The sequence below is a fragment of the Cnephaeus nilssonii genome, assembly GCF_951640355.1.
Source record: "Cnephaeus nilssonii genome assembly, chromosome: 21".
In the NCBI taxonomy this organism is placed as follows: Eukaryota; Metazoa; Chordata; class Mammalia; order Chiroptera; family Vespertilionidae; genus Cnephaeus; species Cnephaeus nilssonii.
In genome coordinates, this window is record NC_137092.1 from 3,208,223 (window position 1) to 3,352,401 (window position 144,179).

The 144,179-nt window shown below is 45.5% G+C and overlaps 1 protein-coding gene across 3 annotated transcripts; it reads right to left on the reverse strand.

The window, feature by feature from the left end:
• Nucleotides 1–15,460: 15,460 nt before the first annotated feature.
• On the reverse strand, nt 15,461–103,599 carry OLFM3 (olfactomedin 3; the record flags this gene model as incomplete). 3 transcript variants are annotated; one of them, XM_079762115.1, is made up of 6 exons in its annotated part: nt 15,461–16,138; nt 17,280–17,386; nt 23,388–23,607; nt 27,139–27,294; nt 30,320–30,466; nt 103,531–103,599. In XM_079762115.1, the coding sequence occupies 6 exons, from the start codon at nt 103,597–103,599 to the stop codon at nt 15,461–15,463; spliced, it is 1,377 nt and encodes a 458-aa protein (XP_079618241.1). The 3 variants fall into 3 exon arrangements, with proteins under 3 accessions (XP_079618241.1, XP_079618240.1, XP_079618239.1); XM_079762114.1 differs by lacking the exon at nt 103,531–103,599 and adding an exon at nt 39,070–39,201; XM_079762113.1 differs by lacking the exon at nt 103,531–103,599 and adding an exon at nt 39,070–39,201 and having other exon boundaries at nt 30,251–30,466.
• Between the last annotated feature and the right edge of the window lie 40,580 nt (nt 103,600–144,179).

Here is a 144,179-nt window from a genome sequence, read left to right on the forward strand (position 1 = left end):
TAGAAATATGTGATTGATAGAAACTGGAATTTTAGAAATAGAAGGAATTTTAGACGTTTTCTGAGATTCCCCCAATTCGTTTTTTAACATTATTTTTATTGTTGACACCATTCTGGATGTTCCCATTTCCCCCCTTTATTCCACCTCCACCCAGCCCCTGATCCCCTCCCTCTTGCCATCACCACACTGTTATCTGTGTCTCTGGGTTATTGCATGTATGTTTTTTGGCTAATCGCTTTGCTGATTATTTTTAAATGAGGAAACTGAGGCCCACAAAGGAGGAATGAATTGCCTGGGGCAGCACGGGTACTCCCTCCGTCACAGAAAACAGGTCACAGGCCCTGCATCATTCACGCCTGGTTGCCCGGCCAGCCACAGGCAAATGCGACCTACCTGAGAGAGTGGAAGGACACCTTTTGGGAGTCTGACTGCATTTTCCTGTGTGTCAACATATGCAAATATATGCTAATTTAAATGGGATATTTGGCAGGCCTCGGGGAACCCCATTTAGCTGCTACTAAGGAAGCTATCCACAAAGAATACAAACTAGAAGAAAATGGTTCCAAAGCCTGATTAATATTTTGCGGTCTGCGTAGAGCTGCCTGCTCACTTATCCCATTCCCTGAGCCGGGTCTCCTCTGTGATCCGCTCCTCGCTTCTGCAAAGATCACATGACATACATGCTCAGACTCATCCCTTCCTTCCCACGTGTAGCCCCCACGGCCACTCAGGCCTGTGGTCCCTGGTGTGGACGCAGATGCTGGAGCCCTTTCAAGCTGAAATGTTTCATGTCTGGCGATAGATAGGAGCTAAGCGGGTTTTTTTGTGTGTTTTTTTTTCACTCGGAATGAGTTCTGGGGATGAAAGCAGGGGGTCAACTTTGGAAATAGACTTATTTTAGAGCAGGAGACTAAAAAGCAGGAGCAATTTTCTTGCAATCTGTTTTTGCAAAGAAAATGCCTTGAAAATACTAAAGGCAAACTCCATGTTTTGGTCATTTGAATATGAACATAAATCAGAGCAACATGAGGGAGAAATTCTTATAAAAGGAACAGTACACATGGCTCTGATAAAGAGGCGGGTGGTGATGATAACTAATGAGTGCAGAGGAATTAGGATGTGACAGATACAGTTCTAAGTGCTTTACAATGTATTAAATAATTTGCATTGTTGTTAACCCCAAAAATAAAAAGGTGAGATGAGGGGCAGTATTTATCCCACAGCATTTATTTGGGATTAAAAAGAATTGCAATTGTGGAAGCACAGATTCAGGCAGACACCCAAGGGTGTCCCAATTATAAGGCGAGGGCAAGGGTTTTTGTGAGAAAAGGAAGGGAATGTTTGTATACATAGAAGAAAGAAACGTCTGTTGGTGCTAACAAGCGGAGTTACTCTGGCGCTATACATGGCTGGGGGGCCCTAGGGGTGAATACAAGGAAGTAGGAACAGGGAGCAAAGGAGCCCCACAAGCTGAGAGTCAAGCACAAGAGTGGGGAGCAACCAGAGAGAGGATTCCTTTGTTTAAGGGAATTTCCATGAACTTGCAGTGACCACTCCCAGTCTAACCAACCATCTCTGTCACGGGTTTGATTGACAGGCAAGTACCTTCCCTAGTCCTCGGGGTTTCCTGGGCATGCGTCTGTCTTCCTTTTGTTGGGTTCCTTCCCCCACTGTTTTATAGGGGAGAGGCCGGTGGTTCCCTGGGGAGTGCCACGTTGCAGCTTCCTGGTGAAGCTGCCCAAATGACATGCCTATAATGGCTGCCCGCCCCCACCCGCTCCCTTCCTGTTATTAATAACTAGCTAATGACAACAGGATCAGTTTGGTCCCATCCAGAGATTGCTTTGCCCTGTCCAAAGGTTCATGGAACAGGTGTCCACATTTTGTTCTGTATGAGCACCCTCAAAACTCTCCCTTACATACAGAATACATCTGCCATTCTGAGCATGTAGCGCAATATTCCCTCACATACATTTTTAGTCCTTTTATTTTTCTCCTCCATATACCATATGCCCTAGACATTTGGACTACTTGCTATTTTTATAAAGCTTTTTATTATCTTCTCTGGGCCAGACGCTGCCTCGGTGCTGTGAATACCAACACCAGGAGCAGCTTTTCACTTTGGAGCCGCTTACTGTCTAGATGGGGAAGTAGCTGGCCATGGTTTCTAGACCCCATGAGCACAACTGGAAGGAATGGGGTCGATAAGCCTTGTTGTACCCTCAAGTGGTTAACTGGTTCATCAGAGCAGCGATATGTATTACACATTTTGATCCTCTCATTTAAATCTTAGATTCCACTTATTACTTGAATGCTCTCCAAGGTGCTATTAAATAAAAGACTACGTGTCAGGAAGATATTAGCTCTTATTAGCTTATCCACATTTGGAGAAAAGGGGGAAGCACATCAGGAGAAGTTATTCTAAATGCAGATGGAAACCGGGATTGAGTCTTAGCATAAACTAAAATCAGAATAAAAACATTTTTTTTTTAAAAAAATCGGGTATTGAAAAGGGTCAAGGAGAATGAGGACAGAGAAAAGACCCCTTAGTTTGTCAAGAAAGACCCTCAAGAGAGCGTTTTTAATAGATTGGGAATGACAGAAGACTAACGTCTCATAGTCATAGAAGAAACGCGTGCGCATGCATGGAAGGCGCCCAGCAGCAGCGGGGGCGGGAGAGTGTCCAGACTTCCAGCGTGTCCATCGCTTCCTGTGGCCTCTGTGGGAGGGTCAGCAGGCTCTGTTCATGTTAGTGTTTCTATGGGAAGCATTGGCGTCTTGAAAATGTATTGTTTTTATATCGTGAAGACACGATGCTCAACAGATAGAGCGTATGTTTAAGGAAATGCTCCCCACTGGGCCTTTTAAATCATTTCGAAATTTCGGTTGATGATCCAAAGCCAGCGATCTTAGGGGATATGCGAGAGGTTGAAGCGCTCTGCAGAAGACACAGGAGAGCCGTGGGGCTATTCTGAAGCTCCGCTCCGGCTCCTTCTTCAAGGGTTACTCTCCATAAACTCTTTGCACCAATTTTCAGTTACAAATATAGTTTTTAATAAAGGGATGTCCTTCATTTTATTAAAATATTTTTTTTTATTTTTTATTTTTTTAGAGAAAGAGGAGAGAGAAACCTCAATGCTAGAGTGGAACAGCAATGGGCTGCCTCCTGCATGCCCCCGGGCACGTGCCCTGACGGGGAATCTAACCACAACCTTTGGGTGCGTTGAATCACACCCAACCAACTGAAGCCACAGCGGCCAGGGCTCTGACTCAATTCTTAAAGAGCATCAGAACTCTAATACCTTACATACCAAACCCAGAGAGCATGCAGGCTTCAAACAATGCCGGGCCTCTACCTGGGATATCTTTGCTCAACTCAAGTGCAGTCTGATTTCAGAGGCAGGTAGCCCGATGGCTGACTCTCTCTCTCTCCTCCATTCTCGCAGTTTTGATATGAGTAAATTAAAATTTAGCCCATAGACAGCAATGCTTTTAATAGCTCGGTTGCCTTTGTACTTCCGAATTTTGAGATGCGCTTGGTGTTAGTGATGAGAAATTGGATTTGGAGCTGTCTAGGTAACTGACTAAAAATCGGGCCATAGCACACCATTTGCTGCTTGGAATCCCACAGACTCCTGTGTGACTGCTTCGGAGGCATGATGGAAGAGGACTCATTAGAGGACATTCATGCAGCACTTTCTAGCTTGGGGGATGTGAGGGTGTTCTCACCTTCTTGAAAGACTCAGGGAACTGGTATAGCATTGTTGAGGCGTGAAAGGCAAGACGGGTGGGGAGCTGATGTTTTTGCTTAACTCGAAATTATCTACTTTCTCTGTGTGACCAGCACCCTGTTTTTTTTAGGGGGAGCTCACCTCTTCCTCATGATGACTTCATTTTGTTCCTGAGGGTCTGGCCCTCCCGTGGGATTATGGATGGGCAATTAGACCATTGTATCCTCTGGCTACGATGACTGGCTCGGGGTTAGTCATGTGACTGAACCGCAGGCAGGAAGACTTCTCTAGAGCTAGTGAAAAGAGAACCATTTTCTGCCCACTGGTAGGGTTAGCAGGGAGGATGATGTACCAGTAAACTTGAATCTTGAGACCGTCGTGAAATCTGAGAAGAAAGCCTTTAAAATATAAAGCAAAGCCAAGGCTTGAAAGCATGAGTTGAATTCTGGTTTCAGCCACATCTGAATCTCTGACCACGGAATTCCTTTTTTAATTCCCTGAGCCAATAAATTCCCTTAAGGCTTGAGTCAGGCTGAGACCTGTGCACAGAGGGAGTTCAACCCGTATACCAAGAACGGCCATTTAGAAATACCAAGAGCTGCCATTTTTATCAGCATTTAATTTCCAAAAAACCTTTTCGCCAAAAGACAGGACAAAGAAAAGGCAGTCCTTTAAAATAGAAACAATTTATGTTCTCTTTTCTTAGCTGGCCGGTGAAAAGCCTCGTCGCCGGGCGCCTAGCAAGGCTGGCCCAGGGGGAGAGTGCCAGGGCTGACACCCAGCAGACAAAGACTGGCATTTGCTTTATGAGTAAGCTCTGCCGAGGAGCAGGGAGTCACTGAATTGTCTGTGGCCCCTCAATTAAAAAAAAAAAGATAATTTATATTGATTTCAGTGAGGAAGGGAGAGATAGAAACATCAATGATGAGAGAGAATCATTGATCGGCTGTCTCCTGCACGCCCCACACTGGGGATGGAGCCCACAACCCGGGCCTATGCCCTGACCGGGAATAGAACGGTGACCTCCAGTTCATAGGTTGATGCTCAGCCACTGAGCCACGCTGGATGGGCCCCCTCAGTTTTCAACTGGAACAAATTCCTGCACAGCCTCCCCCATCTGCCAGTTCATAGAATCACGTGCACAATTCAAGCCGTCCTAACGCACATCTATTTCCTGCCTGCGATTAGGACTTGAGCAGTCTCGCTTCAGCATCAGAGACTTGGACACACGGGGTAGTGTCTGCGTTCCTGTAGAATCCTTCAAGATGAAAACATCTGCAGCCGTCACCACAATAGACGGTGCCGACGTCTCACTAACACACGGGGTGCGGTTTTATGTCCATGTTATAAAATGCACACCCATCGTGTGTGTTCGAGTCAAATGAAACACAGTGATTGTTTTCCCCAAGAACGCTCGCTCACATTGTGTGAAGGAATGAACATCTGCTTATGGGCTAATGATGGGATGTGTGGAGCGCTCTCTATTGTCGTTCGTGGCTGGGCCGTGAGGACTTGGCCAGCAAGCCGTGGCGTAAACACTGTGACAGTGGGGTTTGGGTGCGTGAATACATAAGTTCTTTTCTGCACTCTCAGCAGATGTTCTTTAAAAACAAAACAAAACACAGACTGGTTTTTAGATGAGTTTTATAACCAGAATCAAACAATCAACTTCCGATTATCTTAGCAGGCGAGACGTCGGCTGCAGTGAGGTTCGGGGCTGGTTTTGTCTGTTTGTTTTTCAGCCAGGAGGCTATGCTCTTTGGTTTTATTAGAAAAGCTCTGGGCAGGAGACTGGGTTTCTGTGAACTCGGGACCACAGGGTAGAGATGCCAGCGTGTGTTTGTGACAGAGAACCTGCTTCAGAATGAAGGGTTCGCGTCCCATCCTGTCCCACGTGGCAGGAGAAGCGGGGGGAACAGGGAGGCAGAGAAAGCAATGGCTCAGACCCCTCCGGAAGCTGGGGAGCCCCCCACCCCCACCCCCCCAGTCCTGCCTGCCTCTCCCTTGTCACTGTCTGCTCCTTGGCAGCTTGCCGGTCAGGCGAGCGTTTCTCCTCCGCCTTTGGAGTTTCCTGTCGCAGGGACCCGGGGTAATGGGCCATTTGGTACAATTTATAGGAACAAAGTGACAGCAGCAATTTCTCCAGAAAGCTCCTGAAATGCCACCTGCAGTGAGCGTGGGTTTCTGCAAAAACAAGGTCACCTACTTGGCCCTTTAAGCAGATGGATCAGCACCGGGGGGCCCGGGTTTCTGTGGGGGGCAGGTTTCCCGAAGGGCTGCAGTGTCGGTGGGGTGTTATGACTTGGCCCAGATAGGTCAGCCCCTTTCCCAGCTGGGGTGCTGTTCATGGAAGCGTTTTCCTGACTTGAGCCGAATGTCTTCCGTAGCTGTGGCTATGCCGGGTGACAGGGCTATAGCTGCTTCTAGAAGGACCCAGCTCATTAATGACCAAATAAGGTTCCCACACTTTGTAGGCTATTCAAATCCATCAAGGCTGTTAACCTTGGGGGGGGGGGGGGTGGTTAGCAGTAAAAAAAGCAACCGCCCGGCATTCCCGAGGGACCCTTGTTTGGTGCACACCACTCAGGCCTGCGTCAGGAGGCCCAGCCTTCATTGCCACGTCGGCTTACCCATCCTCCCATCCTGCTAAGTGATTCCAAAATGGCTCGCCATATTTGAAATAATGACCATTTCGCTGGTGAGGAAAAGATCTATCCTGATGCCAACTATAACTCATCATGATCATGTACCACTATCTCTTAATACATATGCTGAAGTGCTCGGAACCTTTCATCAGAGGTATTTCTGAATCTGGTTTAATATTAAAAATTGAAGCCGGAGGGGAAAGAGGTTAGTGCACTTCTTGAGATTACTGTGTCTTCGAATGTCAGAGCCAGGACTAAACTTCAGATCACTTGATTTATAGCACGAGCGGGTGTCTGCTCTGTGGTATCGTTTCCATCGGGAAGTTGACATGGAGCTGAGCTTTGGACCTGCTCGGAGGCCGAGGCTGCAGAGAGGGGTCTCCGAGCCCTGAGTGGCAGGTGTGTTGCTCAGTGGGTCTGGGTGGGGGGATACATGTTTTGAAAAGTGGACATGAATTTAAAGTTTAGCAGTAAACCATGGAATTAGCTTCCTTTTAAGGAAGTAAAGACTTTTTTTGGGGGAAAATGCACATATATACATATATACACTGAGTGGCCAGATTATTATGATCTCTGAATGCACAGTAATCTGGCCACTCAGTGTATATTCTATATAATAAAAGGCTAATATGCAAATTGTCCCCTCGACCAGGAGTTTGACCAGCAGGCAGGCCGGCCAACCGCCCATGTCCCCTCCCTCCTGGCCAGGCTGGCCGGACCCCACCCATGCACGAATTCATGCACCGGGCCTCTAATATATATATATATATATATATATACACACACACACACACACACACACACACACACACACACACATATATATATATATACACACACACATACATACATATGTACACACACACACACACACACACACACACACTGAGTGGCCAGATTATTATGCATTCAGAGATCATAATAATCTGGCCACTCAGTGTATATACAGGGTGTCCCCAAAATGTATGCACACTTTGAATAATTATGAATTCAAATGGAAAGATGAAAAGAAAGAAACATCAACTGAGTTATCAGCTATGAAGTGTGTATACAATTTTGGGGGATACTATATATATGTGCGTATATATGTATGTATGTATATATATATATATATATATATATGCATACATATATATATATATATATATGCATATATATATATATATATATTTAAATTCTTCCTGTTTTAGGATTATCCCTGTGCCTGTGTGAGGGTGAGCTGGAGGGGTGGGCAGGTTCCTGGACATAGCAATGGGTCTTTTCTTCTGTGTCATTGACTAAAATGAAAATTGCTTGTTGTGGACTGAATTTTGTCTCCCCTCCAAATTTGTGGATTGAAGCCCAAACCTCTAATCTTCTAAGGAAACTATTTGGATATAGAGTCTTTGCAGTTAAATGAGGGCATGAGGTTGGGTGCTAATCTCATAAAGAGGAAGAGATTGCTCTCTTTTCCTGTGTGTGCACAGAGAAAAGACCACGGGAAAACACAGCGAGAAGGTGGCCATCTGCAAGCCCAGGAGCGAGGCCTCACCGGCAACCAACCCTGCGGGCACCTTGGTCTTGCACTTCTCGTTTCCATAATTAGAGAAAATAAGCTCCTGTTCTTTAACTCACTCAGGCCTTGGTATTCTGTTATGGCAGCCAGAGCTGACCAGTATATTCCTTAACAGTAAGAAATAGCATATCCTGAGTTTACCCATTTGACCTTATTGGTCTCAGCATCTATACATGATGTGCCTAGATAAGACTGGAAGTTACTTTTCTCCAAATAGATGTTTCTAAAGATGCTATTTTTTGAAAGGGCTTATAGGCCCCTTGGTTGAAAGGTTAGCAAACAGTGGTAAAAAACCACCTTTGACAAAGATGGGCCGATTCCGTGGAGTAACTTAATATGACGAAGGCCTTTTCGCCCTTGAAAATGTCTAAATATTTATCCCCTGGATGATGACTACTTCCTGGGGTCTTTTTAACGTTGTTTGCTCGGTACACTTCTTAAGCCATGGGCGGCGTGTGCGGTGGCTAACGCAAACAGAGCAGCCATCAGATTCCTTTCATTACGGAGAGATTAGAGGAAGATCCTGCAGAATTTCCCATGAAACTTTGATGCACAAATTCAGTCCTTAATTAAAAGCAAACAGCCTTGCTTTCTGAGATTAAGCCACCTAATTATGAGAGAGAGAGAGAGAGAGAGAGAGAAGAGAAGAGAAGAGGAGAATGAATATGTTGGCAAAGGGAAGAAAACACCACCAGCATTTGCTCCAAGTGAGAGCCACCCATAAAGCGGGCTACAAGAATAAGCATCAGGAGCATGTTTGAATAATCTGTGCTTCCCTTTCCCCAGCTTTTGAAGGAATAAGCGCGTCAGTGGCCCAGCTCCAGGCAGGAGCTGAGGTGACGAGACTTGGGAAAAAGTGCAGGTAGCGAGAGAGACCATTGATCCGGGCTGCAGAGAACCATCTGCCCCAGGTCTCAGATTTATTCTGACCCCCTCCACCAGCTCACTGTGTCACCCCTGGCAAGTGAGTTAATCTTTCTGTGACTCCATTTAGGCCTTTGTCAAAAGGATATAATCACACCTACTTCCCGGGAGTTTAATTAAATTAGTGCTTTGAGCTTCTTAGATGGAAGTTACTGTAGAAATGCAAAGTGCAACGATTGAAGTCATTTTTCCTTCTCCTGTGTGCAATGTGATGACTGAAACACATTTATTTTAATTGGAAAATTGACTAATTGCCTTCCTGGTGGCATGCGATTCCTGGGACAGTCGGCCAAACCTCTTTATAATAAATTGGCTCGTAGTCTAATGCTTTATTTAGCAACAAGAGAAATCTGATCTGTGGCAAAATTTTAATTATTTCAGGAATCATTCAATATGTGAACATTCTAATACCTGGAGATAAAAGCAATGGAATCTGATTCAGAAATGCGGTGTCTCCGTAGCCTCATCTGTACGGTTGATTCAGTTCTCACGCTCTTCTTCTGGAGAATTGATTACTTTTTTTGGGGGGGCGGGGTTGCAGGAAGAGGAGGTTGGGGAAAGCAGTGCTGTTTAATCAGGAGGATACCAACTCCCTGAAGAGAGAAAGTTTCCACTAGAGCAGCATTTTGCGTGCATGCACCGTATGACCACATGAGCCGGTTGCTCAGGATGAAGTCACGGGGGAGAGGAGGTCAAGGACAAAGCTCACACGCAATGGGGACATGGGCACAGGGCCCAGGACACGAGATTGAATGAGAATCGATGCTGATGTCACATAGAGCCCTGTGAGCCGGTGCCTTCTTCACTCAGAGGTGTTCTGCCCCCTTAACCCCTTAACCGAGGTATGGCCCTCGCAGTCCCTCCCTTTTCCGGCCGAAGCGGGATGTGGGCACCATCCCGGGATGTTCCGCGCAGCCTCCAAAGGCAGGTTCTTTAGGACGGCAGCAGATGGTGCTGGCTTTTAGGGAAATGCTAATTGGATGCCGTGAGTCTCGGTCTCAGGGAAAAACGGGGACTTCCAATAGCCTGCTAGCGAGGAGAACAGAAGGACTAAACAGCCTTCAAGAACACGTGAGCACGAAAGCTCTGACAAGGAAGAAAGTAATGAAGCTATTTCAGTTCCTATTGGAAAGCAGATCCTCTCTCAGTACTTCATCGTGTGGGGATGGCTCCACAGATGTGCTTAAAGGAAGAGAGACAAATTTTAACCCCAAAGTCCCCAAATACGTTGTCTCTGTTATCTTAGTAAAAGAAAGGCTGAGTACAGAAGGGCAACGAGACACTATAAATTCATCTTCCCTACTGCTGCTGGTCTAGCATGGCTAGTAGTAGTATGGGCAGTAGTAAGAGTAGTTATAGGAAGTCATAATGAGAACGCTTCAACTGGCACCTCTCGGCAGGCAAGAAAGTCAAGTTTTTAGCTTGGGTTACTACAGACTTAAGACTTGAAGTTTCTCTTAAATTAATCACTGTGTTTAAACAAACAACTAGTTAGTCCTATTACGAAGACAAATGGAAAGATAACTAAAGCAATTTAAAAGCCAGTGAGGAATGAATGACTTAATAACATCAGAGGTTGAGCTATTCGCTCGGGAGTTCTGACTGAGATCATTGCTGAGTTTTTAACAATTGGTTGCTTCATTCGTTCGGTCAGCAGTTATTAGGGAAACTGCTCTCTGCTAGGCAGGCGCTCACGTGGGCAGCGGAGGCACAAACAAGAGAAAGGCAGCGTGGTCCCCGCTGGGATGGGGCATATTTGCTGTTTGGCATGAGTAAGCAGGTTCAAGGGCATGACATGGAATCTTGCCTGAGCTCCATCAAGAAGCGTTTAAGGAAGGGGTCAGTGCCTACTCCCTGCTCTTACCAAACTCCCAGCACAGCTTGTTAAGTGCTGGGACGGCAGAGTTCCCCGCAGTCCTCCAGTCGAGTTACTTTCTGTCCGCAGCAGCCAGCCCCGTTGATAAACAGGCCCGCCTGGTATTTCGTAGGCACACTGTAAATATTTGCCAAAGGAAGGAACGGGTCGTCTCTGCTCAGGATGAACTCCCTGCATGCTATATTCTGACCTCAACTGGCCTCCCTCGTTTTGGTGGAACTGCAATGCGAGGTTTTCAGGGGACCTAGACGCTTTGAAATCGGCTGGAGAAAGCCCTGGGGAGGTTGTGGTGCGCGAGGAGGAATGTCAGCATCGTCCAGGCCTGTTTCTACCGTGATACACACTCCACTTTCCTTTGGGGATTCGTTAGTCCCGCTGTTTCTCAGAACCACTAGAAATGGTGTGGTTCCCCAGAGAAGCACTCAGTGGGAGCTGATGCAGTGGAACGCTGGTCCAAATGTGGGGTTCATTTGAGAGGGTTTTAAGCATCATTCGTTAGCTGCTGACACAGGAGTGTAAAGAGGAAGAAACCATGGATTTTGAACTGAGTTATGCGAATGGAATATTCCTAGTGAGGCAGCAGGGTTCAGTTGAGTGATAGGACAGTATGAACTGTTCGTCTTAGCTCAAGCCAATTAGTAAGCTCACTTTCCCCTCTCTTTTCCCTATGGTGTCTTCCCTTCATTCGGAGCGACACAAGCATCTGAGTTCCCATGCATGTGCGTCCTTTATTGACCTTCCCGAATCACAGCTCAGGAGAAGTTAGAGCCGAACCCTGGGGACAACCTAGATAAATAGTTTTTATACTTACAACAACAGAAACGCTTTCTGACAATGAAAACGTGTAATAGAAACGTTCTAGAAAGTAGGTAAAAGGGAGGAGGTTGCTCTCGTAGGAGGTGGTGAGGGCAGTTGGAGGCTTTTGCCTCACCTCCGTTAAGTTCTGCTGTCCCTCTGGTGACTCTGAGGGGACCCTAGAATGACCTCAAGCTCTAGAGAGAAATGTTGGGTAACTACCCATCCAGCCAACACTCTCATCTACAGAAACCGAGAAACGTGCTCCAAGACGGATAGTTAGACCTAATTTTAGAAACAATACACTGCCTTGTGGAAGAGTTGCTTGCGCTCCTATATATGAAGATAGGGTCCTCACTAGTGCTAGTTAGAAGGCGTTACAAGATGCATTTACTTAGGAAAAAAGGTTGATGAGCATCACATTGCTTATGGGCGCACCCCTTGCAAACCCAGGATCAGGGAGGAGGATGGCAGGTGAGAGGCCACTTTAGCACATGCTCCTTGGGTAAAACCCAGTCTGATCTACCAAAGACAGAGTATATATCTACGGAAGTCTTTACTTACAGGGGTAAAAAGGCAAAATAAGGAACCAAGAGTTGGGTGGGCAAAATGTAGATTTTTTTCTTTTCTTTTTTTAAATATATTTTTATTAATTTTTTACAGAGAGGAAGGGAGAGGGATAGATAGCTAGAAACATCGATGAGAGAAACATCGATCAGCTGCCTCCTGCACACCTCCCACTGGGGATGTGCCCGCAACCAAGGTACATGCCCTTGACCGGAATCGAACCGGGGACCCTTCAGTCTACAGGCTAATGCTCTATCCACTGAGCCAAACTGGTTTCGGCAAGATTTTTTTCTTTAAAAAATGGGTGTCAAGGAGAGAAATAATGCAAATAAGGACGGTAGCCCCTTTCAGCTACTCTGTTCTGCAATGAAATTGACCACATCTCCAAGGAACAACTGACCCAAGAGAGCAAAGGAAGCCCATTTCTATCTGCTTGACAGTCCCGGTCTGTGCATTAGGAGTGTTACCTTAGGACCTGATGGACATCTATTCCCAAAAAAATACATTGGGAAAGTTAATTTCTCATGACCTCCGAGTGGAACAAAGTTTGTTTAGACATGGGAAGGTGGTGACTCTATGACTCACTCTTATGCTTCTTTGGTTATTGGCCTTGGCTGTGGGATGATTCTGTGTCAGACCCTGTGCCAGGATATCTGAGGACAGTAACTCAGAGCGCAGGCAGACAGCTCTGGTGGGGGCTGGGTTGGGGTGGTGGTGGAGGAACTGAGCAAAAAAGAGAGAGAGAGAACTCATGGGCGTGGACAACGGTGTGGTGATTGAGGAGTGAGAAGGGGAGTGGGAGGTGGAAGAAGGCAGAGAAGGGATAAATAGTGATGGGAAAAACAAAAGAATTTAAAAAAAAAGGCTTTCTGAGCTTGGATTTCTTTACTGATTGGATTATGTGAGCAATTTATAAATGCTCATCATTTCCCTCATAACATTTATTTTATTTTGAGATTTAAAAATAAAACAGTGATTAGAGTAAGTTCTTATTTATTTCAGGCACAAAACTGATAATTTATGAAGAAAATGCTTCTGAACTGTGAGTGTTTAATGCAGATCACATTTGCACGCTCACGGTCCCGGTCCCAGCGACAGTCCCGGCGCCTGTTCGTCCGCTGGCTGTGCGCGCACTGGGGGTCGGAGAAGGTGACGGAGCCGCACGCGGCAGGCGAAGGGCTTTACAAGCCGCGTGTCTCACAAAAGGCTGCGGCAGTCCAGGGTGGGCATGTACGTGACACCATATCCATCTTTTTAAAAAATAAAAGCGAGGAATGACAACCCGGCTGTTCGGTAGAGGCCCTCGACTTAAAAGTTCGTTCATCTCTGCAGTTGACTTTCTTTTCTTCATACGAACTCTTGATGTTCAAAGTATTGGCTGATTATTCTTGTTGCGAGTGTATAACAACAAGCAGATCCCCTAAACTTTCTCACGCCCCAAAGCAGAGGAGAAATTAGATAAATGTTTTCAAAGAGAAGGACAATATCACCAAAGGACCACAGGAGGCAGGCAGACAGAGAGAGGGAGGGAGGGAGGGAGGGAGGGAGGGAGGGAAAGAGAGAAGGAGGAAGAGAGGGAGGGAGGCAGGGAGGGAGGGAGGGAGGGAGGGAAAGAGAGAAGGAGGAAGAGAGGGAGGGAGGGAGGGAGGGGGGGAGAGAGAGAGAGAGAGAGAGAGAGAGAGAGAGAGAGAGAGAGAGAGAGAGAGAGAGAAAGCTTTGCTAAACTTGGACACTTTCAAGATTGGGTTATTTTATCCTGCGTGTTTGACAGTGAGCTATTTGAAGATGATGGCTTACCTGCGACAATGGAAATGAATTTCTTAAGCATTAGCATTTCTTTACACAATGCTTCATCTGAATGGTTATATCCTTACTTTACGAAGGAAATTACAGTAGGATTTATGTGCGAAACTAAACATTTACAACCATTTAAGTTATATCTTATTTATTATACTCTATACTTTTTAAATTTTAAAACCAACCCATCCTAGTTTCTGTAAAATGGCGTTAGGTAAGGATGTTTGATATACGGAAAGTCCATCCAAACTCAACGACGTGTTCGATATAGTATATTGAGTATATGTTTGGGGAGTTAGTGACACCAAATCTGATTCAAGCTGTCTTTTTTGGCTGCATTGTTTCTGCACACAAAGAATCTGGGTAACCAGGGGTTGCCTTGCAAATTGGTCGTTTGCACATTTAAACGGCACAGACAACTCCCAAGCCTTCCCATCATTCTCTTTTGCACAAATCTTGCCAATAACTGCTCCCGAGTTTATCATGGGAATCTAGATGATATTACAGAACTCTTTTAAAGACTTTTTATATGTGCTTCATGTACTTTTCTAGTGCTGGCACAAGGAATTACATTATTGCAAGTTGTGTATGAAATATAAGTTAAAACACTGAGATATTTAATCACGAAGAACAAAATTTGTTTGGTCTTATCATAACTGAGTATAGTCAACTCAAGTTCAATTTGTGTGACTAAGGGTTGCGTTCAGCAGGGCGAGCAGACTGACTCGCCCATGCCGAGTCTGTGTGGCATTGCGTGTCCGTGGTCCAGTGTGTGTCAGGGGTCAAATAAAGACCGGATGGAAGGGGCCTGGTTTGCTTTCCTGTTGAGCTTACACTACCATGGGAAGGGGAAGCCGGGAAGATACTTCCTCTGGACCACACTTGGACATGGGCCCAGGAGGATCACTGAGATTGAACTACAGTGTAGTTTATAAAAAACATCACTTACTGTCACAGAAGTGAAGAGATACAATTGCACAATGGTGGTCACAATGGTAGAAATACAGGTTGCCAATCAAATGTTAGCAAGAGATTTAAAAATGGCTGTACAGCACCGCGTCGGAGGGCCGGGGAACAGCGAGACGGCGTGTTCTCTCCCGTGTAAAGCAAATCCTGACGTCTGTTTTAGAAATGAGTGGGGAGAAAGTGCTTTTTTTTCCCTTTTTCTTTTGATTCCTACCAGAATGTTTTCTGATGTGGAGCTAGGGACAGTAAGAAGTGGCAGAGTTGAAGAAGAGAGAGAGAGAGAGACATTCATGCATTGAAGCTACCACTAGTCTCTGACACTAGGATAAGGCAGACCATTAATCTTTTGCAGAAGTATGACTTTAGCCACGTAAGCTCTCTTTAGTGCTTCCCATGACAAGGACATGATAGGCCTTGTGAATGGAGGAGTTCCGATGTGTTTCCATCGGGTTCATTGAGGCGGGCTCCGCGGAACTCCCACGTTGTGATAGAAATGCTTTGGAGAAATGGTGGGGAGGCTCTAATAAAGAAAAGCAAAACAAAGGAGGCCTGGGGAATGGGTCACAAATGACACTGTAGCTCGGCGGAAACGGGTTACACTTGCTTATGTGTCGTCCTCGGTCTTGATGATGTGGAAGAGGGTGACGTTGAACAGGACCTGGTGGCCATTGTTCCAGGCGTAGAGCGCCCTGTCCCTGGCGTTGTAGTCCAGCATGGAGATGTGGAAGTACTGGTTGTGAAAGGGGATGTCCGTGTACTCGTAGCTGGAGGTCTTGGTGGAGTAGGAATAGTACACCTTGGCTCCGGTCAGGTGGGAGTTGGTGACATACAGGGTCCCGCAGATCATGAAGGACTCCCCGGCGCTCCTCTTGGGGTAGCCCGTGTTCCAGCTCTTCACCACCTCCAGGGTGTCCGGGTTCAGCTGGCTGATGACGATGTTGCCCGCGTTCTGGTTGGTGGCGTACACGGCCCACAGCCCGATTTCATCGGCCATCAGGTCGATGTCGGAGAACCCGCCCCAGGTGTAGGGGTAGACGTTCTGGAAGCCGGCGTACTCCAGGCTGCGCTGGGCCAGCACCCGGCCCAGGTCGAAGCTGTACTTGATGACGATGTTGCTCTGGTACTTGTTGAAGTAGAGCGAGCCGTTGTAGACCACGTGGTTGGTGCCCGCCCACTTGAACGGGAGGTTGTATGTCCTTGATTCAGCCCCGCTGACAAAGTCGGCCATGGATTTGTACTCACGGACTATTTTGTTGTTAGTGTAACTGTCCATGTACCAGACCTGGGAAGATGAGGGGAGAAAATAAGTAAATGGAGCACCTAAGTTCTGGACTTTCCTGAGAATTCCAAAATAAAGACAGTAAGAGGCAACACACATCGGTATCAGGATGCTCAGGCTCCGGAGACCACTTTATCTTAGGGCGGACGGTACGGCGGGCTTTTGCAAAAAGAGTGGCGTGGACTAGGTGGAAAGGAAACAGCTAAATTTGCTGCCTTGAAGTTGATTGGCTTTTTGTCCTTTCTTTTTTAGACCATTCAGTGCCCATAACTGAGTGAGCCAAACATGTGTCAGTACTAATCACATCACTTTGTTTAGTCACCTGATCGATCCATGCGATCAATAACTGCAAAAACACCGCCTTCAGCAAATTTATTTATTCTGCAACTCACTCTGAAAAAAATGTGTGGTTTAACTTTACACCGTTGAACGTATTTCTCCTTTATGGATGTCACAGAACCTTCTAGTTAACTAACCCTTGTTCATTGAACCTGCTTCTAGGTACACCTACCTCTTAACACAACCATTTCACTAATTCAGCTACAAATATTATTTGGATGTAACCCTGTGAATCTTAATGTATAGTAAGTTCTGTAATAGCACATGCCAGAGCTATGGTAAGTTTGCGGTATATTGATTTACATAATATAGGTATTGCTGATTTATGAAAATACTTCCCCAACCCCAAAGTTTCAGTGCTATTTCCCTTAAAGTTAACTCTAAACTCCAGGAATATTTCAGCTTGTTTTGTGACTTGGTAAGCTCAAGTTTTTCCCTTATTTATTTTTTGTGTGTGTGTGTGTGTGTGTGTGTGTGTGTGTGTGTGTGTGTGTTTCACATTAAGGAGCACGTTTTAGTAGAAATATAGAGTTTTGTACTCTTATAATTTTTGCCTTGTGAAGTGCAAAACAAGGCTGAAACAAATAAAAATTAGATTCACTCTATTGGATAATTACAGGACAGAACATTATACTAAAATAAATTTGCCTTATATCTCTGTAGCTGTGTTAATATTATCAAACTGAAAATATTTACAGTGATGTAATCGTTTCCAAGTTGAAACTCAGAAAATGAATAGTCCAGTAGACAAAAAGGTATAAATAAAACATAATTCTATGCAAAGGCATTGGTGGAGGCCACATACTCTGTTGTTTTTCTCGGATGCTAGAGGATCAGTCATCCAGGCACCGAATCGGGTTCCAGACGTCTTGACTGTAATTGGGCCTGTGATTTTCATCAACTTGCCACATGCTGAAATTAGAGAAACATAAACACACGAGGTGACCACGGGCAATGATTCCAACACAGAGACTCACAAGAACAAAACAAGGGCTACTGAATCATGGGGTTGACATCACGTATTCTGAATGAATGATCATTCGTGTCGGGTGTCGTACCTGTAACTGCAGTTTGAACCATGAAGAGCTGTTTTCTCCATACTCTAAATCAGAATGGGGAGCCTTTTTTCTGCCAAGGGCTGTTTGGATATTTATAACATCATCCTCAGGCCATACAACATGATCAACTCAAAAACTAGCAAGGAGACATAAAGCTCCTATTTCCCTTCGACCTGTGCATATTTCAGGTGTTGATTGGTTTCCTGGGTTTAAATGGTCTTCTGGATCCCGTTTATGTAGACGTAACGTCAACAGGAGTTGAGTTGGATGGGTTAGTTAAAAATCTGCCTCAGAATTCTCTTGGGCAGTTATCTGTGCCACGAAATCTCATATAATCAACAATTTCAAAAAGTGACAGCACGTGGGTGGCGTGGGTGTCTCGGCTTCTGTGGTGTTTGGGTAGAATCCAATGTTGTGTCCATATGGCAGAGGGGTGCTGCTGAGCCTCAGGCTGTTCAGACCAGGAATGGAGACAGGAATTATACCAGCGGTATAATCCTGCTGGTACCTAAACTGACAATGGCAAGGGGCATTTCCTCTGAAATAGGTCAGCGGTGAAACCAGCAGTTACTATTTAAATGTAAAACAATATATTCACTGAGCAATCATTTACTGAGAACCTGTGCTGTATCAGGACTATGCTAAGTGTTGAGGTTGACAAAACAGGTTTATATAGATAGAGGCATGGCTACTCATGGTTACTAAATAGATTAAATTACCATCTCCTTGTGGGTTCATTTATGGTTTATATACAAATAGGTTTATATAGTGTAACTATTTTTTATTGTTTAAAGTATTACATATGTCTCCTTTTTCCCAGATTGACTGTTCCCCCCCTTCTGGCCACTTCTCCCCTGAGGGCAGGCCCCCACCGCCCCAGTGTCTATGTCCATTGGTTATGCTAATATGCACACATATAAGTCCTTTGATTGATCTCTAACCCTCGCCTCCTGCCCCTTATCTCTGGATCTATTTTTGTTCATCAGTTATGTTGATCATTAAATCCCACATATGAGTGAGATCATGTTTATCTTTCTCCGACTGGCTTATTTCGCTTAGCATAATGCTCTCCAGTTCCATCCATGCTGTTGCAAATGGTAAGAATTCCTTCTTTTTTATAGCGGCGTAGTATTCCATTGTGTAGATGTACCACAGTTGTTTAATCCATTCATCTACTGATGGGCACTTAGGCTGTTTCCAAATCTTAAATATGGTAAATTGTGCTGCTATGAACAGAGGGGTGTATATATCCTTTCTGATTGGTGTTTCTGGTTTCTTGGGGTATAGTCCTAGAAGTGGGATCACTGGGTCAAATGGGAGTTCCATTTTTAACTTTTTGAGAAAAATCCATACTGTTCTCCACAGTGGCTGCACCCGTCTGCATTCCCACCAGCAGTGCACAAGGGTTTCTTTTTCTCCCCATCTTTGCCAGCACTTGTTGTTTGTTGACTTGTTGATGATAGCCATTCTGACAGGTGTGAGATGGTACCTCATTGTTGTTTTGATTTGCATCTCTCAGATGATTATTGACTTTGAGCATGTTTTCGTGTGTCTCTCAGCCTTCTGTATGTCCTTATAGTGGAACTTCTTAAACTACCACTGCTATGTCCATCCTTTCCATTTCTTTTCTTTTCTTTTTTGACTCAACTGGCACAAAACATTAAGTGAGGAAATTATTTCAGACCAAGCCTGAATCCTTAGGTCACTTGAGATTTATTGTGTTTTAAGCCACGTTTACCCCTACTCATCTACAGACATACCCATAAATTGTCAACCTAGAAAGAACCAAGCACATTCAACTAATCTTCTATGTTTAGTTTTCTATAATCTCTATAATCTAGCTCTCTATAATCTAGTAAATCATTATAACTTTGCAAAAATTCAACCGTTATGCTGATCTCATTGTTTAAGAAAATAATGTTTGCCTTTAGGAAAAATGTAATAGAGAGGGAGAAACTGATGATGTAAAAGAGAGAATAATTAAATAAATGAACTCACGAGTAGATGGCAATTTAATCTATTTTAGTAACCATGAGTAACATTGCCTCTGTCCTTTGATATGGTCTTTTTTTTTTGTCTCTCTGTTCTTCCACAATTTCCCTGGGAATATTCTGTGTGTAATACATCCCGTCCAGGTTAGAATGCTCAGGTGGGTGTTAGGAGAGCTGGTTTCTAATCTAAGGCACCACAGTCAATCATCCTATAATATTGGATTGGGCAGTTCTTCTCTGGGATGGTTTCCTCATCTGTACGATGGACAGCCTGGGCCTTGACATTTTGTTAATCTCACTGAGAGAACGTTGAATGGATGGGGGATCAACACACTTTTAATATGCTGATGGGGAGAAGGTGCTATTTGTGGTTGTACTAACACACACACACACACACACACACACACACACCCCTCAGGATGATAAGATCATGGTCATCACCATCATCTACTCTTACTCTCAGGAAGCAAAAACCAGAATCATCTCTCATTGTTGTTGAGAGAAGTTTCTCCTTACTAATAGTTACTGGATTCCTAAGGTGAAATTCATCTTGTCAACTGAAATTAGTAAAATTGAAGTTTCAGGAATTTATAAACACTGGCTGTTTTTGTAGTTAGAATCTTGTGGATCTCTGTGTGAAGTAAACACTGGTCTTCTCAGCTGCTGATGAAATGTAGAGATTGTAAACATGAAGTCAAATAAACAGTAAAAGTCATTTCTGCTTCCTGGATCCCCCTCACTGGCTTTTGTTCCAAGCCATAATTACCTTTCTCACTTCCCTCTCGCTTTCCACGCGGACACGGGGAGCCAGGCGGAAAGGGTGATTTTCCCAAGCGCTGGGAAGACAAATGTTCGGCAGAAATGCATGGCAAAGAGCGAAGTGAAGGGTTTTGCTTCACTGGGTTTTCTCCCGCTCTGCTCTCATTGGCAGTGAGACACGTGAACATATTAGCATTTTATAATATATTGCGTGTGCATGGTTCGGTTCTGTCTATTCAGAAAATATACTGACTAGGCAGTTGAAGAACGTGGCCATTTTATTTCTCCGATGCCTTCTAGACATTGGACTTGGTAATATCAGTTACAGCCCGTGCTGACCCAACGGTAGCTCAGGAAAAGGTGGCATTTGGAATTCAGCAGCAAGATCAGTTGTTTGGATCAACGAAGCATGGAGATATCTGTCTTCTCTTTTGTTTCTTTCTTTAATATATCCTTGTACCTTGTGATGGCCCAGACTAATGGCTTCCGACTTTGAATCCCCAGGCCATGTCCATATGAGTAAATTAAATGGAATCGTGAATATTTCTCCAGAATCTCATTTCTTTTTACTTACGGCCATTGGAGAACTCGTAGCAAGAAGTAGCTTTGATTTGATCTTTAACGTCTGTCTTTTGAAGCTACTTATAATAAGTTTACCTCTACCACACATTTGGTAAAATCTGTTTCTATTATTTAACCTTTTATTTTCATGTCTAACTCACCAACTGTAGTGCTGGGGGAAGGTGGTGATAGGGAGAACATAACAGTTGCCATAATGGTACGGGCACTAGAATGAGTTTTCAGTGGGTGTGTGGCAAGCGGGACCAAGAATAACATGTGTCCAAACCCGTCTGTTTTCCAATAAATTGCAAATGAGTTTAAGCTGAACAATCTGTGTGCAATCAATTGCATAATAAGGCCTCACCCAGAGTTCTCGCGGCGATTGGAACGACCACATGGAAGAGGCTGGCACGGTGCCCGTCGTGCAGCAGGCTGTCAACACGGCTGCACTTATCTGCTGCGTGCTTGTGTCCCCACAGAACGCCACCTCCCTGGCGGGGGAGGGGGGGCTGTCTGCTGCTCAGCCTTGTCTCCCCAGTACCTGGCCGAGGGCCCGCACACACCAGGGCTCATTCAATATTGGTTGACTGTGCAAACATGACTGTTACCTCCTGGACATTTTGTTTTCCCTTTTGAAACGATTTTGGCATGAACATGGCAAAGATAACAACCCAAGTGTCATTACTTGGGATCTGGAGTTTTGAACGCTGCTGATACCCCAAAGGCCGTGTTAATGGGGGGATGCACAGAGGACTTCACTCGATGGCACCGAACCATTGCCCTGAGGTGGAAGTGGCCGGAGGCGGGGAGGGGCTGGGAGCCCGGTTATCAGCGACATTAAATGTCTGTCGGTGATCTCGGGGGTTGTGAAGGCTTTAACCGTGCTTTTCAGTTAAATCCTCACATGCATGTAATTACAGTTTGCATGTCTGGGAATACAGTCCGACTTAATTAAGCACAGGGGACTTCTCTATTCGGGCTCTTGGGGTAGAAAACCGAGCATTTAGGAGACCATGTCTGTCCCCCGTTCAGGCCACGAGGGTGCACTGCCGTGGGAGAATTTTTCTAATTTCTATTTTTCGCCCAAACTTTAATTCTCTAGTAAAAGTAAGCGAACACTTTATTTACTGAGACCCTGCAGGTGAGGAGGCTCATTTGTTTTTTAATTATCTTAAAATTCGCATACTCACCACTGTCCACCTACTTTTGCTCCACCCTGCATATGTTAGAGGTGAAGTTCATTTCTAAAAAGGAGCCAAATCCCAAGAGTTTTCCCATGTTATTCCCACAAGAGTTCCACGGGCCCACTTCAGGTCGGGCTTACGGTATTCACCAGGTACGACCCTCCCGCGGCCTGGCCTTGCTTTGGTTGAGTCGTTACGTCGTGAACAGTCCAGGAGAGAAAAGCAAGGAGGCCAGCACACGCCTGGGCTCAGCACACGCCTGGGCTCAGCACATGCCTGGGCTCAGCACACGCCTGGCTCAGCACACGCCTGGGCTCAGCACACGCCTGGGCTCAGCACACGCCTGGCTCAGCACACGCCTGGCTCAGCACATGCCTGGCTCAGCACACGCCTGGGCTCAGCACACGCCTGGCTCAGCACACGCAGCCCAGGCTCGGGTGGATGGCAAGATGCAGGAGTGGCAGAGCGAACTGATGAGTGTAAAATGTTCTTGTCACTCATGCAGATTTTATTTTAATACTTGAATGCTACTGATCAAGTGTTACATGTATCCTTGGAGATTTTCTTGACCAGAAATTATTTTTCTCAACTTCTTTACTCCTCCAGAAAGTGTTCTTGACCGTGAGAGAGCACTGTGCTGTGGTTGAGTTGCCTCTTACCCCCCGTCATGTCAACTACTAACATGCTGTTCCTGGATGGGCTCCCAGCCTCTTCAGTCGGTTCCCTGCCACGGACTCACGCCGCGCTGGGTTGGACTAGTCCCCCGATGCTTTAGCTGGATCACTAGCTCATGGGTCCAGGCTGAGTCAGGGACTGCAGTCCAGGACCCACACGCATGCGTGGCCCTTCCTCACGGTGCGTAGGTGCCGGTTTGGGAAGGTGCCTCCTTTGATCCCTTCAGTGGGTCAGAGCGGCCGTGGGCAGCCCTGCACGAGGGGCAGGTGTTTGGGTTTGCTCTCAGCACTGTGGCTTCACGTTTTGGCCCAGGGCCACCTCCTTTCCTGCAGTCCCTACCTTTCTCCCCTCCCTGCAGTGCCTCCCTCCGCCCTGGCCCAGCAGTGACCACGCATCACGCACCGCCTGTCTGTAATAAAACGCATCTCCACTGGTGTAGCCAGTGGAATCGGCTCTATGGCCAGACTGCTTATTTCCAATGTAACAGGCTATCGGGGAATTAGGCAACTGTTAGTCCAATGCCACTCCGTTCCCAGGGGTGTGTATGCCATTGAGGAACACTTACCTTGCACTTGGAAAGCTGGCCCTGGTTTCCCTGACACGAGGCACGGTCTGACCATTCCCACAACATAGGATCGCACGGAACCGACTTAAACACACAACACGGATGCCGCGCTCTACTCACTGAGCTTCTTCATGCAGTCGCGGAGCCGGGTCTCCAGGCTGAGCACCCGGAGGTGCAGCTCCTCGTAGTCGTAGGCGCCCAGCTCCTCCTGGATCCCCGTGAGCACGGCCGACAGGTTCCGGATCTCCTCCTTGAACTGGGTGATGAGCCGCGCGTCCGTCTTGTACTGCTCCAGCACGGGGATCAGCGGCAGCAGCTCGTCCATCTTCTCCTTCAGGTCCTGCGGGGAGAGCGCGGGCCCCTGAGCGCCGGCACCACCCACCAGCGCCGCTCTGTCCTCGGAGACTCATGGGAGGTTATTAAAACGGATTCAAAATTCCCTATTGATTTTCGGTTGAAATTAGGTATTTTGTGAAAATGTAAGTGGCTCCGGGGTCATTAGTAGTGACTCCACTAATATTTTCAGTACAAGAACCTCTCCTTAAATGGCTATGAGCTTTTCCAGGAAACTGATCGACCACCATAATCACAGGGCTTCCTACAAGAGCAGTATGGGTTAATGTATTATCCCACTTCCTGGTGGTGTTTCATAAAGTCAACAACGGCTTCTTGAGTTAGGAAACAGGAGCAGGGCCCATGTTCTAATGAGGAATGATGAGAAATAGGTCAAGCCCGGCCGGTGAGCCTCAGTGGTTGAGTGTCAACCTATGAACCAGGAGGTCACGTTCAATTCCCGGTCAGGGCACATTGTCGGGTTGTTGGCTCGATCCCCAGTGGGGTGTGCAGAAGGTAGCCAATCAATGATTCTCTCATCATCATTGATGTTTGTCTTTCCCTTCCTCTCTGAAATCAGTATGTATATGTCCAATACCCCATGCCTGTTTACTTAGGTCTCATCACTCATTTACTGACTATTCGTGTTATTCGGGCCCTTCTAGGAAACAGGAAATTTGGGGTCCTGGCACAGCTTTTCCATAATGGAGTTTTCCAGTTAAGGCCTCCTGCCACTCTGCCAGCCCATTACGCCAGGTGTCCTCACTCTTCCTAATGTCCATCTTATCAGAGCATCCTCAGGAAGGTGGTTCAGCAAGCATGAGCATTCTACCCTCTCTACACGCAAAGAAAGGGGTGTCGCTGTTTCCCATTGTGAATTAGGACCCCCACTGGGACTTCCCTTTCCTTATGAAAGACGGGGCAGCTCGCCCATGTGTGAACGAGCTCCTTCAGGGACCGAGGAACTCAGCTTATGTAACAGAGAGCTGCCCAGTCGCAGTTATGTGAGACTGCTATGTTGACTCTTATCTAGACAACAAGAAGGACCTGTTGCCAAGACAGAGTCCCTCCCACCTGGCATCATGGGGCGGAGCCACACCTGGGACACAGCCACACCTGCAGTTTCACTTTTATTTCCTAGACCTGTCGCCTCCCCTTGTCCTTGAACTTGGATGGTGGCCAGTGGAGTTTGCCTCCGTTGTGAGTTTATTGCAGATGACCTCGTTGGTGGAAGGAACGGTCACTGTTAGGGTCATTTGAGAATAATCCACAGGGGGCTGTTGGAAGCCATGCTGCCCACCAGCTCACTTAAGGAGCTGCAATTCGCATCTTAAAATTACTCGGAGAAGATGCCATTAGCATAAATGCATTAAAACAGCAGGTGCTCCCATTGCTGCCCTGCTTTATGGGCTCCTGTTTCTTGGGGGGCAACTTCTACCTGCCCTGGCAGCTCGGGATTCTTTGAACTGGCCTGTGTGTCCATGCGGAGTGGGAGGGGACAGAGCCGTCCCGATGAGAAAGATTCATAAATATTACCGTCAAAAGGCAGAGCTGCAGAGCTCTGCTCCTTTCCCAGGCTCATTGGAAAGGAACGTATTGGGCCGGGCATCCTGCGGCCTCCCTCCAGGAGAGCACCACTGCCTCCTTAGGACTTCAATGAGAAGAGTGCGTTCTGCTGGTCCCACGTGCTGCCGATTATATACAGCAACTGCCCTAATGAAGGGTTTTCCATTCTACCGTGGGAACACGTAAAAGAGAACAATGCAGTGTCCCAATTTCGGTGGCAGTTTTTTTCCCCTGAACTTAAAAAAATAAGTATTTATATTTTTGGATCTTTTCAAAAAAATTTCTAATTTGATTCCTAGCAGCCAGTTTGGAAACTCTGCATTTGTCAGAGAGCAGCCAGCATGCCTATCAGATATTTAAAAGGTTGGAGCAGAATAGTACAGATCTGTGCTCACGACTTCCTCCTAGAATTGCCCTTCCTACGGTGTTGCTCTGACAGCAGAGGCTGTGTTTGCCTCTCTTGCCCCATCCTGTGCTCCTCACGTGACACCGACAGTCTCAAGTATGATACCCAGAACAACTGTCACCTTCCAGGGCAGGGAGGAGAAAACCTCCTTAGTGGTTTAAACATTTATTTCCCTTTGTAATTGAATTTATTGGGGTGACATAGGGAGGCACTAGTCCAAAGTGGCTTTCTTGAATATTCCCTCTAACTCTTCTCTGATCTTCTCCAAACAAAATTAAACAAAGTTCTTCTCTCTGTGCAGCTAAGCAATGTTTATGCCTCTAATTACTGTCTGTCTCGCCTGCCTGTTGGCTAGCTGTCTTTCACAGAACTGAGATTACGTACTGCACCCCCAGAGGGCCAACCCTGTCTTGCTCACAGGACCTGCTCAATAAATGTTGGTTGAAATTAATTCATTTGCTCTCCAGCCTCTATCTTTCTCTGTATGCCATCCCCCACACCTCCTCTATTCTTCAGTTCATTCTTTCTCTTATTCCCAACAATCTTTTAAGTTCCTGGTAACTTCCAGGCTTTGCTCTAATTTGTTCTAATTCCTTAACCCCCTTGGCCTTGCGTACATCTTTCTTCCACTGAAACCTCATGCGTCATCCCTTTAGCCCATTCTCCTGCCAATACCCTCAGCCTTCTTGCCCTCCTGTCCTTTTAGGTGAAATTTTAAATGCGGTTCAGTGCCAGATGGTTCCCTCTGCCCTCTGCCCAGGCTTCTGGTAACCCATGTGAAGCAGAGAAGAGGGCCAGCTGCGTGTCCCTGGGCCGCACCCGGCCCGCACACTGACCCGTGGAGAGCTTCTGAGGCTCGGCCGAGAGCTTGTGCTCAGACCTGCTCCCTCACCACCAGCACGACTCTCGCTTCCTGACTGGCAGGGAAACCGGGCTATGACCTTTATAAAACCACAGCGTGTTTCATAAACGACGTGCCGTGTCTTTGCAACGTGGACTGTTCCTTTTCAATAGAGGTGCAGACGGCATCATCCCAGTCAGAGTTTATTTTAACCGATGACCCTGTCATTCATAGTTAATAAAAGCTCACATGCACCTCTTCTCCATTTCCAGTGTTTCTAAAAATTGCCCATAAACCACTGAAAGTAAAAAAAGGTCTTTGGGTCAAATCATAAAGCAACCCTCTTTCTATGGCTATTAATAATGGTAGTACTGCCTCATTGAATATTTCTCATATTAGGGCATAAAAAAACTTCACCAGGGGGAAAACTTTGCTACATTGAATTATTACTTTTCCTTATGGTTTCCCCTTGTCATCGACATTGAAGTGCCTGTACGTCTATCTGGACACTCCCCGCACTCTTGCAGGATTAGCTTTGTTATAACCAGTCTCCTGTGCATCCCCACAGCTAATGGCAGGGCCAGTGGGGAGATGCCGGGCGTCCCCAGCGAGCCCTGAACCTGGCACGGAGGGGCCAGCGCAGTTATTTCTAGCCGAGCCATGCCGGCTGCCCCACCCACTCAGTGTCGCCCGTGGCTGGACAAGCTCGCAGGAGCGGAACCTACCTGGAAGTGCTTGGTCATGAGTGTTTTCCGGTCATCCTCAATCTGCCGGAACTTGGCCTTGAGCCCTTTCATCTGGGTTTCCATCTTTAGAACGTACTGGAAATCTCTCTGAGTCCTCAGGTTTAAGACTTCAATGGACTGGGACATATTCTGGACCTGTTTAACGAGAACACGGGCCGTCAATTAGCGTCTGTGCACAGGTCTACGCAGTCACCCCCGAGACAGCCAGAATGGCATCGGCATGGAGAACTTGCGTCCCAGGTCCTTAATCGTGTTCCCACACAACACATTTCTAGAAGGACAGTTCTCCCTGATAAACAGTCAAAGAATTCAGCAAAGAGGCAAGTAGATCGAGGCAGCAAGTAATGAAACGGGTGCCCAAACATTAGTAATGACTGGGTATAAGCGAGGCCTTAACATGTCAGAAAAATACGTTTTATGAAATAGATTTTTTATTCCAGTGCCCCATTTTGTCGAAGGTTAAAATGAGTTGTTTCTGTAAGTACTAACGCTGACCTCTGACCTCGAGATCTGGGATGCTCTCAAAACACTTCTCAGCTTCACCACGGTTAAGCATGAATAAAGAAACGCCATTATATTAAGGGAAGTGCACGCGTGAATACGGCGTTTGCATGAAGGCCCGCCCATCACTGCGTGGCGAGCCTCTCGGGGAGGCCGTGCCCGGGGAGAAAGCCATGGGCAGGCGCGGGGTCTGGAATGGACACAGCCTCCTGTTACTGTGCCTCTGACTCGCCCCTCGAGCTCCCGGGCAGCTTTCCTTGTGCTGCGGGAAAGTGCACGGAGAGAGTGTGTGCCGAGGCCTGGCCTGGCCTCTGCACCGCAGAATCGTGTACGATCACAGGAGCCGCCGGGACATGGCTAGCGATAGAGCTGTCCGAGGGGACAGGTCCTGGCTCGGGCTGCCTTCCGCCTCTCCCGCTGGCGGTCCCCGGGACTGGTTAGCTTCCCACTGGTTACGGGGACCCACAGAGAGACTGGGTCCCCGGGATTCCGTGCGCAGGGAGGAGAGCCATCTGCCGTCCTGCTGTCCATCTCTCCACACGCGTCCCCGTGCCCACAGCCTCTCCGCAGGGCTTGGCAAGCTCGGGGTCCCCCTTCGTTGATAACATGTTGGAACTCTCCATCCTGGTTCTTTGTGTGAATCAGATGTCTGAGGGCTTTCAGACGGCAGTGCAAATTAACTTAGGTTTCACTCTCCTTCATCAGTGTGGCAGCTACGTGGGGAGAAGAGTCCAACCGTTTCGTATGTTTAGATGGCGCTGGGTGAACACAGATAAACAGGTTCTTCACTGTGGGGCTTCACAGAGCCTTCGTGTGACCTGCGAGGTGGAAATCTTCAGAGCAAAGAATCGTGTACAGTGTCTCTCAGAACCATTTCATCCTGAGGACGTCGCTGGCATCCTGTTCCAAACCCACACTTGGGGAATGAGCGAGCTGGACAGCACAGGCGTGTTGACCTGTGCAGGGAACTGCACGCTGGCAAGCTTTGCTAAGTGAACAGCGTTCGGTTGGGCACGCTAACACCCGGAACATGTGAAGCCCATGCTAACACCCGGAACATGTGAAGCCACTTGCAGTTCTCCTAGGCCAGTGGTCGGCAAACTCATTCGTCAGCAGAGCCAAATACCAACAGTACAACGATTGAAATTTCTTTGGAGAGCCAAATTTTTTAAACTTTAACTTATTCTAACGCCACTTCTTCAAAATAGACTCACCCAGGCCGAAAACCGACTTCTGCGCATGGGCCATGAAGTTTCAATTGCACTGTACGTGCGCGCCCGCACGTGGTATTTTGTGGAAGAGCCACACTCAAGGGGCCAAAGAGCCGCATGTGGCTCACGAGCCGCAGTTTGCCAACCACTGTCCTAGTATTCACTGATACAACGCTGTTCAGCTTGCTGGGCTGCTGGGCAGGGCAGCACTTAATTAGGCGAGGGGCCCACCAGGGGCGTCTCGGGACACTCGCGGGGTATTGAGGAAACGCAGAACTGGGGGGGCGTCGCAACACCGTCTGCCGGTGAATGATATCACGCGGTGGTTTCACCTCAGAAAGCACCAGCTTCCTCTTAGGTGAACCGAGAGAGGCAACCACGTCTGCCCTGAGGGTTGAACGGGGTGGACACGGAAGAACAGATGGGAGCTGTTGTTATGAACACTGCTGGTGGGAGCAGCGTTCTCGTACCATGTGACGTGCTTGGTCAACGGGGAATGCGAAGGTCGGGTCCCGTGTGCCATCGGGGATCTGGGAATGGCAATCATGGGGATGCCTGTACTCAGAGATTCAGCGCTTTCATTTTTCTAGCTTCTCTTAACTTTCTGTGAAGCTCCCATGGACGTCCAATTGCGTGGATGGACATGGCACCGCGTGAGTTGTTGAGAGGGATGTCCTCCAATAGCTCGTGCCATCTGATGCATCGCATCGCCCCCGATGGCATTTAAACTTGTAGCTGCTGCCACCTCCCCCTCTCCCCCCATCAGCCTGGCCACCCCAGCTGTGCTGCTGTACCAGGGCCCCGCTCAGACAAAGTCTGAATGAGAAGAATGGGAAGAACCTTCCATTGTTGCTCTGTTTTGTTTTGTTCTCCCCACACTACACATCAATAACCTCTCATGAGCTGACTGGTGTCTGTAAAAGAGGAAATCAGGGCCACTCAGCGGTTGATTGTTAGGGACCGGCTTCAGGAAATGACACGGCAAACGCTATTGAGTGAAATTGAAGAGCGTGATGCTCAAAGGCATGCCTTAGAGAGTGATGGCAAATACTTGGAATTGTTCGTTATCCGTCCTGAGAGCTTGCGCAGTGCATGCCATTAGTTAGCTTGCTTGCAGGGTTCCTAATGGAATCCCGAAGTAGGAGCTCAAGGAGCCTGGTGTGATTCCGAGAGTCGAGGCTCCATTTCTGGCAGCGGAATAAGACTTCCTACTCCACCCCCCTCCGCCCCCCTTAAGGAGACACCAACTGGATATGAAGATAGATGTCAGAGAGCCAGTCTAAGCAGTGAAAAGCCACCGCAGTAGAACAGAGCAGGAAGCTGAGGGACTCCTTCCGGGAAGGGGCAAATACTGGGAGGACCCTGATCCCCACGCCCCGCCTCCCCCCACTTCCTTTCCAAAGAACAGTGGGTTTCAGTACACACGTGCCCGCGGCCGGGACTCCTACCTTTTCCAGCAGCTGGCGCAGCTGCCTGCTCTTGGCATCCCGGGAGCACAGGTTCTGCTCCGGAGCCACCACCGTGCAGATGCATCGGCCGTCGGGGTCCTGCGCGGAGCTGTACACCTGCCACCCCTCCTTGGGGCTGACCTGCGTCTGGGGAAACGGGGAAGCACACCACACGGACCCGTTAGAGCGGGGGGAAGGCCAGTTGGTAGCATTTGAAGCAAAGCATCTTTCTGACAGTGAAAGTCTGGTTTTACTCTTTACAGTTAAAAAGCAAGCGAGGAGACAGGCTGCATGGACGGCACAGCCTCCTTAGCAGTCCTCTCCCTCTAGGCTCCGTGTGATGGATACTCACCGGCCTGCCCCCTCCCCAGTGCTCTGTGGACAGATGAACGCTGCTTTAGGAGCATCCGATAACCACTTAGAGACAGACACACACACACACACACACACACACACACACACACGACCAGTCTTTCTCTGTAGGATCCGACAGCTTGCCTTTCTCAGCCATAGCGGCAATTAGTAATATATTCTTTTCTGTTTTACTCATGTGCGATATTCGGAAGCAAAGCTTTATCCCAAGGAGCTGCCCTTGCATTAAGGGCCCATTATTATTTTTTAAAATACATTTTTATTGATTTTTAGCAAACGAGGAAGGGCGAAGGAGAGAGAAAGAGAAACATCAGTGATGAGAGAGAGTCATGGATCGGCTGCCTCCTGCACGCCCCCCACTGGGGATCGAGCCTGCAACCCGGGCCTGTGCCCTGACCGGGAATCGAACCGTGACCTCCTGGCTCCTAGGTCGGAGCTCAACCGCGGACACACCGGCCGGGCCAAGTAACTGTTTTCAAAGGTCAGTCACATGATGTAGGAAAACCACCGACCGTCCAGGTTGCCTCTGACTGTGTTTCCTGCGGAAACAGCTCCATGGCCGCCTTTAGTGAGCGCTGGCTCACCCCCACACCCGGGACCCGACATTCCCAGAGCCCTTCTCCGCTTTCCGGGACTCAGCAGGCCGGGAGGCATTTCTTTTCTGGCCAGGGAAGAGGAGGATGGATGCAGTCTAGAAAGGAAGGCGTCTATATGGATGTGGAGGGCCGAGGCCCGGGAAGGCTGGGAGAAGGGCTGGGTGGGCCGCTGAGACGGGGCTGGAACAGCACGTGAATGGAGGCCAGCAGAGCACGGCCTTGCAACATGCCCAGAGTGACTGGGCTGCTCGGTTTGCCTCTAGACATTGGCAGCCAGTTCTTAAAGGGACAAACCAGGCAGGCTGCTCTCTCCCAGAGCCACCAGAGGCTGGCATCTCTCTCTGGGGTTCTCGGCTGTCATCTCCTAGTTCTTCTGTCCCAGGCCCCAGCTCCTCACGTACCATCAACCAACACACAGTTCTATTTCTTTTCAAGGGATTTAGCGACACGCCCATCTTTTGGGGCTCCTTTCGCAAACGCCCTTTTTGGGTAGTTCATAGAAGTCTCCTATTGCCTCGCCTATTTCTGGGGCATTGGATTTATGAGTATTTCTATCTTTTTCATCCTCCCTCACTGCCGCCTCCTAGGATTTACACCTGAATATCCAGTTGGGATAGAAAGCTGTGTTCAGAATTATATATCATTACAGTCAGATAGGATCTCAAAGAATATTCCTTTTGTATGAAAGGAGAAAACAATGCAAAGAGATTACGTACGAACCGGAGATGGAAACAGCTTAGCAGTGGTTTCGCTGATATGATTAAAGGTTTAAGCTTAGGAACAGGATGGGATTAATGTATCCAGACATAGGTTTTGTAGATGCGGCTGGGCTACTGGCATTGGACTCAAATCTCAAAAACTGTCAGAAAATTCAGGCTTGTCACTCGAATAAATTTAGCTTTCGGATGAGGAGCAAGGGCCAGCTCAATTATAATGTTAGAACACTTTCAACAGCAGCGCCAACAGCAACCATGAAGCCTGGCAGCATTCGTATTGCTGTCCACCTGCCAAGTGTTGGGCTGACGAGTGAGGCGCTGATCACGGCCGGGCAGGTCAGGGGTCAGGCGTTGCCTGGAATGAGGAACGTGGGGAGGTGCATAGGTTCGGTGTTCACTTTGCATTTCCCCGGGGTGTCGGTTTCATCAAAGCGCAGACTGCAGCCTCGTCTGTCCTTCCAGTTGTCTCCCTGTAAGAATCATTGTAAAGAGCCACGACCTTCTCTACTACGGAGTGAGTCTAAAGGATCCCAATGCAACACGTCACCTCCCCGGCAGCGAGAAGGGACCTGGAGCACGAGGAAGGCTACTCTACGAGGAGACCCCTGTTTCGGGGTTTGTGATGAGTCAAGGGGGTTGCAGGAGTGTCGCCTCTAGGGCACCCACACTCGCGTTAAAATGAGGGTCCAAACGAAACAACGAAAACCTCCCGTGCAACGAAGGATCTGGGTGGTTTTGCAAAACGATTGCTTCCGTTGTAACTTGTAGGAGCAAGCATTCAGGTGTCGGTCACACGCGTGTAACAGTAACAGCAGACTTTCCCGGAGCTCTAGCCATTGCTTGGCAGCTCGCCGGTGCTCGTGCCTTTGAACACGGCAGTAACCTTGTGGTCGGCAAACCACGGCTCGCGAGCCACATGCGGCTCTTTGGCCCCTTGAGTGTTCTAACAGCACTTCTTCAAAATAGACTCAACTAGGCCGGAAACCGACTTCTGCGCATGGGCCACGAAGTTTCAATTGCACTGTACGTGCGCGCCCGCACGTGGTATTTTGTGGAAGAGCCACACTCAAGGGGCCAAAGAGCCGCATGTGGCTCGCGAGCCGTGGTTTGTCGACCACTGTTGTAGACCAGGGGATGCTATTCTGCCCATTTTATAGACGAGGACACTGAGACTTAGAGACAGGAAGGATCTTGCTCCAAGGTCACAGGGGTCATCAGCAGAGCTGGGGTTGGTGCTTGCACAGTCTGAATTGGAGCCTGGAAGTTTACCAGGTAACCACCAGTCACCCGAACTTCCTGTGCCACGAGCATGGCCTTGCTAGCATTTTCTGAACAATTGTGATACCCTGCACTTGGACCTGGAGGGTGTGTGGAGTTCATTACCTTCCAAAACGCCGCCAATCACAGTGATGGCTGATGCAGTCCTTTGAACCTTGTGTTAATTAGAACTAAATGAACTATTTAGCAGTTCTTAATATTACAGAAGTCATGAAATATTTAAGAGTGCTCTAAATAGGAGAATGAAATGATCATTTCCACAATCGGGTTTTAAGTCTGCATTCCTTGCTTATAATCTAATTGCAAAGCCGCCTTTGTAGATGTAAAGCTACCATACGGAAGTTACCTCCAAACTTCCGGGCTCTGCACCGGAAGGAGGGTCCCGGAGACCCGGCTAAAAGGAGAAATTAACTCAATGTCTTGCATGGCAATAGGTTTTTCTGTTTAGAAAGCTTCTCACCTTGTGTTAGCTTCATTTCTTTTGAACCAACTTCCTTTAGAAACAGATGAGAAATAGTATCTTATTTTACTCCTCAGGAAACAAACTCAAAAAACGTAAGCACCCCCCGCAAGTCACCCATTTAGTAAATGTCACACACGTTTCCTCCAGCTTTAGGCCCAGAGCTCATTACATCCGTCTCTGCAGGTAGATGCCGGGGTGGTCCGAGGCCACAGGTCAGTACCCAGAAAGGCCTGTGCTCCGGGGGAGGCGCCCCACGCAGGTGGAGGGCATTCTCCAAACAGCACGAAAGCACGTGGACTTGGCAACCCAGACGAGACGCTGGCAGTGATGTCCTGGCGACACAAGTGGGGTTTTCTGCACGGCAGTCACTTATCGGGGCCCGGGGGAGGGCCAGGATTCCCATCCTTGGAAGGCCCAAAATCAGTGGGTGGGACATTGCTGGGTCTTACGTTTTATGCTGAGTTTCTGGGCATTTTCCCTCCCATTCTTCACCCGAGGACATGCTTAGAGAAAGGGTGGGGGAGGGGGAGGGAGAGAGAGGGAGAGAGAGGGAGAGGGAGAGAGAGGGAGAGGGAGAGAGAGAGAGGCTGAGAAGCCACCCTCCACATGCCCCAGGCAGGGATCAAACCCGAAACGCAAGCGTGTGCCCTGACCGGGAATCAAACTGGCCGCAACCCTTTGGGGCACAGGATGATGCTTAAGCAACCGAGCCACCCCCTCGGCTGGGCCTGGGCCTTCCTCAAAAGTGCCGACGGAGACGAAAGGAGCAAGCACCCTGGTCCTGGGAGTGCGGGTTAGGGACACGTACGCCCGGGAAAATCCACTTAAAACCTCTCCGATGGAGAGCGGGGGTGACACCTGAGTGATGGAAACCCCTCCCGGTTCTTCTGTTTGGGATGGTTTGGCCTCAGAGTGGGATGTGGTTGGTGTGCTCAGGGCTCTCGCTGTGGAGGGGGGGGACCTGTGAGGACAGGACTGGGAGCGAGGCTGGCAGACGGCGCTGAAGGGAGCTCTGTTTTGGAGGACGTGTTAATGCAGATGTCACTGCGCGGCAGGTGGCTTCCTCTTCCTTAGGAGACTAGTTGGAAAGGAAATGCAACACGTTTATTCCTCATTCGAGAACCTTCAGGCTCTAAGGAAAAAACGCGCCTGTAAAAATAACAGAAACTCAAGGCATCATCACATCCAGGCCGGCTGGTCCCCTGTGCTTGCCGCCTGGAGGTGGGAAGGACGCGGGGGTCTAAGGGGTCCTGTGCCTGTCCACAATGACGCTTGTCCTGTGTCCTCCCCCCCACCCCACCCCCGGCCGTTTGTCTTTGAACTCCGCCTGATGGGAGTGTCCCTGCCTCCTAGGCGGCCCTCCCACCCGCCTTGGGTCCTGCTTCTGCTCCAAGCACTTACACAGGAGCCAGTGCACCCTCCCTCCCAGCCTCAGCTCTTCTCTGAAAAGGCGGTCGCCCCATTCTCCGCGGCGCCCAGGATGTGCACTCTGTTCTCTCGTTCCTCTCTCCACCCTTAACTGGGTGAGTGGCTCCTTCACAAAATGGACATTGTGTCTGAGGACTCCACTCGGAAGAAAACCAGTCCTTGCAAAGCAGCGCCCCCGGGCCCCTCCCTCCGGGAGTGAAGGAAGGAGCAGGGAGATGTTGGGGTTCGCAGCCGGGCATCCTCCTTGGTTTGTGGCCCTTCGGGCGGACTCGCTCACTGGAGTCGCTATGTAAGAGGAGAAGCCAGCTCAGTATCTGAAAACGGAGCAAAGCAGCGCCAGTGCCCACAGGTGCCTTCCAGGCCTCGGGCCCCCCAGCTGGCTGGCCTTCCTGGGGACAGCGGGCGTCTGCCCATTTGCTCTTTTTCAGGCCCTGCCCCCGTGGAGCCCCCAGCAGGGGCAGTTCTCAGAAGCTCAGCCGCAGGGGAAATTACTGGCACCCGGAGCAGAGTCAGAGGAGGGCGAGCTGCTGTCCGCCCAGGCTCAGCCCCCGCAGGCACCAGCTCCTCCAGGGGTCGGGCCCAGCAATAGCTCAGAAGGGGGAGAAACAGGGACAGAAAGGAAACAGGGCCAAAGGGGAAGGAGGAGGGGGGTTGTTCCAGGGTCTGAGAGAAACAGGAGGGAGCTTATTCTCCAGGTGAGGAGCGGGGTCCAGCTACTAACTAATGAACGCATCCTGGACTTCACAAACCTCACCCAGCTCTTGAAACAATCCAGCGGGCACTACACGGCCTACTTCAGAGACGCCTTCATAACGTATTTCATTGCCATTTCCTTGTTAATAGCCTGTCTTTCTTACTTAAAAAAATGTTTTTCAGGTCACTTAAAACCATCCTTCTAAAGAAAGACTACACTCACATTAGTGTAGACCAGCTATTTTTTTCTATCCGCATATTTCACAAACACTCCTAAATCAAATTTTAAGACCTATTTTTAATTGTTATTATTTTTATTTTTGGTGTACACACACTTTCAGGCTCATCCCATTCATTCTCTCTTAAGTGAGAACCTTGAGTGAGAAAATTGGGAAGGGCTGGACCTCATAGCTCGGCCTACTGGGAGGGGACTGCCATCCCTCAATCTAAGAAAAGGGGGCCTGGAGTCATGGGGAAACCACCTCAGCAGGGCAGAAAGTGCCCAGGGTGGCGCTGGGGTCCAGGAGGGCAGGGATGGGCAAACCCCAAGGCGAGGGTGCAGTCAGGTGCCTAGATTCCACCCTTGCCTCTGTCACTAACCAGCTGGGGAGACGGATTTAGTTGCTTACACGTCGGGGTCTGCCTCCCACTCGTGGAATGAGGAAGCTGGGCCAGCTCACCGCATTTCCAGCTGCACTCTTGCGAGCTCCAGGGTTTCTGAGGCCCCATCTTGACTGGGCCAAGGGGTTGATTGTGGGGGAAGGGGGCAGAGGGTGTGGGCCCAGGAAATGTCTTCTCCCATCATTAATTATTTGTGGGACTGATGACCTGTTTTACATATTGGATTTCCACTCCAAGTTTCATGCAACAAATACAGAGTGTCTCCCCCCTCCCCCGCCAAAGATGTATACACACTTTCACAGCTGGTAAGCTCAATTTTTAAAATGAAATGTGTTTTGATAAGCACTGCCTTTATACTCATTCAAAGTGTATATACATTTTTTGGGGACACCCTATATTTATTCAGTATTCAGCTTATGTAGGATTAGAATAAAATAGCCAGATAGCCGGGCATTGCTGCCAAAAATAGTGTGAAAATTCCTGGCTTGGATGGTTCCTAAGAGCCGTTCCAGCATTAACATTTGATGATCTTAATCTAGGAAGTACAGATTCATTCTTTTTCACCACGGGAATTCTAAAGTATGAGCAATTATCTTGAATAATTAAGGTGGGGAAAGGCCATCATCGGACCTTGCTCTTGGGCAAGGTATGCCACTTCTGTAAAGGAGAAAAGGACCTTTGCAAGCTGGTCTCTCCATCCATTCTAGTAAATACCAGAGCACAAACTTTCCAGAACTTTCTGAGATTTTTTTTTTATCCAAACGAATATTTGGTTGTGACGGCACATCCATAAACCATAGCGATGCTTTATTACTTTTCAACCAACAGATGACCAACCAGAAAGTAAAGAACATAAACTTTCTTTAAAATGACAAAAGAGAGGCCCTAAGAGAATCATGCATTATTTTGGAAATTCAATTCTTCGCCATCAACATTGGAAATAACCAAGCCAATGTCTTGTCTACACACAAGTTGTCCATCTCGGAGGCGAGGTGCCGAGTTTGAGGGGCTCAGTGCTGACCTCCTCAGTTCAGTTTCACTCCCGGACGGAGTTTATTACACAGCTGAGCTGGCGAGCACCCCGGTGCTCACACGCACAGTGAGGGCATTTGGCTCGGGGATTAGGAAGTGGTGTGAGTTTCTTTGTTTTGTAATTATTTGTTGGTGACAGAATGCTTTCTTTTTTACAAACTGTTTTTACTGACTTCAGAGAGGAAGGGAGAGGGAGAGAGATAGACACATCAATGAGGAGAGAGAATCCTCGATCAGCTGCCTCCCGCAATGCCCCCTACTGGGGTTGAGCCCACAAATGGGGCCTGTGCCCCAACTGGGAATCGAACCGTGCCCTCCCTGGTTCAGGGGTAGATGCACAACCACTGCGCCACGCTGGCCGGGCTCCTGTGCTTTCTTTCTAACCGCACTCTTCGTTCCATCCCTCCAGCCACACACCGTGCAGCCAGGGGGGGGGTCTCGGCACCTGGCGCTGAGGTTTCTTACGTCAGTCAAGGGCGGAGGGAACGTAAGGGCAGGTGACAGTGGGCCTCCCGTGCGCTCTGCTGGCGCCCAAGCGCCTGGCCAGTCAGGCTAATTATGTAATTAATTTGACCCCCTGGCTCTACTCAGTTCACTGCACATGGATTGATAGGTTAATTAGTAGTAGTAGCTGCAAACAAGTCTTGAAAATAGAGGGTTACGTGCCTTTTTTGCTGGCTTTTTCTGGTTGTACTGCGGGAGTCCCGTGGTAAAAACAGATCAGATGAAAACATAGACCTTCAGGGGCAGCAGGAAAACTGTCTCTAGAACACCCCCTCTCCTGGGTTTCTGCACTTCTATTTGCAAAACCGATAGTTTTCGTTTTTGTCCGGAGGTTTGAGAGGATTGCTAACTAAGGTGGGCTTCCAGCTATCCGAAGAGACGTGCTTCTCATCTGGGGAGGGTGAGGAAGCCATTCATTTTAGGGAAGGGAGACGACAGGAGTTACACTTGTAACGGGAAAAGTCTTTATAAAAAATTAAACAGTACAGAGAGAGGGTTTTTATCAGGCAAGTTATCTGTTCTTGGCGTTTCTTAGCTTCTTAAGGTCTTTTTGGCAGGCTTTAAATTGCTGAGGTGTTTTTTTATTATTATTCATTTATGTTTAAAAGAGGTTGGTTTCTCTGGCTAAATGCATTGCAAAGTCACAGGGAATTCAAGTTCAAGGAAGAACCTGCTATAGCACAGCTAGGTTAGAAAGACTAGACTCTGTAGGGACAATTAATGGGATTTTACAGGCATTAAAAGAAGATTTAAAATACAAGAAACAAAAATTAAATGTCCTTCCAAACCTCAGGTTAATATCATTAAGTGAACGCTGTCTATGCTGAAGCATTCAATGAGTCTAGTTTTTCCTTGCGCAGGTAATTTCTGGGGAAATCTATTTTTTAATGTAAGTTTTACGTGTTCATTAAAAAAAGGCTAACGTTACCACCACCCAGAGAAGCAAAAATCTCAGCCTTCTCAATCCGCACAAGCCAGCCCCCTGGTTAATGCACTCACTTCCCCAGAGGCCCAGCCCACCCGCGCGCACAGCACAGCGTGACTTACTAAGGCGTCTGGCGTCCACAGCCTCGTGGTGTTGAGCCCCACCAGGGCGGGGAGCGTCTGGGACATCCAGTTTGAGATCATGGCCATGGAGCTCAGCAGCGCGCCCAGCTGCAGCAGGGGCGGGCTCATGGCTGTGCAGCTAACGAGTTTTCCAGGGAACTGCCTGAGCGGCTGGTGCGGCTGGCAGGGGGGAGGCGTGCCCACAGCAGCCACATCTCCGCAGGAAGAGAGATCCACTCCCCACTCTGAGGCAGGACGAGCTGCCCTCTCCCCCCCTCCCCCCCCCCCCCCCCCCCCCCCCGCCCGGGAAGTGCCTGCCCTGCCTTTTCCTTGCTCCCCAGACACTTGGATCTCTCATCCCAGGAGTGCTCCGGGCAGGGCCGGGCTGGGCTGGCATTTACTGGAGCAGAGGTTGCAGGGAGGGGAAATGGAGCTCCCCCTGCCCTCCACCAGGCAGCCAGCATCCAGAATCCATTTCCTCCAGGGTTTCCGTGCCTGTAATGGGCTGCTCTTTATCCCTCATAAAAAATGCACCTTCCCAGGGAGGGCTGCCAGCAGGCCATTGCAGACACCACGCAGTACCTGCAGGTTGCTCCGGGCACAGCCAGGGCAGGAGAGCAGGCCTGCAAAGGAGTTCCAAGATAGCAGAGGTTTTCTTAAACAGTCACTTAAAATGAGCTTTGTTGCCTCTAAAAAAAAAGAGAGAAAAAAGGAAAAAACACTCAAAGAGGAATAGCTGTTGCCTGTGGGTCAGACAGCCTTAGCGGAAGGCTTCTGCTGTGGGAAGTTCACGTGTGCTTCCAGGAGATGCTCAGGCACCAGGCAAACTCAGGTAACTCTACGCTCTCCCTGGGAGGCATGGCCACGGATGCCGGAGAGAGAACACGTGACTTAGCGAAACTGCACAGAATCGGAACCAGGGAGTTTGAGGCCTAACCTTTGTTCCCATGTAGTTTGTTGCGTGACTGGCCAGTGACTTAAATCTCCTCGGCTTCAGGTTTTTATGTCTCTACCATTTCTCCCTGCTCTCCCAGGCTCCCTTCAGATCTGTTCATTAGGGTTTTGTCCGCAAATGTGCAGATGGAATGAGAGCCCCTGGGTCACTTCATTCTGTTCTCTGCAAATACCACAGATTGCCCACATCCAAATCTGAGACCCCAAATGGAATAAGACTGTCAGCATAATATATATGGTTTGAAATAAAAATAGAGAGATAAGACATAGGGAAATATGACTGAATGAAAATGACATGAAAAGGAATCTGTTATAGAAAGAAAAAAATACTGTTTTCCTTAAGAGAATTCTGAAATTGTTTGTAATTGGAAATTTCAGCCAAAGATCTATATTTTTTCTGAAACAGTTTTGGCAGGCGAAATAAAGACAGTGGCTTTAAGAAAATGGAAGGAGATTCATGTTTATGGAGGTGTGTGCCCTTTATTCTTAACAACAGCTTTAAAGTGGGGTGATGGCTGAGATACCCCCAAATCCTCCTTGCTAGTTCATAGGAACCAGGCTATGTTTTTCCCTTTAAAATACATCCAGAGGATTTCAGCTGACTCTTATTTTTTAACCAAGTGTCCAGAAGACAAAATGTTACATCTCTTTGTCTTTCAAAAATCATACCATATATGAGAAAGCAATAAGGATAAAAGCACAATCATTTATATACTGAACTCGGCGTTAAAGAACGGAGTATTCCTAGACAGGACTGTGAAATTTCACCTTATGAGTACAGTGTGGCAAGAACAAAACAGCCAAGTGGATTTACAAATCTAATCCTGTTGAAATGCACCTGTAACTCTATCTGACTCTAATAAAGGAGGGGAGTATCTTTTCAAGAGATTAATTCCCCAAATTGAAAACTAATATACATGCAATTACTGGATAATTTAAGATGCAACATGGCAGATGGTAATTCTACTTATTAATGAAACTGTCAGTTGACAAAATAATAGTCTCTTTAGAAGAATATAGACTTTAATGTCAGGAGAAACCAGACTCTTAATTGCAAATCCAAAAGAAAGGAAGAAATAAAAATCCAACATAAAGGGAATGCTTCTTGCAATTTCCCAGAGATCAGAGATGCAAATCACCACACTAAAGACGGAGAGAAAACAACAGTGAAGGCTTGTGATTCGCTGATGTTGATGAACAACATAAAAGCGATAATGTGTTGTTTTTAGAGCAGGTTTAAATGGCACATGTTGAAATAGAAAAGCTTTCATTCTAATGATTATTAGTTGTGGGACATAAACGTAGCTACCATTTGTAAAGACCTAAATAGTTTCTGATGCTCCCAGACTCGAGTGAAGTGATCATCATTCTAATTTCCATTTTGAAAGTTGAGTTCTAGTTTGCAAACAGGATGGTGATTATTCTTTGTTCAATAACTATAAAACCTACAAAATGCATTATTGCTAATGGAATGCTGAAAGATATTGACCAATGCACTTATTTATTAGTTTTTTTTATGGTAATCTATCTTCCTATTATCCAGAGAGTATTTAATGACAAACCTATATAATAAATAACTAGTAAGCAAATAAATAATGACCAAAAAAAGACTTATAGGTGATCCTATGTGATAGTGACGTGTTCCGTCACTGGAATTTTATTTTCCCCCTTGATTTGGGGCACAGAAGTTGAACATTGCTTTAATGCTCAATGCACTTTCTAGTTTGGGGGCTATTTGCTGGTAGATGAGTATGGATTTCTGGGGCCACTCAGCTGAGGCAGATATGAAAAAAGTCAAATACATGGAAAGACCCTATGGCCACATAAAAATATGGTAGAAAATCCCGAAGTTTGGCCTTAAGCAAGACCAGAAAAAGAGAGTGGGATTACTTGTTAAACAACAGAATATTAAAGAAGGAATCATCTACGTGTGCTTTATTGTAGTTTAAAACATTTAAACTTTGTGGGTGGCTTGAGGAAGAGAGGAAAATGGCGTATTAGATGTAGTTGTGGAGACCAACTGAAAACATTATTGGAGGAGGAGGAGGAGGAGGAGGAGGAGGAGGAGGAGGAGGAGGAGAATAATTGGGTAGAATAATGACATGAATTGTGGGTGGACTCAACAGTTGAACCCAAGTGATGTCAGGGACACCTCTTCCTCTCCCGCTCGCTGTCTCTTTCGAGCAGACCTTCTGGGAAGAGTTGTCTGTGCTCACCATCTTCGGTTTTTCTCCTACTCAAGTTTTTGTCAGCACTTCTCTACTCCACCGATCGATACTACTTTTGTCAAGGCTGACAGCAACCCACATGACTAACGTTAACAGCCAGTTCTCAGTCCTCAACCTTCTTGACCTCTGGGCAGTATTCATCAGACTTTTACTTTCTCCTCCTCAGAATAATTCCTTCACTTGGCTTCGAGGACACCACATTCACTTAGTTTTCCCCCGACTTCCTGACCCGTCTTTCGCAGACTCTTTTGTTGATTTTTCCCCTCATCTATATGCTAATGACTCCCAAATTCATTTCTTCCTCTCAGACCTGTTCTAGCAATCCAGACCTGTACATCCAATTATCGACTTGACATCCCAGCTTGGATGTTTAATAGACATCTTAAATTGAACACGTTAAAAAAACTGAGCTCCTAGTATGCCGTCCCCATCTCGAGCAAACAAAACAGAACTCCAAAGAAATAAAAACAAAAACCATATACATGCAGTCATTCCTATGTAATCTTCCCCCTTTCAACACCAAGGTTTAGTTGGTCAGGCCAAAAGGTTAAGTTTCAACCTTAACTTTTCCTTTAAAAAGAAATTACATCTTGGTGGAGGGGTTGAGCAAAACAGAAAAGAAAAAGAAAAAACTCATGGGTGCTGATTGCCGAGGAGAAGGCGGGTAGTGCAGGAAGGTATAGGGGGGATAAACGGTGATGGAAGGAGACTTGACTTGGGGCAGTGAACACGACGTACAGTGCACAGATGATGTGTTGTAGAATTGTGTGCCTGAAACCTATATAAATTTGTTAACCAGTGTCACCCCCATCAATTCCATAAAAATGAAAATAAAATAAAATTGTATATCTCTTACTGACTCCATCAGCAGGTCTTCTAGTCCCTACTTTAGAAACATATCCAGCGCTTGACCACTTCCTCCCACCCCCACTGTCACCATGCTTCTCCCGGTCACCACCCTCTCTCCCCTGGCTTACTGCAGAAGCCACCAGTTATTGACCATCTGTTTTTAGCCTTCCCACCCCCCATCCGAGTGGTTCTGTTACAATGTAAGTCAGATCATGTCATTTCTCTGCTTTAAACTCTTTAACAGATTCCCATCTCACTCTTGGTAAGAATCAAACTATTTAGCATGAACTGGAAGGTTCTAGGTAGTCTGGCCTCCTCGTATTTCTCTGACCTCATTTCTTACTACTCTTCTCTGGAGCCACTGTGGCTTCTCACTGATGCCAGATAATTTTCCATCTCGGGGCCTTTGGGTTTGCTCTTCTCTGGGGGCATCCCAGTCTCCCCAGTATCTCCTCACATCCATTTCGTTTGAATTCCAAGATCCCCTTCTCAGAAGGTCTTGGCTGATCACACCATGTCCGGTTTCTCCTCTTTTCATCTGGCTGCTTCATGATGCCCTTTGCTGCTTTACTTCTCTCCTCCCCAGAGCCTATTACAAGTTGGCAATCTGTACATGTTATCTATTCATCTTGCTCACCCTTTGTCTCCTCCTCTAGGAACAGAGCTTCATGAAGGCAGGGACCTCGCCTGGCTGGCTCCCTGGGGTGTTCTCAATACTTAGGAGAGTGCCTAGCACATAGTAGGTTCTGCATAAACATTTATTGATTTAATGACTAAATCAACACGTTACTGTTTTGCTCATGACCTAATCTCAGTTTAAAAAGGAGACCAGCCCTGACTGGTTTGGCTCAGTGAATAGAGCCTCGGCCTGCAGATTCAAGGGTCCCAGGTTCGATTCCCGTCAAGGGCATGTACCTTGGTTGTGGGCACGTCCCCAGTGGGGGGTGTGCAGGAGGCAGCTGATTGATGTTTCTCTCTCATTGATGTTTCTAATTCTCTACCCCTCTCCCTTCCTCTCTGTAAAAAATCAATAAAATGTATTTTTTTAAAAAGGTTTCAAAATATTTTTTTTTTAAAAATAAAAAGGAGACCATCCTCAGTGCGAAATTACAATATAACCCTATGTTTTTCCAAATGGGCCAGTGTAACATGTTGCACTTTGCATGTGTGTGTTTGTGTGTGCCTGGTGGATGTATATGTGCATGCAAAATATTGAAACATTCTGCTTATGGCTAAGAATGCTTCGCCTTGCAAGTGTCAGAGTCAGAATGCAAGCAGTTGGGGTCTAAGCCTAGAAGTACTGTCTCCACCTCTTGTTCTGTGTTCTCTCGATAAGCCTCAGGTCATCAAAACCTCCAATACACGTGGAAGCAATCTTCTCTGCCTGCTGCCTTTGGCTAATGAAGTTTGTCTCTAATAACGGAGGGAAGGCAGAAGGGACCGCAGGCGATGGGAAGGATGGGTTCCAATAAAAGGAGTTAGAAGAAGGTGGCTGTCTGTGTGTCCAATCACCAGACTCCCCTGGTCTGGCCCTGGGCAGCTAATTAGGGACTTCGGACAGCTCCTGGAACTCAGTTCTTGCCTTGAGGTTTCATAAAAGCGTTCACTAATGAAAGAAGGAGTTTAGAGTGAAAAACATGCGCAGAGTTGTTTGGAGGAAGGATTTCTGTCTTCTCATCTCCACCTTCCTCTGCGAGGCCCGGGGGGATCCTGCGTTGGCAGCGGCTGCTGCTTCAAAGGAGGAAAAACGGGTGTGTGGGAGGAATGTATTCAGGGCAAACAGTTTCTTCCTTTCCCCTGACGTTCTTCTCCAAGCTGAAGACGTGGGAAGACATACATTGAGGATTAGGCCAGAGGGAAGGAGGGGGCACAGGGCTGGGACAGAGATATCCTCAGACCACAAGGCGAAGGATGTAGACTTGGTATCAGTTTAGCCCCCGCCTTACTCTGGGTTCTTCAGCAGGAAATGAAGCTGTTAAAGCGAGTCTCCTATGTAGCCCTTTTCCCCGCTATGGAGTCACACAGAGGAGCCACCTGTGTCCCTGCAGACCCACAGACACCTCCCACTCTGCCCTGACACGCTGCTGGCCGTGCAGCCGCCCAGAGCCTCGGGTTCCGGTGTGGAAATTGGGGTTAACACGGGAACCCAGTTCCTTAGGCATGGGTAAGGGTGGAGTACACGTCTACCTACGAAGTGCTTGTCACACACAGGCCCTGGCAGGTAAGGAGCTGTCTGTCCCTCAGTGTTGGGCATGAGTCCAGCACCCCGGAGGTGTCTGGGCCTTCTCTCATCACCGTGGCGGAAAGGAGAGAGGGAGACACTGCGAGTGATGGAGAAGGCCGTTAAGCTTCGGGGTGGAGTACGCATATAAAGGCTTATCTTGAAGAGTTTTAGACGTGCAGCATATTCTTGATTCTAATGTGGTTGGTTCATAGGGATTGGCTGCTCACAGCATCCTAGGGCAGGTCTAAGCCATGCCCCTCCCACAGGCCAGCCTAGGGGAGCGGCCTATTGCAGCCTGTCTTCCCAGCACGTTCTAAGGACTTCACTTGTAGGAACTCATTCAACTCTCACACAAACCCTAGGAGTCGGTATTGTTGGCACAACCAATTTATACACGAGGCACTGAGGACCCGAGAGGTCCAATGGGCTAGTTGAGGTCACATAGCTAATCAATGGCAAGGCCAGTATCTGAACCCCAATAGTCACATCCAAAGAATCTCCTTATTCACGTGCCCATGTGCACACAACACACATACAGACAAGAGCAATGTGATCATGGCAAATATTGATTTCAAAGGTTGTCCTTTTAAAGTAATTGGAATTACTTGGTTATGATTCAGCCATTGGCACGCTCTCGGATGCTTAAAGCTGAGCACAAAAAGTACAAGTAAGGTGTCTTCCGTTCCCGAGTTTATCTTTGCTTGTGACAGGGCAGAGCAGTCACTGGGAGACCCCAGGTGAGGGCTCGGCCCCTGCTTCACCTCCAGTGGCATCTGTTTTTGGGTTTTTCTACCTTGCCCACCTCGCCAGGGCAGCCCGAAGTGTTAAATTATTGCTGAAAGCTTTTCGGAAAGACATTGCTTAGAAAGAGGCACCTCAACGCGGTGGGGAAATTGCCTGGTGATGGGGAAGTGGGCCATCTCGTGGCAGCGTGGAAGGACACCCTCGCTTCAAATGTGCAATTTTCTAACAGGGTGTTTCCTAAAGCTTATCTCCCTCGTGAAATTTGAAATGGACGTTTAGCAGGAACCAAAGACCTGTTGGTAGTAAATAACCCCGAACATCAAAGGACGGAAGAAGAGGACATTTGTAGCCCGCTTTTGAATAAATCTATGTAAACAGCCTAGCTCTGCAGGGTTAGTTTCAGGTAGCGGCCTTCGCTGTGTCATTTGTCTGCACGGCCCCTCGCCAGCACGTGTCGTCAGGGTGGTTCTGTGATCCCAGTGTCGAAAGATTTGCACTTGTAGCAAACCAGGCAAGCTTTGTCCCGGGAAGGGCCGTGAGAATGACACGGTTTTGTAAAAGGGAGTCAGAAAAACAGTCAAGGCCGGTCATGAGAGCAACCACCACGTAGACGAAGTTGCACAATGCTTACCGTATTTTCCGGCGTATAAGACGACTTTTAAACCCAGGAAAATCTTCTATATGCCCAGTCGTCTTATACGCCGGAAAATACGGTATTTCCTCATCCCCTTGTCTTTCTGTTTCCATGCAATTAAGGACTATTAACCTTATGAACATAGTTTTAGTAACGACATAAGTAGCGATACCCGAAAGAGATCCAATGACATATAGAATTACGAACTTGACAGTGGATAAGTAAAGGAAAAAGTTTTGACAATGGTTGTCTAGCGTTATTGATGATTTTTTTTTCCTTTTTACTATCTTTTCTTCTCCCTACATTTTTCAGCTTCGGTATGTGTTGTGTTTTGCTGTTAGAAAAACACAAGCAGAAGTATGTCATTACCCTCTCATTGACCTATAAAGGCACTGATCTATGAAACATTTATTAAGTTCGTTCGCTGGGCCAGAAACTGTAGTATACTGAAAAATACAAGGCTAAGATGGCACGGCTTCATCTTTTGAGGAGTTTATCAGTCTGGGAACGGAACAGACCAGAAACAACTATGGCCATTTGAGCCGCACAGTCCCAGCCTTACCGGATGCACAGCGGAGGCGAGAGAAGGCGGGGCGAGTGCCATTGGCGAAGTGATGGGGAAGGACTTCATTGGGAAAGTGATGGGGAAGGACTTCATTGGGAAAGTGATGGGGAAGGACTTCATTGGGAAAGTGATGGGGAAGGACTTCATTGGGAAAGTGATGGGAAGGACTTCATTGGGAAAGTGCTGGGGAAGGACTTCATTGGGAAAGTGCTGGGGAAGGACTTCATTGGGAAAGTGATGGGGAAGGACTTCATTGGGAAAGGGATGGGAAGGACTTCATTGGGAAAGTGATGGGGAAGGACTTCATTGGGAAAGTGATGGGGAAGGACTTCATTGGGAAAGGGATGGGAAGGACTTCATTGGGAAAGTGCTGGGGAAGGACTTCATTGGGAAAGTGATGGGGAAGGACTTCATTGGGAAAGGGATGGGAAGGACTTCATTGGGAAAGTGATGGGGAAGGACTTCATTGGGAAAGGTGCTGGAGCTAGTTGTGCATGTTCAGCCCTAAATGCTCTTCATTTTTAATCTGCTCAGGGCAGTGGACAGTACCGTGGACTATGGGCCCAACAATGGGACGCCGTGTAGGTTGTAAGGAATTGGGTTCTGCGCGTCTGATGGTAGAGATTTATATTCTTTAGCCCTTTCTGGGTCCGTGTGCACCTCCTGTCCCTGTGTGTCCCATGTTGACCTCTCTTTCTATTAATAAAGAAAATCGATCCTAGAGGGCAGCTGAGGGCAAGGAGACTGTGGAGCGGAAGTGAATGTTGCTGTGAAAACGGCCTTTTCTCGGGAAGGAAGGGAGCCGAGAGGAGGACCGGAGCTCCCAAGGGCCCGCGTTTACCAAGAAAACCGGCTTCCACAAGCACACGTCACGTGAGCAGGGAGTGCGGGACTGCGAACACTTAGCTGCATGTGAGGCGGGAGGCAGGCGGCCAAATTAACTCCAGCGGAGAGCTTCCTGTCAGGCTTCTGCACAGAGGTGTGCAGGCGCAAATGACGCAGGCGGCTGAGAGAGAGCGGATGGCTGTCTGCAGTGCATTCCCTCTCTCTCCCCCTCTCAGCCACACCCCCTCCTCTCTCCCTTCCTTCCTTCTTTCCTTCCATCTCCTTCTTTCCTTTCTCTGTCCCCCTCTCCTTCCCTCCCTTCCTCCCTTCCTCCCTTTCTCCCTTCCGCATCTCCTTCACTTTCAGCAAACCTGGCTGAGCCTCCTAGGAGCCCGCACCAGGTGGGAGCTGAGAAGGGTTGCAGGGCTCCCAGGAGCTTTGTTGTCTTACGTGACTGCAGCTGGAGCGTGGAGCACCCTCACAGGACACTCACATTCTGTGTGTTCCTCTCCCTCACAGGACACTCACATTCTGTGTGCTCCCTCTCCCTCACCCAGTGCTGTTGAAACAAAGCAGAACCAACAAAGGCCCCTTGCCCGCATTCAGCATGCTGCTTAGACTGGGATTCGCCTTCGCCTCCAGCCCGGGGGTTCCAGGCAGCTATTGGATTAGCGCTGGGGCTGCTCGGACCTGCTGCTCCATAATGCTGGCGCCCCGCTCCTGTGGACCCCACGAATAGCTTTCTTCCAAGACGGATTCGTAAATACGTCCGTGAGAGATGATACGCTCCCTCTCATGTATTTTTGCCTTTCGATAATATGTTAGTCGAACGTTCCCCACAAAAATTAGATTTAGAGCCATCGGAGGAGCAGGGTTTGTTTCACGGGGATCACTTGTGCGTTCAGCAGGATTTATGGATCATTCTCTCCGTGCTGGACACTGCATGCAGGCCATCGGCAATGAATAAAACTCACTCTCACTCAGCATCTCACGTGCTGGCGGGCACTGACAGAAAAAAGGGGAATATGCCGGTGAACGTAATTCCAATAGAACGAGCTGTGCCGTGTGCACAGAGGCAGCGGGACATGAACAGGTTACGGCTCATTCTGTATGGGGGGGCGGGGGAGCAGGCAGGGCTCGGGGGACAGCGGTGTTGGGTGGGCCCACAGCGGGTGTGAGCGACAGGGCAAGCAGGAAACGCTGCCCATTGGCAGTTGAACAAAAACAAAACGCCCCCTGTGATGCATTGGGAGGTCAGGATACCTGGATGCGGGTCCTACTTCTTCGCACCTTCGTTTCCCTTCGGCTCCCACTTCCCCTGACTCTGTGCTCAGGGTTCAGAGCGTGGGTTGTGAGGCTCATTCTGTTGTTCACCCTGTGGCCCTGGGTGGGCTCTTTGTGTTACTGATGCTCAGAGGGAGGAGGATGCTCCCTCCCCATAGAGCCCACCTGGTGGAGAGCGCGGGGCCGGCCCTGGGGTCCAGCAAGGGCAGCCTGATGCACCAGTGGCACCAGGAAAACCACAGGCACCTCGGAGCCTCTCAGCAAGCAGAGGAGGAAGCAGGGTTACAGATGGGACGGGGCAGGGCGGAGCTCAGACAGCATTCAGACAGAGCAGAATTGTGAGAATGTCAAGACGTGCAAGGCTGGAAGGGAAGGGAGTTCACCAACATCAGGCCCGAGTGGTGTCGAGTGTGGATTCTGTTTCCTTGGCAACTGCAAAGTGAAGAGCGATGTGGAACAGGACGCGGAAAAGCCCTCACCTGAGTGCGGGCACCCGGCCGAACCTGGAGGCCGCGTCTCCGTGTCAAAGTGACTCGGGTCGTCCAGGCAGGAGCGGGCTGGCCCATTCTTACGGATCTGCTTCCCCACGGCGACGTTTCTGATCGTGGATGACTGCAGAGGGCACCGTCTCTCTCCATCCTGCACGTCAGGTGACCAAAGCAGCACCAGAGGCTGCCCACCGGCCTGGGCCTGCTGACCGGAGCCGGAGCTGGGCGGTGCTGGGCACGGCGCTGCCCACTCGGCCGCCATCGCTGAGGCTGGTGCTTCCGGCAGTGGCATTGCTTAGCTGTCCCTGCACCGGGAGATCCCCCGCAGCACACCTGGCTGGTGGGTTAAGGCCCCGCCTTCACTCACTGAACAGGACAGTTTGTTTTTTTGTTTTTGTTTGTTTGTTTTTAAATATATTTTATTGATTTTTTACAGAGAGGAAGAGAGAGGGATAGAGAGTTAGAAACATCGATGAGAGAGAAACATCGATCAGCCGCCTCCTGCACACCCCCTACTGGGGATGTGCCCGCAACCAAGGTACATGCCCCTGACCGGAATCGAACCTGGGACCCTTGAGTCCGCAGGCCGACGCTCTATCCACTGAGCCAAACCGGTTGCGGCTGAACAGGACAGTTTTGAAGACCTAACCAGTCACCGTCCTGACTCGCGGGGCTCCGGCCTCTGAGCAGTGGTCTGGATGCCACACGGTCACCTGTTGCCTCTGAGAAGAAGAGACCTCCGGCCCCCACGTGACCAGAAATGCTGCCCAAGGGGCTTGCAATGGGACATGCGTTTTCACGTGTCAAAAGCTCCTGATGGCGATGGGCAACCAAATTCCAGACACGCGTGTGCAACCAGAGGCGCGTGCGGGGGCCTCGCCGCGGTGCATGTGGTTCCGGGGTGAGGAGGACGGGGTAGAGCATCGGGGAGCCTGGCTCGGGGCCTCCAGGCCAGCCGTCACGCAGCAGAGACGCAAGCTCAGCAGCAGCCCCGACACATCGACCTTTCAGCTGGGACACCTCCCCCCACATTGCTAAGATCTACCCCGAGCAACTCGATGCTTTGATACCGGATGTTTCCAATCACGAGTGAGTCGTGGGCACGCGTATTCCGTTTGCTGTCCTCGTCCTGCCCCCCGGGGAGCTGCACTCCTCTGTCACGTGACGGCCTTTACAAAGGCAGGCTCCCCAGACCGTGATTTTCCAAGAAGAATATGCCCAGACCTGGGGGACTGTCCCCTCTCAGCGTGCGTCCGGGGCGCCACCAGGCCCCTCTCGTTGGTCAGTGCTGCCCTGCCCGAGCAGAACGGGGTCCTCTGATGTGCTCCCGGGGGTGGGGGAGGGACTGGTCATTCTAGCTCAGGAGGAAGTGAAAGGCTCATCAAAATGAGACTCTGTGACCGTAGAGGATTCACGACAGTCACCGCAGTTGCAGTAGGGTCCTTCTCTCAGGTGGGCTTGGCGAGGTTCCTTGTCATTCGCTCCCGGGTTTGCATCGGGGCCTCTCTGGCTGGTTCCCTGTTGCTCCTGTCCTCCCTGCCCCAGGCCCGGCACGATGGCGCCCCCCCAGCCAGGCTCTTTGCCAGCGGGTCTCTGGGTGGAGCAGCTGTCAGTCCTTAGCAGTTGATTTGGAACGTCTTGGCCGCGGGAGCACGTTGAGAACCGGGGAGCCTTCCAGCAGGACTGGGCCTTTTCCCCTTGGTACGCGCTTGAGGACTTCAGTCCACACTGCAGACCCCTGGCCTGCGGGTCTTCTGTTATAGTGTGTGTGTGTGTGTGTGTGTGTGTGTGTGTGTGTGTGTGTGTGTTTATATCCTGGCAGATTCTCCAAGTATGCGATCTGATGCTCCGGGGAGTGGAGGGGAGAGGATTTCAGCCTGGAAGGGAAGGCACATGATTCTCCCAGCTCAGGGCCACGGGAGGGGCTGGGGTCCCTGCGCCACAGATCGCTGCCTGTGGTATTTAAAATCATTAGTGTTTGTCCTGGTGTATCCAACAGCCTCACCGAGCCACAGCGGCAGCCCCGGAGCCTCTGGCTGCGGTGCCATTGGTCCCGGGCTGAGAATGGCACGCGGACTCAGAGTGCGCAGGTTCAAGGGCAAGCAGGTCGAATTAGGGAACTCGGAAACATTCAGCTCTACCAGATGTGCTTTTAAAAAGAAAAGGAAGAGTTGGCAGTCAAGTCTTGAAGAATTCACGTGCCATTTCTAGTCAGCTCAATGTCTATTTGGTCAGAATTTTTCTCAAAGAGAAAGTTAGTGCGGTGATTTGTCATTGTATGTAACAAAGCCATTTGCATCTCCAGATGCACACATAAGAAAAAACACAATCATATTTCATCAGCCGAAGAAATCTATCCAGATGTAGAGCACCAATTTGCTTATTTAAAATATAGCCAGATGAAATAGAATGTCCCGAGTTCTCAGGAAATTGTTTCATCGGCCAAATGCATTTAAAGAAATACGATTAAGCAGCTTGGTAAATATAAGTGAATATGATAAAAGTTATTTCTACTTTAAAAATGTAATTGCTCTTTCGGAAGTAGAAGCTCAGTACTTCTCTGTTCTACTCAATAGAATCATTGATTTGGATTAAAATGTATTTTTTGTGTTGGTATTAAGTTGAATAAATTTTATTTATCCTAGTTCTATTTTACCAAAATTAAATACTTTCAATATCATTGTTCACATACTGTAATTTGCACATTGAATCAATAAATAATAAAAATTTAAAGTATATACTACCACATCTCTTTAGATTATAGTGATTAGTATCTAAATATGAATAGTTGGCTTCATAAAATCGTAAGTAGTTTGTTAAATATCCCAGCATATTAGGAACGAAATCTGCATTATGAAATCTGCTGGATGGTAATTTTTTAAACAGCCATAAAAGAATGTGGTGAATTAAAGAACATTTAACAGTACTTAATGTGAACTAAGTTAGCTTATGCAAATAAACATTCATCTACTCATATTAATGTTTTCGGATATGCGTTCTGCATAAAACATTTTTGCAAGTTAGCTAATCATTGAAATGCAATATGTAATGATCACTTATCATTTATTCAAATATTTGTAGGTTTTAAAATAAACAATAAACATAGCTCAGTAATGGAATAGAGCTCCACTAATTTTAACTTGTGTGTGTGTGTGTGTGTGTGTGTGTGTGTGTGTGTGATATAAAATATTTATTTGGCTTTACTGTGTGTTGTGCCTTAGAGAAAACAAGCTAGAACATTACATTTTGATGATGTTAGAAGATGAATACCATTCTTAAAAATTCAAGCACTCGGCTCTTTGCTGACAAGGTCTGTGGGGACTGTGGTCTGTCTGTCCCTCCAGCCACGGGGACAGCAGTAATGATAGGCCCTGGCCAGCCTGTGTGCTGCTGGTCTCTTACAGCAGGTCTTGTGGTTGGTTCGTATTGTTAAACCTCCACTCACGATGAACAATTGGAGGCTGAGAGAGGGTAAAAACACCGCCACGTAGCAATGCGGCAGAAAAACCCACTTACACTCTCTCTACTGAAATGCATAAAACACTACTATCTCAAATATTGTTTTTTTCTGTCTGTCATTAGACCATTTGCCCCCCCCCCTCATTTTGAAGCTATAACAAGACACCCTCCCCCCCCAAATGGTTTGCATGGGAGGGATTTAGAAAGTGTCCTCAATTCTTCTTCCTAACTTCCCATAATCGAGCGAAAATGGTCTTGCCAACTTAGGAAGAACTGCAAGGGGAAACTTGACCCCCATCATTTGAGCGTCCCAAACCGGGTTTGAGTTGGACGGCAAAGCGATTTAACTGAGCTTGCAAAGCAATTTGCGCAAAAAAACGAGGAAACCATTTACATCAGTGACTGGTTTCCCGTGCTGAAGAGCATTTATCAGACTTCGCCGGCAAATTCAGTGTTTCCCTCCTAATGTAGCTACTGTACTTCAGATGAAAGGCTTTCAGAAGGAACCTGAGGAGGCTCTAAATACTTAAAGATGGTGCACTTCCGGCGTTTCTCCCTGTGTTTAAGGTCTGCTTTTCCCTTACACTTAAACTGAGGATTGGGGCTGCTCATAAATATTCATTTCCTGAGGATCTTCCCACAACTCTCTGCTGGCAGCGGGAGCCACCTGCTCCCAGCAGCCTCAGGGTGCAAAGCGGATCAGAGGGAACTGGGGAGGCCAGAAGGCCTGGGGCCCAGTGTTGGGTGGGTCCCCGGGCCCCGCCCCTCGTCCATCAGCTCCCAAGGCGCCTGGGCAGTGAACGCCGAGGGAAGCCAGGGCTGCGGGGCCACTGGAAAACGTCACGCCCTCCAAATGCTTTTACAAACTCACGTGGGCTGAAGCATTTCTAGGTCCTCTGGGGCGAAGAGTGGCTGAAACATCAACACTAGCTTCCGAAATTTAGGGCAGGCCACTAAATAACTCGAGCGCTGTTGTTTTGTCTGTGTTTGTTTAAGAATGAAGACAAGTTTAAGCCTGGCCAAAGGAAGAAGTGATTTTAACGTTAAAACTCCAAGTGGAATGTTGACATCGATGTAGTTTATTCAAGTTTCTTGTAGTTTGGCTTCCCATGTTTTTTCATAACCGTCCTACCTTAATGCTGGATGTCAGAATTTTTTAGAGGACAGCGTGGGTGGGCTAAGGGTTTCAGTGTGGGCCATACACATCATTAGAGCTCTTTTTAAAAAATATATATATTTTTTATTGACTTCAGAGAGAAAGGGAGAGGGAGAGAGAGATACAAACATCAATGATGAGAGAGAATCATTGATTGGCTGCCTCCTGCATGTCCCCCACTGGGGATGGAGCCTGCAACCCAGGCATGTGCCCTGACCAGAATCGAACTTGGGACCCTACAGTCCGCAGGCTGATGATGCTCCATCCACTGAGCGAAACCGGCCAGGGCCATCAGAGCTCTTTAGGGAAATACTAGGTCCCTCTCATTTCATCCACCTCTCTCCTTAGTCCTGTTAGGCTTCCTGACATGGTTACGGTGCCTGGACCCGTGTTTTATAAGCTGGCGATCAGCAGATGGAAGTACAGAGCACGTATTTAGTTCCTGTTAAGTTTGTTCAGTTTATTGATGCTTTTATCACATCTTGGAAACCCGTTTGTCAAAGAGAAATTTGTCCAGCACACTCTGAGGAAATCTAAACAGCCCTGAGACTGTGCTGCTGTGAGTCCCCCTGGGGCAGGAGGAAGCAGGTGGACAGCAACCACCGAGAGCCCATGAGCCCACAGGCATCTGTGTATGCTGGTCCGTTCCCTAAGCTACCACACCAAGGCCGACCCATTTGTGTCCTGTCCCAACCAAAACGAGGACTAAGGATGCAGCCTGGGCACTGGGCCTCTGACATGGCTTCAGGTCGCTGGTTGTGGGTAGCATCAGGGGTGGAAGTACTAGAGGTAAGATTCCAGTGCCAACCCGGGCTCCTGCCAGAGCCGCCACCTGTGGGCTCCCAGCCGTCAGTAGCAATGCCCCTTCGAAGCCTGTCTTTCCATCAGTGGCCCCAGAGTTGTGGGCAGCAAACTCATGATAGCAGAGAACGTCACACGGTATACAGCGTTAGAAAACAAGGCAACCAGCATCCCCGAAAACTCATCAGAATTAGCCTCAGTCCATATCTGTTGGCGCTTTGAGGATCAGGTGCAGTTCAATGAGCCAAGAGCAGTGATGCCACCTGCATTCAGATGGACCTCATTGTAGACTTAATCAGTCATCACTGTCCCTTAGAGAAGTCACACGAGCTGCAAATGTATATGCGTAGGATTTGATCATATTTGTTGACGTATTCCCCAGCAATGACTGTGCGAGTTCTGCGGAATGGCCCGAGGGAGGGAAATGTGGAGGAGTGATCTGGAATGAGCTGAACCATCCCCTCAGCCTTGAGGTTCTAACAGAGTTAAAGGAGAGCCCTGAAAGTTCCTCAGAGGTCTCCGGGGTCCTGGTAGACCATGGACCCTTCCTTTTGCCAAGGGCTAAAGCACAGAATGTATATCTCAAGATTTATCTATTAGCCTCACTGGTGTGGCTCAGTGGTTGGGCGTCAACCTATGAACCAGGAGGTCATGGTTTGATTCCAGGGCACATGCCCAGGTTGTGGGTTTGATCCCCAGTAGGGGGCGTGCAGGAGGCAGCCGATTGATGATTCTCATCCTTAATGTTTCTATCTCTCTCTCCCTCTCTGAAATCAATAAAAAAATATTTTTAAAGAAGATTTATCTATTAACCACTGTATTTTCCTTTCAGAGTTCAGTTTCATGGTTTTATTTGTGTGTTGCCAACTATACAACATAGTTTGAGTAGTGACCTTCCAAATTTATTCTTCTTACTTCCTATTCTTGATGATATCTCTGTCTTACATAAACGGAAAACTATTCCTTAAAGTAATCACCAAATTCAATGTTAGCTGTGTTGCTGTGTCTTAATTATTTAATGCTGTGCTCTTCATGATTTCATCTCTCTTTGTAAAAGATTGTTTGATATTTGTTAGGTGTTTTATGTCTTTCTTGACTTTAATGAGCTGTTTTGCTTTTTGATGCAACACACTGTGTCTGGTTCTAAAATCCTTTTCTTCTATCTTTTATCATGGCTGGAGTATTACTAATTCACACAGTGAACTTGGGTTTATATAGAAGCCTAGATTTATCTATGGGCTGACTGAATGCTCTTTTAATAAATGCAATTCTGAATAGAAAATAGCCAGTTATCTTCTATTTCATATTCAGAAAATTTTAATTTATGGAAGAATGATACAAAGACCCCTTGGTACATGCATTTTCTGAATGTCTGAAATATTCACAGAGTCAGCAGTAGAGTGAATTTGTAAGAGGCAAAAATCAAGTTTCTCTTCAATTATGTGCTTACTGGAAGGAATTAAGAGTTTTACAAATTAGCATACCTTTTATCTCATGAGTTTAATCTATTAGAGTCTCCCCAAAGTAAATAATTCTATCCAAGAACATTTTTAATTGCAAAAATAAAAACAATTTAATTTTCAATAAAAATGGATTTGAATAATTATATTCACATATGTTCAATGTGTAAGTAAATAATTTAAACTTGGGAATTTATTTTTATGTACAAGGTGGGGCAAAAGTAGGTTTACAGTTATTTATATGGAAAATAACACAATAATAATTCAAGAATAAACTCTGTGTTTCACATGCAACTGTCAACCTACCTTGCCCCACCTTGTATGTTACTTAACATTTAATATGTTCATATTTTATTTATTAAACTTCATTCCCATCTTGGTTCTGTCCAGATTACAGGGATATATTTGAGGAGTGAATGAATTCTAAGAAAGTAGGGGCATCAAGATATGCTCCATTTCCATAATTTTGGCACCAAGGTAGGGGGGCAGATGGTGTGGAAACTTGAAATAGAGGCGTCACAGAGAGGAAATGAGGAAATCGAGCTTGCTTGTTAGCCAAAGAGGAAGGGACCTGTGGGACAGAGGGAAGGATTGAAGGTGGAAATGGAGCTGAAAGGAACTAGGAAGCTTAGAATAGACAGAGAGCAGAGTACAGGTTAAAGGACAGTATTGCAAGAATGTCTCAGTCGTCATTGCAGAGAGAAGTGGGAATGCCAGTGAGAACCGAGGCGCAAGGAACCCCTCCAGTCCTTTGGTCCTGATGGCAGTAATAAGTGAACAAGAATGCCTACTGTTTGTTTAGGGGCTGCTGTTTGCGCTTAATGGTTCACGTGAACCCCTTTTATCTTTCCAAGAGCTCAGGGCAGGGTGGGCTGCAAACACTCTCATTTTCAGTGTAGGGAACGGAATCTTCAGGGAACAGAGCTTGTTCACGGGTCTCAGTGAGAAGTAGGTCTGTGAGTCAAACCTAAGACTCTCTGGCTCCGAAGCCCATGACCTTGACCTGCAGGTCAGGTGGGTGGATTGGGGAAATGGGAGGATCAAAGGGATTTCCCAGCAGCCCTGGTGATTCACTCAGACAGCCTGGCTCTGTGTTGTATTGAGTCTGGTTTTGGGACATCTCCCAGCAGAACCTGGCAGCCTTAGGACAAGAAGACAGTAGAGAATTTGAGGCATGGCAAGGCAAACATTGCACACAGACAAAGGAGACAGAAGTTGTGATGTGAGTGCTGACCTTCTTGGGAGAGAAAGAAGAGAAGCCCATGAGGGTCGCTAATCGGAAGCTCAGGGCATCACCAGGGACTTGAACTTCACAAGGACAGGGACAGGGTTGATAGGTATGAGAGGAGGAAAAACTGGTTTCAGAGAGGAGTTTCATTCCTTCAGTAACATCGAAGCCCCAAACAGGCGGCAATGTGATGAGCCCTGGGTATCCAAAGGCTGACGAGGCGTACTTCTGCCGGGGGGACGGGCTTTAAGGTGCTGAGATGTAGTAGAGATGGGGTCGCTGCAGCCTTGGAGCTGAGGACCTGAGACCAAGGATCGGCAGGGACTGTGGTCTGGAAAGGTTGGAGAGGATGTATAGCACTTGATGATCAGTGAAAGGTTGGACAGGATATACAGCACTGATGATTAGTGAAAGGTTGGACAGGATGGACAGTACTTGATGATTAGTGAAAGGTTGGACAGGATGGACAGTACTTGTTGATTAGTGAAAGGCTGGACAGGATGTACAGTACTTGATGATCAGTGAAAGGTTGGGCAGGATATACAGTACTTGATGATTAGTGCTGCCTACAATTCCTGTTAAAATCTATGCATTCACTCATGTCCTAACAAAGCAAAACAACTCTTGAAACAATTTTGAACTTAACAGTTTGATATCTTTTTGATGCATGCCCTTCTTAAGGGAATTTGATATCTGAAGAACTCTTTGAAACAAAATATTATGAAGAAAAAGTTTTTGCACAATAATTTTTATTATTAGAATAATAATTTTTATGTGTCCTAATAAATTATTTCTAGTTATTATTTTGAAATGATTCTCTGGTTACAATAAAGAGATATGATTGCTTTATTAGCATGCTGCTGGGCATATCTACTTTTTAAGACACATCTTTGGGTTGAAATTCCTTGTTATTCAGAGGGCTCTGGATACAAGAACGAGATGTCTCCTCAAGCCTTCGCCTTTGTATAACGAGTATTACCTACTGGAGAATAGGGGTGGTTGTAGGGTATTTTTACTGTTGATTCAGGCATCGGTATAGTTTGCCAACTTTTCATTCTTTATGTATATAGCCCGCCGTACACACTTGCTTGAAGAAACCATTAGGATCATCCAAAAATAAATGGGAGAAGTTAGGAAAGAAACAGTCTCCAGTGGCTGAAGACAGGAGAGGATGTGGTTGGGGCAAATTGCAACAGAGCCTCAGAACTCTTCATGTCAGGAAGGAGAGAAAAAATCTTGACTTGACGTTAGGAACCAGGCGGAAGTTACCCGTGACCCTGAGCAGGAGGGGAGCAGAGGGCCTTCTGGTACTCATTTCTGAGGGTGCCGCGCGTGCTGGACTGAAACCTGGTCCTCAGTTCTACGGGAAGAGTGGGCGAGAGTGACTTTGCCAATTTCTAGCTTGTACGTAACTTGGGACATATTTATCTTTTAATATGTGGGGGGAGCCGAGTCTATGTGTGGGGAAGCTGAGTCTATGTGGGGGAAGCTGAGTCTATGTGGGGGGAAGCTGAGTCTATGTGGGGGGAGCTGAGTCTATGTGGGGGAAGCTGAGTCTATGTGGGGGGAGCTGAGTCTATGTGGGGGGAGCTGAGACTATGTGGGGGAAGCTGAGTCTATGTGGGGGGAAGCTGAGTCTATGTGGAGGGAAGCTGAGTCTATGTGGGGGAAGCTGAGTCTATGGGGGGAGCTGAGTCTATGTGGGGGAAGCTGAGTCTATGTGGGGGGAGCTGAGTCTATGTGGGGGGAGCTGAGTCTATGTGTGGGGAAGCTGAGTCTATGTGGGGGAAGCTGAGTCTATGTGGGGGGAAGCTGAGTCTATGTGGGGGGAAGCTGAGTCTATGTGGGGGGAGCTGAGTCTATGTGGGGGAAGCTGAGTCTATGTGGGGGGAGCTGAGTCTATGTGGGGGGAGCTGAGTCCCTGCTAGCCCCCAAACACAAGGCTGATGCGTGCAAACAGCATCGCACAAGACACCTGCCCAGAGCTGGTGGCCAGCAGCACAGTTCAGTGATGACAAATGACTCTCCCGGAGACTTTCTTGGAAGGTGAAAATGGATGGCCAACAAATCAGGGCGAGTTACTTCTCCCTGCGACTGAAAATAACTTACAATTTTAGAGACCAGCCATCCAGAAAACATGAAACTGCTGACATCAGTCCTGCTCGGACCTGCCCCACAACATCCAGATCACCACCAGCCCCCGCCATGTCTCTCATAACTCACTGTCAGCGTGTGGTCACGCACACACGCGTCATCTGTGGACATGGGAATGTAAAGCAGGAGGAGGGCGGAGGGAGTGTCTGTAAAACATTCTCGTGCTACAGGAGGATGAAAAGGACCTTTCCCAAGGTTTCTAAAGATGGTTTGGGTTGTGAGGTATGGCAACTAGGGATTTGATGGTGCGCATGCGTCAGAAATACTTGGCATATTTGGGGGGTTTTGTTTTCTACTGGGCAGCCTTCAACCATCTACATTGTTCTCTGTTGTACCCAGAATGGTCTCCTGCCTTATTGCAACACTGGAGTGCAACCCTGGAGGGAAACACCTCCCCCAGTTTATAAACTGGGAGGAACCTAAAGACCACCCAGCGTTCACCCATTGCAGCTGACTGCAGCTAAACTTCCTGGAACATCAAAATCTCATTAGCTGCAGCCCCTGAACGAGAATATCACTTAAGATACACTCAATGATGGCCTCCGGCCAAGTGTAATTTAATCCAGACTGGGTATGGGAAGCCGTTAACTCCCCTGGTGTTATGTTGCCCAGAGTTATTTTACTCTAGATCTGTTGACTTGTGGGGGTGGGAGGTGGGGGGAGCCTATGGTTCCCCTGCTAGAATTTAAGGAAGTTGTAAGTTAGTTTCTCAGTGGGGAGTGATGCGGGAGCCAACAGCGGATTTCCAGGGAGGACCTCAGCCTCTGAGCTGGCACTGAGGACCAGGAGGAGGAGGCGGGGTAAGCACTGTGATCACCGCCTTCAGAACTGAGAAGGGCCATGAACGCCTGCTCGGAGCTGCAGTCAGGGTCTTCAAGGCTGAGTCCCAGGCAGCCGCCAGGATCTACGAGGACACTCAACCGTTGGCTGAGGTCCCCTTTACGGGCTAATGAATAATTCAGAACCAGCAATAATCCGGCTCTGGCTTGAGCGGAGGACTCCATGTCCCAGCAGTGCAACCCGGAGGCGATCTGTTCCCAGCACAGCAGCTTTGCCTGGGCTTCCTTTGCCTTAGCATCCAGTTAAATCCAGAGTGGCCAGTGGGAGGAGGGAAAGCCCGACCCCAGCTCCTCCATTTGTCAGTCGAGTGGGGGTGGGGCTGAGTCAGACTTCCTTCCCCCTGAGCAGTCAGGGGAGGAAGCCCTCCTTCCTCCTCTAAGTCGGAGGTGTTTTCCTGATTGGCAAACCCTTCCACAGAAACCAGGGCGTAGGCCCCTTGGAGAAATGACTTATAGCCACAGTTTCTCCTAACACTTTGGTGTTCAACACACTTATAAAAATACATCTGATTGCTTACATCATTGCTAAACTGTTGGTTGAAACGGATGTACATTTACGAGGGACATGGGCGAGTTTAATTCAGAGCCTAGCGATAGTGAGAAAGTTTAAATATTTGAATACACAGCGTGGGTTTTGATATCTCCAATTGTGCATCCCTGGTTTAATGTCCTCAGAGTTTCTCTCACGTGCTTTCCATCACCACGGAGATCATGTTAGCGGTAATGTATTTCAGTGCCCTTATTATACATGGGAGACAATGCCTTTCTATTTTCAGCTGCCAGGTTTGTGGTCATTTGTGATGGCAGCCACGGCAAGCCAGGAGAGGAGGGGAGCAGACAATCTTTGGGTCCCGTTTCTACATTGCCTACCTCTTTCTTCAGCTGCCGGGTAGATGTGCTGCCTCCATTCAGCTGCACAATCCATTTTATTTTGTCCTGGGGTCTCCCTGCTGCTGGTGGTGGGTTCCACTCCTCATGCTGATGCTTCAGGTGGCTGCCTGGCAGTTGGGCCATGGGTCTTGCAGATTGAAGGATAGTCCATATTATCCTATATAATAAAAGCCTAGGTGGCGTCACATGATGGCTGCTGCGATGTCATCACAAGATGGCCACCACAAGATGGCCTGCAGGGGAGGGCAGTTGTGGGTGATCAGGTCGACAGGTAGAAGCGGTTAGGGGCAATCAGGCAGGCAGGCAGGCAGCCGAGTGGTTAGGAGCCAGCAGTCCTAGATTGTGAGAGGGTTGTCTGACTGCCAGCAGTCAGACATCCCCTGAGGGATCCCAGATTGGAGCAGGTGCAAGCTAGGTTAAGGGACACCCCCCCCCCCCCCCCGTGCACAAATTTCGTGCACAGGGCCTCTAGTATATACTAATATATATATATGAAAGCCTAAGTGACTGACAACTGAATGACTGGTCAACTTGTTGCTATGATGCATACTGACCCTAGGGGACAGACACTCAACATACAGGATTGGGCTCCCTCCTGTCTAGATCGGGCCTACGGGGATCAGACTTCCTCCTGTCTGGATTGGGTCTGCGGGGATCAGGCCTAAATCGGCTATCCAACATCCCCCGAGGGGTCTCAGATTGCGAGAGGGTTCAGGCCATGCCGAGGGCCTCTAGTTAAAAGTAATTTCCTGGATCCCTCAAATCATTTACACCTTCGAAAAGACTTTAACATAGGCAAGAACTCCTGTTTATGATTAGTTAACCCAAGAAAGCACATTATTTTCTGGTATAAATGGAAAATGTTTTTAATAATAACCAGGTTTTCCAGGAATATATTCACCATGTAATTGAAGAATGAATTTTAGTTGGTTTGGAACTTTACCAAGATTATTTCACCCTTTTTCAAATTGTCCACTAATTAATCCAATGTGTTGTGTTGGCAACAATATGTGAGTTGTTAATACCACACATTCGGTGACTCTTCATTGTAATTTTCATACTTAGGAATATTATACCCATAGAAGCAAGCACTTGATTACCTAATTATGTCTTTTAATATTGAAAGGCCCATTATTCCATTACCATTACTTGTCATATATCTCAACTAGAATACAGACAGCTCATTATATTGAGTTTTTAAATTCTTGGAATTTTTCAAAGCACTGCTTTGGGAGCATTAAAAATACTTCTAATGAGAGGGGTATATGTTGGTTTGGAAAATGTTAAGATCCCGAGCTAGATGGATGTTTTTAAAGGCAGAGTTGGTGTCGGGTACAATATGGAATTGGCCAGTAAGATGTTTTGTATCATAGAAACAAAGCACATCCGGGAAGACTAGATCTGATCTCCGTGCATGTCATTATGATTTTTTTCTTTTATCCTATGTCCCAAGGAAGCTTCAACTCTACAATGAAAGAACCCTCTTGATCATCACTAGGTGTCTGTTGAGTACCTACCATGTGAAAATACACCCTGAACAGATTACAGCAGCGATTTTCTGCCTTTTTCATCTCATGGCACACATTACTAATTTCTAAAATTTTACGGCACACCAAAATATATATATATATTTGCCTATCTTTATAAAATAGGTGTAATTTTGATTTGATTTACAAAAGAAATAATAATAGTAACTACCTACCCTTCTTGCTCCAAAGTGACTTTTAAAAAAATCATATGCCTATACTTGTACATAAGGATTTCTGGTATCAAGAATCAACCAATCAGACGTAAACTCAATATGTGACGAGACCAATAAGAGTCAACTCTATTATATGGACTATATATTTAAGGTTCAAGACCGGCCATTCACCCCAGATGGCTACTGTTGTGTTGGCTGTTGTCTATTTTTTATTTGACAATCTAAGGGAAAAGAGGTCAGTGCCCCCGACTAAAGAGTCAAGTCGTGCATGTTTTTAAAAGTCTGTGGCACACTGGTGTGCCGTGGTACACCTGTTGAAAATCGCTGGACTATAGAATAAGTTCAGCCTTCTGCCCTCAAATTTATTGACAACATGAACTGTAAGACATATACACAGAACCTGGACTAAATTCATGGCCATCTGTATCACTTTCCGGGCTTTCTCCTCTGGTTAATATTTCACATGTCTTTTTATGGTTTTTCTTGCCAGTGTTTCTTAGACTGTGGAGTCCTGAGGGCTTGGGACCATGTTTAAATAATTCTCTTTGTACAAACCCTGAAATAGCACGGTGCAGAATTAGCACTTTACAATTCTTTTTGATGAGGGAGTGCAATTATGCCCAAGTCCCGGATAGAAATCACCGCTATTTCCAAATTACATAACTGCGGTATTTAAAGCTTCTGAAATGGAGCAATTAGTAAAAACTAAGATTCGGTGACATCTTTGGGGAACTCAGAATTCCAGGGAGTGATTTTTTTCCCCTCAGTCACCACCCAGAAAGGATGTTCTGTCCACAGAATAGTTGGCATTGTGTTGTTAAAATATTTGAAAGGAAAACAGTGCAATAGCATAGCAACTCCTATGGGTAATATTTTATGAATCTCATTATTATTTCATGTGTAGCTGCCCCATGATTAGAGGCGTTATAAATCCAGTCAATGATTTACTAGGAATTTGAGGGGGGGGGGTTCTCCTTTAACACAGCGGAAGCGGATCTCTGCCACGGCAAGGGCATAATCTCCTGCCATTAATAAATAAGCTTATATTTGGCGGTGGCAATAGACGCTACGGTGGGGTATTACAGTGGGATTTTTAATATAAACAAAGAATTAATTTTAGAAACCGGGATGGCCAATACCAGAAGGCTAAAGTGAAAGCGGGAACGGTGAGTCCAGGCCTCCTGGCAGGTTCAGGAGGAGTGGACTTGTGTGGACGCATTGCCTGCCTCGGGAGGGAAAGATGGCACTTTTGACGATTGCCTGCTCACTCATTGTGACTCGGCGGCAGGATCAGAAGTGAAATGAGTGTGCGCTGGGTCTTCACGCTTAACCCCTGTTCCTCGGTTTAAACTCGCAACGGTCCCCCACGGCTGTCAAAGGAGGAACCAAGTACTAATGGGGCATTTACTGTAAAGGGACAGTGGTGATCTATACGGAGACCGTTACTGTTTTGAGGCGCTGCTAAAGCAATGCCATTGCCCAGTTCTTAGAGAGGGGGCAACACAGCCTATGTCCGATGAAGGAGCCAGCACAGGACCACCTGCCTGTGACTTGCCGAGGGAGGATTTCATTCGAGTCTAGAGTTTTATCGGAGTCCACACACGAATATTTCACATTACTTCCTTGAACTCTCCCCCACATTTTGGCTTTCTACTCTTGCTTAACTAGGTACTTTCAGAAGGTATGTTATTGAAAAGTTCAGTGTTTTGTTATTTCATATTGAATACAGAAGTTATTAATATTAAAAAGTCTCACAAGTAGAGAAGCTTTGGCAATGAGGCATGACAGGAGGGGGAGAGGGATTATCACACACCTCCTTGTTCTGCCTGGCGTTCTCCTGCCCCACAGGTGTTTTCTAATTATTCCTCTGGCAGTGAGCTGTGTGGGTGCAACCCAAAAGCACCTGTACCACGTGACTTCTGTGGCTTCTCTGCTCCTAGCGTTTGGATCGCCTATGGGGACCCACCCAGACATTTGCACTCACATGTGTGCAAATCCAAACCAATGGGGGACCCGAGCCATGGCATGGGTCCTCCTCGCTCCATCCCTTGTGTAAGCTTGGGAGGTGCGTTCGGCATGGCTTCCCAGAGGGGCTCCAGCCAGGTGAAGTCCCAGTCGCCATCAATTTAATCTTGACAACAATCCTATGGAGGAAGTTGTACTATTACCCCTACTTTATTATTTTTTAAAAATATATTTATTGATTGTTTACAGAGAGGAAGGGAGAGAGATAGAGAGTTAGAAACAGCGATGAGAGAGAAACATCAATTCAGCTGCCTTCTGCACACTCCCCACTGGGGATGTGCCTGAAACCAAGGCACATGCCCTTGACCTGAATCGAACCTGAGACCCTCCAGTCCGCAGGCCGACGCTCTATCCACTGAGCCAAACTGGTTAGGGCTATTATCCCTACTTTAGAGATGAGGGGACCAGAGTTTAGAGATGTAGAGCAGCATGCTCACAGTCAGTTTCCTAATGGAGTACCTGAGATTTGAACCCATGACCATCTGATTTCCCAGTAAACAGTCATTCCCTGAAGCAATGCAGGAGGGCTGAATCATCTGTGTGAAGAGATTTAGGTCAGAGGTCAAGAAAGCCTTGGGAACGCATACAGCGAGAGAGAACTGTGACTGAGGTATGCCAAATCTTGTGTCTTCCAAGTCGGTATAATTTGAAGAAGATCCAGGTGCTATCTTCTCCCTGCAATCTCTCTTCTGCCTCCTCCCATGATAATACACACTCCCTCCATTAAATATTTATTCAAGCTTCAAGATGTGTTAAAATGCAAGTACCTTTTGGAAAGTCATCGCAACTGAATCTCTGCAAGGAGCTAGTTGTCAGCTCTCTGAGAGCAGTAGCTCTGAGACTATGGAACCCTTAAGAGCATGGCCAGGACGCCAGGACACAGGGAAGGGGCTGAAACTAAAAGGAAGTAGGAAGCTACAAATCAAATTTCCTTTTCCTTCATCTTCTTTAAGGCTTGTCCAAACAGTGACTACAGGGGAGAGAAAATTCAAAGCAAAGATTCCACTGAAAGCTCTCCCCCTCCCCCCGCCTCCCTCCTCCCACGCTGTAATGCCAATCTGAAGATTAATTAGTAGGAAGGCCTTCTCATTTGAACAGTCTTGGAAGTATTTGAGCGAAGCGATTTCTAAATCAGTGCTCTGAGTTTAGCTCTCTAACTTTAGTTAGAATATAAAGAAATAATTACATGTCTGGCGTCCTCATAATTGCACCATCTTCCCTGCCATAAAAGGCTACAGATTATATAACTGCAGCGATTGATTTTCTACATCAGACACTTTAATTGAAAGGTTAAGAGGAAGCTGGATCAGCAAAGTTGGAGGTTACTAATTCTGCATTCGATAATTTGGGACTTCAACGCCCCTCCATGGACTAGAGGCCAAGAATTTTATAAGAATAATTTCACTTCTTGGAAATGGTGTATCACTGTTACAAATGGACAAAAGCTGTTTATATGCCCCATCAATGTGGCTCAGTGGTTGAGCATCGACCTAAGAACCAGGAGGTCACGGTTTGATTCCTGATCAGGACACATGCCCGGCTTGTGCACGCTATCCCCAGTGGTAGGGCGTGCAGGAGGCAGCCAATCAATGATTCTCTCTCATCATTGATGTTTCTATCTCCCTCTCCCTCTCTCTTCCTCTCTGAAATCAATAAAGATATATTTACAAAAAGAAGATCATATTTACAGCCTGGTCAAAATAGAAGACATGAACTTTGTATAACTTTATTGCTGTTGCTGATTGTTTGGGTTGTAGACTACCAAAGACCCTACCTACCGCCACTTCGTAGCCACCATTGCTCTTCACTGATGATGGCATTTGGGGTTCTCAGGTGGAGAAGATGATGGCAGGACAAGCGTGGAGGAGCTATCGGCATCCAGGGGTTACAAAATTCAGTCCTAAAAATTCTGCAGAAAAATACCACTAGCTCACTGTCAAAAATACTGATACCCTAAGACCGTGAAGCAGCAGTAGAAACAGTAATTTCCATAATCATTGGAATTGGAGATCCACTGAAAATTTATCACCAGAATAAAATGATCTCCATGCTTCACGGGAAGAGAAACAGTGAATTGGATAAATAAATGTAAAATGAAAGGGGCTAGGAAAGGTCAAAAGATGACTAAATCTAGACATTGCTCACAGGACTTATTGTGGAACTCTAGATATATTTATTCCTTGTATATTGGGTTAATTAATGCTATATTTGAGGCACAAAACTAAAAACCAAACATATAAAATATCCTTCACAAAGATGTCCAATGAATTTTTGTCAATATTTCCCACATAAGCTGTATACTAGGTCATTTCCAAAAAAACATGGGATCTACATACATCCCATATAATAAAAGGCTAATATGCACATTGTCCCCTCGAGAGTTCAACTGGGAGACTGGGAGTTCGGTCACTCGCTATGATGTGCGCTGACCACCAGGGGGTGGCGTAGAATATGGCGGGTGACCAGCGGCAGCAGTGGGGTGGGGCGCTGAGGGAGCAAGGGAAGGAGGAGGCGGGGAGGCAGGGAACCTGATCAGCCCTGATTGCCGGCCAGGCCTAGGGACCCTACCTGTGCACGAATTTCGTACACCAGGCCTCTAGTAATGAAACAAATTGCTTATTATGGATGGTGGTGGAAGAACATCTACCAGCTCTAAGTCACTCTGCAAGTCTGCCCGCCCAGGCAGTGTCTTGATGCTGTTCTCGATGCCTCTGTCCAGTTGGGTTTTCCATCCTGGCTCCCAGGGCCTGCTGCCATGTCCAGTGTCTTAGCACCTACCACCTTGTTTTCAAAATTGTCTCTTTAGTGTCAGTCTCCCCCCCAGCACACGGGGCACATAATTGAGGTTAATGACCATGTTCTGTGTGCTGTGTCAATCTTGCTTGTTGGATGGCAGTGTCTGACATCCCACAGTCATCATTAAATTGGGCTGAGAGTCACACACTCAGGGTCTAACCCGCCCAGTTCCCCATTCCTGACTACCCAGTTTGGAGAAGACAATTTTGATAGAATTGGGTTAGCTCATTGCTTTGGGGTGATATTCCAGGGGCCTGTGCCACCACAGGTATCACTTCAAATAATGCCAGCGCGTCAGAAACTGCTCGGGTGAGAATGTGCTGAGGCAGGATCAAGGGGCAGGATTTAATACTGTGTAGGTAGCCAAAGGGTGACGCCTGCGTGGGGGCGCCTTCCAACCTTTAATTTACTGTAGTTGTCAAAACGGTAACGGAATTTTCAAATGATCTGAAGCAAAAGCATTGACGTGCCAACAAGAAAAGCACACATACCAACACTACATAAACTAGGTCCATACTACGTGGTAGGCTGTGTGTCGTCTATGTGCACAACACATGCTCTTGATGAAGTAATAGAAATGTCGGAATACAAAGTACAAAGTTGCTTAAAAGAAAGTTAATTTTGATTTTGAGTGCATTGGGCTGATGCTCTAACCAGCTGAGCTACCCAGCCAGGGCTAATTTTGATTTTTAAGTGGCAAGAAATATAAGTGAAGGTCAATATTTTGCGTACAGTTAGGCCAGTGTATTATCAGGATGCAGAAAATAGTTGTATTTTTTTTGGTGTCCTTCCTTTAAACACCTGAAATCATTATTTTCTAAAAAATGAGGTCTAGTTTAGTTTTTTAAAATTTCCTTTGAATAATTTTTACACTGTAATTCTCTTGGAATTTGAACTTCCCAAAAGAAAGCATCTTTAAAAGAGATGCTGGTAAAGGGGGTTGTTATCTTGACGTAGATGACAAGGTATGTCCTACAAACAATGGAACCCTTTACCTTAACATCTATGCTTATTCTTTAAAGCTTGATTCTCTATTCTTGAAGAACTTAACGATAATGATCATAATCATTTGATAGAACTAACAATACAATAACCCTCTTCTCTTAGAAATAGCTCAAACACCCTCCAAGAAAAGTAAGTTGGCAAATATTGAGGACAGGAAGAGATGGGTGGATGTAAAAATAACGATCGTCTTTGCCAGGTAGATTGGTTTCCCTTCCTGTGGCTAGAGACTGCCAGGAGACAAGGCTATGCCAGCTTTGGCTGCCTTTGCGAAGTCTGGTTCTACACACTTGCCAATTCATTGGGAACTTTCTATCCTGAAAATAGATCATTGTAATATCCTCAGTAAAACAGCCCGTTGTGGTGAATTAATGCCAGATTTATCCGTGCTATTAAAATTGTTGTGCGTATTAGCAGAGCCGTGAATAACACCCCTCTGTAGTGTTCTAAGGGCTTTCGTCTGCGTTGCCTCATTTGACCCTCTCAGCAACTCGGAGAGGTACAGAGGGCTGGTTATTACCCTGCGCTTTGTAGACGCGGGAACTGAGTTGTAAGGACTGAACGGTCGTAGGCAGGTTCACCGCTGGAGACTGGTCCGTGGGCCCAGACTCTTTCTAATTTACAAAGCGATGGAAGTATTGATCAAACATTTGTTCTGGGCAGTGACTGCCACCTCCCGATAATAATAGCTGAGTACGGTGTTTACTTTGTCTCGGACACTTAGGCATCCTTTGTCTTCAAAAGTCCAAACACATTTCAGAGGTAGATAGTGCCGTCCTCTTCCAAGTCAAGATGCGGAGGCCCAGAGAGGTGTCGCCATGGCTTCTAAACTGAGGTCTGTCTGAGCCCAAGTTCAAGCGCTTCCCTCTGGGGAGTATTCCATTTAATCCTCTCTCTGCCTCTCTGAGGTGGGCGTGGTGCCTCTCTTCTTATACATCTGGAGGTGATCTCCGGGAGAGAGACAGGGAGAGACTGGTTGGGGGACTGGCATTCTGGCTGGCTGAACTTCTAGTTTTTGTGATTGTCGACAATGCTTTTGAGATACATAGTTAAATTTCCTGCTTTACTACATATATTGAGAGCAACTGGAATATTTTGTTGATGGTGGTTACATTTCAATTCCTAAGGACTGTTAGTTTTATTCATATTTTGCATTATTTTGGTAAAGCTATCAAAGGGAGCAATTTGGCTTGAACCTATACTGGCTGTCATATATTATTGAATTTTGTTTTTAAAACAAATCATTAATGTCAAAAACTTTTTGAGAGATATGGGTAATTGGTATATTATTGAGCACCTACTACAAGCCAGATATTAAGCTAGATACTGAGTATACCTACCTACCGAGATAGTACTGAGTATACCTACCTACCGAGCATGTACTAAGTATACCTACCTACCGAGTGTGTATTGAATATACCTACCTACCGAGCGTGTACTGAGTATACCTACCTACCGAGCTTGTACTGAGTATCTCTATCTACTGAGCGTGTACTGAGTATACCTACCTACTGAGCGTGTACTGAGTATACCTACCTACCGAGCATGTACTGAGTATCTCTATCTACTGAGCGTGTACTAAGTATACCTACCTACTGAGTGTGTACTGAGTATACCTACCTACCGAGCGTGTACTGAGTATACCTACCTACCAAGCGTGTACTGAGGATCTCCATCTACCCAGTGTGTGCTTACAGATGAGAAATCTGCACTTCTGAAACTAAGTGGCCCAAACAAGCAAAGTTATAAAACCTGACTATGACCCAGGCCATCTGACGACTGGGCCCTGAAGCTTAACCATGACCCCGAGGGTTCTGCCCAGCACCTCCTGGGTGCCAAGCAGCCTCCTGTAGCGGACGGCGCCCTTTATTTCCATGGCGGATTTCTGTAGAACGACTGGCTTTAACCTCACTGCCCCCCTACGAATGCTAATTTTAAAATTTACACAAGGATACACTCCTTCCTACGCGACTGTTCCTTTATGTTTGAATATTTGCTCCTGAATATCATATAAGGAGACTTGGTAGAATTTATAAGTACGTCAGGATTCTCCCGTGGCCATGTCCTTTTAAATCTGTGCATTTGTAATCTCAGTCTAATGACTGCTTTTCAACTTTATTCTTGCACTAACCTGCAGGGGAATTTCAGCGTTTCTGAAGGCTGAACACCCTGGCAGTAGAGTGTCTGAAATATATTCTCGGCCTCATTTTATGAGCGGGGTAATTAAAGCAGGGCTCAAATCTGTTTAACGTTTATGCAATTAGCAGCACGTGGTGGTGGGGGCAGGGGGAGTCCTATGTCAATCTAGCAACTGAAATGAGTATATTTTTGAGGTAGTCATAAACAAGGAAGAGAAATTGAGTCAAATATCAAAAAAACCTCAGACTATAAAAGTTCTTGACATCATTATCTTGGTCTTCTCTACCTGCAATTCCCTAGACAGTTCCTTTGATTTGCTAATTCAGTTTATGCCTCTACACACAGCACTGAGGAGCTCTAGTTATCCTGGTTTCCCTTCCAAGTAAGGCTGGGCCTGTGTTGTCTGGCTGTTATACACAAAAATATTTTCTCTCTCCACATTTTCATACATACTTAAAAAAAATCTGCAAATTTATTCCTTTCTTTTCTCCACGTACAGATAAAACTAATAGAAATTTTGAAAAATACCAGTTGCATTTAATTAAGAGTCAAAATTTCCCCCTTGATATCTTTAATGTTAACCACCTGTGAGGTCAGAGTATTGTACCAAGTGCAGTAAAAAACTGCTTGGAACTGAAAATTATTTCCACGAGCTAAGAAATATACCCAAGGCAAAGCATAACATTGCATGCATGTTCCCGTTGCACATATGTAACTTAGAGAGTCAACCAGCTTTGTTAATGTGAAACATCATGGACAGGAGTCTATCGCTTTCGCATCGATGGTAAGACTCCTTAGAGGAGGGGGTACCACGTTCCTGCACTGACTTTCCAGCCAAAGTTGACTCAGAACCAAAGAGGAGTTCACAGTTCTTCCAGCTTTTCTTTCAGTCCAACCTGACACTTGGCGTAGCCCGTGGCGGATGCCTAGTAAATCTTTGGTGACTGTGTAATCACATTCGTTAGGGCAGTGATCGGCAAACTCATTAGTCAACAGAGCCAAATATCAACAGTACAACGATTGAAATTTCTTTTGAGAGCCAAATTTTTTAAACTTAAACTTCTCCTAACGCCACTTCTTCAAAATAGACTCGCCCAGGCCGTGGTATTTTGTGGAAGAGCCACACTCAAGGGGCCAGAGAGCCGCATGTGGCTCGTGAGCCGCGGTTTGCCAACCACTGCGTTAGGGTAATACGTCTGACCCAAGTGTCAAGGATGCAGAGGAGTGAGGGACACGGTCATCAAGGAAATCGCAAAGTCTGGGTTGACCCTGCGTGGTTACTTTGTAGAAGAGGGTCATAAATATACTACACTCTTGCTCATAACAAATAGGTCAATATTTAAAGCCTTAGGTTAGTTCGATGGAACCACACCATAAAAACAGACATTTCTAGCTACTGGCTTAAGCTAATTAAACCATATATTCAACCACATTGAACTATGCAGTCATAAACCTTTTCTCTATGGCATTAAGATGGCACTAAAATCGAGATGATCTCTTTTCATTATGTAAAAGGGGAGTCTCTATCACAGGCAAAACCCTGTTTATAGTAGCTGGTCTTAAATCTCTTATTTTTGACAGTATGATTCAGTTCCTCACATCCTTTCTATTCAGGTTGCCATATTCAGGGTGGGGTTTCCAGTTGTATTTTTGTGTTCCACACGAAAATACAATAATTAGACCCACTTTTGCCCTGCCCTATATTCCTGATATGTCAGCGATACAGGCAGCCGGTGTAGCAGGAAGAGCTCTATATTAAGAAAGAAGTCTCCAGGCCTGACCTTGGCTTGGTGGGTAGAGCATCGGTTCAATAAGGCAAGGACACATTGGTCCACGGACTGAAGAGTCCCGGGTTCAGTAAGGCAAGGACACATGCCTTAATTGCAGGCTCGATCCCCACCAACCAATTGATGTGTCTCTTTCACATCAGTGTTTCTCTCTCTCTCTCTCTCTCGTCTCCCTTCCGCTCTCTCTAAAAGTCAATGGAAAAATGTCCTTGGGTGAGGATAACAACAAAGAGGATAGAAGTGTCCAGAAAAGGTCTCAGTTTCACAATTAAATCACCTGGTGACGTTGGACAGGTCATCATCCACTGGGCCTGAAGCCTCCGGTTTCAAGCTGGCTGTCAGATGTAAGTGGGGTGAAACAGGGAAAGCGCCATGAGAGTAATGGACACACATAGGGGCACCCGCTCCTCCTGGCAGCTCCCCAGGTTCCTTCACTTACTCACATAGGAGCATTATTTGTGACCATTTTGGAGTCTTTATGAGTCTTTCAGTCTATAAAGGTGGGTTTTGAGTCTGTCTGGTGTGGCTCAGTGGTTGAGCATCAACCTAGGAACCAGGAGGTCACGGTTCGATTCCCGGTCAGGGCACATGCCTGGGTTTTGGGCTTGTTCTCAGTGTGGGGCACGCAGGAGGCAGCCGATCCATGATTCTCTCTCCTCATTGATGTTTCTCTCTCTCCCTCCCTCTTCCTTCCTCTCTGAAATCAATAAAAAATACATTTTAAAAATATGGGTTTTAAAACTAGCTGTTTACATTTTATACCTGATAGACATTTATCCCAAGTCCGGTAGAACTTAAAAAAATAAAAGCTGAGCACAGTTTTCCAACTTTAGATCGAAAGGAAGTTCACCCATTTTACTGCATTTTTAGAAGGTTGTCCTTCAGTTCCCTCGTCGCCTTCTACAAGATGACAAGGGCCACAACCGGAGACTTGGACACCGGCCGGAATCGCGTTTGCCCATTGACAAGTGAAAGCCACCACGTGCCTTGGGATTGAAAGGCATGCGAGAGGCACGCTTAGCCTGAAATCTTTAAAACATTACGCAGCCTCATTTCCATGGGAAAATGGCCTTCATTTTTTACATATAACCACTTTTCAATTTTTATTCAAAGAGCTAGAAGGACCGAAAATGACAGTCCTCGCTAACCCAACGCTGTAAAAGTCTGGAGAGGAATTGTGAGAAAAGAAGTAAAAACCGCCTTCCATGGCTTGACATAAAACGGCACTTTTCTTCTAAAATGATTTTGACTTGTCTTTCCATTTCCTTTGAATGAGACAGGGAGGAACTAATCTAGAGTGGGCTTATTTTTTTTTTAAAGTCCTTTGAAAAATAATCCATTCAGATGGAGGAAGATTCATCACGTCGCTGGGAGTCTCCTTTAAGAAGCCCCGTCTGATCAAGTCAGCCCATCTTTCAAGATCTGGGGAGTAATGGCCATCCGGTAGGAGGATAATCGGGTCGGAACTGGCAGCTCTACATAAAACCTCCTTTCACGATTCCACAAAGACAGTTGGACTTTTTTAAAACCTGAAGTCTTGTTCCCAGCCCCCCTATTTTCAAGTTAAAGTTAATTCGGGGCTTGCAAACTTTATTACAAGGAAATATATTGAATAACTACTGTGACTCAATCATTATGCTACATATAAAAGATTGTGTAATATACTACTTTTGAAAAAAGTAGTGATCTATGAATATATGTAGAGAGAGAAATTAGAAAAAGTAGAAAAAACACATACCAGGCTATGGATGGTGGCAATTTTGTGGAGACTAGGATGATAACATTTTCATTCTATTCTATATCTTTTGAAATTTTTTAAAAATATATTTGTATTGATTTCAGAGAGAAAGAGAAAGATCAATGATGACAGAATATCATTGATTGGCTGCCTCCTGCACACCCCCCACTGGGGATGGAGCCTGCAACTTGGGCATGCGCCCTTGTCCGGAATCAAACCGGAGACCCTTTAGTCCACAGGCCGATGCTCTATCCACTGAGCCAAACTGGCCAGGGCTATCTTTTGAATTTTGTACGAGAAAATAATTGTCTTACGTAATTAGGAAAAGATGCCATTAAAACATCAGAGGCCAACCTAAGTAGCGAGTAAGAGATGGAGGAGAAGGTATCAACCCCTCAAAAGGCAGGGCTCTCTCCTTTCACCATTGCGCCTCCCAGCGCCTGCCTCGCAGAAGGCACTTAATGCCTTTTTCTTCAACGAATAAGGAAAAACACTAAAGGAAGCCGCTGCCACTAATTTCAAGGCTGCCTTAGGGACCACAGAAAGTCTTGGCTCAGAGGGGAGCGCTGGCACCGTTAGACCAGAATCCCACATCCGTGGCCATTGCCATGGGCAATCCGCACGGCCAAATGCTTGCAGGTGCGAGCCTTTGGAAAGGCAGCCGTGCGGCGGGAAAGAAACAGAACGCGCGTTCACGGCGTTGGCTGGAACGGCTCTTCCTGCAGGATTATGGAGGCTTATCCCGCACGACTCAGCACACAGTGAGCTCGGCAGGGCCCGCGGATCGAGGGGGCCAGACCGCCTCCTCCTCGCTTCCCGCGTCTCCCTTTCCTGGGGACTGTCTCACTGCGTCTGCCCAGTGCCATCGGCATGGCCCGGAATGTCCCCTGGGTGCTCCTGAATGCCCCCTCGTCCTCCGGCTGGATGGGAAGGTCCTGTCTGCTCATCATGAACAAAATGCCCACTACTCAGAGGGTCGCAACTCCAGTAGCTCCTCAGGTCCTGCCCGTGGTGTGGCCTGGGTCGCGCGCCCTCCAGCCCTCCTTCTCTGCTCAGATCTGAGGCTCCCCCCAGCTTGTCTCCAGGGCTGCATTCTCCTCTCTGTGCCATATCGATCCTAATGTGGAACAGACTCCTACCCCCTTCAGCCGCTCCAAGCAACAGGAACACAAAGCTGTGCTGATGAGAGGCTGGGAGGAGGGCTGAGGAGTACACACCCCTCAACACACAAAACGAGCAATGCAACTGAGTACCAGACAGTTAGCTGCGCGTCTCTAAACTCCCACAGACCGTCTACGCTCCCAGGGAATTTCTTTTGTTTCATGTTCTCCGCTGGATTCAGCTGACGGACATCTTGGACCACCCCCTCTGCAGCCTTACATCTCATATCCCTGTCTCCCCATCCTCTCTCATGCTACTTGGATTCAGGTGCCAACTCCCTAATGTGTGTCGTCGTTCTCTACTGAGAAAACACTTCTTTCTCTTTGTTTCTCTCTCTACATATGCCCAAACCATGCCTTAGTCTCGGAAGGTGGGGGAGTTGAAGAAGAAACAAATCCAGGAAAGCTATGATAGAATTTTTAAAATAATATTTGACATGTAACAGCTACTTAAATGTAAAACGTTGGTGGATCGATGGATGGGCATGTCCCCATTTTCTATTACATGTATAATTTTAGCAGATATTTATTATTGCAATGAATTGCATTACCCTTTTTGCTCACCTTCATCCCTGTAATGGAAGCTTTGGGTTGCTTTTTCATTATAATAATAACTAGAGGCCCGGTGCAAGAAAATTCGTGCACTTGGGGGGGAGGGTGCCTCAGCCCAGCCTGTGCCCTCTCGTAGTCCAGGACCCTTCAGGGGATGTCCACCTGCCGGCTTAGGCCTGCTCCCCGGGGGATCAGGCCTAAGCTGGCATTCAGACATCCCTATGGCAGCCAGGGAGCCCTTGGGGGATGTCCACCTGTCAGCTTAGGCCCGCTCCCCGGGGGTTCGGGCCTAAGCCGCAGTCCAACATCCTTAGCGCTGCCGAGGAGGCGGGAGAGGCTCTTGCCACTGCCACTGTGCTCACAGCTGTCAGCCTGGCTTGTGGCTAAGCGGAACTCCCCCTGTGGGAGTGCATTGACTACCAGGAGCAGCTCCTGCGTTGAGCATCTGCCCCCTGGTGGTCAGTGCATGTCATAGCGACCGGTCGTTTGGCTGTTAGGGTCAATTTGCATATTAGCCTTTTATTATATAGGATATTAATAATAATAATAATAACAGGTAATGTTTATCGAGTGCCCACAGTATGCAGGTACTTTAAACTGATTTATGTCCTTATGACATGGGGCTCTCACTCCCCCCCTTACTCATAGGAACATGAAGAGCAGAGGTTCAGCTCTCACCCAGTGTTACCCAGACAGTAGGGAGCAGATGGTTTGAACTTGGGAAATGAGGTCCTGGACTCCCTGTTTATAACTTCATGTGCTCATCTCCACACGCCTACCTCATTGCTGTTGCCTCCCCGCTGGCCTGCTTGCGGCTCAGCCTTTCCCTGGCCGCCGAGGGCTGACCTAGGTGTTGCTGGTCCCATCAAAGTCATCGCTGCGCGCATCCCAACACCCGCTGCTTCTGCTGGAACAGAGGGAGGCCTGGGCCCACTTACGTGAAGGGTTATTGGGGCCCCTGCTGGGCGTTCCCGCTCACTGTTCTTATGCTCCTCCCCGGCACATATTAGAGGAAACGTTTACGAGGCCCACACTCCCAGTGCGTTACAGGTCCCCCCGAGGCTGCAGAGAATTGGAGTGTCTCTCTCAAGTGCTCCCCCTAAGCACCCTCCTGAGAACCGGCACACCTGCCAGGAGAAGCCCCAGCTGCCTTGTCTCTCTATCTGGGTGAACCTCCGCCACCTGGAGTCCTTGTGTGAGAGCAGGACTCGGGAGAGGGGGTTCTTTCTGTCCTTATTTTAGTCTATACTCCCAATTTTACTATTTCTTGTAAATTATAACGCCAACATACACCTTGTTTTGTAAAATTGCTGCAATGTTTAAAAAAATAACAACAAAAAACCCAGCCTGGCTGGTGTGGCTCAGTGGTTGAGCATCGATGTATGAACCAGGAGGTCACCAGTTCGATTCCGGGTCAGGGCACATGCCCAGGTTTCAGGCTTGATCCCCAAAATGGGGCATGCAGAAGGCAGCCGTTTGATGTTTCTCTCCCATCGGTGTTTCTTTCTCTCTCTCTCTCCTTTCCTCTCTCTCTAAAAATCAATAAAAAACATACTAACAATTTTTTTTTAAAAAAGAGAGAGGGATGAAATAACACCCTAGATCACATAAGTATTTGGTTTCCAATCACAGCTGCTTAGCTCTGAGTAGAGGCTTATGCCCACATGCATCTGACTCATTTCAGGGCAATAGAATATTTGGGGAGCTAGAGGAAATGGTCAACCGTCTCCCCAGGAAACCACACAGGCATGCACATATGCAACAGTGGAATATTCTTCCTGAAGCACTTTCGGGGGTACCTCACATACCTAAAACCCCCAGGAGATCAGCGCAGACTAAGGTTAGTGAGGTTCTGAGGCGCTGTAACCGTTAGCTTTCGTAAGTGGGGAGTTTGTGTGGAAAAGCAGGACAAAACAACAGAGACCTTTAAACCCTTCCCCACCTGCATTCTCTCTCCCACACCCGGATTGAAATCGACACACGCGATTTTGCAATCCAAGTCTGGGATGTTGAGATCCAGGGAGCTATTACCAAGTGCTGCCCCCAATGCGGTTTCTGCGCTCACACTGGGGCCCGGGGTTTCCTGCATCTTCCTGTGTCCCTTGTGCGCATAGCCCCCCCCCCCCCCCCATCTTTCCTCTCCCCTCTGTTCCCGTGGCAGTAACCTGCGCGCTCACTCCAGGGCACCGCCCTCTGCAGTTGCGCTATTTCATGGACCTGCTGTGATTTTTTCCAATCACGACTAGACAATTGCCCGTCATAATTGGTAGCCACAGGGTGAACTGTTCTTTGATGAATGCGGCAGAATATGAGGACTGAAATTATTTTCCTCCCACAGTGGGTGAATAAATTACTGGCGAGTGATCTTTGACTAACAGCACCGCCTCGGAAGGAGCTGCCGTTCCATCCGTGCTTTGTTCTCGGGAAAACAGAGGGAAAGGAAAACCAAGAGTGACCTTCTGTCTCTTAGCAATTAGACCACGGTTCTCTCTTCAGTTCGGAGCAGTGGCTGCTGCAAACAGCTATTTACAGCTTTGATTCCTACATAGCACCTTGGGCCGGCCATGGCCTGTGGATGTCTAAGCTCAGACACGCACAGCTTTCTGTCCCGTGCCCCGAGCATGGTCCCTGGATCCTTTGATGGTCTATAGATAGATGTGTCAACTCAGCGAGGCTGCGGGCCCTCAAGTTTCAGTCAGACACGGACTAGGTGTTGCCGCGAAGATATTTGGTAGATGTGATCAGAGTTCACCATCGTTGACCTTAAGTAGGGAGGTTATTGCAGGTCATCTGGGTGGGTCTGAATCGGTCAGCAGGGAAGGCCTTCCGTAAACACAGAGCTGAGGCTTACCTGCGGGAGAACTTGCACCTGCCCATGCTGGGCATGTCGGGCTGTCCTTCCTCACAGCATGTCCTACAGATTGAGGACCTGCTCCGTGACCGTGTGAGATAATTATGTGCGATACATCTCTTACCTACCTCCAGTATTGACTGACCCTAAACCATCCATGCATGAGTCAACTGAAGTAGAGCAATGGCTTCAGGTAACGCCTTAGTCCTTGAGAAATACCCAAACTCCACATAAGGGGTGACCCCATGTTAGAGGGGAACATAATTCCCAGGTAGTTTTCAAAATATTGAACGGGTCTGGATTGTAGATATCCCGTTTTCTATTATTCTCACTCAACTTGCAAATAGATTATTATCAGTCTTAGTTATACTATTAAGTATAAAATATATAGGTATATGTATCTAAATCTATAAATCTATAGGACATCTATTATAGATCCATATATATATATATATATATATATATATATATATATATACACACACACACACACACACACACACACATACACACACACACTCATACACACACATATATATATCCAACACCCCTCAACATGTGTTTGCCTCAGAATGTCCCAGGAGAATAATTGCTAGTGTGCATTGGTAGATTTGATAACAGCATATCAAACTAAATTCATTTGCATCATGTCACTACCTTAAGCATCTGACTGAGAGAAACATTTTGCCGGGAATGGAGCTTAAGCCGTCCAACACCCATCTTCATTGTTCTTAAGTATTGAGGCTTTTGCTTTCTGATGCATACCAGTCAGCCCATCTTGTATTGTTATTTTGAGCATCCAGCTGTCTTCCAAAGAAGTAGAAGAAAGAGGAGGAGGAAGAGGAGGAGGAGGAGGAGAATAAGAGAGGAGGTGATTGCCTCTTCAAATACATGTATGCTACAGAGAGGGCATTGGGTGAGACAGTGAATGTAAGGGAGATGGCCATTTTTCTGAAAATCCCAGAGGCCAAGGGGCATAACTCCCCCTGCAGAAGCAGTTTGCACAGGTGTCCAGCAAGTCAGGGATGCTGGTCCTTCATTTGGTGCCACACCTTTCACTACACAGTCCAGAAAGGAAGCAAACAATAAAATTTCCTTTTGAAACTACCTGAGTCATCCCACCTCTATTTTTAAAGTAGCTCTACTTTGAAAGGCTGACTTATAGAGATCATAAATGCCAATCCTTTACTCAATTAATTCTATATTCTCAGTTATAATCTTGGCTCTACCTTCAAAATCTTTTAAAAAATCAGAGCCTTCCTCACACTTTGACTGCCATTCCTCTGGACAAGTCTGTATTAACACACATTTCTATTTCTTGACCCGACGTCCCCTTCAGATCCTGTTCTCTGCAAAGGAGAAGGAGGAATCCTTTTAGAATGAAAGTTTGGATGAAATCACTCCTGTGTTAAAAGCCTCCGATGGCGGCAGTTTTGCTGAGAATTGAGTCTACGTTCTGCTTACTATATTTAAGACCCTTTGGGATCTGGTCCCGCTGACCTTCCTGCTCTCATCTCTGATCACTCTCCACTCCCCCCTGAGCATGCTGGGCTTCTCGGTGTGCCTGGAACACACCAGCAGGACTCGCCACCAGACCGCTTCCTCTTTCTTTGTCCTGGGACGGGCACTCTTCTCACGTGCTTTATATTTCTGCTCAAATGTCATTTTAGCAGAAAGACGCAGCATGAGCCAAGATTATAACTAAGAATATAGAATTAATTGAGTAAAGGATTGGCATTTATGATCTCTATGTATGAAATCCAGACCAGCTGACCCCTTCACCCTTGATCTTGACCCAGATGGATTTCTCACTTTACCACCCTCTATTGCTACTGATACTGTTCAGTTGTGTTTCTTTTTAACTGACTACCTCTGTTGACCCGAGTGTCCTCTCTCTGTAAGAACAAGGGCTTCGTCTGGGCTGTTCATTGCTCTGCCCCTCACAACGAGGTCAAGCTCAAAAAGGAACCCAATGGATATTTATTGACTGAACAAATAAATGAATTCCAGATCTGCCACTTAGGCAACTTGGTCAAATTACATGAAAGCTCTGTGTTCCAGTTTCTTGATTTGCCAAACGAGGAGAGAGGAAATCTAACTTGCAGGCTCTATTTTAGGCCCAATGACTGTCTATGATATGGGGATAGTTAAGCATATAGTATGTCTTGATAAATGGGTTATATTACTATGACAGCGGGATCGGGACATATTTGAATTAGCATAGCTTCATAGCACCTAATTTTTCCCATTCTAAGTTGCTTAAAATGATAAAAAAATAATGACCACCACACACATATATTTTGAAAGACCGAGTGAGACCAGTGAGTGAATTTTGAATTGGTAATTGTGAATTCTCTGTGAGGATTTATAACTTATTTCCGCCGAAGTTTGTTTATCCATGCAGTGGGATAGAGACACAGGGAAAATGGAGGTATTCATCTACATTTCTGGCAACGCATGATTGTAAATGAGCCACGTGGTTTCCTTCCTATCTCCATATTCCAGGTGCACACAGGCCTCATTACAAACTGGGGCCCGACTTAATGAATCATCACGATTGATTTGAGCTGATCATCGGGATGATCAGACGCTGGCAGGGGCTCCTGCCCCGGGGGGCGGGGGGGCGCGGAGGGGTGGGAAGGTGACACAAGGGCCTCAGAGTTCTGGAGGGTCTTGGCTTCTTCCTCCCCCACCCAACACTTAGTCATCCTCTGCAGCCGTCTGTCTTGTCCAAAAGGAAAAGCCATCCAGATCCGAGGCTGTAAAGGTGCCATTTCTTCCGCAAACATGCTCTGCTCTTGACCGATTTTGAAATACTCTGCATCTCTGAAGTGTTCAGTCAGAATTACAAGCTCTTCCAGTCTTTCAGGTCACCCAAACCATTCAAACGCAACCATTTTTTGTCCCAAACAGCAAGTAGGTTGACAGTTTTGAGTACGTGAAACAGAGTTTATCCTTGTCTTATTATTAATTATTGTATTATTTTCCATATGAACAACTGTATGCCTATGTTTGCCCCACCTCATATCCTGTCCTTTTAAAGAAATGTTTTCCTTCATCAGCAAAAACCCTACAAAGACTCGAGAGGAGGGACATGGAAGGGGAGTGAAGATGGAAGGGAAGGGAGATGGTAAAGGAGAGGGTGTCGAGACTGACTTCCAGTCGTCTGGCTTGTTCAGATGGAGGGATAGTGACAGTCACAGGGGCAGGAACTATTAGGCGAAGCCCATGTTGGGAACTAGAAGTCCCTGGACGAATTTTCGGACGTTATTAAATCTTAGGTACTTTAGACGCGTCTACAGGGAGCTGTCAAGTAGATGTTGTAAATGATGGCTTAGAGCTCAGAGCAGAGTCAGGAAATATGACACATTAATTAGCTAGCTGGGTAATTAAAAAATAGCATCCCGGTGTTTGAATTGATTTACTGTAAAATGATTGATATTGAAAATTTATGAGACCTTATCTGTGTCAGGGGTAAAAGATGGCTAAACTAATTCCATCTTTTTAAGAGCCCATAATCTACTCGGAGAGGCATATACACATATGCAAAACATAAAGGTAGTTACTTAGCCATGTCGTGTCAGACTGGAGGGATAAACCAGGCGCCATGAGGCCACAGGGCAGGAAGCGGATAATCTGTTGAGTAGATGAGTCTGCAATATAAGGACTAGAAAGGGGAACCGAAGTTATGAAATTGTAGTTGGGTCTTGGTAGAGTAGTGAGCAATGTCATTCGTTTTGATTTTTTAAATATATTTTATTGATTTTTTACAGAGAGGAAGGGTGAGGGATAGTTAGAAACATCGATGAGAGAGAAACATCGATCAGCTGCCTCCTGCACACCCCCTACTGGGGATGTGCCCGCAACCAAGGTACATGCCCTTGACCAGAATCAAACCTGGAACCCTTTAGTCTGCAGGCCAACGCTCTATCCACTGAGCCAAACCAGTCAGGGCAGCAATGTCATTCTTAACCGAGCGAGCGAAGCGAGTGCCTTCGCAGGGGCATTAGCTCATGGCACACCTTGTGGGGGAATGTGGACAGGTGGGTGATGCTTCTCCTGCCTCTCTGGTTGCTGGGAGGAGGAACCTTTCAGAGCACTTCTCATCGGTTTTTCTCTTTCCGACCATCTTCCCACTTTGCAGTTCAACCAGTTCTCTCATCATCATGAAATTAGGTTGATAAGCTTCTAGACTCAATTATTTCCTTTCGTTGTCTGCACTTATGTCTTCGTAAGTATCTTGTGGTTTCAGGCAGTCTAATTGTGTCCAATACAAAAGGCCCATGTAGTGCTTTGGGAGGCGTGCCATCAGAGCAGGTGGTTTTCAGTGGGCAATCCACGCCCTCCTGGTCAGGTAAGACACGGAGGTGTGCACCCGGAGGGCGGCTCCGGCGCTAATCACCCCCCTGAGAAGCTGTTGTTCCAGACCTGAGGCAGCTCGATCCAGCTGTGGTTACAGACTCGGAGTTTCTACTCCAAGTGCAGGAAGTAAAGCCTTTTACTTGGTGTTTTGGTTGCTGTTTTGGTGTTTGTGTTTTGTGGAGGATGTTTGGAGAGCACTTAGACTGGAATACCCATCTAATGCTCTTCACCCGGGCACCAGAGACAGTGCCAAGTAGATTAAGAAACACCGAAGGGACAGTATGAAAGCTACCCAGCCAACTGAATGCAAATGGAAATCACCATCTCTGCAGTAAACCACACAGAGGAATTCATAGGTCACAAATGTAAAAATCCGCCCAGCTAGTGTGGCTCAGTGGTTGAGCATTGACCTAGGAACCAGGAGGTCACAGTTCAATTCCTTGTCAGGGTACATGCCCGGATTTCGGACTTGATCCCCAGTAGGGAGAGTGAAGGAGGCAGCCAATCAATGATTCTGATCATTGATGTTTCTATCTCTCTCTCTCCTTCTCCCTTCCTCTCTGAAATCAATAAAAATAAATTTTATAAGATGTAAAAATCCAACCTGATTTTCTGTTAAGAGCATAACTTAAAAATCGAATCGTTCCTAATTTTATTGCCAAGTATGGCTGAGATAATACATATGACTTGCTGTGGCACCAAAGAATGGCTACAGAAATGAAAGAGTAGTTAATACTTAAGTTTCATGGACTCTCTCTTTTCCCTTTGACATTTAAGAAAATCATAAAGGCTCGATGTTACATAAATGAGGTCTCTCTGGGAAGAAACTGAGTAATTGGGAAGTGAAAGGATCACATTGTGGGTTCTTAAAAGGCTAGAGACTATTAACATGGACAAATCACCAGTTCCAAGCATCATATATCAAGGAATGGTAAGGAAGTGAGAATGGAAATTGGAGAAACTTTAGACAACACTTTCTTCTTAACTGTGTTTAATGCAGGAAATGTCCCAGGGGAGAGGAAAGATGGAAATACAATGCTTGCATTTAACCAACAACCAGATCAAATGTGAGCGCCCAGCAGGAAGGGATACAGTGACTATGGAATTAAGCGGTGATTGATGGGGCTAAATGAATGGCCTTCAGAGTGTTGTCACATTCAGGAGACGGCATCAGTGACCGATGGTTTAGATGGGCACATTCAGGAGGTAGCGTTGTAGGCCGATGGTTTAGATTGCTCCATTCAGGAGGTGGCATTGGCGGCTGAAGGGTTTAGATGACCTGTTGTGCCTTGGATTTTTGAGCCTGGAGTGGCCAACCTGATTTCCCTGGAACATGGACACTTTTAAAAGTTTGATGAGAAAAACAGACTTTATGCTCTACTTAATACTGACAATTTGAACTACATGTTAATTTTATGTACTGCTTTTATTAGCTTGGAATTTTTTTTATTGAATTTCACATCAAAAAATCGTTACCGTTTTAGTACGGTGATACACTCTTCCGTTTATGTAGCCCATCGTAATGGATTACATTTTTCACAGTGGACCTTCACCACACTGTTAAGTAGTAGGCATGCCTGATGTTACCGGTTCCATTTTACTCAGAGAAAATGGGCTCAGACAGGTCTACTGGTTTTCCCAACTCAGACAACTTACCGGTGTTAATATCAAGAGGATCTTACCAATTCAGAGTCCTTTGAGAATACTACATTATAGGTCTTGGGGTCAGAAGGGCATAAAGATGAGATGAATCTCAAGTTTTCTTCAGGACGTAAGCTCTTGATCATCCCAAGTTTAGAATGTGGCCCCATTTGCTCTCTTTGGGCAGGCACTGAAGATTGGATTGGGAGAAGACATAGGAAGATTCCTGGCTAAAATCTATAGGCATGAGAGTAGACTGTTGGAGAAAATTGATTTTTAAAAATCTTGAATAGAGCATGCATTATCTTTTAATTAACTTAAGAATGAAAATTTGGATAAGGTAGTTATAAAGTTTTCCACCAATACGATAGCCCCAGGAGGTGCTCTGGACCCCTAAGAATTACCTGAGGCTACAATGTATATTATTGATACCGCTTTTCTTTTCAGCAATACTACAGAAATAAATTTCATTTACTGTCCAATATTCTAGGAGTTAGAAATATAAAGCTGAATAGGTCTTAGACTTCAAAACCACATCCTTCTAAATTCCCAATGCCTTCTTCCTTCCTTCCTTCCCCCATCCCCCTTCCTTTTGCTTGTTAAAGCTCTGTTGACTTTGGAGGCATTTTGGTGGGAAGAGACTGGCACAAATGGGATGCATTGCCATCAAGAACTATCCTAACGGGTGTACTTTACCAAGCACTGGGCACTCCCAGCACTGTGCTGGGCTTATGACACATTCACAGCAGCCCTGTCAGTGGTACCTAAATATCATTTCTTCATGCGGAACATTAGACTTAGAGAGGTTAACTGATTGGTCCAGAGTTGGGAGTTTGAATCAAAGATCAGTCTCCATTGTGTTGCAATACAGAAATTAGACATTTACAAAGGTTGCCTCGCGAGGTAGAAAGGCGGGCCAGTCTCAGACGAGGCTAGATGGCTGCTGAGTCACGACCTTCTAAGGTGGTCTTAATCTCACTTAGTTGCTTGGAGTTCAGAATCCAGTCGTCAGTGTTTTTTTAAGCATAGAAACTCAGTCTTGTTAGTACTTAGAATGGATGGAACTGTTGTTTGCTGATATGAGTTAACCAAACTCATAAGAGACTGACATATGTAACAAAAATGAAAATTCACAATTCCTCATGAGAACTATGACAAGGGGATTGGATGTTTGCATGGGACTGACCAATAATTATCAAAAGTTGCTTCAAGCAAAGGAAATCCAAGCAAGAAAGACTTAGTCATAATTCAAATAACACCAGTGTATGTACCGGTAATCTCTCTACAGAGGTTACTAAAAGTATTATAACATGATACCTGGATTCTTGAAGAACCCCGTGTTCTGCAAAACTGTGTACCCTATATAATAAAAGCCTAATATGCTAAGCGTCCGACCGTTCCTTAGACTGTTCGACCAGTCACTATGATGCGCACTGACCACCGGGGGGCAGACGCTCCCACCGGTAGGTTAGCTTGCTGCTGGGGTCAGGCCGATCGGGACTGGGCGAGACGGGCTGGGCACGCCCTGGATGAGTACGTGCAGCGGGCCTCTAGTTAAAAATAACAGTGCTTATGGGGACAATGGGTTTGGGACGACACCCCAAACCTACATAATTGTGTATCCAAAGCACTAACAAAACTTGGTACCCAGAGAGCTTACTTGGGGAGGCAGCTCACAGTAGCTGGGATTTGCACCATGAATGACCATAAACACCAAAAGCAGCAGAGCGTACCTGCTGACTGATGGGCCAGGACCGCGCAGATGAGGCGCAGTGGTATATAAATGCCCAGGTGACAGGAACTACCTCTCGGGGCAGGAAAATGGTCAAGAAGGATGAAGGCTGTAAGATTAAAATGTGAGTGGCTGCACAGGGCAAAGATTTTGAAGGGAAGCAAAAAAAAAAAAAAAAGTGATATTTCTGGAGAATTAGCTATTAAATCAGGCACATTTATTGCAGCCCGAGTTGGCAGTACAACTCCTGGTAGAAGCGTGTCAGAGGTTTCAGTGTAAAACTCCTATTAGAAGCAGTTATTGTGTAAAATTAGCCGCCCAGATCTCCGAGCATCCGCGCCATCTGGCAGACGCGTACCGGCCCAGATGTCCTGTGTCTGTGCTGCCGAGTTGAGAGTCACTGGGTCCCACACCAAAACCCGTAACTATCTCATTCTGGGGAGGAGCTCAGGGAGTGGTGATAGTTTCAACGTACTTTCTTATTAGCTCAAATAGCACAACATCTGTATTGAGAGTACTCCTTCGCTCCAGTACACCCCAAATCCTCATTTACTATAGCGGCACCTGTATTTTTGTTCTGTTTTGTTTTTAATCCTCACCCCAAGATATGCTTGATTGAATTTTAAAGAGAGTGGAAGGGAGAGAGAGGGAGGGAGGGAGAGACAGAAACATTGATGTGAGAGAGAAACATCGATCGGTTGCTTCCTGTACACGCCTCCACCGGGGATCGAACCTGCAACCTAGGTACGTGCCCTGACCAGGAATCGAACCTGCTACGCTTTGGTATATGGGACGATGCTCCAACCAGCTGCGCCACCCGACCAGGGAGGTACCTGTTTGTAATGTGCACCTCCAGGGCCTTGCTCCACCCCCTCCTCCTGCAGAGTGTTTGGGGGAGGGGCCTTATCTGGGCAATGGAAGGTACTGGAAGGACCTCAGGAGCAGGAGGAAAGCCAAGTCGATATATTTGTTCCTCCAACTCTCTGCCTTTACCCCAAGTCTCCGTTTATTTGGGGTGAACCTCTCCCACAGGTGTGTCTCTCCCTGCGGGGTAACTGCTAGCCCCTCTTCCCCCTTTAGGCTGGGGCAGGAGCTGCTTGCTTCGGTTACTACCCCAAGGCCATGGACCATCTCTCGGTTTCTCCCAGGCAAACAGTTGCTGTTTGGGACAGTGGTGTGGCTATTGTCAGGTGACATTCAGGTGGATATTTAAAGTGACACAGCACACCTCCCCAGTCCCATGGCCAGAAAGGAGTGACCACACACATGGTTTCAGTCTTTAAAATGAATGTGAGCTTATTCTCTGTGTCCCGATGCTTTCGACTGTATGGGGCCACAAGCGTTATTCTCTGGGTATTAAAGAATTAATAGTAAAAGCATGTTTAAAGCCTTTATGTTTTTGAAATACATCTTTTTTTTTGCTGTAGATGGAGGAGTTCACAAAGTAGCTGAATTAATTTGCTTTTCCTGGTGGCTTTCTGACTTGAGGTCCTTCCCCCCCCCCCCCAAAAAAAAATATCACGGTTTCTTGAGGATAAAAATGGCTCTTTTTTTGTCTTTTGTGACCATTGGCACAGAAAATGCAAACCACTTATTATTACCGTTTGCAAAAACAATAAGAAACACCAACATTTGAGATAAGAGCTTGCTATTACATAGAGATGGAAGTTACCGAAAGCTCGAGGAAGAGAGCGGAATGTAGCTCATTGCATAGAGGGCACGGTCTCCAGGTAAAAACATGTAGAACACAAGAGGCAGCACACGACACAGACACGGAGAGCTGGAAAGGGAGGGACCGCAATATGTAAAAATGACAGAAAGAGCATTTAAAAAATCCGTGTAGGAAGGCAAGTCCTGGAGGAATGAGAGGCAAGCTTTAAGGATTTGCTTCGTGTTCACAAAAGCATTGTTGTCGCTTAACGGACATGTTTAAATTCCAGTGGGGCATTTTAAGCTCCTTGAAAAATTAATAGAGAGAGGACAGAACAAAGATTGAGATAGAAGTCCCCCAAACGCTAGGACGCAATAGAGTCGATTTGCAATTAGTGACTTGTGTGTAGCCTTTTCGTTCAGCTTTTAAAATAAACGTACCCAGTCCATAAGCAGATAGCTGCACATGGCTCGGTTTCCTGGTTAAACCCCCGGTGAGGCACTCTGACCTGGTGGTACCTGCAGGCGAGTTCCAGGCGCCCCGGTGCACTGCAGGGCCATCTGCTCGCTGGAGGGATGCCCAGCAGTGGGCGGATTACTGATGGTGAGCTGCGCCCACGCCCTTTCCCTCTGGTAAAAAGCACACATGGAGAGGGCTTACATAATCGGTAGCCTAAAAAGAGACAATCGCGCACTCAGACAACAGTACTAATACCAACAATAGACTAGCTATCGGGCTATAATTGGTGTTAGCGTCTGTACTGATTGTCCACGTCTTACCGTGTTCCAGATACTGCCAGGAAGTATCCTATCCTATGCTTCCCCAAACAGTCTCAGGTTTCGCTTTATCCTGAAATTATTTATATGTAAGGAAATTGAGGTTACCTATAGCAGTGTACATCCCTAGCCCCTGGACAGTCTGATTGGACATTGGTATATAGGGTGTCCCCCCCAAAATTGTATACACACACTTTGAGTAATTATAAAGGCAGTGTTTATTCGAATACATTTCAGTTTCAAAATTGAGCTATCAGCTGTTAAAGTGTGTATACAATTTTGGGGGACACCCTGTATTTAAACAACCTTCCCTGAATTATTTGCTCTCAAAAATGCTTTCAATAAAAACTGGGTGACAATAAACTAGAAATTTTACTTTCTGGAAATCTCAGTGGTGGTGATGCAAACTATGTGTATTAACAATTGTGCTAGGACTAGAATTAACACCTTTTACCGGCATGGGAGAGTGCAAAGGATTTGAAATGAAATAATATTCATTTGGGAGTTTCAATCAAGGGGGTTTCCTCATCCCCAATACTTTCCCTGTAACCATTGAAAGTTCTCAGATGATCCATGGACTGATTTTATTCTCTTCTGGCATCTTGAATGACTCTTAGTTCTTGGAGATACCTTAGGTTGCTAAAGAGCTGGACCACAAGTCAACTGAAGTTTAGATCTGTTTGTATTTCTCTTTCCCTTGAGCATTTACTAGGGTTCTGGATAAATACCAAATGGGACATGATTACAAAAAGCATAGCAAATTGGAACACAATTCTTAGCAAAGATTTGTTGAACTGAAAAGCATCTCTGAATTGGAGGGGACTTTAGGGATCATTTGTTTGTCCAATTCTATTCTACTCCATGGGAAAGAATTTTCAACACCAGCCTGTCACGTTCAAGCAATGAGAGAGGATCTGTCAGGAAGTAAAGACAGAGAATAGAAAAGTGCCTCCTTCCACCCCCATTTGTTAACCCTCATGGTAAATCACCGGTTTTATTCTTTAAAAATATAGTTGAGAGTTGTGCTGTCGATTTGCTCCCACAGATGTAGCCTTTTCTGTTTTGAAGGGTCATTGTTGCTTTCGTTTTCTTATATTTCCTTAAATATACTTTCACATCAGTGTTCCAGAGATTTGAAAGGATGGGGTCAGGAGCAGGTAGAGTGTTCTGAAAGGAATATCTTTTTTATTTTCATACTAGAGGCCCGGTGCATGGATTCGTGCACCAGTGGGGTCCCTCGGCCTGGCCTGCGGGGATCAAGCCAAAACTGATCTCTGGGTCTGGGGTGTGGGTGAAGCAGATTCAGGGCTGACAGTACCCCAGCAGCACCTAACCCACGGCCAATTCCATGAGCCAAATGAGTGATGTCAGGTTATACAAATAGCACAGTAGGTAAGAAGTAGAATGTATGGCACACACATTATATTTTGAACACTAATTTACTGAAAAATAAGCTGTCATTTATTTAGCACTTACTAAATGCCAGGCAGTACTTGATGGTTCAAAATGTTCCCTTATTTAAACTTCACCTAGACCCACAAGGGAGGTCTTATGTTCACCATTTTATTACTGAGAACCACATGATTTCACATAGAAGTTACATGCTTCAAGCAAGACAAGTAATTTATTATAATTTCAATCAAGAAACGTTATTTATTGCATTTTTTTTGGTCATTTGGACCATATACTAATTGTGACAGCGGTCAAATATGATGGGTTTTTTTTGTGGGGTTTTTTTTGCATAAAAACCAAAAAGGAAGAAAAGAAGCAAGTAAAGAAGGAAATGAGCTTACTTAGTGTAAACTGAATTTTCGTGGGAAATTTAAATCACCCATGTTCACTTAATGGACAGGATAATTTGAAAGTCATCTCATCTGTTTTACAATGAGTTCTAAGGACCTCTATTAGGCTTCACTTTTCAAATGCAGTTGTAGGACGAACTTAGCTTATTATGTGATTTGGAAATAAGAGGCATTTAAAAATATTTTGTAGCTCATGCTGTTCACTTCTATAATTAACATAATTAGTTTGGATGGTTGAGATTTACTCTCGTAGTTTTCAGATGAAACTTTCCCTCCTTCACATGCGTGCACACACACACACACACACACACACACACACACGCACACACAGGCACCTGCTTTGATTTTCCTATTTCCAGACTCTTAGCTCAATGCCAATGTTATAGTACCTCACACATTCCTTTTACTCTCTCGTAATGTCATCCCATAGCAAGGGAAATGAGAAGAATGTGAGTCACATAAATCTTTTTTTTCCTTGCTTTTGTCACATAAAGCTAAACTTAACATTTTTCTTCTTTTACGTCTGTTGGATGATTAGAAAGACCTCATATAATAGATTGAGAGCCATATGTGAGCCATGTCTCCTTAGGCGTATTCTAGACGCAAATAAATTGCCAAGTATGACAAACTACAGATTTCTTTTCATTAATACAGCACATTGAAGTAAGATTTTCTTTTGATCTCAGGATTAATTGCAAAAACAAACACGAACCCTGTTTTTCCTGTGCGGCTTTGGTGGAGCTGAAATGATATATTCTCTTGGACATGGGAAGTTGCTGTTCGGCACTGATAGCCCCATGTCAGTCAGCATACAACTTTCTTATATTGCTTTAAAGAATTCTCAGAGTAGAGTTTTGCCAAATATGGTTAAAATATACAAGCCCACTGGCTGTCAGCCAGCCCTCCTTTCCTCGTTATATGATACTAGAGGCCTGATGCACGAAATTCGTGCAAGAGTAGGCCTTCGCAGCCGCGAGTGACTGCCTGGATCCCTCCCTCGCAGCCATGGCGGCTGCAGCCCCAGCTTAGTCCGGAAGGACATCTGGTCTAATTAGCATATTATGCTTTTATTATTATAGATTGATTTCCAAGACTCAATGAATGAGTCCTTCCTTGAGTAGGATGTGACTTCTTAGGTAAATGAAGCCCAGGCTGAGGGGGTGGGGAGTGGCACACCTTTCCACTGTCTATTCTAATCTGGAGAAATTCGAAAGATACAGGGAAAATCTTTCCCCATTCTCCCCTAGTGATGTGGGTGTCATGCAAACTGGTGATTGGCCCAAACTTCCGTAACAGACTGACAGTACTCATTCTGTGATCTTTGTTGTAACATGGCTATCCATTTCATGCAGTTTGAACTTTGGGGCTCCAATTTTAACATTATGATAGAATTTTATTGCATTTTTGAATGAATAGAAGAAAGAAAATGTGAAAAAGAAAAGGCAGAGAAAAAATAAGAAAGGCAAAAAAGGAAATTTCTCTTAATCCAAAATGAATAAATTTACATCATTAAAAGAAACCCACTTGTCAATAAAATTTGAAATCAGTATGCAATCTGAGTAACAGTTTGAGGTGATGCCAAATTCCAGGCCAATTGAACTAAGCCAGAATTATCTTGTAACTCGATGAAGATCTAGAAGAAGATTCTTTATTTGGGAAAAACCATTCCAACCACAAATTTGCTATCAAAGGATAACAATAGTTTTAGTAATTGAGTAATAATGTTCATATATGATGGTGGTGACAAAATGCACAATGTAAAACATCTTCAGTCATGACTTTCATGGGAGACTAATGAGCATGACGTGGATGAGGCAGGGACACACAATCACAGTGACATCATAGGGATCTTGTGTTAAGATATGTGTTAGGATTCTTCTCAGTAATTTATGTTCTGATTATTAAAGTAGGTAGTGGTTACAAAACTACCTAGGTAGATAGAGATGAGAATAGATAGATAGATAGATAGATAGATAGATAGATAGATAAAATACAGAGATATTTATATATATATAGCTCTATATATGTACATATATGTGTATGTATACATTTAAATCTTTATTGTTGAAAGTATTACATAGGTCCTCCTTTGAGACTTCTTGCCTTTTAATGGAATACTCCTTCTTCCCTTCACTGTCAAACTGATCTTCCTTTAAGCATCACCTTCCCCAAGAAATGTTCTTTTATTCCCCCGTAGATGTCCATTGCCGCTCCCCTGCTTGTCTCCTAGACAAGTGTCTGTTGTAGAGCAGCATACAGTAGAACAATAAGTACACCTGCACAAATCTTCCAGTAGAAAATGCTAAGGGCTTTGGAGAGTAATAACTGTTACTCCTTAAAAATTCTCTTATCTCCAACTCCAACAATAGTGCCAGGCATGACCATTTGTTGAAAAAAACTATTACAGTATGACTGTCAATGGACGACTCTATCACAGGTGATAATTACGATCATTGGGAATCATCCATTATTTGGACTAATTATTTTCTTTACATTGCAAATTGTTGTAAAGCTAAGAACAAATCTCCGTTATTTTAAATTAAATAAGTAAACTCAACAACACAACATTTCACCCCCTCTACTGCACATGAAAGGGGGTGGCTCCGGCTTGTCTTTTATGGAATGTCGCCGAGCCCTCATCGTGTTTGACGGCGCCTTTGTTGTGCACCATGCATTGGTTCCCTCAACAAAATTGCTTTCATCTGAAGACATGCCAATGCCTTCGGCGGATCAGATTTGACTGATGAAAAAGAAGGAGCCGTCATCCTCGTTTTACTGAATCAGAGCAGCCAATTTATTTGTATTTTCACTGCCGATTACAAATCCAGTATAAACATTTGACATCCAATGCTTTCAGAAGTCCAATGCCGGCAAGTAAGTGAAATGACAACCGTTTAGATTGAGGGCGAGGCTCTCTAGGCGGACTTTACCTAATGGAAACAACAAAAAGGCTTACCGTGCGTCTTACAGATGTCACCTAGGGACACCGTAACCTGTCATGTAGATCGATTAGAGTTATGTGGAATCTAATTAGTCTTCTTTAACAAGCAATTCTTATTTCTATTTTGCCTAACCTACTTGATAATTTTTAGACCTCACTGTAATTTCCAGGTATGGTCTCTTCAATCTTAACTCCGACAAGCACAGACACTACTGTTATTTGGCTAACTTATATTTTGTGCTTATTTACACATTAATGACTATCATCCAGATCAGCGATTTTCAACCAGTCTACCATGAGAATTTTTAAAACATGCAATACATGACTAATCATAGGCACTGACCCCCTTTCTCTTAGATTGTCAGATACAAAAATGTCAACAGCCAGCACAACAATGTTGGTGTGAATGAATCAAAATTATACCAGTTTTTTCGTCAAATCAGCAAAAAAAAAGAAAAGAAAAAAGAAATTTTTTGTTGTGCTGCAGAATTTCAGTAATTAGTAACAAATGGCCATAAACTTAGTGGTTTAAAGCAACACAAGTTTAGTATCTTACAGTTCTGGAGAGCAGAAATCTGAACTCAGTCTTATGACATTAAAATCGGTGTCAGCGAGGCTGTATTTCTTTCTGGAGGCTTTAGCGAATCCATTTTCTTGGCTTTCCAATGTCTAGAGGCAGCCCACATTCCTTGGCTTTAGGCCCCTTCCTCCATCTTTTAGGTGTTTCTCTACATCTGATTCTGTAGAACAATTTAGTAAGTTGCCCAAAGCCATACAACTGGACATCTGAAGAGCTGATGCTACTGCCCAGCTTTTCTCCTAATTTAGTTCTCTGTCCAGTTTCCTCATTAGTGCATAATTTGCCCCGATTTGGTATGCTTTCTCTCTTTCTTGATCTTTATTTTGCATGTTAAGGTAATATTAATTCGGTTGAGTCCCTTGAGCGGCAGCTTTTCCAAAAGCAATGATTACATACAAATGCAATCAGGTTCCTATTGCCTCTCCATGTGCAAAATTGAGATGCAAGTAAAGAAAGGAAAAGGACCTGATTGAAGCTCTTATTTCTGCCTTTTCCTTCCTTCTAGTTCTTCTTACTAAAAGACATTAAACATTAGTGAACTAATTAGAGACCTTGTTCTAAAAGTGAATGCCAACACAACAGTTACTAATAGAAGGGTAACCAGGTCTCAGATGAATGGATACCATCATTGTGTGTGTGTGTGTGTGGTGTTGGTAGGGAGAATAAACTTCACTTGCGATGCTTCAATACACATTGCCAGATATTATGCCCCATCTCTAAAAGCTCCATCCCCTACATGTAAACAAATCATTATTTCCCCTCAACCCTTCTTTTTCTTTTAACTATCTTTTGTTCACATCCGAGATGCACATAAGCTCATTTATGATTCCATCACTTCTTCAAGTATTATTCCACTGTAGTTTCAGGATGAATATTTGGACATGGAATCTTTTCTTGCTTTGACGGATGGCAGGGGTGGGGATGGGGTCATGAGGCTTTGCTGCCTATGAGAGACACCGAGTAAATTCAGTCCATCGCATGCCCAGTTTCGAGGCATCACGTGACAATCACTACTTCTTTGGCATGAGCTTCTAACGCTCCATACACTTCCTCCTGCACATCCCCAGGGTGCTTTAAGGTAGATGGCAATCACACTGCCGTCCTCGCACTCTCTGACGTTGTCTATCACTCAGCTTGTTGTCAAGAGTAGAATATATCTGTAGCAGGACATAAATAATAGATACCTCCATCAAAAAGTCTCTGGTGGGTCCTGAAGCACACAGGATTTTAGTCTGTTCCATACTGGGGTGCTAGGCACTAAAGATGGGGTCATCCTGCCACAGTGCATGGAGGTGTAAAAAGACTCGCCATCGGTGCTAATGCAGATGATCCCCCGGGCAGCCATTGGCGCCCATCCTTCCCGGAAGTGACGGTGTCTTTTGAAAGCAGCGTTTCACCAGGGACACCGGTGCCAGTGGCTGGCACTTCCAGCAAGGATGCTCTGTTTGAGGCATTCCTGACATCTGGGCTTGTGCCCTCCAGGAATGCTAGTTAATCATCGTGGGATAACGCGTCTTAATCCCCTTCAACGTAGTTTGAAAAAGAAAAAGAATCACCTACTCCATGCATGCCCTCTCTTGGGGGTTATCTCGGTAGCTGTTGGCTTGAGATGGTGAGACAATTTTATTGCTGACATTTCCTTCCAGAGCATTTTAAGCTACAAAATGAATTATTTTTAAAATTTTGAATTTGGGATTATACTTAGAAGTTATAATTCAGATAAATCGAACTCCACTGTACCTGTGTTTGCTTTTAATCATTAGATGTCATTCTGTAAGGTGATGGTATGTTCACCTAGCAGTACAAATCCAGAATGGATATTACTTTTTCTATGGTACCAGTGTAAGAATATCTAGTAAGAGAATAATTTCAACAGGATATTTTACATCCTTAAAAAAATAACACAGTCACTAAAAAAAGAGAGAAATACAGATAAAATACTAATTTTTCCAATAAGGCAAGACATGGCATCCAATAAAGGTTGTGAAATAGTTAGTACTCGTTGATATTCAAACTTATAAAGCTATGCAAACAAAATGGATACATACATACAGCAAGGAATACGAGGATAATACGAACTTTGCCACAGAGTGCCATGAAACACAGCAAGTAATTCACAAGAGGATCAAGGTCCTAGCATCCCAGAGTTACCAGATGTAATAACACTAAAGATGGTGAGGTAAGACAGGAAAGTAATCAAAAGTTTAAAAAGGCATAATCTTGCAGCATTCTTCAAGATAAATGGCCTGATAGAATCATTTTAAGCCCTTGAAACCAAGATTCTTAAAATCAGTCGTACTTCTCTTCTCTGTTTATCTGGTATGAAGGGAGCCTGGGCCAAACCAAGAGATTATTTCCACGCATCATTTATCACAGGATTTTAAGTTTTTTAGGGCTTCCTTGACTTTATCTATTCATCTGTTCATTCAACATTTCTTGTTAAAAATCTTACCTGAGCCGGGCCCGTGTGGCTCAGGGGTTGAGCATCAACCCATGAACCAAGAGGTCACAGTTTGATTCCAGTTCAGGGCAAATGCTTGGGTTGCAGGCTCGATCCCCAGTAGGGGGCATTCGGGAGGCAGCCGGTCGATGATTGTCATCACTGATGTTTCTATCTCTCTCTAAAATCAATAAAAACATGTTGTTGTTTTTTTAAAAAAATCTTACCTGAATAGACACTGTGCTAGTTGCTAGGTAGGGAAGAATAAGATAATGATCAAGATACAGAGCCTACCCTCAGCCACAGTATAATTTAGCAGGGGAGACACAATACATTAAACATCTGATTAAATATAAGAAAGGGATATGTATGATTAAATATAAGAAAGGGATACGTATGACAAGAGTGATTAGAAATAGAGTATTTTGCAAACTTGGGGGGGTGGAAAGGAAATCCAATTCAGTCTGTTCATTGAACACCTACTCTGTCAGACACAGCGCCAGGGGCTGCAGGTGCAGAGACAAATAGAGCACGATTCTTTTCTTGCAGGAGTTCTCAGTTTATCAGCGTCACCTCCTCTCCGGTGTGAGGAGTGTCAGGGAAGGATATACGGGGGAAGTGACATTTGAGCTGCATCTAAAATGTAGGTAGACTTGTGACATATGGAGAAGCAGAAAGAGCGTTGCAGGGAGAGGCAAGAGCAGGAACACCAGCACCCGGGATCCTCTTCCTGAACTTATTTCTATTCTTCCGAAAGCTTGCTGTGACAACGACAGAAGGCACAGCTTTGCGATATATGCTTCACAACACCTTATATTTAAAGCATAAGAAAAAAGATAAATGTTCCTAGAAAACTGTATTTTTAATAGTTTCAACACCTTTGAGTACTTTTATTAGCAAAATGACTGGCATTATCGATAGAGATGGTCTAAAACTGTTCCTGTACCTTGGACAGCCCTCCCTTAAAAAATTGCAATGAGTAAGAAAAATAAGGCAAATCTCACTATAGCATGGCAAGTATTCTTGAGATAATACAGTTCTTAAATATTAGTTGTTCATGAGTAAGGTCTATCCTAGGCATTATATACCTGCTCTCCTCTATTTTTTTTTTTTTTACCCTTCATATTATCTATATGGGTTGAACTCAGAAAAGAATCAATTTTTGAGTTACTCAGGTGGACATGCTTTTTTTTTTAAATCTGATTTTATCTTATTTTATTTTTTGTATTAAATCGATTGGGGTGGAAGGGGTGAGCTAGATCTCCGGGGCCTCTTCTCTAAGGGCACTAATTACATTCATGAGGGACCCATCCTCAGGACCTAATCACCCCAAAGGCCTCATATCTTAATACCATCACTTTGGACAGTAGGTCAACATATGAGTTTTGGGGGAGGGGGAGGTGCAGAGTCAGTCATTCTAAAGTTTAACAAAGAAGTTTTAAGAACAGACGGACCCCTCGTCTTACAGGCGAAGGCCTGAGATCACACCTCCCCCAGAGTCATTCAAGGATATATTGTCTTGATGGCAAAAGAGGGATGAGACATGAGGGGCCGACTGCACCCTGCTTTCACTCTCAGCGGAGCATCAATAAATTGTCCCAGTAACATTGTTTTAAAGAGAATAGTTGCAAAATACAGGAAACAGTAATTTTAAAAATAAAGGAAAGCAGTACAATTCTAACCTTTTCAAGTTGCCAAGAGAAAGAGGGGGAAAAAGAATAATTTCTGCAAAGTAAAAATGGAATAGGAGCCAGGAGGATGGGAGAAAATGAGAGTAAAAAGTCACTTGCTCTTTCAAAACATGGGTGGGCTGCCCTGAGCTCTCGCTTCCTGCCACATCAGGGTCGCTGGGGTGTGACCGTAGGCCTCACCACGTGCCCTCGGTCCGGTCCATACTTGCTGTTCTGATTTGAGTCGATCCTGCGGTAGAGAGGACCTCCCTGGCACACCGTGGGTTCAGGAGAAGAGAGACCAGTTGAGGCGCGTTTTAAAGGAGACTGGTACCCATCTCAGTTCGCTTCTCTGGCTGCTCTTGCTTTTTCTCGATTTCATTAAGAAATGGTAGGAACCTTAACCAGGCTTGTGTACAAAGCCAGCTGTAGCCAGGGTAAGCCCGATGCTTCTCTTTTGCAATTCTCTAACACGGAGGCACTTAGACACGGGGCATTACATTAAGGAGCCCTTGGCAGCATAATTACCCCCGTGCTCTTAGTTCCCCTCGTGTTTATATGGCTCCAAAGCAACCGTCTCGCGCAAGGCGAGTCCTGAGTGCCTGGGTTCCTTTGTTCAGAAAGAGCCGTTTGTGCCTGGAGATTATTGCCGCGTCATGGTTACGGCTCAGGTCCCTGGTGGGAGCGAGGACTGTGGTGGGAAGTTCTCCCATCTATTTCTAGGCAAGAAGATAATGAAGGCTTCCTCCCCGTGAGCAGGCGGGGGCATTCTGCAAGGTAGTTTTTCACAAAAGTATGACCGCTTAACGCTTGCGGGCCCTGCCACGCGTGACGGTGGCCACGGGTACTCCCGTGTGGGCCTCGGGTGTAAATGTTCTCTTAGAAACCTGTGTACCCTCCTTTCTTCTGCCTCCAGCCCCGCAGAGCGGAGAAACGCATGGCGGCGATGAACGGCAGCTACTATTTTATTATCACATTCAAATAACGGTCTGCCAAAACTCCTGTACAAGGGGAAGGCTCACTCTCTTACTCTCAAGGTCATTACTGGACTCATTTCCTTCCCCTGAAAAGCACAGAGATGCCATCTAGCAGCCGCCCTCAGCAATTTCCTGCACAGAAATGGTCCTTTCTCTCTAAAAGCAACACCCGAATTCCGACAAGCTTTCACTTTCTGAAAGAACTTACGGGGAGAAGGATGGCTTGGCACGCGGCCTGTACTTCAGACGCTCCATCACAAATGAAATTAATTAATATCTCCTCAATAGGCAAAGTGATAGACCCGTGAGTTCCAAATGGAACTGGAAACTCGTTAATAAGATTTTAATTAAGAAAACATAATTCTCATCATTGTCCTGAGAGGAAAATTGATCGTCTGTCTGCATAAAAATACAAATAATTAGCGGTGAATTGCCTTCCTTTGTCGAAAGAAAATACTGATCTTGCCAATTTTCTGATGTATTAAATGAGAGGAAAGAAAGTAATCAGTACATGCTGAAAGTGAGTTCATCCTATCAATCTAGAGGTTTGGGCATTTTTTTTTTTTAACAATTTAAAGATAAAATTGAGTTTCAAGTAACTTATCTTACCATAAGATGGCGATACTTAAGCACTTTATAAAATGTCATAGAAGATCTATAAGTTTCAATCTCAGGTAAAATGATGATAAGCATTAATACTACATAGTGTTTATGAAGTGGCACTGGTAATGTTGTTAGAAAGCCTTTTTGTTTCCAGGTAAATTAATATGCAATGTGCTCCCTCTACGATTTAGATTTCCAACGTTTGGCATATGTGGTATAATCCTACACATGAAAAAAAACCTACTCCATTTTAAGAGCTCTCCCGGTTTGTCAGTGTATCCATATGTGGACATACATATGCTTACTGTAAACATAAACATAATAACACACTTGAATAAATTTATTTTAAAATGTTATTATGAAAGATGTCAGTCCTAATATGTTAGCGTTAACAGACCAGCTGTTTAAAATGACTGTGCGTCCCAGTGTCATCACTTAATTATTACTAATTTGTCCCAAAACTGTGGTCTTGCGTGGTATTATTGGATTTTTCATTTCGGTTTTACTAAACTTAATTTCCATCATCAATATTAATTTTATTAAGTAAAACTTTAAGTAGTTAGTATAATAATCAATAAAACCTGAGAGAATTCCTAGGTTGACAATTACTTTGAGAATTGAATGGTGCCATTTGTGATGGGAGATGGGGTGGGGTGATAGATTGGCGATCAACAATAGTTTGAGAAAACATACAAAAGTAGCTTTTATTCACTTTTTAAGCAATATTTTTCTCTCCCTATCCAGAAACACTTAATGACCATGCTGATGTTCTCTCTAATGTCACATGCGGCCTGGGACAAGCGGCGTCTTCTCCTCTCTGCACACTGTGGGGCAGTGTCTAGAAGCTGAAAGGGACAGTTTGGAAAGTTAATGTGTGTTCCTCTCCTCCCTCCCTGAACTTCTCACTCATTTGTACCAAACCGCCACAGTTAAATCCACAAAAAGCTTTATATTGTCGCACACCCAGAAATAAGCTTATCAATACTAGAAAGGCTCGTATTGACTAAAAGTGGGTCATTTATCTGGAGGCATTATCTCAGTATTTAATAGAAGCTTTTCTTTGTTTATATATATTAACGTGGGAAAGAACGGAGGACAAAGAAGTGAAGATGCTTATGCATTAAAGGTATCAAAGAAATAGCACATGAGTTCGTTTTTAAAGAATGACAGAATTCAGGTTAAGTCCAGTGATTTTTTCTCTCCCCTGCAGTAATTCAGTGATTGGGTTCAGTTTTAAAAAGTGTTTTACCAAGAATATCTCAAGTGAGGTACATAATGGAACGTATTTAAAATTTTAACCAACATAATACAGTGACAGTGGGTACGTGTCACTGTAGATCCAGAGGCGAAAAGAAAAACCAGATTTAGAAAATACGAAAATAAAGCCGACACTTTTTGGTTAGGTGCAGAATGCCTTAACGCCGTCCATTAAGATCACCAAGGTGGAATTCACGCTGGAGATTTCAGGGGCAAGAGAACCACAACCAGAGCTTGAAGATAAAATGATGTGATGCTCATCAGGTCTCTCTAGACACAAAACGAGCACGCAAATATCTACGCGTCTACAGGACGTGACTCTAACTTTTCCCTATGCGCTACCTTGGGCCTACAAACATGGCCCGCCACAGCAGTAGATTATGCCTGGTTACATCTTAATTAGTTCTCATTCTATTATGAAAAGAAAACGAATCTCCACCACAGAGATTGATGATGCAAAGCTTTAAATAAATAACGTCCCAATATCCCCAAAGACAGCTTCAAATGGCATCATTTGTCCAGTTGTGTCCAATTGCTCTCGGCCAGTGAAATAAGCGGCATCCTTTTAAGAATTGTAGCTCTTACTCTTCGTACCCAGACGCCTAATTTCTTAGTATAATGAAGATGATCGCACCATGCTGACGCTCTCCAATGCTCTCACTTTGTCATGGAGACTTTTCCCTGCAAACATTTCCCGGGATTTTCCTCCGCTTTCCCTCTCCTGGCCAGAGCTGGCTCCCTTTCAGAGTTCAGCAGCCAGACAACACCTCCTCCCCGCCCCCCAACCCCAGGACTCGCACTTCCTGCCTCTTATCAGCGGTAATCAGAACTTCCTGGGTGCCCCCTCGTTCCTCCGGGGAAAGCAAGCAGCCCATGAACACGAGCCCCTGTCACCGCCGCCCGCCCCCCGCCGCGCCGCCTGCGCCCTGGGCGCCACCAGCAGCATCGCGGGTGCTTTTGGACACGAACCGCAGCACGTCTGCCAGGGGAGTCTTCCCCTCCCGGATCCGCCGGGAAAAGCACACAGCCCGCCTCGGCTCTCCACAGAGAGACGGTTCCCTTCGCCATCTCCCCGTCCGTGCTGACACATGTCATGGTTTCCGCCGCTAACTCCCTGGCATGACCCCCGCGACTTGCACCCACCAGCACGTTAGCGCGCTCGGACCCCCGGAGAGCCGCATTGCCCGCTGCCCACCCTCATTCCCTCCGGTCCTGGTCCCTCCCCCCTTCCTGGACTCTACCTGGAGGCGCTGTTCCTGGGCAGGCAGGCAGGCAGTTCACCTTGTTATCTATCACCCAAGCCCTGGGCAAACGCTGGGCATCTCAGGGTAGCCAGGACAGACGTCTTGCATGCCGGTTTTTTTTTGTGTGTGTGTGGTTTTTTTTTTGAGGGGTGTGTGTGTGTGTGGGGGGGGTGTATTTATTTGCATTTGGGGTCGGTTGGTTTCCCATCGCCCATTGATTCCAAGCCCAGAGGGAACCTATGGTGCCTACCTTGGAAGGACCCAGTCCAGCCAGCAGCGACAGCAGCAGCAGATTGAGCAGGCGGGACGTCGCCTGCATCCTGACCCGGGTTCGGTGCCCCCTCTTCACTCCCTCTTCCGTGGCCACTCCAGGGTCACTGCGGAGACCGGCACCTTCCCCTCCAGCTGCACCCTCCGCCCGCCAGCCAGAGCCGCTCGGAGACCGAGGAGGCGGCGGCAGCAGCAGCCCCAGCAGCCGCCCTGGGGGGCGATCATTCCGCAGGCATCTCGGCGCTGGGAGTCCGCGCCGCTCGCCGCTCACCGCGCGCGCAGCCCGCAGCTCCTGGCGGGGCGTCTGCAGCGGGCGCTGGCCGCGGTGCTGAAGTGCCTCCCAGCTGCGCGCCCGCCCGCCCCTCCTGCCCTCGCCTCGCCTCTCCTCGCCAGTCCACCTCAAAAGTTTGGACCCAAGAAAGAGACCCAGGGAGTAGGCGCCGCCTGGAGAGGTGTGGGGACCTGGACGACGGATATGACATCACTACAGCTCCTGGGGGCGCGGGGCGGGGCGGGGGCGGGGGCGGGGGCGGGGGGGGGGTGGATATTTTGCGGGGAATTTGTTAACCAAAGGAGGATGGACTCTCAGCTCGGGTGCAGCCTGTGCAGGTACCTTGAGCCGCAGGGAAGTAAGCGTAAGAGGGACGCGGGATGATGAAACCAGCCGCGCCTGGAACCTTCTGCCGTCATTGACAGAGGACTTGATATCCTATGGATCGCTTTCAACTAAGTTTGCAGGGCGGGCTCTCCCGTGTGTGTTTTCTGTCCGAGGCACCAAGTCCGGAGCTGTTCCATGGGCACATATGCACTGTCATGTAGGAATAGCCTATTGGAATAATCTGTCTGGTTAGTACAAATGTGCGTTTCTCTACCTAGGGCGTTTGAGCATCTGGAAATGCTATTTGCATACATAAAGGAAGAGGCTGGCTTTTTTATTTTCCCTTATAAATGGGATACTGCATTAGTGACTCCCCACAGCTGAGATCTCTCCCCTCACGCACCGAGATACCCAGAAATATAATTTCCCTGTCGATTTGACTCCTGTTTACGCCTGAGGGGGAATTCAGTGATGGATGGACAGTGGAATGGGAAAAATGATTATCCTAAGCTTCCAAACACTTCTGTTTTCTAGAGCTCAAGAAAAGAGGCAGAATAGCCGCCTCCTAGGAGCAAGAGAAAGAGTGAACGGCTAACCCTTACACCCTGCACCATTTAACTCCTCTCAAGCAACTTTATTTCTTTGAAGCTGGAAAAATGCAAGTGTTCTACAGGATAACAAGGTGGGCAGGAGTTGGCAACCGCTCTGACGCCTCCCTCTCAAACAGCGACGGCCTTAGAGCACTTCTTGAGTTTACGTCTTCTGTTGATTTTTCTGGAAATGATATTTCCCAAGGATTCAAATATGTGGATTGAAGCTATAAACATTGCTTCCATATTAAAAAGGTGACACATTGCTTGAGATATCAGACACGTTCTATGCATAAAACCTCTACCAATCTCTCCCTGGAAACTTCATATTTTTAATACAAGAAATCTCAATTGGGATCCAAGACTTCTGAAAATTATAATTGCCAAGGATTTGCATCAGATTGCATCTAGTTTAGCCTGCTATCATATGTGTGAATTAATAAGAGGACAGATTCTATGAAACTTTGCCAGAGAAATGTGATGGATGATCATACTTAAATACTGAAGTAAGCAATGTGTGGTAATTATGCTACAAATGAAAACAGATGATCTTCGAATACTTACAACCTATTTGCCCTAAGAAAAGCTTAGTCATTTGTAGAGAACAATCAAGTTTAGTAATAAACCAAAAAAACTCCCATATACAGGCCACTGAAAAACAAAAGCTGTAACAACACAAATTCACCAATACCCTAATACTTCCTCTGTCATTCTTAAAAAATAAAATAAGATTGCACAGTTTTTCTGAAACATAATTCTGACAGTGTGTGTAGGAAGCCATTTGTTTCACAGTAAAGCTGTCTTATGTTTGCATACAATCAACTTGATGAGATTATGGACCACAGCACATCTTCTCTGTTCATAGGCATTTACACAACCTTCCTCCTGGAAGAAAGCCCATGAAGCTCTTGGTAACTTGAGGCCTATATTAGCGATTCCAAAGAGTTCTATCACAGAAAGGAAATGGTGTGTCTACTTTTGTGTTCACAGTCACTTCAGCTAGGTCACTGTAACTTAGATTGGTGATTGCAACTTAGAACAAAATGAAAGAAAAGGTGATGCATAGCATAGATTTAGAAATATTGCGTTTTCCAATACATGAATGAGAAAGTATTTGATATTTATGTATCTAATTAAAGTTAGCCTTCTAGGCCTACAATGGGTACAAAATTGCTTTGAAATATATAAAGTCCTGCACAAATTTTAGCCAGCACTATCTACAGAGGCATACAGAAAAGGAAGCTGATATGAAATGGTGTACATATACAAAAACACCAACAAAGGGTGTAACTTTTTTAAACATTTATGCCCGGTATTACAAAAGTAAGTTCTTAATTGTATAATGAATTATATTTTAGCAGACTGTGTTGAGTGTGTGTTCATCTTCTTTTGATAAAAGACTGTATGGCATAGTTCTTTATATATTTCATACTGCACCAATATTCCAGGGATGTTCCATTTTGTTAAAAAAATGCTGTTACTTATTATGACTTTCATCAATCATTTAACACTGATGGACTTAGTTGTTTTAGAGGGGAAAATAAGATTATCCAGCAGGTTATATAAACCCTTGCATAAATGTTCACCTTTTGTTATATAAGTGAGGATAGTTTTTCATTTATTTTCTCATGTACTTGACCTGCCACACTTTCTTTTACTTGTTCCTCTTCAGTTCTCACTGGAGGCGACTTTTCTATCTTGCTGGCTTTTAAGCCATGCCCATTGAGATCCCCTACCTCTCGGAACTACCCTGTCTAAAATAACACCCCCACTCACCCTTCGTCTATTTCCTGTTTTAAGTAGGTTGGTTATTTACTGTCTGCCTCCCGTATTAGAATATATTTCTAGGAGGAAGGTCCTTTGTCCATTTGCTGTTCTGCTGTAATCTAATCACCCGGAGTAGTGCCTGGCACCTGGCAGTGACTTAATCAATAATGATTTAATGAATGCATGAATGAGTGAATTTCCAACCCTAATTCCTTCTTGCAGGATATTTATATGCCCAAGGTTTGCTAGATGTCACTCAATTTCTTGCAGGCACCTCAGACTCAATATTTCAAATCGATATTTTTTTTTCCTCAATCCCATTAGTTTGTAGCACAATTTTTCTCTCCATTGCAAAGCAAGAAGCGTGAACGTCACACTTGATCCCCGCCACACACACCATCTTCATCCCTGCTTGAAATCTAGCAACACTTCTGTTGACTTTTTCTCTATAATATCTCCAAATCCATCCACTTCTGCAGATAGACCCAGATCAGACCCTCCTTGTACATGATCTGAATTATTCCAGTGGTTTCCGCCCCCTGGCCTGGCCACCAGTTTTGCTTCTGCTTTCAACCTTCAGTTGAAACACTGATTTGGTCCTGTTACTTCTTAGGTTGAAGGCCTTTAGTGATTTCCCGTCTTTTAGGTGATCCAGCGTGGAACCCTCAATATGGCTTATCCAGGGCCCTGAATGAGTTGCCCCCTTGCCTCCCTCTTCCATCGCATTTCTGACCATTGTCTCCCAATAATTAGAACCCAGTAAAATTTTAATGCTCATAGTTCCCTTAATACTGTTCTCCTTGGTCATGACTCACTTTTCTTTTGCCTGAGCAATTTTTATTCTGCCTTTCAGTTTCCTTTTAAATGTCATCTTATCTGGAAAGTCTTTCCTGGGCCCCCAGTACCCTCTCTCAAGGTTCTCACTGACAGCTGCTGATGCAGGGGACTGGAGTCATCTCACCCTAGACCTGGCTCGATGTCCAAGTGGCTTACCCACGTGGCTGCAGTTGCTCCTGGCTGTCAGCTAGTTGCTCAGGTGACGTGGTTGACCGCCATGTCCTCTCTCTGTGTGGCTCATGTTTTTTTCAGAAGAGCAGCTGGGTTCTGAGCAAACCGCCCGAGAGCTGGTATTCTAAAAGGCCTAGGCAGAAACCATAAACGTTCTCCATTAGCTGAGTCAAGAGAAAAGTACAGTAGCTCAAACAGCTCATTCTCCAACACATCCTGTCTAGTTGGATTTGGTATTTTTTTTCTTTTGCGTGTGTCTGTTGACAGTGGGAAATAATGATAGACATTCAAGATAGCAGACTGGGCGTCTGTGTTTATTGCTTCTCCCTCTCGCGATCCTCTCCACTCTGTAGACTGCGAATTGTTAAGGATGTTGTATAAAGTCAGGGGGGCAGAGATAGCAAGGAAATGAGGTTGCAGTCAAATGGTGCAAGGTCAGAGTTAGCAAAGAGTGTGAATGACGGAAAACAGGTGAGAAGACCCCAGCCTTCGAGAGAGGGAGCGAGGGCCGTTCCATGTGGACGGAGGGGGCTCTGCCCAGAGGCGCTCTAGCAGAGGTGGCTCCAGGGGGCAATGACAGGGTTGGCAGAGGAAGATCTGCTTCCTAGTCCTCTCACACCCCCCTGGCCCTGGGAGCAAAGCAGCCCGAAGGTCCCTCACAGGAAAAGAGCAAACAACAAAGAGTGTTGTCTTAAACACGCAAGAAGCATCTCAAGAGAAAGGCGAGTCAATGTGAGGTCTCCTCCTAGGAAGTCGGTAGATCAATTGGAGCCGCCTCCATTTAGCCCTTCACGCCCCCCATCCCCCCACCCCAGAACACAACCAACCACTTCCTCCCTGCAGGGGCTGCTGCACACGGAACGCCCTGCTCTCCTAGCTCCTTATTTTTCAAAATGATGTGATTTTCATAGCATATTGGATGTGTGCAAAATAATAAATACAGTGCAGATAAATAAGGGGCGACGGATACCCCCTAATTCCAATCAGTGGCCCCAGATTTGCCTTGACCTTTGGCTTGGTTTTGTCCCACACTTTGCTTCGGTCTGTGTCCTTTCTGAGTGAGAACATGCCAAGAATTTACTTCAGTGGCTGGGGCAGTCACATACAGGAGAGGGGTCAAAGTGCATCCTTAGGGGTAAAAATCAACTTGACCTAATTTATCTAAAAACAGGTGCCCCTGGGGAAGCAGGGCACAGACACAGGAGGCTTTGTTTTTTGTTTATCAAAATCGGCAGTCCTTGAATTTGAAGCTGTTCTCTCCGGTGACGGGAGCGGCATGGAGTGCACCAGGAGCTGTGGTTGAGTTAGAGCGCCTGCAGGCCCATGGAAGCGCACACATCTCATGATATTGAGCTTTCCCAGCATCGGTGTTACCTCTGGGATCTTACAGCTTCCACTCATTTGCGTTCTTAGCAGCATTATGCTTCGTTGTGATGTGTGTGTGTGTGTCTCAGGGTCGAACTGAGAATCGTTACACCAGTCAAACCTTATTAATACCACATCAAATAAGCGGGGATTAAAATAAGAGGAAGACACCCTACTGCATGGAATAGAGGCTCTTGCTTTCTCTCTGTGAAACCACTTTTTTTACAACTCAGCATTCTGAAATGAAGTGCTATTATAAACCTTTTTGCTCATGCCTATTAAAGTCGCCATTGATGCTGAAATGACAGTGATTACTTATTGACACTGGCTGGGGTAATTGCAGTGAGCAGCCTTGCTGTGGGCCAATTAAGCTGGAAACCCTACGTACAAGGTGAGGTGAAGACTCTCTAAACGGCACTAGAAATAACTATAAAATGACAAAGACCAAGAAAGAAGACATTCGTTGACAAATAGAATAGCAAAGGGCATGTTGTAATGTAGACATAGTCAACGGAGCAAGTCATTGTATATTTGAATTCCTCCTCCACTGGTGCTGATTAGTTTTGAAATGTAGTCTTTGAAAAATGGCAAGTAGAATGTTACATGGCTAGCCATAAAGATAGTGTACATTTTTAGTCAGAGAGAGAAAAAGGGGTATACCTATTGAGCTATAATTGAAAAGATAGGAGAATATGAAATTGTGTCCCTGTCATTTCTTTTGAAAATATATTCATATCTAACAAATTAGGATAGCTATAACCTAGAGTTCTAATTTGTGGTTGAGAAATACAGTTGACATTTTTCCTGGTGACACAGAGCTGCTGATTTAGGAGAGATGTCTACAAAAATTGTCAGAGATATTTCTTTTTTATTTAAACTTAACAAAAATTAACTGACTTTTTTCTTCATAAAAAAAGCAGTAAGTATATAAAAATGCAGAAAATGTAGCAAAAGTCATCAAAACAACAACAACCTTACCATTCAAAGATGACTAATTTTAACATATTAGTGCAATTCATGTAAGTCCTGTTTCTAAATACTTTGCACATCACACATGGATTCAGGTATCCTAATTTTATACAAATAATAATAAAAGCTAAGATTATTGACTGATTTTTGTGTTAGGCATGCTGTGACCACTGCACATGCAATACTGCATTCATTGCTCACAGCAGCCCATGACATAAATTGTATAATTTTCCTCATTTCACAGAAGAGGAACCTGAGGTACGGAGAGGTTAAGTACCACCCACCCAGCATAGCCTAGGCAACCAGTGGTTTGGGGATTAGGATCCTGCCCCAGAGCAGAAGTGTGGAGCTGCCATTTAAGTTACGTTATAGTACCTCCTACTTAAAAACACCTGAAACCATTGTCATCCTATATGTCAGGTATACCTCAGTGAAAAAATCTTGTGTGTGGAGAAAAGGAAAGGACTAAAAATATTTTCATGTATTTTGTGTCAGGTAGTACTTACTGTCAGTATACACCTAACCGGGACTTTGTTATTGAATATTTAGGCTATTTTCAATTTACCTCTATTACACGCCAAAACAGATATTAGCAAATCCATGTACAAAAAGCCCTTAATTTTATTTTATCAACCTTTTTAAACAAGTTTTGTTGGCTGGTTTCCTAAGCCCTATGAATATGTGGCCACCTCTCCTTTCTCTGCTCTACTCTGAGACTGGACTGTATTTCAATACACAGACACATCTCACTCTGCATACTGAGAATAGCCGTTTGTGGTATTCCAATACTATGCCTAAAGGTTCTTATACACGAGGCCTTTTTCCTCTATGGTGATGTTTGAGGCTTTGGAAGGGAAAAATAGAGTTGTGGTTGGGATTTGACTGGTTATGAGGCTATAATGAGAGAATTTAAACCAGAAAGAAACATACTCATGAATTATAAACTAGAATAGAAAGAGCACAGTCAGCACCTTCTTTGGATTTGCTTTGTTCATTGTTTATCTTGGCAGGACTCAAAAGTGTGGTATCTAAACGATGTAAAGCCTCGGAACCTCAAAAACCATGTGGCCAGACTTTTAATTTCTTATGACAGTCCGTGGAAAAATGAAACTTACCCCAAGGATTCTTTCCTCCCTTCAGTAGATCAGGCTCCTTTCTCTTTCTCTTTCTTTTTCTTCTCTTTTCCCCTAAGACACTGATGTAAGAATGCGGACTCCTAGGTAACCTTCAGTGTCCATCTGCACATTTTTTGTGACTCACTTCCTAACATGTGTCTCTCGAGTTTCGCTCCCACATCTTTATTTCCTTTCAGATGTTCTTGCATCTGTCTCACCCACAGGAAATTTCAGCCAGAGAATTTTGGTTCATGGAGGGTAAGATAGCCCAAGATCAATAACTCAGACATTCAGCAAGTCTGGTTTCTGCCCCCGTTACTTAGGTAAATACTGCTTGGTATTCTTTTGTGTAAAACACTATGATAAGCATGTCCACGTTAGGCCATATGGGGTCTGAAAAACTGACTCCACTCTTCCACTTACACAACTAGAAATCTAGACGAAATGTATGGAACGTAATACCAGCTCTCAGATATGGGCAGCAGGTGGCTCAGGCCCGTGCTTGGGGAGGGAGGCAGTGAGGGAAGGAGGGAAGGAGGGAGGGAGACCAAACAGCTGTGTGGCCCATCCCTGCAGCTTGTTGCCCAGAGGAATGCAGGGCGGGGCACATAAATAAGGATTGGTGGGGACAGAATCCTAGTTTGGGGAGATCAATTTGGGAAGAGGAATACCAGAGAGCAAAGAGTTCCTGAGAGAGAAAAAAGTGATAGGTAGATACATAGATGGGTAGATATCTGGTAGGTAGACAGATGGATAGAAAAATAGGTTGAAAACTAGAGAGAGCGAGAGAGCTCAGGAGACCTGCGGGAGGGTCCATGGGACGGGAGCGGGTCCTCTCCTGTGAGCAGACACTGGCCAAGGCGGAAGGAACCACCAGGAAACGGACTGACAGCCTCCAGGGCTCTCCTAAGCCTGGGCCAGTGTGTTTACCCGCCAGCCGCGTGTAAACATCACAATGCCAGGGCCTCATGTAGATTCTTCCCGAAGATTATTGCCTGCCAGTGAGGCGGAATGAGCTGTGGAGTAAGACCGCTCTGGACAGACCTATTACAGCTTCACATCAGGCCCGAAGAGGACCAAGTTGAGTCCAAGTAACATAAACATGACCGTGGTCCCAAGTGGAATCCAGCAATATTTCAAGGAATACACAAGGAGTGCCCAATTGGGTTAAATTTCCCCATCTGACAGCCAAGTCAAATATTACCAGGGATGGGAAGAAGCAGCAAAAGGTGACCCACAACCAGCATAAATCCAGTCACCGGAAATGGACCCAGAGGGGAGCAAGATGATGGGCGTAGAAGATGAGAACGTTGAAACATGTATGGCTACGTTCCATATGTTCTAGAATGGGAAGGAATATGGTGAGAAAGGAGATGCGAAATGTTTTTGTAAAGGCAAGTAGAATCTCTAGAGATGAGCAAATAAAATAGGTAACATTAAAAAATGCACTGGATAAGGTTAAAGCAGATTAGACATGGCAGAAAAAAAGGATTAGTGAACTTGGGAGACATAGCAGTAGATACGATTCAAAATCAAGCACAGAGATGAAAACGACTGAAAAAAATTGGACATAAGTGAACTGCGGATCTAAAGTCGTCAGAACAAACACCGTGACAGGCATCGGGCTCCTCCCCGGTGCCGGGCCTGTGCTAAGCACCTCACCTGTGTTACGGCATGTACACAGCATGTAGCTCTAGGAGGCGGGGACTGCCTTCGTCCCGATAAGCACAGGAGGACAGCATAACATCCAAAACACAGTGACGCTAAGCAAACGTGTCATTAGAAAACAGAGCCTTTGTTTGGGAAACACTTGAGAACTTTCGAAGATTTATTTTCATGTTACCAATTCAAAGCCCTGTATCTCTTTTGAAGCTCAAAATAGAACCGAATGTTACGCCGAGTAATTATTAGCTACAAAACAGTGTGTGTACTTAAGCTCATACACTTAGTAAAACCAAGGACATAAGTCGCATTTCCTACCTCTTTCTTATTTCCTGTTCCATTTCTAGGAGAGCTGCCACGGTCACAAATTAGCAAAGAGAAGGTTTTTTCCTAAGGCCAGGGTAGCCTCACAGACGAGGTCGGACAAGGACCAGGTTTTCAAACACAAACCGGGGTTGCACAGGCCGGAGAAGGTGTGTCCGCTACTGTGGGCGGAGAGAGCACGCGGGGCACGAGGTAGGCAGCAGGGGCAATGGATGATGGAAGGCAGCACCCATTCTTGAAATGGTGAGCTCCCACTTCTTCAAAACGATGGTCAGACGTGTTTCAGGGGACCTAGGATGATGGGTGCAGGCTCATGCAGAGGAGTTTGTTTTTTACATGGGGGGTGTAAGTCTGACGCTCTTTTAAAATATGTATTTTTTTAATTGATTTCAGAGAGGAAGGGAGAGGGAGAGAGAGATAGAAACATCCATGATGAGACAGAATCATGGGTCGGCTGCCTCCTGCACGCCCCACACTGGGAATCAAGCCCACAACCCAGGCAAGTGCCCTGACCGGGAATCGAACTTGTGACCTCCTGGTTCATAGGTCAGCGCTCAACCGCTGAGCTATTCCAGTCAGGCGTAATGCTCTTTTGAATGGTGCTCAAGAGTTAGAGAACATTTGAGAAAGCCATTTGGAGAAAGACAGCGTTAGCCTTTGATGAATTTAACCTGATGGAATACATACACACACACACACACACACACACACACACACACACACACACACACAACTATTCTATAAAACTTAGGAATTTATGTAACTACATACATCCTCCAATTGACATCTTGAAGACAGAAGTTCAAAAAAAAAAGAGGTTGACATCTTTTTGAAGAAATCAAGTTGCAGTTTTGTGTAGTTGCCTTGCTTTTAACCTCATGCACAGGACCATTTTCAGCTGAGCCATTACATAATGACCCATTGGCGTACACAAGGATGGCTACCTACACTGCAGGCACTGAATTATAAAGCACAGCATAACGCTATCCTAAGTTATTTGGACTTCCCCTTAGGAAGAAAAGGAAATGTGGAGTAGATTTGGCCATGCTTTCTCCTCAGCATCTCAAGTGAGTCATTAAGGAAGGATTTTGCATTGCCAAGATGCTGCTTTATATGTCACTAAATGGCTTCATTTACTTCTAGTCACTGGACACCAAGCCCTTAGCTATAGATTGGTGCCTGTTCTTTTCACAGCTGGGAGCAGAATTTTCTCTGAAATCCTTTAGCATTTTATCTGCACCTCTGTAATGGCCCATGTCAGTTTAATCTTAGAATTTTAATTATTTATGTACCTGTCTTCATTTAAACAGATACTGAGGGAAAAGATCCTTTTGTTTTTTATATGTGTATTTACATAGTACTATGATAATATATTATGCACATTATATTAAACTAGAAGCCCGGTGCACGAAATTCGTGCACGGCGGGGGGTTGTCCCTCAGCCCAGCCTGTACCCTCTCCAATCTGGGACTCCTGGAGGGATGTCCGACTGCCCGTTTAGGCCCGATCCTGGTGGGATCGGGCCTAAATAATATTTTTTACTGTGTAGCTCTTGTTATTTGTATAAATTATTTTATAGCTCAGTGTTGAGTCTTATAAACTGTCTATGTACAGCATATGTAATAAGTGTTTATTAAATTCACAGACTTGGAAATTTCAAAACTTTACCCAGTTATAACATGCTATGTATTTTTCCCTATTTTAATATAATTAGTAATTCCCTTTTTCAGAAGTCTAAATGAGGCTAAGTAACAATATTGTAGATTTAAACTCAAAATCCAATCAAAGATTGAGACTTTCTAATGCAGTTGGAATTAAGTTTTCACCTTAACAAATATCTAACAGCACCGGACATATTTTAATAGACTTTAGACCTTTGTATTTTAATGACTCAGTGGAGTTAAATCTGCAATTCGGTAACTAATTACTAAGATAAAAACTTTCTATTTAAAAGGCACCTAACAGATTTCAGTATCAAGAGGCATCATTTCATCATATTTGGGATCGGTCTTTATTTTATTTTCATAGTTACCTTCTTCGTACCCATTCAGGCTGTGGAATTGTTAGGGTTACGGAGAATGAAAAGCCCCAAGTCAAGGCCTTTCCCATTTCCCATCATCACGCAGTCCCAGTGTGGTGGAGCCAGGCAGCTCTCCCTGTGAGCCTCCATTCGCAGGGACGCCCAGCTCAGGTGGAGAGTTCCTCCGGAGGTCAGTGGGGGCGCTGCAGCTAGACGGACTTCCTGAGGAAAGGCGGATGGTGCATCCTCCCAGGTCTATTCAGACACGGTCGGGTCCTTCCCCACCCTCCTGCCGAACCAATACCTCGAGTGTTGGTACTCCCAGGGCCGTGTCCCTTTCCTTCAAGATGATGGCGCATCTGGGTGTCCCCTTTCATCGGAGGATACGCTTGTCGCTGAAAGCAGGGAGTGAGAGGCGTCCTTCTCTTCCCTTGGTAGAGATTAGGGCTTGCCAACTCTCTAGCTTCTCCAGGGCTCCGATAGCTGAAGAGCTGCTCATTGGTTTGGACAAATTGGATTGTAAAGATGGTGATTTGATTGACAGTTCTGAGAGCTTCATGCTTCAATTCTCATAACGTCAAAATAAGTGTAAGGCTTCTCCACCCCCAGCACAACTGAGGTCACTTCATTTATACTTGGCAATTCTTATCTCCCTAAATCCTGTGGTTAAGCAAGCAGGGTAAAAGGGCTCTAATTCAATGTTGGAAGATCCAGGAGAGCCAGCCACTTGGTCACATTCCCAGGAATGACCTTTGAGAAGGAAGTGTCATGCCAGGAAGAAAGGCATTGGCTTGGAGATGAGTGGACCTCTTTCCAGGTGCCTTGGACTTTCCCCTTAACTTCTCTCCACCTGTTTCATCATCACCACAATGGTGGTAACCATACCAATGGTGCAGGGAGTCAGTGCAACATAATCCTATATAATAAAAGGCTAATATGCAAATTGACCGAACAGTGGAACAACCGGTCACTATGGTGCACACTGACCACCAGGAGGCAGCTCCTGCATTGAGCGTCTGCCCCCTGGTGGTCAGTGCACTCCCACAGCCAACCTCCTTGGTCCCTCTCCCTGGTTAGCCACCCCGATTGGCCCTGATCAGCCCCGATTGCTGGCCAGGCCAAGGGACCCCACCCGTGCACAAATTCGTGCACCGGGCCTCTAGTCATACAATATGTTTTCTTTCCCATTTCAATCCTTTGGGTTGTTCAAGTCCATGGTCTTGGACCCCACATAAAACCTGTCAGGAAATCGTGTTGGTCTGCCTTTCACATCTGTCCATCATTGGATGGCTTCTGGCTGTCTCCACCACTGCCATGTGGCCCAAGACTTTCCTTCTCTCCCCAGGTTCACTGGGATGACCTCAGGGTATTCCCTGCTTCTGCTCTCTCCCCATAGCTTGTCTGTTCAATGACAGGCAAAGCTGTTTTTAAAAAACCTAAGTCAGGGATTCCACATCTCTCAAAATCTCCCCAAAGCTTCCTTCCCGTCGCACTTCGAGCCAGATTTCTTTAAATGTATCTCACAGCCCTCCCTGATCCGGTCATGTTTCACCTCCCTGTTCATTCTCTGTAAAATCCATGCACCCTTTCCTATGTCTGTCCCCTTTCTTGTCTCATTTCTGCTCCATAGCACTTATCACCGTCTACCTACCAAGCTGGGCATTGTGTTTTGTTTATTGTTTACCCTTTTCTGCCGTCAACCACTGTAGTGCGCCATCTCCGATGTGCTCACCTGTTTTGCTTCCCCCACCCCCTCCTCATTTGTACCTCCTGGATTATACTCCACAGTGGATTACTTGTACTCAAACTTCTATTTTTGGCTTCGTTTTGTTGGGAAATTCAGGTTGACAGTGGCACCTGAGTTGCCCAGGAAGCAGAAATGTTATGGGTGGATGACGAATCGGTCATGTGACAGTAAGAAACGTGCTACTGTTAAGTGGGGTGTTGAAAACCCCTGGGATGCACCCCAGCTTTGTAATCCCCATAGCTCTCAGATATGATGCGTTGGGATGAAGGAAAATGGAAGTAAAGCATTGTGTCCCGGGGTGACTCTGATAGTTGGGAAATAGAGGCAATAATTATTACAAAGATTACAGTGGATGTGTAACATTACATTTATCAATGGAAGAAATGCACACTCAGAGAAAACTGCCTTAACAGTGTCAGTTGGGAAGAGACAAACAGCTGTGTGAAACAGTATTTTTTTTAACTTTCAAAGCTTGTACACATTCACTCTATGCACAGCTTTTCTTTATCCTGATAATAGGCAATTGTTTGCATATAAACATGAATTTAGTTATACTCATACATCCTTCTCTCCATTAGCAAATAGCATTGACTAGGACGATTGAGCAAAGCTGTTTATATGAACATGGCTAATTTAGTAAAATATACTTTATTTCAGTAGCATAGACAAATACTATTTCTCTTCAGGGTTATAATACTTTTCATTCTTGTAAAGTATTTATTTTTCATATTTTAATTATGAAAACCTTTTAAACATCCATAAACATTGAAAAAAAATTTAACTGAACACGTTCTTGATTTTACAGTTAACATTTTTTAACACAGCCTGTTTATGGTATACAGTATCTATCCATCTTACCATTTTCTGTTCATCTACCCGTCTGTCTTCCTCAAGCAGTTATAATTATGTCGTAAATTCTTTCCTGTGTCATTTTATTATTGGCTACCTCTGGTGTTGGTCTCTATTGCATTGATTTGTTTTTTTTTTAATCTGAAGAATGGGTCACACTTTCTTGTTTCTTCCTATGATATGTAATATCAAAAGTCGTCTCGGACAATGTGAATTAATTCTGCATTGTAGAACATTTGAATTAAGTTAGGTTCTGCCAAAGAATAATTTACAAAGCAGCATTTAACTTTCATAAGCACAAGTGCAGTCTCTGACCTAGGGGTCTGCTTGGAATCTGCCCTGTGCGTGTGTGGTTCAAAGGTCCCTCAGATATCTGGTCAACCCCGTCATGTGACCTTCCCCTTCAGCGTGCCCTCTCCTCAAGGACTTCCAGCTTCCCTCTCTAGTGGCTGTGACGCCTGCCATTGCCCGCTAATTCTGCCAGCCAGGGTGACCTCTACTTCCCACCAGAGGCTCAGCCCACCCACGTGGTGGCACTGGGGGGCCTATCGTTTGGCTAAATGTGGTGAAAAACATGAAATCCCCAAGCTCTGTTCTCTTCACAAGTCTCAGCTGCTCTGCAGTTCCGCCTATACCTGCTCACCCTCTGGTGCATTCAGGTAGCTATTGTGTTTTATGAATTTTTAAATATTTTGTCCAGACTTTAGAGTTATTTCCTGCTTGGTAGTTGTTCTTTCTGGAGTTTTTGGCCAACCTAAGACTCCCACAGTCACCTCCTAACTCACTACATGCAGTGATTGAAAACCTTGTTGTGTTTACGAGATTTATAATAATACATAATAAGAATAAAATCACGTAGCTCATCACAGGTGAACACTGGAATTTTTCTATGCCCAGTTAAGCTGGATCTCTTCTCATATCACACATTTGGCCCAAATTTATGATCATCCAAAGACCCGATCAGGAGCTATTCTTACATTTGATGTGGAGTCTGTGGCAAATGCCAGGGAAGGTGCTCACAGCAGCAGAGGGGAAAAAACACTTCCTAGGTCAGAGTAGACACCGCTCCGTGGACAGCGCGAGGCGGGGAAGATCATGCAGTGGGTGGCTGGAGTGATAGAACCCAATAAATTCTTAAAGAGAAAACAGTCAATTAGGTCCAAGAAGCCACTTACTGATTTGCCCACATGTCATTCGGATGACCTGGCTCCCTGCCAGGAACACCACGGGCATGGTGGCCCACCAGGCGATCGCTTTCTCACCCACATTCAAAGCCCAGCTCACCCGTGGAGCCAGCGGAGGAAATGGTTAGCGAGACTGTCTCTATTCTGATACTGTATGCTGACATTTCCCAACCAGAATAATAAGGCTGCTTGGCCATTTTTTTTCTCAAAAGTTAAGCAAATTATTCACTCAATGATACAGAGAGAGTGTATTTTAATCATTTCAAAGCATGCTGATTTATTGTCCTTCATGGTGCTTTATTTACATAATGGAAATCCAATATTTTAACATAAACTTTCTGAGGAATTGGGAAGCGGTGACCAAGGCCCGGGCTGGCCCACCAGGCGAGAGCATTTACAACCACTTGGTCTGGAGACAGACAGCAGCCTGGCAGGGGAGCATTTCGGAAACGTGTCCGGATGGCTATTTGAAAAACTCACTCGCTGACAGGCTTGCTGATGAGTACGGACTGTGGGCACAGGTTTGCTTCGCCATATTCTAAACGGCGACACCTATCCCACAGAAAACCATCTGTGTCCTGTCACCGTTTACTAATTAAATGTCAGTCCTTTTCCAAGATCTCGTGTCTGATCAACAAAGACCTCGATAAATGATGGCTGCAGGTGCCCATCATGGGGAGTCCTTGCTGTCCCTGTACTATGAGTGACCAGCCGGGAGCCAAACCTGCCACTCCCGCTAGAAATCCCAGTGACGTGAGCCTTCTAAAAAAATTGCATAAGATGACCCCTGGGAGAACAATGATTTGCATGTGCACATATTAATGAAAGCAATCCCTGTTTGTTATTCAGATGTATTTGAATGCTGCCATATCATCATTTGGGGGGCGGGGGGGGGGGGGGGAAATGTGGACTATTTGCCAAGATTCCCTTCCTTAAAAATATAATTTGCCCTCTAATCTTAGAAATAGAATAGACCTTTACACTTGGTTCATGCTCTGCACCTGAGAATATTATGGCAAGAAGTAAGGTTTTGTGAATGACAGACTTTTACCTCTTTTCTGCACTTACATAAATGTTAGGCTCGATTTTATTAAAAGTGCTCATTTTACTATGTGTGAGAAGATACATGTCTAAAATTTTCCCAACACCTGGAATTGTTGGAAGGCATTTTCGAGCAATGAATTTCTATGGAACGCTTTACATGTCCATTGGCACGGGCAGGTATTGTACCTGCATGGAGAGAGTTTCTGGATGACGCAAATAAAATAATGATGTTGAAAGACAAGGGTTTTATTTTTGTATCAAACACAAACTGGCTGCGTATTTCCTTGAATTTCTTGCAATCTAAAAATATTCTCCTTGAACATATAGGCACTCTGTGGGTACAATAGCAACACACTGACCACAGAAAGCCACGTTTTATCTTTCAAACGTTATGATTAAAGGGTTACACCTACTACCTGGGCCCGTTATCCTTTCTCGGGTGTGATAAAGAGGCTCTTTTCCGAGAGGTTAATTGCCTCTCACGGTTGCTGTTATCAGCATCTGAGAATGTACAGAAAACGCGTCTCTATTTTGGTTAAAAGAAACAGAAGCAGGGAACTCAGGAGCGAGGTCATGCCGTGCTGGTGTCAAGCAATGTCAGGTGTCTGAATTAATACATATTCTATTTGGAAGCAATGTGAGCGTAACGGTACATAATAATAGGTCTCCCTTATATTTCAGAGTCGATGTGGAATTTGCTGCAGACCATAGTAATTCTGTAGAGAAGGCGTTGCGCTCTTAAATCATATAAAATTTTTATTGCTTGTCTCGACTAATATTTCTTTTGCTCTCAAAACACTATCAGCTTAAAAACAAGAAAAGAACCCTGCACATTTCTGCCACCCTGGAAATTGAACACGGGCTCCACTCAGGGCTATAATCGCTCCTATTCCAGTAAAATTCCTTAGGCAACTGTAATTGAAGGAAGTGAAATACACAAAGAAAAATCATTAAAAGGAAGCCTCTTTCAGAACTGTAATTAAGTAGATTAGCTTTGTGGGATAAATTAAGAGCAAAGAAAATTAAAATCAGGATAATATTGGGGGGTGGGGGGGGGGCACACAACAGAATGCAAACCGGGCAATCAAAACGATAAATACCCTTGGCCCATGTTGCTGCATTAATAACCATGTATTTGTCCTAGTGATTTGCCCTTGGAGCATGTCAACACGGTGGGGAGTCGCTAGCTTCCGTGGTCACATTCTCCCTAGAAGGAGACGAAGGAGACTGAGGGGATTGAAGGAACACACTCCTGCCAGCTTCTTCCTTATAGCTGGGCTGCAGAGGTGGCGGCCAAAGAGCTGAGTCATTGCCAGTGCTTCCTCTAGACCAGAAATGGCCTCACCTTTGCCGTGGCAAGCTTCCTTCTTTACCCAGTGCCCTTCCCGCGGCCTCACCTGTGCTAGGCGTGGAGGTGGGTGCAGAAAGCAAGGTCTCAAAGACATTTCTCCACCAGCATATTTTTCTACCGCCTCACTCAACGGTGATTTTTTTCCTATAGAAAAGCATTCTGTTTTACATGAACAGGTTGTTATGGAAATCCAACATGTTCTTCATGGAAATGTTTATTGATTTTTACCCCCTCATGGCATCACCTTGAGAAAGGGTCCCTGTAAGTTTTAGCCTCCATTGGTCAATGCTGGGACCATAACCTATGACTTGGCTGAGACCCACACCCCTTTCCTGTCATGCAGTAAATCCTGACAATAGTATTCCTTTTATTCATTATTTTCGGAAGTTACTTTATTAAAATAGTCCAGCAATTATATGACAAGGATTTGTCTTGTTTTCCCACAGAATTGTCAGAAAGGACTTACATTGTACTTTCTCACGCTATTATTAAGAGACATTTCTGGGTTATTGGATTTGGGAATTGATTTGCAAGTCCACGCTGCCCTTTCCTTTCTGTGTCATAAATTGATATATAACTTAATGTGCCTGAGGTATCATTATCTCTGGCAAGATGGCAAATGATATTCTACTGCATTACTTCTGTAAAAATGTCATAGATTAGTTCTGAAATCAGGTGATACAAGACACATCAAAACGTTAACAATTATGGAACTATTTTCAGCTTTATTATTTGGATGGATATGTAGATGTTGGATGGATGGATAGATAGATGATAGATGGATGGATTGATAGATTTAGGTCATGTGGACACAAGTTTGGGGAAAGAATCTCCTCTGATTCCACTGGCATCAAGTCCATTGATTGTATTTGGGGGGATATTTGTTTATGCACACCATTACACGACTCATCATTTCTTAGGACCACACAGTGTCATAAGGGCCTGGTTCCACTGACTGAGGGCACTAATGGCCCTTAAAAATGTCCTCTTCAAGGCGTTGCTTCTGAGCGCCTGGCATCGTTCTCATTGTGTGAAGTTTTATAATTTTCAGTTTAAAGGAAAAGTATATCCCCATCTTCAAAGGAGTACAGCAGACCCTAGAGTGGTCTGATCAGGCCGTCAGACTAAAATAGGTCACATTTCAGATATACACTGAGTGGCCAGATTATTATGATCTCTGAACGCATAATAATCTGGCCACTCAGTGTATATCCTACATAATAAAAGGCTAATATGCAAATTGTCCCCTTGACCAGGAGTTCGATCAGCAGGCAAGCTGGCCAACTGCCCATGTCCCCTCCCCCTGGCCAGGCTGGCCGGACCCCACCCATGCACGAATTCATGCACCGGGCCTCTAATATATATATATATATATACACACTGAGTGGCCAGATTATTATGTGTTCAGAGATCATAATAATCTGGCCACTCAGTGTATATTGAGTGTATGCTCTTCAGTTAAACTGGTTCATTGATTATATGAAGAAAGTCAACATCAATCTGGCTGCTACGTGTGTCCACCTGGTGCTTCCGAAGACTGCCTGGGACTCTTAAAGCCACATCCTTTGCCATGGCTATCAAGACTCCATTAATTTATATTCCCATGGTGAATAAGAGTTAACACACAACCGTGTCATGTGTATTAAAGGCAAGCCACCGCAAATGCCTAAAGCTATTTGGGTATTTATGGTTTGTCTCTTACCTGAAGTTCTTTAGTTTTTAAAATACTACGGAGATGCCCCGAGGGGGGGTTCTTCTTGCTGGGTTAAACACCTGCGATAAAATATTCATGTGACCCACACAGGGATACCCGAGAGGAAAAGCTGGGGAACGCTGCATTTCAGTAGAATGAGAAGTCCCTTTCTCCTTCCTGTAATTTTCTTTTGTGAAATGTTCGCAGCATTGCTAAGGCAGTTGGCCTCGCAGATTGATGAGCTATTTTTATGCAGCTATTGTCTTCAGAGACAAAGCACCTTGATCGCTTGCCCGGTAACTCCTCCAGGCTCCTTTCAACACCCGTTACTCCAGCGCCTTCAGTTGTTGTTAATTAAGTCATCATATTACCAGGAGTCTCTCCTTGTTTTATGACATGAGAAACGGTTCTGGTGTTTGCGAAATGGGCAGACATGAGAAAGTGTATAGGTAGGGGATATTGCAGAGAAATGGGCAGACATGAGAAAGTGTATAGGTAGGGGATATTGCAGAGACCGCTTTCATCAATTGAAAGAAAACAGGAAGAAAGACTGGACTAATCTCTTCCCTTAGAAGCACAACCTCCCATTTCTAACACGGTTCCACGTGAGCGTTCTCTACTAATGACGGCCAATGCGATTCCATTGGGTTCAACCCAAGCAGAACCTTTTTAAAGAATTCTGATAGAAAGAAGTTCAGCTTCAGAGAGAAGGAATAAGATATAACCTCTAATTTTAATTGGGATGTTCTTACTCTCTGGTTAAAAGGCAAAACATTAAACCAAACCAGCCAAACAAACACAAAACTCTTGACTTGATGACTTTGTGATCAATAAGCTAATTCTTGCTGCAATGAAATTACCACAGAAAAATTTTAGAATAAGCCAATACAATAAAGGATTCGGGTTCGTAAAGTAGAAAATTATGAGGGAAGGGGGAGCAGAGTGAGATAGAAGAGGGTAGAGGGGGCATAAATGGTGATGGAAGGAGACTTGACTTGGGGTGGTGAACACTTAATGCAATATACAGTTGATGCTTTATAGAATTGTACACCTGAAACCTTTGTAATTTTGTTAAACAATGTCACCCCAATAAATTCAATTTTAAAAAGATACATGAAAATGACAAGTCCTGAAATTAAGAAGAAAAGGGCAGTTGGGCTTCGTTCATTGTTCGGAGCACTCCCTGGTCTTATAGAAAATGAAAGAGTAATAACAGCACAGGAAAGAAAAATATGAAAATGCCCTCAATTTGTCGGCAAAACTCTTAAGTTTTGCAACTGTCTTAGGCGCTAAAAGAGTTATCAGTGTAGAAAAGTCATACACAGCTTGAAAATAAGACAAAAAAGGTGGGCAGCGTGCCTTCAATAGCGTAAGAGGACAGGCTACACAAGGACTGTTGGGAAAGTACTAAATGCCTTAGTTACTATTGATCAGAAGTCCCAGGTACAGTTGAGTTATTTGGTAATGTGTCGCTGTTTATCCAGTAGAGATGCAAATAGTGTCTGTGCAGTGTTACAGATAATTCCAAAAGCTTATGGCCTGTTTTACATTAAAAGCTTTATCTGTAACTGGGCAATCTTACCCTAGCATTTCCCTTTTATGTGCCCGTGAACAGCCTACCTTTGAACCATAATATCTTCTTGTTCCCTTCACTAATTAACAAATTATTTCAAATCTAAGAGACTAAGAGGAAAATGGAAAAGTAAAGGCATTTTGTTATCAAATGGAGAATATTCTGAATAAGAATATTGATGTACCCACTAAAATCTCATGAAGTATCATCTTCCAAATCAAGACTAAAACCATATGGCTCACTTGACAAAGAAAAAACAACAGGTTGAAACAAAAAGTAAATGTTTAATTCAAGAGATTTCAACTAAAATGCTACAAGTTTTTTATATTTTAAATCTTTTTCCATGAAAGAGTGTTTATGCCCTAAGAATTAATTCAGTAAGCAGTAATGCATTTATAACAGGGGCCATGTCTAGGAAAAGAGCATACAGAATCCAAAACAATTCACGGAGGTGATTCATTGTATTTAAGATTATTTGAACATGAACTAAATCTCAATATATATGGCAGATTATCTTTTTGGTATACAGAAAGATGGTGATGTACCTTAATAAATCCATAGCAAGAATTTTAAAAACACATTGCATGATACATTGAAATGAACTTTACAAATGATTATTGTTGATTTGTGATTCCTAACGTTATCAAATTTTTTAGCTTAAAATACCGCTGTATTCTAAGGGGTAACATTTGTGGTGTAGAAAAACTGTGACTTATGCATAACCCATAGACACAGACAACAGTGATGTGATGGCTGGGGGAGGGGGGGGTCGAGTGGGGGGGATGGCCCGTGAGGTCTGGGTGGAGGTGGGCAAAGGGGGGGTGTTGAATAGGGACATTTGTAATCATGTCAATAATAAAAAATAAGGGGAAAAAAGGAAACATGATTTTAAAACATCAGTCTGAAAACCCACAAGTAAAACAATGTTTACAGTAACACAATGTGCAAAAGTATTTTTGAAATAGCATTCTTTTTCATTCTTCCAAAGAGGAGGTTCCATAACAACCTCCCTAAAACAGCTTCCACCCAAACTGAAAGCAACAGAAGCCTAATCATTGGAACCTCACTTGACTGTTTCATTAAAACTCAGTTTTCACAAAGCAAAGCCATTAATAGGCCGAGGCTTTTTCAAAAAGTTTAACTAATTAACAAATTATTTCACTAATTAATTTGGCCCCTGCAATTGTTGTTCTAACCCCTTGCAACCTTCAATGAACCAGAAATTTGAAAATAACCTTAAATTAACATTTTTCAGTCAAAAAGATGAAAGATAAATTAGTTGTGCAAGAGCAAAAACTGTGGAGGTTGAATTCCCCAAGTGAAGGAAAGTGCCTTTTGGAGCCTGGTTACTTTTCCTCTAGTGTTTCTGTGGGGAAAGCCTCCGTATTCTACCACGTTCCGATCAAATGACGTTTCTTAAAGGTTTCTCTGATTTCTTCCCCTCAAGAGCAGAGGAGAGAAACAGGCCCTGGATAGTCCCACAATGAAATGCTTTCAGTAGTTACACATGAATATGCTGGGACCAGAGCAATGACTGTGAGTGACTTATAGAACCACGAAGTGAGTTACATAAGGCAAGGTGCGCATTTCATCACCACAACCACCGTCATCATTCCCGTTTCACCGACGAGGCCATTGAGTCTCAGAATATTATGTGCTCTTCAATATCTAGTGGACCTTGTCAATTATGTGCATCTGTTCCTGTCGTGAAATAATGGCAGCAGAATTGTGAGGCATTTGGGTAGTCACATTTGGATGGAGATAATAGTACTTGCTAACGGGTTGGATGGGCGTGTGAAAGAGGAAGAGGAGTCTATGATCCCAGGTTCTCTGCTGAAGCAATCTGCGTTCAAGTTGGGATTACTGAGCAAAATTAGAAACACACTCAGGCAGGAAGAGGTTTGTGAGGGACAATTCATATCTTGGCTTTGCGGGTCATAAGCGTGATGCCTGCTCGACGTCCACGTGAAGCTCTCCTGTAGGCTGTCAGGTAGCCCAGTCTGGAATTGAGGGTGAGGGTCTCAGGCGGACGTAGACCTGGAGGTCATTATCGTTGCATTGCTATTTAAAGTCAGGAGATGGACTTATTCACCCAGCAGATGACTGGTCAGAGGCGGGAAAAGGCTCCAAGAAGGGACACCACAGAGGAAGAAAAGCAGGGACGCTGAGTACCGCAGAAGTCAAGTGAAGGGAACGTCTCCAGCAGGAGGCAGTGGTTATGATTAATTTATTCAAATGGGGCTGAGAAGATGAATAATTGAATGTCAGATGGGGTGATGCGGAGGTGACTGGTGACATTGCCTTCAGCAGAGAGGGATACAGTCTGGATTGCAAGAAGAGGGTGCCTTTGGAAAAACGCTTGAAATGTCTCCCTCTCGGGAAAACAATCCTCAGAACCTCAGACAGGAAACAGCCTGTTGCCTTTGAGTTTCCATTTTTAATGACTTCCTTATGGATTCTCAGGAGAAATCTTCTGCTGTTCTCTCCAACCCTAGCATGCCACCAAGATGCTATTTCCATAGGGCCTTTCACTCTTTAAAGATATGATTTGTGCCCTGGCTGGTGCGGCTCAGTTGGTTGGGCATCGTCCCGTGCACTGAAGGGTTGCTGGTTCGATGCCTGGTCAGGGCACAGGCCTGGGTTGCAGGCTCAGTCCCTGGTAGGGGGCATGCAGGAGGCAGCCGATGGATGTTTTCTCTCACGTCAATGTCTCTCTCTCCGTCCATCTCCCTTTATCTCGCTCGACAATTATTAGTAATAAAACATCTTTAAAAAAAGATATTTGCGGTGCTGTTAGCACTGGGGAGGGGAAAGGTAAGGGGGCGTCTCTCTTGGGAGCCATTTGTCATCGTTCTCATAGTTCTTGGCCTCCTTATACTAACAGCCTCATGAGCCCCTTGCGCTCAGACTTCCTGAATCTGAATAATTTCTGGAACTGCTGTTACCTTTGTGGCAATTTTTTATGCGTATTTTATCATTACATTGATAACTTTATTTATGTCTATTTTAGGCTCTAGAATTCTCTGAATTTGTGCCTCCATCAATTTCATCCAATGAGTTTTCTACACTCATCGAACTTATCAAAATGGAATTTCCTAAAGCCATCCTTTCTTGCTATTCTGTATGTCACTAAATTATTTTCATTTATTATAATTCATTATATTTTATGATCTTTTGAGGAATTTGGTTAAAGGAGAGAAAAGACAAAAATTCTCCTTTAAAAATAGTTAAGATAAGCATCATATTTGTAACAGCTTGACTTATAAAAACATATACAATGCAATTAATTTAAGTGATGAATAGATTATACCTGAAGCTCTAATCCTAATAAAAAGCAATGTAAGAGAAATAGATGAATTCACTTACACTGAAAAAAAAAATCTGCTTACTCATGCCAAACCATAGGTTTTATTTAGATTGTTATTGAGAGGTCAGTGGGCTCTGCATAGAATTATTGCACCGAATATGAGAAGCAATATTATAGGATGCAATTCTGATTATACAAACCATAATTAACATTGATGATGAATAAAAAGGGAAATTTTGGTTAGCTCTCTAATCAGGTCAATGTTAAGGCACATGTCCAAAAAACACGCCAGGGAGTGTGAGACAAATGCCTGATAGAATCGTTTCAAATAGTTTATAATAATGCCTACTATTTGTGTGGTAAGTCAACACACAACACAAAGGCTAACTAGTTTTATTATATGTAAATACTAAATATGTAAAAGGGGTATTAAAAACTGTGCTTGATTAACATTGACATAGGAAAACAGCTTGGGGGTAAAGTCTCTAATGTTGATATAAAATGGTAAGAATGACGTATATGAAGCATTTTATCACATCCTTATATTCTCTCAACACTTGGAGATGTGCCGTGCAACTCCTCTCGTTTTTATAGAGGAGAGGGCTAAGGCACAGAGCTTTTAGGTCACTGGTCCCAGGCCACCCAGCTGACTGTGGCAGAAACAAGATTTGACGCATGGGCATCTGGCTCTAGGCTCCCCACTTTCCTCTCAGAGAATTTAGGATGGTCCTTTAGATAGTTTTTTTTCCTGTTCCTAAGCAACAGAGGATTCATTTCAAGCAGAGATGATTAATGCTTAATTAAGTGATAAAGAGTGGGGGAAAGTATAGTCATTTACAAGTAGTTTATAGACAAACACAGATGAATCACATACCCCAGAGAGGGTGGAGCTTTCGATGTCACTATGGGGCCACCGTGCTTATGTCTGAGAAGCTATAAAAAATCAGACAGTTGTCGTGAGACTGGAGATACCGGTAGATGAGTCCGTGCCTCTCCTATTATAAAGAAGCGACAAAATCACCAACTGGAAGCCAAGAGTGTGAGGTGAGCCTTTGACAGAAGTCGAGGCTGGTGACAGCACTTGGGGAACAAGAGCATAGACGAGGCGTCACTGGAAATTCACGAAGAAAGACGATGCCAACCAAACAGAATAATTTTTAATATCCTCTGGTTGCATTTAATACTATGGATAGGTGAGCCAGAGGAGCCCACCACATCATCAGTTACACCTCTAGAATTTTAGGAATTATTTAACTGGAGATATTATGGTTATTTTTCTGGTCATGGTAAAACAAAATTATGACTCATATTGAGAGTTTTTAAATATATTTGCACTTGATTAAGCAAATCAAAGATATGATGGGTGAATAAGGGAATGTTGTAGTGCGCCTTCACTTTTCACTGTTTTTTATAAATATCTCAGGAAAAGGATTCTCAACTTTGCTTAATTTGCAATCTGACAATTTTTTTTTAAATCAAGAATCTGCTTTTAGAGAAGTGTGTGTCAAGGAGACGGAGAGGAGTGCGAATGCAGCCCTATCCATGACACTTGCCTGTCCTCTTCGATGGCTTGGGATGGAGGAGTGAATGAATGCCTTAAGGGCCAGTGCCACTAGGGACTTGACTGTGTGAGGAAGCCAGGCAGGCCACCAGTCAGGGCACCGGGTAACCATCGGTAACAGAGGCGGGAGGGGGGAGTTGTCGGTAGCCCCGTGTAGGTCTCATGTCAATGGTGGGACATTTGGAGTGGGTGGTAGAGTGACGATAAAGATGGCAGTTGTTCTCTCCCCAAAAAAGGATCCGTTTCTTCCACTCGGGATGTTTTCTCCATAAGTCTCATTTGTCGTAGAGATCTAACGTCCCGTTTTCTTCCTTCTACAGTAAAAAACAAAACAACAAAACCCCACCATTGTTCCCTCCTGGGTTTCTGTCTTCTCAACTATAAAGTCAAATATATTTTCTTAGAAGCTTCTTTTCTTCAAGTCCCAGGAAATTAGGACGTAGGCCATGGGCTGGTCCTCCTTTCAAATATCTTCCTGCTAATTGCTACTCGCCTGGCTGGACACACTCCCTGCGGGGCCTCAGGCCAGGGAGGAGGTGGACAGTGAATTTCCCAGGCTCACTCTGCCCTGGGGCGCTCCCATTAACGTGTGCCTAATGAACAAAATCGTGGGATTGTTAGTCATTGCCTGTTCCTCATCTTCCTAAAAACACAAACACATTTTGGAACCTCTCTAGAGTTTTTTTTAATCAGGTAAAATTAGTTCCTTTCTTGCAGATGGTCTAGCTATGATTAAAGAATGAAATGATTAAAGAATATAGGAGATTATGTTCTTTGTGTTTCATTTCAGCCTCATACTTTTTTTCTCTTAACATTTCAAATCAATTACTTACATGTTGGTATATACAATTTTTTTATTTAATTAAGTACAGTAGTTTGTACCATATCTTTCTGTAATAATCGCGTGTTTGTGTTTTAAAATTTTAGATATCTTCTTTGTTTCAGTTTTTAGTTAATATAGCAATGCTTAGTAGGTTGTTAAAAATATCATTAAGGCAACGGAAAGGAAGTGTGTTAACTCAACACCCAGAGACCATGTCCTACTGCTCCATGTTTCAGTGTTTACAGGAACACACATACATGCGTGCCTAGGTGTGTGTGTGTGTGTGTGTGTAGTAACAGGAATACATAGGTGTGTGATGTCATCAGTACACACAGATTCAGGTTGATGTTCATCATCGTTAAGTATCATGACTGATCTGATTGGTATTGCTGACCAACCCAACTAACTGATAATATAGAAAAGTTTTACCCCAAATGGACTTCATCACCAAATGGTCTCTTTGATTAATCCTGACAGTATTTGCTCAGAATTCTTTAAGCACAGAATGTCAGGAAATGGGCTATAGAAACTAGTTGTATCAAGTCACACAGGTTATACTAATCAGCTTTCCATGCGCCATCCAACAGGAATTTACTGGTTGCCTACATTAGACCCCGGGCATGTGTAGTGTCTCTCAAATAACTGAAGTAAATGATGAAGCAGCAATTGCAGATTTACTTAAACTTAAATCATCTAGAGTCTAGATGATGCACCATCATTTCTTTAGCAATGTCTGTAGTAAGGCTGTTGGGATGTCACGTACTGGACCCGCCCCGGTGTTTATCGGTAGCAAGTGTCACACATTTGAAAAACTCCCATCAGGCCCAAAACCCCAGGGAAACACTGGGCAGATCTCTCCAGCAGGTGAAATTGGTAAGGGGGCCCCAGAGTGGATGCAGGAGAGGGTGGGAGAGTCCGGTTGCTAAATAACAACAACCAGACCAAAGTTCAGGAGTGAATGAAACAAAAATCAGGCAATTTTTTTTATATAACTGGGTTGTTGTGGGCTTAGTGTTCAGTGAAGAATTCTAGCTTCAATAGCATCCGTAGCCACCAAATCCCTTCGTTTATAGGAAAACCAAATTGGCATCGGTTTGATGGTTCACTGCGTTCTCCTCCATTTAGTCTTTGAATTAATATTTGTAGGCACACTACGGAATACAAGTAAGAATGATTGGACAGTTGTTTGGGGCCAGGCATTGTGCTAAGCACTTTGTTTACATTATCACATTATATTTTAATGCCATGCTACTGAGCATCATTAAGAATAAAGACTTAAGTTACTGATGGGTTTACAAGCAGCTATAAAACTCGGTCTCAACTACCAAGAGGCCTATAATATGGTTGGAACGGGAGAATATTGACATAAAACCACAAATAATACAGATTAGTCTCTGCAAAGTGCTGAAAGAATAGTAGTTAAGGAAACACCAGCAATGATAAGAGTTTAAAGTTATAAATATTTGCCGAGTTCAGGGGAGGATCCAAGGATCCACGTCGTGTTTGCCTTAAGTGCTACCATACATTCTCGTTTTCCCACCTGTCTCCTATTCCCCCGAATTTTCTGGAAATCCTTCTGAAAGTTCTTCTCTTGGAAAACAATGTTTTTCCTCTTCAGGCTTTACCACCCTTTTTAAACCCATTCAACGACCTTACTTCTTACGCCCAGTGGAAGTGACTCAGAATGTAGAGATCTCCTGCGATGAATTACCTGGTCCCTCCGCGCGATAAACACCTGGAGTGCACAGTGTCCCTCCTCACCTTGTCCTTGATGTTCAGCTTGGCCATAGGACTTGCTGTGGCCGTCGTGATGCTTAGCGATTTGACCAGAGCACAGGCTTAAAATGTGCTCGCGCGTTTGGTCTCACCTCTGAATTTCTCTTGCAGGGAGGCGCACCTGCCTCCGTTAGCCACTCATCTTGTGATGACCTCCCTATTCGAATTATCACATTATATCAGCAAACCTGGGCCCATTCGGCATGTTGGAGCCAATCCCGGCAGGGCACAGCCTATATCAGCTGAAACCCAGCGTACCCATAGATGCAAGAGCCAAAATAAATGCGCATCGTTGCATGCCACTAAAGTATTTATGCGCAGCGGCATTGGGCAATAGCCTACTAAGGTAGCCCTTCTCCTAGTTTTTAAATTATTATGAACACAATTTTTCTTGATTCTATCTATATAAGATGTACTGATGGTGAGTTGATGCATATGAAGTACACTCTCCTAAATCATTCTCTTGAGTATTAAATAAAAATATTAAATGCCTGTTAATTATAACAGATATCTTTGTAGTCAGTTTTAACCAGTTCAAAGTTGAACTTTTCCCACCACTTTTACAAATCTTTTTTTTTTTTTTTAAATAATTTCCCCTCCCAGTTGATATCATTCCACCTATTGCCCAACCAGAACCAGAGGCCACATCACTAACTCATTCCTCCCCCCATCATCACTCCATCCAATTGTTCACTAAGATCTTTGATTTTGTTTTCTAAATAGCTCTTTAATCTGCCTCCTTCGTCCTCTGGCTGCAGACTCTTGTTATATATCTTCCATCCCCTTTGACTTCTGGTCCGTTCTGTGTGACCCTCCAAGCGTTTCTCTTTATTGCTGCTATAATCTGGAAATCTAAACCTGATCGTCTCATTGTCTCTCCTAATATCCTCAGGGTCCCTCTAAGGAGTCTAAGGATGTACAGTGAGTCTAAGGCACCTTAGCAGGGCAAGCTGGTGGCGTGTAGGTAACCAAGGCTACCTCTCCGCCTTCAACTCCACCGTTCCTCCCTTCTTGCAGTATCTGGTCCAGCCATCAAGAACTGCATTCACTTCTTGCTTTTCTGATGTCTTTACGCTTTTACACATTCGCTTCCTACAGCATGCCTCTTAGCGATGTGCCTCCGAGTGCGGTAAAATATTATTTAACAACCCAAAATCAATTTGCCAAAGTCATCTCATCAAAATTCCTTCTCTAGGAAGATTTCTTGGGGAAAACCCTCTCTCACTTCCCCAACAATCTTTCGCACAGAGTCAGGATGGCGAACTTTACATGCGTTCCCCTATCTCGCTGATAATCTTATCACCTCCCTTAGTCCAAGTATTGCATTCCATGACATTTGTGTTTTACTTGGTTTTAGTATCATAACACCCAGAGGTTCCTTTCACTCGGGTTCCCCTGATCCCTAGAACCGTGGTCGGCAAACTGTGGCTCGCAAGCCACATGCAGCTCTTTGGCCCCTTGAGTGTGGCTCTTCCACAAAATACCACGGCCTGGGCGAGTCTATTTTGAAGAAGTGGCATTAGAAGAAGTTTAAGTTTAAAAAATTTGGCTCTCAAAAGAAATTTCAATCGTTGTACTGTTGATATTTGGCTCTGTTGACTAATGAGTTTGCCGACCACTGCACTAGAACAATGATCAGCACATAGTCGGTGCCATGAATGAAGATAGGAAAGAAAGAGGTTAGTAACATAAAACAATAATTGTCAGATTCTTCCCTTAGTTTCTTCAAATGGTAGTTGTTCACATACCTTTCATCTTCAGGTTGTGCTTACAATTAAATTGCCAGTATCTTGGGGGGGGGGTGGGGAATTAATTCCTTTTGATAGATTCTGCCACTCTGCTTTAGTGGAAAAGGTCTAACATTTGGAAAAGTAAATGTTGCCTCTGACCAGCACGCAACTGATGTCATGATATTGATGATCCAAGGACAGAAAGGGAAAAAATGGTTTTATAGTGGAGGCCAATTTTTACTTTACCTTCTCCGAGGTTTTTTGATTGGGCCTGAGCATTAAATGGACAAAAAACACACCGACAGGAGAAAGGCATGCACGCTTCTTTAATGCAGGTTTGCGTGGCAGGGGACCTTTCTGGGGGTGTGGCCTTGGTAAGGAGCCCGCCAGGAGTTCGGCAAGCCGGGTCATGCTAAGGCCATCTTGGCAGTTTCCCACTCTTTCTTCTCCTCTTTATATACGTTTTCCCTGCCTGCTCCCTAGCTACATCCTCCTCAGTTTCCAGGGTTCAGCTTCGTTGTGTCCATTTCGCAAGCTTCCTTTCTCATCTCCAAAACCAGGCGAGGTCTGCAGTCACATGCCCCGTCAGATTCCTCCATTGGTTTGGCAGCCCTCAGTATACCCCTAACTATTCCTTTGTTTTCACTATTAGGTTCCAAGGTTCATGAAGGCCAAAAGCATGTCTTCCTTAATTCCCATGTAGCCTCAGGGCCTAGCAAATTGCCTCGTGTATTGTCGTCATTCAAAGCAGCAATGAATAAAAGTGTGCAAGAATGCATGCCCTGGCTCCGGCCCCAGGCACCTCAGGGCTAGACTGGCTGTAAACGCCTTTCCCTGGTTCCTGCCCCGGGTCCTGGGCCTCCTGGGAGGTTCATATATGGCCCACGTCCTTTCCCTCTGAAGGAGGACCCCAGTGCATCCAGTACGTTATATGAGCGCCCTGACAACAGCTTTTGCCCGCGCTGAGGTTTTCTGTTTGACAAGAAACGGATGCCCACTCACATCGATGGCCACTGAAATTGGCCAGATAACCTGCCGTGAGTGAGGGATCTCCCCCATGCTCTGTGCCTGGAAACATCCCAAGCACGTGACATGTAAAATACTTGCTAAGTGAAAATGAGCGTCTGCGTCCATCTGAGTTTTAGAAGACTCCCACTGCTACCCGGGGAGGGAGCCCAGACAAGGCGGCGCAGCCTCCTGGGTCGGAGCGGGTGCAAATGCGTTAAGTAGCTGCGGTGCCTGAGGGACGGCAGGCTTCCAGGGGAGATACCCTCGGGCAGAGCAAGTTCAGGTGCATGTTGGCTGATCACAGACACCGAGCGCTGGGCAAGGGGGTAGCAATGTCCACCACGGTCCTCTCGAACAGGTCAGATTCGGGTCAAAAACCAACATCATGGTTTGAGACGACCTTTTCAGTGATCACAAGGACAGCTGGGACTCGAGGCACAGGGAGCAAGAGGGACCGCTCCGAGATCAGAAAGCGCCGGGCTGGGCATCCGCGGGGTTGCCAAGGGGACTGGGCGTAACGGCGGAGCTGCTGTCCATAGGAGCCACCTTAGTCCCCTCAGGCTGTCCTGACAGTGTCACAGCGTGGGTGGCTCACAAAATCCTTACAGTTCTGCAGGCTCGAAGGCTGCGGGCAGGGTGCCTGGTGGTCAGCCCAGGCCTCTCCCGGGGTCCCGATGTCTGGTGTCTCGCCCTCGGGGGAGGAAAAGGAGCTCTCAGGCCCATTCCACTTTTCTTTATATTTTGCTCTTCTATTTATTTATTTTTTATTTAACTTATTTTATTATCTTTTTTTCCATCACCATTCATCTCCTCTTTGCCCTCTTCGACCTCTACCCCTCCCCTCCACAACCACACTGTTGTCCGTGTGTCCATGAGTTCTCTTACTTGTTTCTGTTTTGCTCAATCCCCCCGCCCCCACCACTTCCCCAATTGTCTATCCCTCACATTGGGCACTAAGATTTTAGCACAGGGCTTTTGGGGAGACACAGACATTCAGACATTCGAGAACTAGCTCTCTGGGTAAGGAAAGGGCAGTTGAGATCACCAGCCAAGAAGAGGAGTAGAATCACGTCTTGCCCTCTCAGTCGCCAACTCTGCTAGGAAAGTCGCCCATTGACGTCCTGCCTGTGCCTGGACGGGCCTAGAGCGGAGCAGATCTAAACCTGCATTTGGGAGACACCCGGAGCTCGGGCTAGGAGAGCCTCGGGAAAGCCAGGGCTCGCTCTTTCCTGAGACCCTGTAGGGAGTTCTTCTGGAACGTCTTCCAGGCTCCTGCCTCCCTCCTGTGCCTCCCAGGCTTAGATTTCTGTTTGACAAGACTCTATCCTGATCAAGTCCCTGTCTACATGATTCCTTGTCCCGGATTAAATCATATGCCCTTTTCCTTTTGCCCTCTTGGGCTTCCAACATGTGTTCTAAGCGTGTAGTCACTCAGGCCGCCAGAGAGAGTGAGTGAGAGAGAGAGAAGCTGTGCTTGGAGATCCGGGGCCCCCACGTGCCTCCGACTGTCATCTGCTCCTGAAAAGGGAGGTGTGTTCCGGGAACCGTCAGCTAACCCACGTACAAGCCAGAACTGGGGGTCCATTCTTCCAGGCTGGTTTCTGTGTATGGACGGAAAGTCACACTTCCTCATTTCTTGTGGAAATGGGCGCGTTGATCAGGGAAGCAGCAGCTGGGAGGGATCGCAGAGACGTGTGTGTTTCAGGGTCCCTCATCTGACTCCAGTTCCAATCTAACTTTTCACGCCCCGGGAGGCTTTTAATGACCCTCGGAGCCCACTGCTCCCACTGCTTCCGCCTGGCATGCAAGGTCTCGGGCTTCCCTGGGGTGAGAGAAGCATGACGTCACCGAGCATGAACACTGTCCTGATTTCTAGATGAAGAGGATACGGACATCAGGGAAATAATGGAGTCCCCCCCGAAAGATCACGCCAGACCTCAGAGCCATTACTCACCACATCCCACTTGTTCAGCCACGACCTCCACGACTCCTTTATGGCCCCGAATTCTGAGCACCCATTACGCGGAGCATAATTGCAGCTGAGGGAAGTGAAATAGTATTAATCAGGGCTAATATCGCGGTGGACTCTGACCCACAAGAATAAATCTAATAAATGTGTAGGTTCCCCCCGTCACATAACGAGCTCTTCCTCGTGTCATTACTCAGGGGACCAGTGTGAAACCGTAAGAGGAATGTTTAAGGCACTTAATGAGACGCAATAAATAATTGTATGGTTTTAATTTACTAATCATCTTAATGCCCCAAATTAAGAGTACGCATCAAGGTACATCCATGGAAGCCTGCCCGGCCCCGTCCTCTGGAATGATGTGAGAAAAGAGGAAAAGTGAGGGAAATCAGATAAAATTGAGTAAAGAAAATGTTAGGCCGACGATCAGAGAAGCAATATCCAAATGATGCAATCAGACGGATGGTGAAACAGCCTATTAAGGGAAGTGGTCAGAAGTACCGTCTCTGGGGCCATAAAAACAGACCGCACGAGGCATGTTCCCAGAGAGAGACACGCTCTGGCGGCTCGGCTAGAGAAACCCGGGTCAAGGAAGTCTCCGATTCCAAGCAGCCCCGGCCTCTGTCTGCCCCCCCTTTCCTGGCACCATTAATCATCTGTCCGGTGAGCTCAGCTCAGATCTGTGCCAATCCTACTCTACGAATCAACCGATTTTAGTCACAGAAATAGAAATACTTTCAGTAGATGCGCCCCTCCACCCCCCCCTACACAGAATAAAAAGTTCTTTGGAGAAAATTATGTATTCAAACCACATAATTGACACACACAACATCAAATAAGCAGGGAAATAGTGAAACCAATTGATTAACAAGACCATGCTATCAATTAGAAAAACAATCTTTTCAATATTTTTGGCCTTTTAATGTGGTTGATCATTCTTTCCAGTGGCTCAATATATGACTTAGTTTACCCAAATTTAAGAGACTGATTAAAGCCTCACATGAAATAATTTACTAAATATATTGTTGAAGATAATAGAAAAGAGTAGCTATCCAAGAGCCAGGTTATTGTGGTTTTCTTTGGGGATCAGGACTGAGAATTGTGAGTGTAAAATGAATTGGGTCTTACTTTTCTATTGTGTATTCTCTCATGGAATTTGTAGTCTTCATAATATGCATATATTACCTTACAAAGATATAAGAATGGATATCCAATCATGAATAAAAACTGCAAAAGAATTCTTGGAAAAAAGACAAATACTTTTAAAAAGATCTATACCCTCCTCGGAGAGTCCATTAGGAAGTCCATCTTCAGATATGACAATGTGGAAGCAAAACTGATTGTGAGCGATTATTTGAAATCAGAACTATCAGGAGACCTTGACTTTTCTAATAAAAATAATTTCAGGTGATAATTCTTACTTGTATTCGCATTAGTAATTCACTAAGCTGAATATCAACATCAGTAGCCGCCTTTAATACCTTTAAAGAATCTAAAACTTAGTTTGTCTTTATAAGCACAGCTGTCGGTTAAGTGTAACTGAGTCTCTCGAAACATTTATGTATGTCTTTCTGTGTGGCTATGCGTCAAAGTAGTTAGCACTTTTCCATCTAACTCTCTTCATCATCATCATGTCTTTTGTCCAAGCAATGTGGCAAGCTACTGTCCTGTCCAGGGTCATATTAATAAAAAGATCTAGATACCATAGAATGATAGTAGAATACTGAATCGTTTATGGTTTATCGCCCTTTCACTTGCTTCTATGTGGTAAAACATACTGGGTTTTGCTCTTTCTAAAATTTCCCTTTTTTTCTGTTGGACTTCGAGTTCAGGAAATCTTTGGAAATATCTAGGATGTAATGGAGGCCCTGGGGGGTATTCAGGAAGTACACTGAAAAGTCTGAGTGAAAGTGGCTTTCTAGGATCACCCCCTCATTGGATATTTTGTCGTAACCACACCTGCAGCACCTGCTCATCAGGCCACATCTGTCAGGTGCTTAATCGATGCTTCAGGATGAATAGAAACCAGGCGACTAGATTCTCTAATAAAGTCCTTAGATGTCAGGGAAGGAATAAAGCCTTCGAGATGCAAGAAGAGTTTTTCGTTGTTGTTGCTTTGTTGTTGTTGTTACGTGGGGTTGACCCACAAAAGAGGAAAGAGAAAGCAGAAACAAGATGCTATTATGAGGAATTGAGAAGTCACACCAAAAACCTCCTAAATTTCTCCCTACCCACTCGAGACCGTGCCCCATTCCTGGGTGCTCAGCTCCCTTCTTAGATTCCGCCGCGCTAACATTCACTATTTCCACTTAGCTCCCTGCTTTCTTCAGCCTTTCTTATCTGCTCATGACTTTGTGCCCAAAAGCGTTGACTGAAACTGTTGTCTCTTCCTGCAGCTCTGGTGCTGGCCGTTCACTATCTGCCTCCCCCCTGAAATGGACTGTGCCTGGCTTTACTCACTGCTGGGTGATGCCATGGGGGAGATGGTGGTTTTCTTTCTGCCCCTTTCACTTCCGTCCTTACATGATTGCCCCCTTTCAAAACCTTACTGCCTACCACTCCACACCAAGGGAATGAACGGAATAAGTTAGAGGGCAGCGGCTGTGTATCGCTGGAACTTAGAAGAACACCTGAGAGAATAAGAAACAGCCAATATGGTTACCAATATGAGCAGGTAAACACTCCTACAATGTCCTGTCATCGTTGCACTGTAGGCTCTTATCTCTGAAGCTGCCGGCAAGGACATCACACCCTGTAGAGGACTTCTGTGTTAGAAACAGCAAGCCTAGCTCTGCTCCCTTTAGTGATTTGACCCAAAAGGTAAAAAAGCCCTATGCTCCTACCTGTGCAGGCTTCCTCACATACATTCTCAGGGCAGGACAATGGCTGAGGAGTGTCACTCACCCTCTCACAACACAATGGCTCCCTCCAGTGTTCAACACTCAGCACATTGTTGGCAAGAGTTTGGGTGGCATTCCTACACCTATACTTCTAACTGGTACCCTGTCTGCATCAGTTTCTGCTGCTAGGAGTAAATTTTTTTTTATTGTAGTGGCATTGGTTAATAAAATTATGTAGATTTCAGGTGTACGGGAGTAAACTTTTTTAAAAAGAGGAATTCCTTAAGATCTCATGTTCTTTGATCTAACTAGTACTAGAGATGAGCTAACTAGTACTAGAGATGAGCTAACTAGTACTAGAGATGAGCTAACTAGTACTAGAGATGCTGAGTTCCCATCTTGTGTGTAGCTCAGGGTAATGCCATGGCTTCTTTTAGGAACACAGAGATGCCATCCTCTCGTAGCCAAAAGATGCAATACGGAGGGAGAATGAGGTCATCATTCTCAGTGAGGTTGACTTTAATTCTTTGAGTTACTCTAATATTTCAAAGTGCTCACGAAGGCATTGGTTTGGAAGGTAACTGTTCAGTGAAACCACAACCTCGCTTTCAATCCTTAGCGTCCACTGCAGCATTTTAGAGTTAACAAGCCTCAGCATGGAATGGAGGCACGCAAGTGCCTGTCACCTCCTCCTCAGCCCCGCTAACCCGGAGTGAGAAATGTATTCATGCCGCATGGTCCTCCACCCAGCTGCCTGGCCACGGGTGAGGAACAGGTATGCTTTCGGGGTGTCCAGTTTGACCAAAACACACCCCTCAGGATGCTTTCCATCGGAGTCATTGACCATCAAGTCAGCTCAGCGAGGATGAAAAGCTCAACTTTTTTGCTCACAACCAAGAACGTTGTATTTCCCATTACCCTATAGTAGTGACTCAGAGAAGGTTGGTGAAGACACTGAACATCGTGGCTAGGAAATTTCTTGGGGGAGATTGAAGAATTGCTGCATGTAATCTGAACACCAGACATCTGGAGCCCCTGAACACCAGACATCTGGAGCCCCGTCACACAAGATGCTAGAATTATCTGGGATTTATGATAATGATTTCATTGCCGATGACCGAAGTCCATTAAACCACCTACCAACAAACAAACCAAAGGTATCGGTTCTCCTTAGCCAGGCATGGGTAAATCCAGGAGTTCAGTGGGCTTTCTCGGGATCTTCGGCCTCTACTTAGTTTTATCCTCCATGTTGGCAAGATGCAGTCTTCCACGAACATATCACCTTTAGAATGTAAGGTATTTGAAGAAAAAGAAAAGCAATTTGATCCTGCTCACATTTATATCCAGCCTTCCAACATAGCTATCTGCCTTATTTTGGTCAAGGTCTCAGCCACGAAAAAGCATCGTGTCTGAGAGGTGGAGGGTATCTGATTGAGTGTGGGGAAATACATCTCTATGAAAAGAAAGCCCAGGTAACTACATTTTCCAGATTCCCTGCACTTAGAAGTAGCAGCAACCAGGCAACTGAGATGCAGCCAATAGGGTGTGATTAAAAGTGATGCCACTGCCTGCAGTCCATGCCGTGGATGTATCTGTGGCTGCACGTAGCAAGTTACCCTATTTCTCCAGCTGCCTACGTCAGAAATCCAGGAGGCCGGGCACTTCCATGCCTATGGGGCTCTCAGACATCCAGTTCAGTTGTTTTCGTTCCGCAGTAACTGTAAAATCAAAAGATGGAGTTAAATTCTTCCTGCTCCATCTAAATGGGAAGTTGTTCCTCTTTTGTCCTTGAAGAATAGTGTTAGCTTCAGCTTCCCTGAGAACACTGTCCTTAGCAACGATAATCCATCAGGCTAATTAGTATCCTCCCTGGGTATTGTAGCAGGTGTGTCTTAGCCCGTGCCAATCACCCTTCACCATGAATAATCAATGACTTGCAGTGTGCTGCTCACTGCATTGGGTCTTGGAGCACTGCACCACCTTCTGGAGGTCGTGCGCATGAGAAAATGCAATGTTGTTTAGCAACTCTGTGTTCCCCACAGATTTCAAAGCCAGTTGTAAATATTGTTAATTATAAAGTCATGCTCAGTGAATCTTCACAGTTTATCTGCCTCTCGTGGAGTGTTGCAATGGAGAGATTTTTCTAGAAATTGATTTTTAATATGTGAAAGCGATTTAACGTGCCATGCAAAATGATGAAATTCATGCATATTGGCGTAGAAAGTGATTTTTTTTTTTTAAAAAAAAGTTAAATAGTGAAACCAATATATGGGTATCAAGGAATTATTTTGCCATATTTTAAGAGTTTTTTTTTTCCATCATACTCTTGGGCCTCCCTCCCATCAGATATGAATATTGCAACAGATTTTTCTCCCATCTTCACTCCGAGTGGTGTTTTACATGGAGTGAATTTGTAAACTAATAGTGTAAGCTCCTCTCGAGTGTTTTAGATTATAAAATAAAACTCCAAAACTGCACTGAAAAGACTAATAATGAAACTTAAGGTTGCAGTACTTGACTTCTAAGGCATTCGGGGCCTTTGTTGATTTCCAACGTAAGGGACTTTGAAACCGGTGGTTGAATTCTGAAGCTTCTTAGACAATTTAAGGAAGATCTCACTCAACATCTTTCCAGATCTCCCCATCAGCAAGCACCCCAAATAACCTCGCTCTGCTTGCTTTAGGGTGACATTAAAGCTCAGAACAGATGAGATGATTGGAAATGAGGAGTTTCCGATAAGATGCTCCATCGTAACAGCTCCAGCCAGTGGCACCTTTTCTGTGCCAGCTGCGCACAGCACCACCGAACACACTCAGCATCCTTTCTTTCTCCTTTGTGAGTCCAGTTTTCTGTTGATTTTAAAAAAAATAACTGAGCATCAAAAAGATGTCTTTCTTTAATATTTATCCCGTCATCTGACAGCTCTGAGAGGAAGACCAAGGGCATCCACGGAGATGAGCCGGTTGTAAAAGGACCACGGTGGCCAGGCTGCCAACTGCCCCCTCGGCGGTCCTGTGAGGATGTCCGAGGACAACTGGCCAGGCCTCAGGAGTGGCCGCTTTAGTTTTGCCCATGTCATTAATCTGTATCATCTTTATGATCCATTCTGAGGCAGCCTCAGGAATCTGCACGCCTTAGACTTTTCTAGATTGGAGGAACTCCAGAGGGCAGGGAGAGGTTGCGTGGGTTGGATCCCTGGTCAGGGCACATTCAGGAATCAATGAAAGCACAAAAAAGTGGGCAACCCATTGATGGTTTTTCTCTTCCTCTCTCTGCCTCTCTCTCTCAAACCCATCAATCATGACAATTTAATGTGTGGAGAAGTAAAGACTCTCAGAACTAGCAAACAGCACAACTTCTCTGATGTGAAACAAAAGATGGAAAACCTCCCCTTGATTAAAAAAAGATCAGAGGCCAATGATGGTCCTTATTTTACATGTGCAGCTGCCGGAACTGGAGTAATTATCACAAGGGGGGGGGGGGGGGAGTGAACTGCCGTCCTGTGAGAACAACTGTGAACCTGAACATGGAAACTGTGAAGTTCATGACTGACCCGCGGCATTTCCTTGGTTTCACAAAGGTGTTTGTTTATTCCCCCCGCTAAACGCGTGCCCCGTTCCGGGCGCCGGAAGCAGCAGGGAGGCCAGGCGGCGCGGGGCACCAGAGGAGGATCAGCAGTCACACGGGGTGACATGCCGTTGTTGTCATTGTTGGAATAAAAACTTCACGCAGAGGAGGAAGCATTCTTTGAGCAGAGAAAGATGAAAGACAGCAAACCCATGCCATTTTCTCTTAAGGAGACCGCAGTTTGTTGGGAAGTCTGAATGCAGGCACACAGAGCCGCACACAATACAGAAAACTGTGTAGAATAAGCATGATTCCATTGTGATCCTTGAGTGATGTGGGGACTCAGGGAAGGAAGACAGCGTGCAACATGGAAGCGTTCCAGAATATTCCACGGGTAGATTATGAAATCCTTTCCCTGCTTTACACGAAGAAGAAAAAGCATGCAGATGATGAGTGGGGGAGGCAGAACGTAGCAAAGGTAAATGCTTGAAGTATTTTACTTTAATGGGTTTAATGGTTCTTAAAATTAACTCTGAGCTCTGAAATACTGCTTCCAGAACCACTGGAAACGCCGGCTTCTCTCTGGACTGGATCCAAGTGCAGATAGCGGCGAGGATAATACGCAGCCACACATCTTAGATGGAGCAAATAAATAAGACGAATGTTGGGAGAGAAGAGCCGGTGCTGTTAAATGCTGTGTAATTTCAAGCTTGCTGGGGAGAAGGACAAAGGCCGAGGGGAGGCGTGTGGAGTGTGGAGGAGGGAGAGACTGTGCATTCACAGCTAGCGACCCGTCTCCAGGCTCATGGACTCACTGGAGGCAGGAGCTAACGCCCCATGAGAAGTTTTGAGGTCAAGGGCCATCACACACACTCTAACTCATCGAGAATTAACTGTTGAAATAATTGAATAATAAAAAACGGAGAACACATCTGTGGTCTCCAAACAATATCGTGGGAGAAACGATCACATTTCTTGCAAGTTGTCCTTTGTAGACCAACGTGCACATGTTGAAGACACGTGAAAAGCACCAGGGTAGCCTGGCTGGCGTGGCTCAGGGATTAAGTGTTGACCTATGAACCAGGAGGTCAGGGTTCAATTCCCCATCAGGGCACATGTCTGGGTTGCGGGCTTGAGCTCCAGTGTGGGGCGTGCAGGAGGCAGTCAGTCATCATTGACTCTCTCATTATTG